Source organism: Gobio gobio, assembly GCF_949357685.1.
Source record: "Gobio gobio genome assembly, chromosome: 2".
Taxonomy (NCBI): Eukaryota; Metazoa; Chordata; class Actinopteri; order Cypriniformes; family Gobionidae; genus Gobio; species Gobio gobio.
Genome location: NC_137098.1, coordinates 15,431,670 through 15,575,848, shown reverse-complemented (window position 1 = coordinate 15,575,848; position 144,179 = coordinate 15,431,670).

Sequence of the window (144,179 nt, the reverse complement as noted above, 5' to 3'; positions counted from 1 at the left end):
ATGCAAATTCAGAATGCAGATAACCGGTTTTAAAATTTAGATTTAACATTTAAAATATCTCTAAGTTGACAAATATTGTTGTAAATGTGCTAAAAAAGTGACCGCCAAAAATTCATACCAGTTTTTTAAACATTGTTTGAAGCTAAATGTGTCAAAATGTTGCTGTTATTTTCAGCGTGAGTCGCTTTACAAACGGCGCCCCATATCGCGGAGGAGTGAGGGAGTATAAAGGAGGAGCGACGACAGTGAGGGACGAGAGAGGACCAGGGGCCTCATTTATAAAACTTTGCGTAGGATTTGCGTCAGAATTGGCGTACGGATGAAACATAGGACGTGCGTACACACAGAAATATTCGGATTTATAAAACCGTGCGCACGCACATCCTACGCAGTTTTCCCTTAATAAATCACAATCAATTCTAAATGTAGCGCAGCTTTTGCGGCTTCATGTCACGCCCATAGTTGCCCATAAATAGTCCGTGAAACGCCCACAAGTTAATATTCATAGGTTGCGAAATCATGGCAAACACAGAGAGGAAATAAAAAAAAAACGTAACTTCACTCAATGTGAAGTAGAAGTTATCGTTGGCGAGGTTGAAAAGAGAAGAAAAGTGTTGTTTGGAGGGCACAGTGTGGGCATTACTAATGCCAAAAAGACACTTGAGTGGCAAAAGGTTGCAGACGCCGTAAATGCTGTAGCCTCACAACCTCTGACTATCGCCGAAATAAAAAAGAAATGGTCGGACATCAAAGTCGAGGCAAAAAAGCGTCTAGCGCTCCATCGCCAGAGTGTGTCCTCATTTGCCAGCAAGTCTTCTTGCTGTCTGAAGATGCGTTCACTCCGAATCCTTCCATTCGCCACATCTTCTAGAGCACAAGATCAGCCATTGTGCGTCATTACGCATTGAGATGGGCATTTTATTTCCATCCATTTAATTGAATCTGACAAGCTACAGATGTCGGTTATAATCTACGTGGAAATGGGAAATAGTTCCGTGCAAATGTAATGTCTTGCAGCTTTCTGAATGGTTGAGACATACGTCATTTTATCAAAAATAAAACTTAAGGCATATGCATGAATACCATGAACGTAGCTGATGAAGAAATTTTACTATGAAAACAACTTTCCCCAGTGGACAATTAATACATCTATCTATTTATCTATATATCTCCCTAATTATCTATCTATCTAATTGCATCTATCTGCTCCGCCAGACGGACACTTGACGAGAATATCAGTTTTGTACATTAGCTATTTCGTTGTTTACCATATTTATGAGGATGAATTGCAATGCATAACATGCATTATTGCGGAACATATTTCACTTTTCTTTTTGCAAATATTTGTTAATTTGCATTTCTGTTGTAATTTTCGTTTGATTTTGTTTGTTTTACACTGCAGATCGATCAAACGGGTGTTCGTGTAGGCTGTTCAGACTTGCTTTGTGAAGTCTTAATGTTATTTATGAGAGGCATAGCCATTTCTTTTACACAACGGTCTACAGTTTCACACACTTTCACGTGTTTCTTCCATCTGCCGACGGTGTCGCCATTTCTCATTTCACCCGTTTTTGTGCGTACGCCTGGGTCAGAGCTTGCGTGAAGGACCGCACATTTTCCCGTCAAGTTTGCTTTTTATAAATACCAATTATTGCGTAGAGAGCGGCGTACGCCTTCTTTTGTGCGTACGCAACGTTTATAAATGAGGCCCCAGGCCTGGATTTTATGTTGAGTTTTATTTACGTTTTGTTATGTGTACGCTGCAGTCGTCCGTGAGGGGCTGCAGCTTTTATTTTATTTTGTTCATTTGTGTTTGTGTGTATGTAGGCGGCAGTCGGCCGCGAGGGGCTGCCACCGCCATTTTATTTTGTGTTTAGTTCATTAAAAGTTTGTTAAATGTTCGCCGGTTCCCGCCTCCTTCTTCCCACAAACGAGCTTTACTACAATAATATATAACAAAATGTAAGCATGCATTATAGACTTAACATACAAACCCTGGTTTTGCTTTAGTGGAGAAACTGGTGAAAATCCGTTTTAAATGAAAGTGAGACAATAAGTGGTCTTCTACTGCCCTCCAAGATTATTATAGCTTTGCATTTTTCATTACTTTTTATTTCGTTTTTACTTTGTTTTCAAATTCAGTTTAGTTTTAATTAGTTTTTTAAAGTTGGTTTGCTAGTTTAGTTTTTTTTTTTTTAAAGGCTTAGTTTTAGTTACATTTTTATTAGTGTTAGTTTTTTTTTGTTGCAATTTGTGTTATTTGTCAGAGGCAAAATTAAAAAAAGGTCAGAAAAAAAGTATTGTGTAATAATAACTGAACAGAAACATCATAGGCTACAGTTTTAGAAATATGTATGCAACAATAACACCAGTACATAAAATGTACATATGGACACAAATATGTAAATAACAGTCTCAAGACTGCAGTCAGTGCAAATACTGTAAGTAACGTGTGCCTAAAAAAATGAAATTGCCAACAGACTAAAGAAGACATTCATGAACAGCATGTATTCAACCCATTTTTGAGCCACACAAGACATTGCTGTCACAATGTCAGGGAGCTCAATCTGAGAAAAAAAAATGCAAAATAAAAATAAACTCCAGAGGGTCAACACATTTAGATGAACCATCTCAAAATTATGAACGTTTCCGACGCGCGTTTTCCGTGACCCCAGAGCGACGTTAAAAACGTGTGTTTATGGTAAATCACGCGTCGATGACACGTGTTTTGATGTCAAATCGCACGCTTTTGACGTGTAAACCAAACAGGCAATGCAAACTTGTGTTTGAAGAATCCAAACAGACTAAAGAACGTACTCTTTCCTTGGTGTTCTCAAAAGTGCATGCTCACTTTTTAGGGCACACCTCTTATAAAGTAAAGTTACATATTGTTGACCATCTTTTTAAGTAAATACACTATTTACCACGATACACTATATGGCTATTATAATAAATAAATCAGTATCAACAAAATCAATATCCACTTGCACTGTAATTACAATTGCCTAAATAATGCCATGAGATTTTTAGATTTATGTTCTAAATATAATATTTTAAATATAGAAATATGAAATGTTGGGGGAAATGTAATTATCACAGGTCTATGAAACTGTAAAACTGCCAGTATAGTTGGTGGCGTAATGGATTCTAGAATCATTCAACTAATTCGTTCTAACCGACTGTTCAAAATCGGTCAATTTTTCGAGAACGACACATTGCTGAGAGATGCAACTCTTCTGCTTTGTTTGAATCTATTTTTTATTTTTATTTTTTTTATTTTATGTCACATGGTTTGTCGAGATAAGACCCTATTCCTCGTCTGCGATCGCATAGAACTTCTAAACCCCTTCCTTTGAAAGTGCAGTGATTTGGACATTCAACATTTTGGTTGCCATTGAAGTCCATTATGTGAAGAAAAATCCTGGAATGTTTTCCTCAAAAAACGTAATTTCTTTTCCACTGAAGAAAGAAAGACACGAACATCTCGGATGAGATGGGGGTGAGTAAATGATCAGGACATTATCATTTTGAAGTGAACTAACCCTTTAAACTCAAAACCAGACTTGTCTTGAACCGTGACAAAATCAATCAGAAATCATAGCCAATCAGAAGAGCGTGTGGGTGGGCTCTCTGCAAGCTTGCATTCGCAGTGAAATTCTAAATCTTACTCCATTTTAACAAAATTAAAAATACATACTGAGTGACTGAAACAATCGTTTTTTAAATAATTGAATACACTTGTTTGTTCCCCATGAGTTGACAGTTTGAACATTGTTGTTCTCTGCCAATAGTTGTAAATGTAAGAGAATGTCTAAAATGTCTAAATAAAAACATGTCTATGCCACATAATTAGCCTGGAATTAAAGAGAAGCTATGACTTTTGAGAATATACTGTATAAATAAAAAATGACTCCAGTAAAAGTAGAAAGCCCTCCATTCAAACATCACTTGAGTAAAAGTACAAAAGTATCCGATTTAAAACGTACTCAAGTACCGAAAGTAAAAAGTAAATATTCAAATTAACTGTAAATATCAATAATTAAGCAGATCAATTGTTTTGGGAGTGATATGCACTGCTTTAATTGAACAAATGATAAGATTAGATACTGCAATTAAGAATTTGTTAGATTTGCAATCATAAGAGACGATGAAGCGCCTTAACGCAGTATAGGGGTTGAACTCGCAATAGACATGTCCTATAACATTAGCTGCATCAAACAGAAGATGTGCAAGATACTATTAACTCATTTAAAATTAATTCAAAAGCCATAACCACATTGACATATTACTTAACAATTAGTTAATGGTCATGTGCCTCAACAAGTAAAGTCATGACATAATGAATCCTTTGCAAATTGGTATCTAATGATTAATTAAAGCAGACAACTGGAAGTCGAAATGCTTTGCTTTGACCCATTGTGGTAATTAACAGATTCATTTACAGTATTCGTTAATATAATATGTTTTATTAGGGAATTAATACATGATGTCATATTTAATTAATAGCAATTCATAAATTACTTAAACAATTAATCATATAGAATGTGCATTAGTTAGGCATGAATGAATGCATATTAGTGCACTTGTATTGTGAAGTGTTACTGATGTTTTCATTTTAGACCCATACACGTTTAGATGTATGACTTTGTAGCTTATTTCTTTTTGTTGGCTGGGTTAGAATTTAGCCGACAGATTTTTGAAGCTTTATTTCACAAATCTGTCAGATAATTAAGGCAAGTGGGATGTGTGTTACTTGTGTTGCTAATCTTCCAATTTACGTACATGACATTTTTTTGATTTAGTACTAAAATTTGATCAATCAATTCTGTGGCAAAAGTGAAGCGAATGTTGGAATTCCTTTTAGTTGGAATCAGGTCAACTTTATGGTAATGAGTTATGACGCGGTTCGGCGGCAACCAATGGGAATGTAGTAGTGCTCCGCTTGAAATGATTCCAGAGAAAGCAGTGCTGGAAACTTTGGTTCCGACCACATTAGTTCCCAAGCAAAATGGAGGAGAGGTTGATCATTGCGGTAGCGGGTTTCCCTATCATTTACGACGTGACCCTGTTTGCGTACAGGGACACAAATAAAAAAAATGACGCGTGGACCAAGGTGTCTGAAATTGTTGGAGTTCCTGGTGAGTTGTTGATATGCTTTTATGTTATATATTTAATGAAAATAAGCGGGAATTGCAAGTTGTCTTTTTTTGCGCCCCTTTATCCCACCAAAATTTACAATTGAATATGAATATCACGTAACTTAGTTCAGGTTTACTTGTACATTCGTGTCATTTTGTGCAGTTAAAATGTGTAATATTATGTTTATTTTGTATTTATCTGATTAATCTCATACAGGATGCATTTGTAATAACTCGTTGTGAATTCATTGCACCTAGTTGGCGTTTTAAATAATATATATATATACACACACATACACACATACATACATACATACATACATACATACATACATATACATACAATCAGTGGCACATCTATGCCATTTCAGACATAGCATGCAAACAAGCTATTCTGAAATGTGGATAATAAGATGTTTATATTGAATACGTGTTTTTTATTATCTTGTCACTAGCGGATGAGTGCAAAAAACGGTGGAAGTCTCTTAGAGACACCTACCGTAAAGAGAGGAGGAAGGAGGCAGAGAGAAAGAGGAGTGGAGGAGTGGAGCAGGGGCAAGCACTGTCCGACCATGGCGCTACAGTGGGGTCATGGGCTTCCTCAACCCCTTCCTAGAAGATCGATTACTGCCAGTAATATGGTAGGGGGGGTTAGAGAAGCCCTGACCCCAGAAGACAGAGATGATGCCATGGCAGGACCATTGAGCCAGAGCCACACCAGCGGTCAGGGTCAGGCAGGACCATCGAGCCAGAGCCACACCAGCGGTCAGGGTCAGGCAGGACCATCGAGCCAGAGCCATACCAGCGGTCAGGGTCAGGCAGGACCATCGAGCCAAAGCCACACCAGCGGTCAGGGTCAGACAGGACCATCGAGCCAAAGCCACACCAGCGTGCAGGGTCAGGCAGGACCATCGAGCCAAAGCCACACCAGCGGTCAGGGTCAGGCAGGACCATCGAGCCAGAGCCAGAGCCACACCAGCGGTCAGGGTCAGGCAGGACCATCGAGCCAGAGCCAGAGCCACACCAGCGGTCAGGGTCAGGCAGGACCATCGAGCTAGAGCGACACCAGCGGTCAGGGTCAGGCAGGACCATCGAGCCAAAGCCACACCAGCGGTCAGGGTCAGGCAGGACTATCGAGCCAAAGCCACACCAGCGGTCAGGGTCAGGCAGGACCATCGAGCTAGAGCCACACCAGCGGTCAGGGTCAGGCAGGACCATCGAGCTAGAGCCACACCAGCGGTCAGGGTCAGGCAGGACCATTGAGCCAGAGCCACACCAGCGGTCAGGGTCAGGCAGGACCATTGAGCCAGAGCCACACCAGCGGTCAGGGTCAGGCAGGACCATCGAGCTAGAGCCACACCAGCGGTCAGGGTCTGGCAGGACGATTGAGCCAGAGCCACACCAGCGGTCAGGGTCAGGCAGGACCATTGAGCCAGAGCCACACCAGCGGTCAGGCAGGACCATTGAGCCAGAGCCACACCAGCGGTCAGGGTCAGGCAGGACCATTGAGCCAGAGCCACACCAGCGGTCAGGGTCAGGCAGGACCATTGAGCCAGAGCCACACCAGCGGTCAGGGTCAGGCAGGACCATCGAGCTAGAGCCACACCAGCGGTCAGGGTCAGGCAGGACCATTGAGCCAGAGCCACACCAGCGGTCAGGGTCAGGCAGGACCATTGAGGCAGAGCCACACCAGCGGTCAGGGTCAGGCAGGACCATCGAGCCAGAGCCAGAGCCAGAGTAGTGTTCAGGGAGAGACGCATAGGAGAAAGCGAGTACACAGCAGTGCTGAATTCGAGGAAAGGATGCTGATAGCTTTGGAGGCTGTGAGTAGGAGAGCTAGCGCTCCTCAGGAGGACAGTGACAGCCTTTTTTTTAAAAGCCTCCTGGAGGACTTCAGGACACTACCATTTAGCACCAGGCAGGATTTAAAATTTCAAATACACAAAATTGTGTATGAGGCAAAATGTTTAGAGGCTGGACACTCTGAACACTGGGGAGAGAGTGACGGGGGGGCAGCTGACAAGTCTGTGAGGGGTGTTTGTAAGCTCATTTCCCTCGCAGTCTTGTCAGCTGCACCTTGTGCTTTCTCGCTCACCTTGAATGAAAGTGTTGTTTTCAGTGTTCAAAACAGTGTTTTTTTTTTTCTTCTCAAAGTTATTTTTTAAAGGTTTCCTTATAGTTATGTTCCGTTAAAGTTAATAAATCAGAAATAAAATATTGTTCTGATATATTCCTGGTTATGTGTTTTATATTATTACAAATCTATCGTATTCTACCATATCATATTGAAAACGTGTAGCAGACCCAGGTGCTCTATTTTCACACATTAATTTTTTACTTATACTAAATAAGATTTTTTTTTTTTTTTTAGTAAAATTATCTTAAAATAATCTTAAGAACATAGTGTACACTTCTGTGCTATTTTGAGACACCATGAATATGAACTAAAATGTGCTTTTAACATGCTCTGTATTACATTTTATTTTTAGTTAAATACATTTTTAGCACATTTTAGTCCATATTCATAGTGCCTCAAAATAGCACAGTTGTGTTGTCACACTTGATATTTGATATTATATTTATAGAAAGCATGCTTTTTTGTGATTAATTGGTGGCTCTTAAAAGAGCCGTTATAAGGCATGGCTTATGCCACAGGTTGCCATGGGACAGCCCCCTCATTGGAGAAATATTCCATGAATTTCTCCCGGACATGGATGGCCTCACGTGTGGCGTTGTTGCTGCCAGCTCGGGTAACCTCCTGTAGGCCAGCAGCTTCTCCGTCTCCTGCTGATGGTATGGGTGCCCTGGTGATGTTCATGGACCTCCTCATGAAGTTGTGCAGGACACAGGTAGCCTTCACACAGGCGTCCACATTGGCAGGGCTGATCTCCATGACTCCACTGTACATACGCCATTGAGATGTGAGAATACCAAAGGTATTCTCAACAATCAGCCTTGCCCGTGACAGCCTGTAATTGAAAACTCTGTGCCTGCCAGTGAGATCCTGTCCAGGGAACGGCCGCATGAGGTCTCGGCGGAGTGGAAAGGTCTCATCAGCCACAAAAACATGTGGCTGTGGTCCCAAATGCTCTGCACCTGGCAGCAGAGCATCCTGTGGCAAGCCAAGGGTCCCATCTCTGAGTGCCTGGCCGAGGGTGGAGTTAGCCAGCACACCGCCATCGCTTGTCCTCCCGTAGCTGCCCACATCCACTACCCGGAAGCAGTACTGGGCATCTACCACCGCCAGGAGCACAACAGAGTAAGTCCCCTTGTAGTTGAAAAACAGGGACCCTGAATTGTCAGGGGCCCTGATCACAACGTGCTTGCCATCGATGGACCCAAGGCAGTTGGGGAAGTTCCACCGATGGAGGAAGTCGGTGGCGATGCTTCGCCAGTCCTCAGTAGTGGGGACTGGCATGACCTCCTGTACCAAGGCATCCCATAATGCCCTGGTGACCTCTCCAACAATCCCTGCCACGGTGCTCACTCCCACACAATAGCTAAAAGCTATGGTGCGGTAGGAGTCTCCAGTGGCCAAGAATCTTCAACAACAACAATAAATGTAATAAAATAAAATAAACAAAACATTTCTCTATTTATTCTACTTCTACTCAACTGCATTTTCAGAGGGAAATATAGTAATTTTTAATCTAATGATATAATAGTATAATAGTCAGTTCACTTTTAATCATTTAAGTAATTTTATTTATATATATATATATATATATATAGCCTATAATAAAGTCGTTATTTAGATTTTTTTTTTTGCGCACAAAAACTATTGTCGTCGCTTCGTAAAATTATTGTAGAGCCACTGTAGTGAGATGGACTTTTTAAGGATGTTTTTAGTGCCTTTTATGGGTCTTGTGAGTGTAAATGTACTGAATGTCAATGGAGGCCTTTCTCAGCATCAGCTTTCAACAAAAAAAACTTTCTCTTAAACTGCGTCTGAAACATACAGTAGATCAGCGACAGAGGACAAAACAGAGCCTTAATGACGCAAACATTTACCAATAACGTATAAAGCGTTCTAGATCTGTTCACTGGAAAATTCGCTGTGATGAATCTGTCGCCGTCTAACATCTGCTGGAAATCCGGGTAAAACTAGCGGCGTGCACGCGCCCGTCCCCAGATAACATGATCCCCAGTTGATTCGTAACACCGGCATTCACCAGGTCGTGGGCCACAGGGGCAACGTGTACACTGCCTACGGTATGGCGAAGGCAGCCAACTTTCATAAAAATCTGGACATCTACCTTGATCAACCTCGACTGGTTCCAGGACCATAGACGAATTCGCCCACGAACTGGCAATGAGATAGGAATTTGGCTACCCCAGGACGTTTGGACGTGCCCTAGAGCTGATGAGGGAAAAACACAAGGACCCAGCACAGTGCCTCACCTTTGCAACTATTTAAAATATTCCCAGCCTTGGCGTACTGGGGACGATGCCAAAAATCCCAAGGTGCATCTTTCTGCACTTCTCAGACAGACAAAAAGGCCCAGATTTGAGCCAGGCAAAACAGCCCCTGCCAAGGCAAATCAGCCAGTTTAGGCATAGTTTTCACAAGACTTCTTGATACACCCTTCTCTATTTAAATCACAGATATGGAGAACACAAAACAAATCCAGCCACCCAATCAATACAATACATTCATAATGTATCCTCTTTAAACAAGGGACAAAACATCCATATTTCGAAGCCTGAATCCAGGAGAAAAGTAAGATTTGTAGAGTTGAGACATTCAAACTAAAGCTGCACAGTCAATTTTAATTAATTAAAACAGAGGTGAGGCTATGATTCACTAAAACATGCCCAACTTTAGATTTGTTAAACATAGCCTACATTATCTTTCTATAAAAATGACACCAGTACATCTACGTGATGTATGTTTGACCCAGTCACAAGTGGATGTATCCCAAGATGTGCTTTTTAATTACAAATCATCCGTAACATGTCTCAGTGAATTGGATTATACTTACAATTCTACCATTTCATCAAGTGACAAAGTACTTCCACTCTGTGAAGCACTTACAATTGAGAGTCAATATCAGAGGGCAAGCACTAAAGCTATATTTATATGCTTTAACCTCTACCACTAAACTAGGTTGAGTCATCACAGAGTACAAGACTTGTTGTTGTATTTATATTTTTTTTCTCGTCATCCATTGCAGGTGACTGTTGAGGCAAAGGTGATCCAAAGCCAAAGCACTTGACCTAATTTTGTTTGGGACGGTGAAGCAGTTGATTCTGTTCCCTTCCGGAATTCCTGTTCCCCCTCAACGAAGCATGTCTGTTGACAACGGATGCAGAAACACCAAAGCAAAGCTGGGTGTACGGAAAGCGAAAAAGGCCAAAAGTGTTGGCGCTACTTCCAAATGTCTTGCTACACTGCAGCATAATAAAATGATTCTCACACACACTCAATTTATTCTGTGAATTTAATTAATTTTGCACTTGTTCATTGTATTATGTCTGAATTTATGCAGTTGAATTTTACCTATACAAATTAGTCTAATCTGTCCATGCTGACTTCAAAACTCAATGCCTCATATTAAGAAATGAGTTGAACCTTATATACATTTTTAAAAAAGTTGAAAATTGCTTTGATTATTTTGATGAGGTAAAACAATGTAAAACACATGTTGTGATAACTTTTTGATCATATAAAATAAATAAATAAATAAATATGAATAAAACCATATATTGCTATTATTACCGTCTTTAATATTTTTCACATGCAAGATGCAAGGGTGCAACATAACATTCTTATCATAATTAACATACAGCTTCAGAGGGCACTAATGAAATCAATTAATGAATCAATCAGGTAAATAAATTGTCACATTGTCACCTGAATTTCTTTTCTTGCTGGCAGACTCCAACAATGGATCCAAAAATGTATGGGGAGATCATGAATTATAAAACTCAAGGCACATATCCACTTGGCATAAAAAAAGAGCATAAATATGTTATCCAGAGACATTGCTCCAATTTTCAAGTTGATGGTAAGCAAAATTCTAAATACTCTAAATAAATGATAACTCCTCTAGACAGACAGCTCCACTGACAGGTGTGAGGTATAGTGATACACCAAGACTTGGTACAAACAAAAAGTAAATACTTGTCAATTAACTATACTTATAATGGACTTGCCAGCAACTACAACATTTAAAAATAGCATGTTCTTTAATTTCAGTTTAATTGAGCCTAATTCTTCCATTGGGTCTTCAAAACCTCCTTGCAGGTTACCTGTTTAGATTTTAATAACAATAAAGCTATTTCATTAGATGGCCAACTTTTCCACATTTCCTCCAAAAATGTAAGAAGAAAAGTGGTCGTTGGACAAAAAGAGGCCAACCAAATATTCTCCGAATTCCACGCCAGCCCCTACAGAGCACACTGAGAAGACAAAGCTTGCCATTTCAGCAAGGTTCTACTGGCCTGGAATGGGGGTGGACATTGATAAATGGGTAAATATACATGATTCCCTTTCAACTTTGCTGTGAGACATACAAATGGATTGTTTTGGAATGCATTTCTTGCTCATTTCTGAACATCAGGTTTTGCAGTGTGCCCAGTGCCAGTTCAGCAGACTGAACATCAAGCAGGAGCCCAAGTACATCCCAATATGTGTATGTAAACTTGTCCACATGTACATGGGGTTTGAGACAGGTAATTCTTGAGGGCACAGAATTTAAATGTATTTATTGTGCTATTTTAATTTTAAGGTGGACAAACCTCTGGAACTGTTGGGCATGGATTTGGTGGGGAAAGTCACCAGGACCAACCAGGGAAACGAGTACATTTGTGTCCTCGTTGACTACTATACAAAATGGTCCGAGGCCTATGCCATTCCCAATAAATCCGCAGCAGTTGTGTTGCGCTGCATCATAAACTTTTTCTACAGGTTTGGGGCACCAAAGAGGATCCTCACTGACCAAGGCACTGAGTTTGTGAACCAGGTTTGTCGTTTGTTGAATGAACCAAATTCCGTATGCATGATAAATTTCATGCGTGCATAAGATTTGTTGGATTCTGATTGTCACACATTTATGGTTTCTTGTAGATTAATTTTAACGTATATTTTGCAAACAGATCAATGAAGAACTGTGTGCCTTCCTCAATGTGGAGAGAAGTCTCTGTGCCCCATACCATCCACAAACAAACGGGCTTGTGGAAAAATTAAATGGAACCATTCAGAGGTAAATCTTCATTAACATGTTGCTTTGTGGGGGTTGTCTTTGCAATTGGTTACTCATAACTTTCAACTTCTTTTGGTTCTGATTCTAGAGCCCTGTGCAAACTAGTAGATACAAGGCCTGAAACATGGGACGAGTACCTAGATGCTGTAATGTTTGGTCTTAGAACCAAGACGCAGCTGACAACTAGGTACTCCCCATTTTTCTTAATGTTTGGCATGGAGGCACAATATCCTTGTGAGGTTCCTGAGACATTTGAGGTATGCTATAATTTACATGTTCCATATAAATGTCATATAGTATCAATTAAAAGTTAATGAAAATGTCAATCTTCAATGTTGTTTCTGAAAAGATCAACAGCACAGTGGAATCTGTGATTGCAGAGGACACCATATCAAAGTCCATTTCTCTGAAGGAGAAAATGGACAACATTGTAAAAAGAAATGTAAAAAAAAAAAAAACAGGACAGGACAGGAGACAGGTGGTGGTAAATCAGGCACCATTTTCTGTAGGCCAGAAGGTGCTAAGAAAAAAACATAAGGTCCCAGCAAAGGAAAGGAGGCAAGCGTGAGCGCAGCTGGTTGGGACCTTATGAAATAACCAATGTTGAAGACAAAAGCGCTGATTTAAGGGATGTAAAGGGGAAGATATTCCCCAAAATCAACACTGATCACCTCAAACCCTTCAAAGAAGACACCCCCCGGATACCCCACAGAATTACCCAAGAATCACAACATAAAAGACCACACAAAGAAACTGGACCATGCCATTCACTCACACCTGTAGACCTCACCATCACTAAGTCACAAGAAAACCAGCCCCCACATTCACCTACATCCACACAATCTACCAGATCCTCTCCCCTGTCTCCACTGGACTTGTCAAAACACTCAACACTGGAAATGCCACTTTCCTCACCTGTGTCCCACACCACTTCAGTTGTACCAGCTGACAACACAGACACCGTGCATGGCTGTAAGTGCTGATGTAAAGTCAGATCTTATAAAAGCTCTATATTAGTCTGAATTGTAATATTTGCGAGGTGGTAGGTGCAATGCTCTTTTTGGTTATCCTCTGTAGATATCAAAAGTGCCTGGGCTGGAAACGACAGCTATGTACTGCTGTCCAGAGTAGGACCCTCTAAATTATTTTATAAAGACCTCCAGATCGGCCCTGGGAAGGAGTTGGAGAGTGAGGTACACATTTAATTGATTTTTAACAGCTAAGCCTTTCATGTGCACACTAATATTTTGTATTAATGTTTAATTTTACTATGTTTGTCAAGGTTATAAATGCGTATCTGTCCCTGAAGGTGAGGCACCACAATTTGACCTCACCAGGAAAATCCTTCCATATGGACACCTTTGCCATGACCGACGTGGGAGGAAAAGTATCGAGGGCTCAAGGTGTCCTGTACATTTTAATGTTGTTATTTTGCATTTTATTATTGGTGTTAATATCCATTTTTGTTTTGGACTGTGGGAACATTAATTTTGTATTGGTACATAAGTCTAGGCTTTAGTGAGCAAGGTATATATTTTTTTTCTTTCAGGTGGACCCAGCAAACTATGAGGTCATAGTGGGCATTGTGAACGAGGGCCACCACTGGTTCCTAGTTGTAAGTATTTGTGGTAGTGAATAGTTTTCCTGTTGATTTTCTCCGATATTCCCCTATCGTGTTGTCTGGATATTTTATTTAGGCTGTATACCCATCCCAAATAAAACCCATTCTGCTTGACTCAATGGTAGAGTCCAAAATCAAGAAGAAAAGGTGTTTGGAGACAACAGGGTATTTTTTTGCACCACAGTCAGATGTAGTGTTATTGTGAAATTATGTATGCTTGAAAGAAAACTGTACTATCTTGTTTGTAGAGCCCTGATGACAGAAAATGGTATTGCAGTTTCACAATGGGTGTGTGAAAGCCTGCCTCACCCACTTCAGAGGGATGCTACGTCATGTGGTGTATTCGCTTTTAAGGTGTGGTTTTTTTTATAGCAGAAAATGTTCATTAAAATGGGATGATACTTTGCAGTTAATTTCTTGTTACTTCCTTAGTTTGCAGAACACATTCTGCTAAATTGCACAGTTGACTTCTCCAACGAGCCACAAGATGTAACCAAATACAGAATGGAGATTGCTTTATTTTTGCTCCGCCAATCTGGTATGGCTTTATAAGCTCTTGAATGTTATTGACCTATTCTTTTTGATGTGCATAACTTTCATTAGTGTTGTACTGTACCTCAGATGACCTAAGTGACCTGTGCCACTTTTGTGGGGAGGCAGAAACCTATGAAGATGGAAGATGATGCAGATGATGCAAAAGATGCAGATGATGAAGATATCCAATGGGTAACTATGGCTGCATTTTTGGTTGGTGTTGCATACACAAAATAATAATAATAATAATAATAATAATAATACTTTTTTTTTTTTTTTTTTTTAACAGATTTCCTGTGATTACTGTGGGCGCTAGTTCCACATGAAGTGTGTGGGCAATCCATCCAAAGAAAACCAGGTTTGGAAAGCAAGTGTGAAGCGGGCATGGGGAAATGTATCGGAGTAAAAAGTAAACTTTGTCTTTAATTTTGGTAGTGGAGTAAGAGTGAAAGTAGATGCAAATAAAACATACTCAAGTAAAGTACAGATCCCCGAAAAAAATACTTAAGTAAAGTAACAAAATATTTTTAAAAACGAAAAGTACTTTTTGAACCTTTTGGCTTCCCGTACATCCAGTTGTGCTTCTTGCTCACGTTAGTTCTGATGGTACGCATGGTAACTCGGCAACTACGAGTGACTTGCAGTGTGACTGTGTAAAGGGAAACAGACATTCCGAAGGGAACAGAATCGACTGCTTCAACGGCAGCTTCTTAAAAAAATACTACGTTCACCGCTGCAGACGCAACAGCCACAATGATATTGACTTGAAGAGAGAATTTCAACAGACTCATGGTACATGATTTAAAACGTTTCAGTGCGTCAATATCAGGACAAAACTAAAGACACTATTCAATAAACTGACCTGCCAGGACGCCACATATCCCGTAGAGAGCACCACCTCCCAGAGCCTCACAGCAGACGTCATCGGTGCGAACATGAACATCATTCACATCTGTCCACGACAACATCAAATATCTGATATGCCCTTGTCTGTTTCACAGGTCCACTGATTTTTTTTTTAATATGACACCAGCCACTCCAACTACATCAACCTCTTCATCTTCAACATCGGTCATACCTCCCACAGAATCCCAGACATAAAACACACATTTCCCCACCCAAAAAAGTCACTAACAAGGACGTTTTCAGCTTTGAAACTTATATTACCATGACCTTTTATTCCATGATATTCTTATATTACCATGACCTTTTATATATCAAAAGCTATAGCAAAAGTTATATGATATATGATATATATAGAGATTAGAAAAAGAGAGTTTTCTGCACACTGCCTAGCAAATCTAACTCCTATCAGAAGAAATGGAGCGCTTGAGAAGCACAACACATCACAGAGAGGTCTGAAGACAAAAGAGCTGATGATGCACCTGTGGCACATCTAATTATAGCCTCTGATGCTGGCGCATTCTGATAATGTCACTAACAGAGGCCATAAAAGTCTAGGGCTGCGTTCGAAACCGCATACTCATTGAGTAGGTACTCATTTTCCATAAGAGTAGGTACTATATTGCCTGATCTCGTTAAGTATGAATGTGATCCGCACTTTATGCGCCATGTTGACGTTATCACAAGCAACAACTTGAAAGATATGAGTGACAGGTTTAATTCATCGATCTATAAATATCTTAATATTGATTAAACTTGCTAATTGTGTGGTCTTGTTGAAGAAACAGCTGCCAATTTATCTTGTGATATTAACTCTACTAATCTGACCCAGTTTTATCCTTACCAAAACCCAAAATCATGATCTCTTGAATATGTTGTTCATTTCTTTATTTTATATGCAAAAAATGTAATCTACAAGCAAAATTGGCCTAAATCTCCTTTTTCTTGTTAAATTTAACTTGTTTCATCCCTCAAGCGTATGAAATAACATTTGTATTGCATTATGATGAATTATTCAAAGATATCTAACCTTGTTATTGTTTTTTTTCCTTTGTATATAATGTATGCACCCTGGTGAAAAAAAGTATACTTTATTGTATTTCAAATATATTCTCTTGATCAATAGTATATTGTAAATATACTAACAAAAATTGTGTACCATCATTAAACATATAATTCACGAGTTCACACTTACATCAAATTAAATGGAGTAAAAGATTATGCGTATTTGGCGTGCTGTCCGGGGGAGGGCTCCGGGCTCGGAATTTTGGCCCGAACCCAGAGTATCCCCCGTGATAGGGTTGGTCTAGAACAAGACTGTATTGCGTTATGGATTGAGTAGATGTCTAATAGGTTTTTATTCAATCAAGTGAGGAGATGGGGTGGTGGAGGGATGCTAAGAAACTGTCAACGAAAGGAAGGTGAGTCAGCTGTATATAAACACTCCTCCTGTTGTTGATTGAATTGATTAGTTCAGTATGCTCCACTCGTGTTTAATTAGGTTTTAATTATCTGGGCGTGCTCCACTTTGGTTTGATTATATTACGTTATCTGGCGTGCTCCATTATTTAGAAGGTTTAATTATCTGAACGTGCTCCTCCCGAAATTAGTTACTAAAACTTCACTTCACAAGTTCACACTTACATCAAATTAAATGGAGTAAAAGATTATGCGTATTTGGCGTGCTGTCCGGGGGAGGGCTCCGGGCTCGGAATTTTGGCCCGAACCCAGAGTATCCCCCAAAATGCAAATAACCGGACAGCCACCATGAAAATCCCCCCCAAATACGCGAATAATTGGTGGCCTGGCGTTTTGATAGGCCTGGTTGCTAGACCAGGAGGGCCCGTGTTGCCTCCGGTGGGAGCAGCTCACAGCTTCGGCGGAACGGGTCCTACTGGCCGATGTGCTGGGAGCAACCTTGGTTTGGAACGATCGATCGGGAAGGCTCTTACAACATCTGAGGGGGGCCCGGCTCACTGCAACAGACGAGAACAATCCCACCAGTTGATAAATGAGGAGCATCCTCACAAATTACCGATTGGAAAAGCTCGTGCGTCGTCTGAGGGGGGTCAGGCTCACTGCAACAGACGAGAAACAACCCTACCGGCCGATAAACGAGGAGCGGTCTTAAATTTAAAATTACCGATCGGGAAGGCTCTTACAACATCTGAGGGGGGCCCGGCTCACTGCAACAGACGAGAAACAATCCCACCGGATGATAAATGAGGAGCATCCTCACAAATTACCGATTTGGGAAAGCTTGTGCGACGTCTGAGGGGGGTCAGGCTCACTGCAACAGACGAGAAACAACCCTACCGGCCGATAAACGAGGAGCAGTCTTAAATTAAAAATTACCAATCGGGAAGGCTCTTGCAACATCTGAGGGGGGCCCGGCTCACTGCAACAGACGAGAAACCATCCTACCGGCTTATAAATGAGGAGCATCCTCAAAAATTACCGATTGGGAAGGTTCTTGCGACGTCTGAGGGGGGTCAGGCTCACTGCAACAGACGAGAAACAACCCTACCGGCCGATATACGGGGAGCAGCCTTAAATTAAAATTACCGATCGGGAAGGCCCTTGCAACATCTGAGGGGGGCCTGGCTCACTGCAACAGACGAGAAACAATCCCACCGGATGATAAATGAGGAGCATCCTCACAAATTACCGATTTGGGAAAGCTTGTGCGACGTCTGAGGGGGGTCAGGCTCACTGCAACAGACGAGAAACGAGCCCTACCGGCCGATGAATGAGGAGCAGCCTTGAATTAGAATGACCGATCGGGAAGGCCTTTGCGTCATCCAATGGGAGGCCAATGCTCGCTGTATTGGACGGGGAATAAAAGCCCTACCGGTCGAAAAAGAGGAGCACATGATTTATTCCGCCCAACCAGAGGGACACCCTACTGGCTGTAAACGGAGGGCGCGTTGTTTGAAACGGCCGGTCAGGAAGGCTCAGGCCGCATCTGGCGGGGAGATCAATACTCGTGACGACAGACAGGTGAGCCCTACTGACCGATAGACGGGGCGACGCAATTTAAAAAGAAACGACTGACCGAGGGGGCCCACCCAGCCTCCACCAGGAGCATTTTCTGGCTTCAGGGGAGTGGGTCCTATCGGCTGACGGCACGGTAAAGGAGAATTGGAACACCCGGCCAGGAAGCTCTCGCCGACATCAGATGGGAGCTCAATACTCGCTGTATCAGATGGGTAAGCTTCGCTGGCGGACAGGTGGAGGGTAAAGCATGCAAGTTCGCCCAGGAGAGCTTTTGCAGCATCCGAAAGGAGATCAATACTCGCGGTTTCGGGTAGCCTCGCTGGACGGCGGAAAGCAAAGTGGATAGACATAGACCTGGAGAGCTCTGTGGTGTCCGAAAGGAGATCAATACTCACGGTATCGGACAAGCAAGCCTCGTTGGATGGAAGAGAAAAAGATTGATAGCGACTTGGAGGGCCCTCGCGGCATCCGATGGGAGAACAATTCTCAAGGCATCGGAAAGGCACCCTCGCTAGTCAGGGAAAGAAAAGATGGAAGCTGGCCTGGAAGGCTTCCACGGCATCCGAGGGAAATCAGCTCGAGGTGTCGGATGAGTGGGCCTCGCCAGATGGAAAAATAGGGAAAAGGAAATAGCCACTATCAAGGAGAACTCTGCGGTGTTCGACAGGAGATCAAGACTCGCTGTATTGAACGGGTGAGCCTCGCTAGTTTGAAAAAAGAGAAAGAAAGGATAGGGTTTTTTATAAGGGTTGTTAATTAATAAGGGTTTGGTGAGCTTTCTTGATGTGGTATCGGTCGGTCCTAATGTAGCTTTGAAAAGCGTGAGAAGACCATCTCCCGAGAGCTTGGATCTGCTGCTGGGAGAGTCCTTTTTGCGCTGCAGTTGTTGCCGCCCCAATGCGGAAGGAGTGGCTAGAAAAGTTTTGCGCTGAGATGCCTGTTTGCTGGAGAACAGATTTGAGCTGCTTTTGGAACCAGAATCGTGTGATGGGTTTGTTAGAGGAGTCTACAAAGAGGGGTTCAGACAGAGATTTAGCCTGAAATCTCCTCATTTGGAGGTATGCAAGAACAGTTTGGAATGGTTGAATTGGGGAGGAGATGTTGAAAATGTAGACTAAATGGCCTTTTTTAACTTGGTCTGTCTTGCTTCGCTTGATTAAGTATGATATGGTTTCATCGTCAAGTACTGATAAGTCTGAAACAGTGGGGTGGGCTTTGTGGTCGAATTTGGAGGTGATTGCGATTTCTGAGCATCTAAGAAAGCCTAAGAAAGCCAAGATAAACATGGTATCCAGAGTGCGGGCTGTGTCAAGGGGTTGATATCCTGTACGAAGGGTATGAATGCATTTTGTGAGTAAATCTAGAGTTATGGGTTGTCTACTGTCAGGGCGGGTGGGTTGTGATCGCTGAATTCCTTTGATCAGGAGGGAGGTTTGGGAGTTTTTGATCTCCGGAAATGAAGTGCCATAAATTAATTTGTGGAAAAATTGAAGACCGCTCAGGTAGCCTTTGATGGACCCAACTTGGAAACTCTTAATATTGTTGAGATAGGAGATAAAAGAGGTAATTGAGAGGAGAGAAAAATCAGGGAACTGCAAGCTATATGAGAAGTGGAAAGCTTTAAAACATCTCCAAGCTGTCATATATGATTGGATTGTTCTGGGGGAAACTGCTTGGAGGATACTGTTGAGTGATGCGTCCAAGAAGGGTTTTAGCGGGTGATTTATGGAAATATCAGTTCTGAATAGTGAGGTACTGGAGTTGGGAAAATATCCGCCTCTGGAGCCAATGTCCTGAATTTCTGAAACAGAAAACGAGACAGAGAGTCAGCAATTAGGTTTTCGGACCCTGGGACATGTTTTGCAGTAATAATAAATTGATCACAAGCAGAGATCCAGATGAGACGTCTTAGAAAGGGCATTAGAGCAGGTGAATGAGAGCGGCCTTTATTAATGCACTGGACTGTTGCCTGGTTATCGCAGTGCACAAATATGCTACTAGCCATCCATTCTTTCCCCCACAAAAAGCCGCAACTACAAGAGGGTAAAGCTCAAACAGAGCTGAGGACTGTAGCATATCTTGGAACTGTGGTGGCCATAGAGACGCGAACCAGCGTCCTTGATAGAATCCCCCAAAGCTGATTGAAGAGGCTGCGTCTGTGAAAAGTTGGATGTCAACAGGGGAAGAAACGAGATTGTTATAGAAAAGACAAGCCGTTCCACTGGTTTAGGAATGTTATCCATAGCCTAAGTTTGTCGCGACACGCCGTGGTTATTGGAATTTGGTCCTGAACCGAAGATGCAAGTGAGAGAAGATGTGAGATGAAAGGGCGGCCTTGCGGAATGATGCTCATTGCGAAATTTAAGTGACCTAGCAGTGATAGGAGTTCGTGTTTAGAACGGTGGGAGTCATCTAGAAAAGTAGGTGCGATGAGAATTATCCTATCTATTTTCTCGATAGTATGTCGAAAATCTTGGGGCTGCTTTTACAACCGAACGGCGAAGTAGAATTTCTAACACATTGTGGAAATATGTTTTCATCATTTCAAGTTCATCTTATCACTGTATGAGGATGTGATTGATTATTTATGATTGAAGTATTTATTTATTTTATTTTTATTTATTTAATGAGGACACATTCACAGTTCAAATAATACACACATATTAAAAAGAACAATTGCTGGAAAAGTGCACTTACACACTGTAATTGTCTTACACACTATATTTAACAGGTATTGCCTGTTGTTTGTAAATGAAAAAGTTATAGTGCTTTATCCAAAATAATTAAATAATGATAGCAAAAACAAGGTGCAAAGCAGTTTTAGACAGAGGTTAAGTTACCATATGCAGCTTGACTGTCTCTTATAATAGGTTTGACTTTAGAAGAACACTCTGCCTAACTTTGTTAGGACTCCATTGTATTTAATTTGTAAACAAGGTGATAAAGATAAAAATGACGTAGCCTAATCAAACTACAGCAAAGGTGAAGCAAGCGACTCCTTTTGAATCGCTCTAGCGGTTCTCGAATCTCAATTTCGTTCTCGTTGTTGAGTCAAGAATCGGTTGCTGCGGTTTTCGGATCAGCAGTACACTGAACCGAGAACTGTTTATTTCGAACATGTCCGATTGAGAACCAATGAGCTGATGATACTGAGCGACTGACTGCACGGCGAGTCTCTCTGAACCGAACGAACATCAGCTGATATGAGCGCGTGTCTGTGAAACGACTCCGACATGAATGAGAAGAAAATCTGGCGAACCGTATTTATTTAATTACAAAAACATGGTAAGTGGATCGTGGTTTCTGCACTGATGAAAACTGATTTATTGATTTTATAACTGTAAAGATCGTTTGCAACACTGCATTTGTTTGGATGCTTTAGATGTAAGACTTTGTAATAAACTATCAGATTATGATGATATTTTATCTGACTGATGTTATGATTACTGACTTTATATATTTTAATGTGTAAAGTGTGTTTATCCAGCCCGCAATAGATATGACGTAGTTACGTCCTTGTGAAATGACGTCATTACGTTTGAGCGCAAAAGAACTGGTGAACCGATTTTGATCCGGTTCATTGGACGAACTGTCCGAAAGAACCGGTTCGCGGAAAAGAACCAAACTTCCTATCACAACCGGGCAGGGAAGGGAAGGGTTAATCTTAGAACATAACACAGTAGCATGTGCTATAGACCTGCCGACTGCACGCGAAATATTCCTGCAGCCTAGAACATCCTGCTGTGGAGGTCCGTGTCGAGAGCGACCCAGTAAGCGCACTGGTTCCACTGGGTTAGCTGCACGGCACACTTCTCAGAGAAGAGTTTGTGGTATGTGTAAAAATGGCCTCCCCCATAGGAGAGCGCGAGCTCGGCTATGATTGCCAGATAATCATTCAGCTCGCGGCGCCTTTGGGGGAAAACTGAACATATGATGTCCGTGAAACGGAAAAAGCAATCGAAAATTCAGGAAAAGAAAGTAAGCGGGATGAATGTGGGTTGGGGTTTTTTAAAGTGACTGAAAAGTCCCCGCAGTCTATTTGACGGTTTATGTCTGACACAGGAAACAGAGAGAGTGATGACAAATCAATGTCCAAACCTGCCAGGATCTGTGCCCTGTTTTGGGCCACTGGAGGCAGCTCAGAGGAAACAGCGTTAGCTGGGACAGGCATCGGTGTTGCTGTGAGGAGAGGGAATGAAGATTTAGTTTGCAGAAAGCGGTTGGAAGAGAGAGGAACCGGGGCTGCGTCTGGAGCTTGGAAGGAAAAAATGTTAGGGGCATGAGAAAGAGAAGGATGCATCTGAGACGTATGCTCTTGTGCTGCTGGTAGAGGTAGCCCTGCGTTTGCTGGAGCTGCAGGCCACTGAAAAGAATGAGTGTTAGTAAATTGTTGATAACTTGGAGCTTGGACCGCTAGCAAGCTCGCGCTAGCATCTGCTGTGGGAGCTGGAGGCCACTGAAAATGCAAAGGATTAGGAACTGGAGGAGGAATGAGCTGAGAGGCTGAGAGGAGACCTGTGGGCCCAGCCCCAAACATCTCTGCGCCTGTAGAAGTCCATGCTAAGAAACTGTCAACGAAAGGAAGGTGAGTCAGCTGTATATAAACACTCCTCCTGTTGTTGATTGAATTGATTAGTTCAGTATGCTCCACTCGTGTTTAATTAGGTTTTAATTATCTGGGCGTGCTCCACTTTGGTTTGATTATATTACGTTATCTGGCGTGCTCCATTATTTAGAAGGTTTAATTATCTGAACGTGCTCCTCCCGAAATTAGTTACTAAAACTTCACAAAGTATATTAACATCATATTTTCACAATGTAATTTTTAATGCACTTTGAAATAATTGTATTTTAGTATATTTTAGAGTAATATATTTTATAAAAAATATACTTAAAATGAAAGTTCTGTGTACTTTTTAAAAGTGTACTTATTTGAACATTACTTTAAATTTATTTTTAGTATATTTTAAACTGTGCTCAAATTTGTCATTCTAACAATGCACTGAAAGCACACTTTAAAAATACATATTAAATATCCTTAATAGGGCTCGGGCGTATGACGTCATTACTTTGCGTGGCGGCCATGTTGATGGCCTCATTTGCTGCTACTCGGACTACTGCGCACTGTTTATAGACGTGCTCCCTCTCAGTCGTGTGTCTTAATTTGGCGTTATTATTGGAAACCATGGTAAACCGTTGCTGCATTGTGGGGTGTAACACTAGATCACATAATCGCCATGGGAAAAAGTTCGAAAATGGATTAACTGAGTCGTCGGCTCGCTTGGATCGCGCTTGTAAGACAAACTGTTACCTGGGGATATGGTGTTGGCTGATCGCGGCTTTGACATAAAGGACAGTGTGGGACTTATGTGTGCCGAGGTAAAGATCCCTGCTTTCACAAAAGAACGCTGTCAGCTGATGCAAGAGATGTGGGGAGCACAAGAAAAAATGCCCACCTCCGAATTCACGTGGAAAGGGTGATTGTAACCGTCCGCAACAAGTACACTATTTTGTCAGATAAATTACCGATTCACATGGTGTTGCCAAGCAAGGCCGAAGACATGACATTCTTCTATAAGATTGTGTATGTATGTTGTGCTCTGACAAACATGAGCCCTAGCGTTGAAATAAAATAAATGTGCATTAAATACAGCCATAAGTGTCTGTTGCATCCATACCCACAATCTTCAAAATAAATATACTTAAATCAATATTAATGTGCAAAAGCAAGAAGTGTCACACAATCGCAATAACCGTATAATGTGCAAAAGCAAGAAGTGTCACACAATCGCAATAACCGTATAATGTGCAAAAGCAAGAAGTGTCACACAATCAGATATTTTTCAGTGTTTATTTGCAAGTAGTGCAACCCGAGAACACAGAACGGTGCAGAATGCTTCAAGGTCAAAGGTTAACGTTACATAGGCTTCATGGTCTGCAGCTCCTGAACCCATCCATTTGTGAACTGCAAATTTCATATGAATCCAAACCGTTAATAGTTCCAATTTTGTCCATATACCGGTCCCTGGCTTCCCTATTTAACGTATCCCGGTAAATTCCACATCCTTTTCGGGATTTTAACATAGTTTTTCTTTCTCCCAACTCTGCTTCTCCTCGTTCGATTTGCTGTATGTTTACATTCGCGAGGCCATCAACATGGCCGCCACGTCCCAGAATGCAACGCAGCGCCCGAGCCCTATACAGCCATAAGTGTCTGTTGCATCCATACCCACAATCTTTAAAATAAATATACTTAAATCAATATAATGTGCAAAAGCAAGAAGTGTCACACAATCGCAATAACCGTATAATGTGCAAAAGCAAGAAGTGTCACACAATCAGATATTTTTCAGTGTTTATTTGCAAGTAGTGCAACCCGAGAACACAGAACGGTGCAGAATGCTTCAAGGTCAAAGGTTAACGTTACATAGGCTTCATGGTCTGCAGCTCCTGAACCCATCCATTTGTGAACTGCAAATTTCATATGAATCCAAACCGTTAATAGTTCCAATTTTGTCCATATACCGGTCCCTGGCTTCCCTATTTAACGTATCCCGGTAAATTCCACATCCTTTTCGGGATTTTAACATAGTTTTTCTTTCTCCCAACTCTGCTTCTCCTCGTTCGATTTGCTGTATGTTTACATTCGCGAGGCCATCAACATGGCCGCCACGTCCCAGAATGCAACGCAGCGCCCGAGCCCTATACAGCCATAAGTGTCTGTTGCATCCATACCCACAATCTTTAAAATAAATATACTTAAATCAATATAATGTGCAAAAGCAAGAAGTGTCACACAATCGCAATAACCGTATAATGTGCAAAAGCAAGAAGTGTCACACAATCAGATATTTTTCAGTGTTTATTTGCAAGTAGTGCAACCCGAGAACACAGAACGGTGCAGAATGCTTCAAGGTAAAAGGTTAACGTTACATAGGCTTCATGGTCTGCAGCTCCTGAACCCATCCATTTGTGAACTGCAAATTTCATATGAATCCAAACCGTTAATAGTTCCAATTTTGTCCATATACCGGTCCCTGGCTTCCCTATTTAACGTATCCCGGTAAATTCCACATCCTTTTCGGGATTTTAACAAAGTTTTTCTTTCTCCCAGCTTCTCCTCGTTCGATTTGCTGTATGTTTACATTCGCGAGGCCATCAACATGGCCGCCACGTCCCAGAATGCAACGCAGCGCCCGAGCCCTATTTGTATTTTAAAAAGTATATTATATCTAAATTTATAGTATGTATATTTAAAGTTAAATTTGATGTTTAAGGTTATTTATTCATGCTTAAGTTTTATAATTAAGCATGAATAAATAAGTGTTCAAATATGACTAATGCATTAAAAGCCAATTTTTAAATATATGCAGTGTACAAGCCCTACTGTAGTTGTGATTTAAGTGTAAATATGTTTAATGAGTTTACACTGGCAGAGAAGAATCGTGTTACAATCGCACACACAGTTCTATATTAAACCAACAGCACACTAAAATACAACGCAAGAAAGTATGAGTTGAGTATTATCGGAATTCAAATGTCTCTTCAACTTGGTCTGTAACCAATCAGATTATGTTGTTCACCGCCTGCAGCCAATCAGAGGCTGAGCTGCTGTTTGTCTGTCTGATGCTCCTCCCTCGTCTCTCACTCACGGGAGGTTTGATGGCGACGAACTGGCTCGGAATAAAATGGCCGAACGTTACGCAATGCTGAAAAGAACTGAATAAAAAGTCCTGCTGTTTGGAGGTAAGTAATAAGTAAGACTAATGTAAACGTGAATAAAAGTTGTATGAACGCTGTTTGACCTTATGTTTTGTATATTCTGTGTACAGATGCTGTTTCTTCACGAGTATTTGCTGTCAACTGCCTCTGATGTGCAAGCGGCCATCATACACAAGTGTAAAATTGAGCAGCTCATCAGAAAAGTGAATATAATGTGTCATTTATATTTGCGTATTGAGGGTCAGTGGAATTGGTCCAATAATATGTTTTTTTCTTAATCTTCCAGTGTTGTTTTAATGAAAAACATAGTAAGATGATTTTGTTTAGTTTTGCTGAAACCATGTGAAGTTTTTGGGCTTGTTAATGGACTGTCTCTTCACAGCTTTGGTAGCTCATTTAAACTACTGTACTGTGTGACATTATGGCCCGGTTTCACAGACAGGGCTTAGACTAAGCCAGGATTAGGCCTTAGTTCAATTAGGACATTTAAGTAACTTTTATAAACGTCCCCATGAAAAAAACATTACTGGTGTGCATCTTGAGAAAAAACAATGCCACTGACATATTTTAAGATTTGTCAGTGCAAGATTCTTTCAGTTAAAATAGCTCAAACATGCATTTTAGTCTAGGATTAGCTTAAGCATTGTCTGTGAAACCGGGGGTAAGTCATTCAAAGTATACCATACAATGTATAGCTAAGTAATAAAATATTATATTGTTATTGACTACAAAGTGTATATTTTTTGTATTTAGGAAAGGTAAAGTAAATAAATAAACCTGAAAAATATATATATATTCATAGTATATTGCTTGTGTGTTTTGAAGACACTGGTAATTCATTTGTAATGTACTTAAAACACAAATAAATATACTTATAATAAAATAAAGTACACTTAACACAAATAAAATATACTTATAGCACAAATAAATATACTTATAATACAATTAAAGTATACTTACAACACAAATAAAGTATACTTATAACACAAAGTATACTTAATGCAAATAAAGCACATTTAATATCACTAATCAAGCATGTAATTAGTCTCTATACTTAAAGCATAATAAGTATACTTAAAGTTGTTCCAATTTAGCACATAAAAATACACTAAATACACTTCAAATTATGCTTTAATACAACTTATTTACAACTAAAATATACTTAGTACAAAATTAGTTGTTTCAAAATAGCACATTTCAAGTTAACTAATCATTAACACACTTCAAGTATACTGATAATTAGTCTGGCTGCAAGTACACTTAGCTTACTTTTTTTAACTAGGGATTATTACAAGCTGCATTTTTTAAAAGTGCACTTAAGAGTGTTTATAAATATTGTCATGAAAGTGTACTTTATTTAAGTAAAAATTAATTAGATATTACAAAGTGCATTTTAAAAAAGTTCACTTAAGTGTGTTTATAAATATTGCCATTAAAGTGTATTATCTTTAAGTACACTTAAGTGGCCTTTAATTTTAATTATATCATATTATCTGCAAGTGCACTTTTTAAAAAGTATACTTTTAAGATTTTCAGTACACAAAAAGTACACTTTCAATACAATTAAGCACACTACTTTTTCACAAGGGTATACATTGAGTGGAAATGCTGTTTAAAATAAATGTGAAAAATGTAATAGTTTTACACAAGTGATCAAAAGTTCCCTTCCGTACACAGGTCAGTGTAGTTCATTTTTATCAGATCTGTGTATTAAAGCGCAAGCCTCGGCTCCTGCTCTCTATTCTGTTATGAATCAAATACAGAAAATCAACTGTGACATCACAGTAGACAATCAAGATGGAACTTTAGAACGTTGCATTTCGAGATGGTCTCTCATATTTGCTGCTCAAAACTTGCTTTGTGTGCACATCTTTTCTTTTCTTCGACCGTTATCACTGAATTTTGATTTCTTAGCCACACATTTGCACAACGAAGAATTCAGCTAAGAGGAGACAGCGAAAAAACATCAACAGATGCCAGAAGTCGACAACAAGTAAGTTTTTACAAATAACTATTTGGCAGATATGTTAGTTATTATTATATTAATGTTTTAGTTTAAATTTCCAATAACACTAGTACTCCTCTTTACTTAGTGTATGAGGCTGATGATCCTGGTGGAAGGGAGAGAGAGAGATATTAGGGAAAATTAAGAAAAGGAAAAGGGAAGTGAGGGTACCGTTCAAGATAAAGCCTTTAATTATTTAGGGGAAAAAATAGGTTTGTCCGTGTTTCTAAATTCTAAATTTGGCCTGGATGGATGTAGGATTTCCCGGCCTGAAATTGTGTCCCAGTCCGGCCCTGGTGCCATACTATATTTCTTCTTTTGTTTAATGCCGGTTTACATGGTGAATATCGCCACCTAGTAGGCTATTTGTTGGTTGTGCAATCATTCTTAATATTTTCGTTTAATAATCACAGTGGCAATAATCACTGTGAATAAGAACTTTGCTGTTTGTTTGATGCAAATTATAATAAAAATACTGATTAACGTTAAACACTTAGAGAACGCAAAGAGAACATGGCTATAATAAATTTTTTATTACTGGAAAGGTACGAAGATATATCATGTTTTTATTATAGAAATAAATGATTATTATAGCATACAAAACGTCCTGTTGCAACAAACAAAACAAAAAAAACTCTATAATAATTATTATTATTATTATTAAATATTCAATAAGAGACCAAGACGCATGGCAAACATGAGGGCTTAAATACACTGAGACAAATGACTAGACAAGTGACACCTGTGAACAGAGATTCACAGTGAATTAGTGTTTGGGTTAATCAACCAAGAGTTCAGCTAATGTTTAACCGTAAGATAGCATTACTTTCTAGAATATTCCCGTTGGTGACACAGGCCACACCCTATATTGCCAAAAATCGACGGGAAAATTATTTTTTTTTTTAAAGATGCTAATATCTGAAATACAGTTACATTTGTAATGAAACAGTCAAATACACGTTCAAATGACAAAGCAAAACTAATACCCAGATATAATTATTTTAAAATACGAAATCTGTGACGAATTGGCCTTTTTGTCGTATTGGCTCCTAGCTCTGGTGCAGCACTCTGGGCGGGACTTGCTGGCTATTTGGGAAGAGAGGGCTGTTCACCCCAAGTCAGCACCTTGAGTTAGGACTAGGGTGTGTCCTGTAAGGTGGTGGGTGGGACACAGGCCACACCCTATATTGCCAAAGATCGACAGGACAATTATAATTTTTTTAAAGATGCTAATATCTGAAATATAGTTACATTTGTAATGAAACAGTCAAATATATGTTCAAATGACAAAGCAAAACTAATACCCAGATATAATTATTTTAAAATACGAAATCTGTGATGAATTGGCCTTTTTGTCGTATAGGCTCCTAGCTCTGGTGCAGCACTCTGGGCGGGACTTACTGCCATTTTCGGGAGAGATGGCTGTTCACCCCAAGTCAGCACCTTGAGTTAGGACTAGGGTGTGTCCTGTAAGGTGGTGGGTGGGACACAGGCCACACCCTATATTGCCAAAGATCGACAGGACAATTATAATTTTTTTAAAGATGCTAATATCTGAAATATAGTTACATTTGTAATGAAACAGTCAAATATATGTTCAAATGACAAAGCAAAACTAATACCCAGATATAATTATTTTAAAATACGAAATCTGTGATGAATTGGCCTTTTTGTCGTATAGGCTCCTAGCTCTGGTGCAGCACTCTGGGCGGGACTTACTGCCATTTTCGGGAGAGATGGCTGTTCACCCCATGTCAGCACCTTGAGTTAGGACTAGGGTGTGTCCTGTAAGGTGGTGGGTGGGACACAGGCCACACCCTATATTGCCAAAAATCGACAGGACAATTATTATTTTTTTAAAGATGCTAATATCTGAAATATAGTTACATTTGTAATGAAACAGTCAAATATATGTTCAAATGACAAAGCAAAACTAATACCCACAGTGTTTCCCCTAGGTTTACAGCTTTGGGGGGGGGGAGTGTTACGGATACGTGGTGTTGCCATAGACAATTAATTAATTTGGTAAATAAATATAAACAACATTTATTTATACATCACACAACTATTTACAACACAACAGAGGTTGGCTTTGCTTGAAAAAAGAAAAAAAAAACTAATTTTTGCCTGTTTAGGTTCGTCACCTTCTCCATTGCATTTTTACATTTTTACCATTAAAGTTCTACACGCAAATCCGTGTTTTTGTGTTTGTTGTTTTTTTGGGGGGGAATATATTTCAGGGCTCAGAATTTTCACTGACCCCACCACAAAAAAAAACGACAAATAAAATAAAATAGGCCTAGTATTGTTTTTGAGCCAAATAAGCTTAATAAATAAGGTTATGACTCTAAAAATGAATATCCTAACTCATATATATTTTTTATATTGTTAAAGACCGTCAGTAATAAAATAAGAACAAATAATCAAATTATGAGCAAAAGCACAAATAAATACAGCAGAACAAACATGTACAAATGAAATAAACAGTTATTTTCATGTAGGTCTGAACTAGATTGTCAGGTACAAAAATAGTAATCAAATGCAAAATATCACTGCATAGTCTGCATAAAAGTATATGCCACTGCATATAAATACAGATTAACCCTTATTAAAAGTTATTCAGTCAAGGGCAGTGAGTAGTTTTTTTTTTTTTGTCTTTTGTTATCTCAATATTTATATAGCCAATGACGATATTTTCCGGCTTTCCATGTGTGTTCACTGTTATACGGTAGGGGGCGCTGTAGCGCATTTCCTGCACGAGAACAGAATCTCCTGATCAAAACACAGCCGAAGAAGCAGGAACGTGCGTTATCATAAGCAGATGCATATGTAAAATAACGCGATCATCACCATTAAACAGCATATAAATCACAACTGCCTAATGTTATTGAATGAAATGCCAACCCAGGACGAGTTATAGGACTGTGAGGCTTTGGGGTGTTGATGAACTCCATCTACAACATCTGTGTTTTGTTCATCGTTCGGACGTAACGTTAGTCTTTTACAAAAACGTGATTTTTTTCAGCTTTATGCTCAAAATGTTGTTTTTTCATGAAACTTGCAACATTCAAGTGTTGATTAAAAAAATAATGTATGAAGCTGGAATAAAACAGTGGGTCTGTTCTTTCTTTTGATATATTGCATGTTTAGATATTCTGGTAGTTTACATTTCACTGCCAGTTGTATATTGTGTATATAACTGTGTATGTGACAAATAAAACTCTTGAATCTTGAATCTTCTGTGGGCCATTAAAACTTGTGAAAATGACCATAAATGCTGGCGGTGACTGGCAAATTTCATGTTTACGTTCATTTAAAAGACCTAACCGACTATGTTTACGATGATACACAACAAGACAGTCATTTTGATATAATTTTGTGTGATTATTCGCGTGCTGTGAGACGCGTGGCCGTGCGTGTGTGTGTGTGTTGTTGCTGTCCTTCGCGAGTATCAAACTGAGAGACACTTTCTCGTCTATGAGCGCTTGAATATTTAAATTGGCAAGGCTTAAAAATGCGCAAATGATCAGTTTCCGCGAAGATGCAGCTTTGGCCCGAGTGTCTTTCACGCTGGCACTAAACCATCAGGCAATTCTTATTGTCGACCGTATAGACCCTTTTACTGTTTGTACACAAAGATGACGTAGCAACGTATGCGCGCGCATTTTGGCAACAAACTATGGCGAGAATCAGCAGCTTGTCAAGCTACGCGAGCGGATTAAGCAACACAGACAGGGAAAGTTATTTTAAAAAGTTGATTTTATCAAATGGTATTCGGCTACCAGATCCGTGTACTATAGTGGAGTGGATAGAAGACGTCAGCAGATGGCCAAATATACAGTGGCCGGATATATATACATATTTAGTTGAGAAACCGAGCGTGTACACCCGAGAGAAATTACGAGCATACAAATCACTGGATGCTTATGAATACGTTGTCTGTGGGGATGTACAGAACGTCAAATACCATGACATAGACTCAGAGTTTTGTGTGCTAAAATCTGAAATTCTCCCTAGTCAAAGACAAGGACACAAGACAACGATGTATGAGGCTTGGGTTATAATCAACCAACGAGAGAACTACGTCCTCACAGCAAACTGCACCTGTTCTCATTTATTCTCATTCTTCACCCAGACCTACATTTATCCTTTTCCTTACATTTTATGTTGTTATGGTATGTGTCGACGCACTTCTGTTTAAAGTTTAATTTTGTAATGCTATAGTACTTTAATAGCAACTATGTTGCTTGCATACATTTCTAAAATGGTTATTTTGCAATTAAACTATTAATAAAATCAGTACATTATACACACCAGTGTCAGTCAATATTGGCAGGTTTATTATAAAGCATTAAGTTTCAAGTACAGTAAATATGTACAAATGTAAATCTTTTTACAACTAATACATGGTAATGTGTTACTCATTTGGAAACAACACTCTTACAGAGGTTTGTGAGGGCACCACATTCAGTCACAACATCGTCTAGCATGTTTACCTGCGACACTGGAATAACTGTTTGCAAAATCTTAAAGTTCTTCCACCGACCAATAACTCGCTCCACATGGATTCTCACACGAGAAAGTTGTCTAGATGTGTCAACTTCCTGTGCAGAAAGCTGCTTTTTTCCTTTTGTGAAATGAGGGATACGAAGGGTTGCACCATAAGCTGCAAGCTCGTCTCTGATGAGAAATCCTCTGTCAGCTAAAACTTCATCCCTAGGCTCCAAAAGTTCTAAGAAACCTGACTCTTTTGTAATCTGCACTGCAGACGCGAGCATTTTTTATTATGTCCTCGTTCCAATCAACGCGTTTAATCGCCTGCTGCCACAGGTGCCGCCGGTTCTTCTGAAACGGCCGTGATCCTGTCGGAATCCTATAAAACTTCAGCCCATTGGTGGAATATCTATTAGTGCAACCGAAAATTGGCTCCTAGCTCTGGTGCAGCACTCTGGGCGGGACTTACTGCCGTTTTCGGGAGAGATGCCTGTTCACCCCAAGTCAGCACCTTGAGTTAGGACTAGGGTGTGTCCTGTAAGGTGGTGGGTGGGACACAGGCCACACCCTATATTGCCAAAAATCGACGGGACAATTATTATTATTTTTTTAAAGAAGCTAATATCTGAAATATAGTTACATTTGTAATGAAACAATGTCAAATACACGTTCAAATGACAAAGCACAACTAATACCCAAATATTATTTTAAAATACGAAATCTGTGATGAATTGGCCTTTTTGTCGTATTGGCTCCTAGCTCTGGTGCAGCACTCTGGGCGGGACTTACTGGCTATTTCTGAAGAGAGGACTGTTCACCCCAAGTCAGCACCTTGAGTTAGGACTATGGTGTGTCCTGTAAGGTGGTGGGTGGGACACAGGCCACTCCCTAGATTGCCAAAAATCGACGGGACAATTATTATTTTTTTTTTTAAAGAAGCTAATATCTGAAATACAGTTACATTTGTAATGAAACAGTCAAATACACACGTTCAAATGACAAAGCAAAACTAATACCCAGATATAATTATTTTAAAATACGAAATCTGTGATAAATTGGCCTTTTTGTCGTATTGGCTCCTAGCTCTAGTGCAGCACTCTGGGCGGGACTTGCTGGCTATTTGGGAAGAGAGGGCTGTTCACCCCAAGTCAGCACCTTGAGTTAGGACTAGGGTGTGTCCTGTAAGGTGGTGGGTGGGACACAGGCCACTCCCTAGATTGCCAAAAATCGACGGGGCAATTTTTTTTTTTTTTAAAGCAGCTAATATCTGAAATATAGTTACATTTGTAATGAAACAGTCAAATACATGTTAAAATGACAAAGCAAAACTAATACCCAGATATAATTATTTTAAAATACGAAATCTGTGATGAATTGGCCTTTTTGTCGTATTGGCTCCTAGCTCTGGTGCAGCAATCTGGGCGGGACTTCCTGGCTATTTCGGAAGAGAGGACTGTTCACCCCAAGTCAGCACCTTGAGTTAGGACTAGGGTGTGTCCTGTAAGGTGGTGGGTGGGACACAGGCCACGCCCTAGATTGCCAAAAATCGATGGGACAATTCTTTTTTTTAATAAAAGAAGCTAATATCTGAAATATAGTTACATTTGTAATGAAACAATGTCAAATACACGTTCAAATGACAAAGCAAAACTAATACCCAAATATAATTATTTTAAAATACGAAATCTGTGATGAATCGGCCTTTTTGTCGTATTGGCTCCTAGCTCTGGTGCAGCACTCTGGGCGGGACTTGCTGGCTATTTCTGAAGAGAGGACTGTTCACCCCAAGTCAGCACCTTGAGTTAGGACTAGGGTGTGTCCTGTAAGGTGGTGGGCGGGACACAGGACACTCCCTAGATTGCCAAAAATCGACGGGACATTTTTTTTTTTTTAAAGAAGCTAATATCTGAAAACACCTTCCCGTGGGCTCACCACTCACGGGAGGGACCGTAAGGGGCCAGTGCAAAGTTAATCAGGCAGCATTCGAAGGCGGGGGCCTAGACGACCCGATCCCTGTACACGGAAACTGGCTCTTGGGACATGGAATGTCACCTCGATGGCAGGGAAAGAGCCTGAGATTGTGCGTGAGGTTGAGAAGTTCCGACTAGAGATAGTCGGAATCACCTCCATGCATGGCTTGGGCTCTGGAACCACACTCCTCGAGAGAGGATGGACTCTTCACCACTCTGGAGTTGCCCATGGTGAGAGGCGGCGGGCTGGTGTGGGTTTGTTCTGCCGCCATGTGTTGGAGTTTACCCCGGTGAACGAGAGGGTCGTTTCCCTGCGCCTTCGGCTCGGGGATAGGTCTTTCACTGTTGTGTGTGCCTACGGGCCGAACAGCAGTGCAGAGTACCCGACCTTCTTGGTGTCCCTGGGAGGGGTGCTGGAAAGTGCTCCGACTGGGGACTCCGTAGTTCTACTGGGGGACTTCAACGCCCACGTGGGCAATGACAGTGAAACCTGGAGGGGCGTGATTGGGAGGAACGGCCCCCCTGATCTGAACCCGAGTGGTGTTCAGTTATTGGACTTCTGTGCTAGTTACAGTTTGTCCATAACGAACACCATGTTCAAGCATAAGGGTGTCCATCAGTGCACATGGCACCAGGACACCCTAGGTCGTAGGTCAATGATCAACTTTGTGGTCGTTTCATCTGACCTGCGGCCGTATGTCTTGGACGGAGCTGTCAACTGATCACCACCTGGTGGTGAGTTGGCTCCGATGGCCGGGGAGGAAGCTGGATAGACTCGGTAGACCCAAACGTACTGTGAGGGTCTGCTGGGAACGTTTGGCCGAGTCTCCTGTCAGAGAGATCTACAACTCCTGCCTCCGGCAGAGCTTCGACCGGATCCCGAGGGAGGCTGGAGATATTGAGTCCGAGTGGACCATGTTCTCCACCTCCATTGTCAAAGCGGCCGCTCTGAGCTGTGGACGCAAGGTCTCCGGTGCCTGTCGAGGCGGCAATCCCCGAACCCAGTGGTGGACACCGGAAGTAAGGGATGCCGTCAAGCTGAAGAAGGAGTCCTATCGGGCCTGGCTGGCTTGTGGGACTCCTGAGGCAGCTGACAGGTACCGGCAGGCTAAACAGACTGCAGCCTGGGTGGTTGTGGAGGCAAAAACTCAGGCCTGGGATGAGTTCGGTGAGGCCATGGAAAAGGACTATCGGCTGGCCTCGAAGAGATTCTGGCAAACCGTCCGGCGCCTCAGGAGGGGGAAGCAGTGCCCTACCAACGCTGTTTACAGTGGCGATGGGCGGCTGTTGACCTCAACTGGGGATGTTGTCAGACGGTGGAAGGAATACTTCAAGGATCTCCTCAATCCCGCCGTCACGTCTTCCATTGAGGAAGCAGAGGCTGGGGGCTCATAAGAGTACTCGTCCATCACCCAAGCTGAAGTCACCGAGGTGGTCAAGAAACTCCTCGGTGGCAAGGCACCGGGGGTGGATGAGATCCGCCCTGAGTACCTCAAGTCTCTGGACGTTGTGGGGTTGTCTTGGCTGACACGCCTCTGCAGCATCGCGTGGCGGTCGGGGACAGTGCCTCTGGGATGGCAGACCGGGGTGGTGGTCCCTCTTTTTAACTTCTTAACCCGCACCGGTTCGTGGGCGGGGGGGTTGACGGAAGTGGGGGGGTGTGTACTTTTATTTACTTTTGTTTTATACAAAATATTCAATCAACTATCACAAACTATGCATCATTTGAAAGCTAAAACACTCAAGATTAATGTTCTGAACTTGTTTTTGCAATAAATACACCAGAGAGGAAAGGGTTAAATGAAACGCTAAAGGACCGTCCATGTAAACATTAGCAAAATATCAGCGTTACTCATCTTTCATCTCCTGTCGTTCAGATCAGATCGGACGAATCCAATAAACACCCGCATACATCTCTGTGTAAGAGTCCATTCTTCAAAATGCATCCCACTTTTTAATCCAAAACAACGAAAAAATAGGGAAAAAACTAAAAATCCTCCGTTGTTTGCAAGAGAGTTTTGAGTTAGCGTGATCAATCATGTCCATTTTCAATGAAATATCGATTCTATTCCGTGTCTGGCAAACTCCCCCTGCTAGAATAGTTTCTCCCACGTGCAATGGTTCAACCCTCGTCTCTCTCCTTCAATCAGAGTCTCTTCTGGGATGCATCATATAGAGGAAGTGCCTTACAGGCTTGGTGAGCTGTCAATCATTGCGCCCATGGTTTTCGTTGGATAAAGGCACTCGGTGCCCAGCCAATGCCTTTCCAACAAAGGTTTGATTGATGGACTTAGTAACCAATCAAAAGGCATTATCTTGCGCAGTTTGCGTAAGTAGGCTTTGGTGAATACTGTTTGTGCGCTGGCTGCGCGTTCTCCATGGCGCAACTGCAGTGGAGCGCGCAGTCTCTCACTGACGCTTCCCATCAGCTAAATGAGTTTTTTACACTTTGTAATCTCTGTAAATAGTTGCTTTAGTTTTTCAGTAACTGTTTATCCATTATAATTAGTAGTATATTGCAGTTTATTGCAGATTTATTTGAATGAAAAACTACTCTTTACAATAGCAAATGTTCTGAAATAAATGGCCTTTTTGAAATGACGCCTAGACTTTTCTTGACATAAAAGCTCACAGAAGCTACATTACTGAGAGAATCATCCTCATATTTGAATCATGACATGATTAGACATTCAGTTTTATATTTAAGTTATTTTCAGGCTCTTAACATTAAATTATAATATTTTTTTCCCTAAGTGAAAACAAAAAACAAAAAACGTGAGTCACTTACATGTATATTTACATGTATATTACTCTGTTCCCATATTACTTTGAGTTATTATGACTCTTGGGTAGCAATATTTCAAGTGTCTAGTTTAAAATAAGACCAGGTTTATGAATATAGACCATAGGGTTTAAGAGCTGCAGACATTTTCATTTGGGTATATCGTTTTCAAAGAATTCTCAAAAATGGGGCGCTTGTTAAGAGGTTAAGAAGGGGGACCGGAGGGTGTGTTCCAACTATAGGGGGGATCACACTTCTCAGCCTCCCCGGGAAAGTCTATGCCAGGGTACTGGAGAGGAGAATTCGGCCGATAGTGGAACCTCGGATTCAGGAGGAACAGTGTGGTTTTCGTCCCGGTCGTGGAACACTGGACCAGCTCTATACCCTCTACAGGGTGCTGGAGGATTCATGGGAGTTTGCCCAACCAGTCCACATTTGTTTTGTGGATTTGGAGAAGGCATTCGACTGTGTCCCTCGCGGCGGAATATGGGGTCCGGGGTCCTTTGCTGAGGGCTGTCCGGTCCCTGTATGACCGAAGCAGGAGTTTGGTCCGCATTGCCGGCAGTAATTCAGACTTGTTCCCGGTGCATGTTGGACTCCGTCAGGGCTGCCCTTTGTCGTCGGTTCTGTTCATAATTTTTATGGACAGAATTTCTAGACGCAGCCAAGGGCCGGAGGGTGTCAGGTTTGGGGACCACACGGTTTCGTCTCTGCTCTTTGCGGATGACGTTGTCGTGTTGGCCCCTTCTTACCAGGACATTCAGCATGCACTGGGACGGTTTGCAGCCGAGTGTGAAGCGGCTGGGATGGGGATCAGCACCTCCAAATCCGAGGCCATGGTCCTCAGTTGGAAAAGGGTGGCTTGCCCACTTCCGGTTGGTGGAGAGCCTCAAGTGGAGGAGTTCAAGTATCTAGGGGTCTTGTTCACGAGTGAGGGGAGGATGGAACGGGAGATTGATAGACGGATCGGTGCAGCTTCTGCAGTAATGCGGTCGATGCACCGGTCTGTCGTGGTGAAGAAAGAGCTAAGCCGTAAGGCGAAGCTCTCGATTTACCGGTCAATCTACGTTCCTACTCTCACCTATGGTCATGAGCTTTGGGTCATGACCGAAAGGACAAGATCCCGGATACAGGCGGCCGAAATGAGCTTTCTCCGCAGGGTGGCTGGGCGCTCCCTTAGAGATAGGGTGAGAAGCTCAGTCACTCGGGAGGAACTCGGAGTAGAGCCGCTGCTCCTCCACATCGAGAGGGGACAGCTGAGGTAGCTCGGGCATCTGTTCTGGATGCCTCCTGATCGGCTTCCCGGGAAGGTGTTTTGGGCATGTCCAACCGGGAGGAGGCCCCGGGGAAGACCAAGGACACACTGGAGGGACTATGTCTCCCGGCTGGCCTGGGAACGCCTCGGTGTCCCCCCGGAAGAGCAAGAGGAAGTGTCTAGGGAGAGGGAAGTCTGGGCATCTCTGCTTAGACTGCTGCCCCCGTGACCCGGCCCCGGATAAAGCGGAAGAAGATGGATGGATGGATGGATGGATGGATGGTCTCATACACAGCGCTAAGAGCTTTATAATGATACCAGGCATGACATGTTTCTGTGAACTGAGACGGCACGGTAGCTTGCGTTAGAATCCTAACTTTTGATAATTTCGGGTAGAAATCTAAAGGCGCACGTTGACAAAATATAGTGAATTAACCACTTAAATGTGTAATGTTAAAATTTTTTTTTTATTTTGTCATGAAAGCTTACATGTTAAGGGAGCAAGCTGGCCAGAGATCTCAAAATTGACCACTGCATGAAAAGACTATGTTTTCACCTGCCGTGTCTCGCCTTAAATTATGTCTAAAAACAATGAGGACAGCTTTTGCATTTAGAAATGTAGGCTATTGTAATTTTATACATATATCTGGGATTATTAACTATAGGGAGCTGATTGAGACGCATGCAACTGAGAGAACGACAAATATTAGTGAACAAGATCGTTTAAATAAACATTTATTAAAAAGGCAGATTTGTTCAATTGCAAAAAACACTTTCTTACATGAAATAAAAATTTATTTTTTTTTCCAAACATGCACTCCTCATTTTGTTACATAACCGATGCAATTTGAGGACAGCAACAAATAGGAAAAAAAATCAGTAGTCGTCAGGTAAGCTGATAAAATAGCATTAGCAAAAAAGTCGTGCTTACCTTTGCGTGAATGTCAGGATGATTCCCTTGCAGGTGACGCTTTAGATTAGTGATGTTTTTAACAGCGATTTCTGCTCCACACGGTTTACACAAGGTCATGTTTGTCTTGACATCAAACGTGAAATTGGCCCATATGTCTTCTCTTCTTTTTCTCCCAGCTATTGCCATTTCATTATAAGTCAGACAGACACCCAACGCATGCAAGATAATGTCATGTACTCGCAGCAGATGGATCAGTACGTTACTTTTCAAATGTGTTTGTGCGCCTTCCCGCACCACGCGCCAAGATGAATTCTGATTGGGTCTTTTCCTAAAACGTCCCTCAATCACGTTTTCGTCAGTGAAAACTTGCCGTTGACGAAAATTGTGACGGAATTTTTTCGTCAACGGAATTAACACTGCATGCCACAATGAGCACGGAGCTTTATATCTGCTCTATTTAATTGATTTTTTTGCACAGTGCACAGCTTATATATATCTTTTTTTATGCACTTTTTAAAAACAGCACAGATAAAATAAAAATCATGAGCAAAACAAGATCAATCATTCAATAAAAAAAAATAATTACAAATTGTGATGCATTGTTTTCTGTGTTCCTGACTTCTAAATGAATCATTCCCTTGATTCACACCAATATTTTTTCTACAAACAAAAAGTTGTGATTTTCTAGGCCAACGCACAGCGCCTGAAAATAGGCTAACTTCTGTCAACATAACCAACGTGAAAACCTGCTTACACAGGGAGCTGCTGGGGACTATTTCCAGGTGCTGGGTAAAATTATTACGCAGGAATGAGATTATGGTTCCTATCCATATTGGCCGAGAAAAACAACTTTCCCGTCTGTCTTAGTACATGATGTAACTACAGAAGTGTCCACATTTATATAGGAAAAATATTTATATATTATTGAGAGAGATGCTAATGGTCTAATCAGATTCAATTATCTATGCTAAGCTATACTAAAAGTGCTACTGCCAGATCTGAAGATCATTCTAGGGTTGAGTCTTGTAGAAGATGAGCATCTGATACAAACCACATTTAAAGGTCTTGTGTGAACAGCCTCCCCCAAAAAAAGACAAAAAACATTGTATTTTGAGTGGACAATCAGGTTCAGCTACAATGTGAATATAGTCCTAATTTCACATAGATACATATTTTCTGGTGCCATTTGAAATTGCAGAGCCTCAGACTTTTCAGGAATATCTGTACATGATGGCAAAAGACAAGGCAGCCAGAGAAAAAACATAAAATAAACAGAAGAGATCTCTTGGCAAAATAACTGGTCCTGTGAATTAAACAACATCGAGGGGAAAGGTTTAATTTCCAAGTCTACAAGTTCTCTCTCCAGTGAATCATCATGTGGCACTTAAGGTTATCTTTAAATCTGAAACCACATATGAATGGGCTCTCTCCTGTGCGAATTCTCATGTGGTTATTACTCTTTCAACGCAGATCACATGAAAATGGCTTTTCTCCAGTGTGAATATGCATGTGTCCCCTCAGGCTTACTTTCTGTGTGAAGCCATCCCCACACAGAGTGCAGGTGTAAGGCTTCTCTCCAGTGTGAACTCTCATGTGACTGTCAAGGCTTCCTTTACATCTGAAACTCTTTCCACCCCGTCGGCTGGGCGTCTCTCCAGTGTGAATTCTCGTGTGGACTTTAAGGTTTCCTTTGTGTCTGAAAGTCTTTCCACACTGTTGGCAGGTGTAAGGCTTCTCTCCAGTGTGAATTCTCATGTGTTCCTCAAGGTTTCCTTTTTCACTGAAACTCTTTCCACAGTGTTGGCAGGTGAAAGGCTTCTCTCCAGTGTGAACTCTCATGTGAATCTTAAGGCTTTCTTTTCGAGTGAAACTCTTTCCACAATGTTGGCAGGTGAACGGCTTCTCTCCTGTGTGAACTCTCATATGGACTTTAAGGCTTTCTTTTCGAGTGAAACCCTTTCCACACTGTTGGCAGATGTAAGTGTTCTCTCCAGTGTGAATCCTTGTGTGTACGTCAAGGTTTCCTTTATTTTTGAAACTCGTTCCACACTTTTGGCAGGTGAAATACCTTTTAGTTCCAGTCTTTCGAGCTCTTTTTTGTGAGGGAGTCTTTTTAGCCTGTGTTGATCTTTGTCCAGTCATTAAATCATGATGTTTATCATAATGGTCTCTCTCTTCTTCCCTTTCATCAAGTTCATGACTTGCCTTTTTTAATGCCATGAGATCTAGGGCAAAACCATAAAACAATTTAGACATTTAAAGTTTAAATAGCAGAGTATAGAGTAGTATGATATACAACCTGTTAGGGCGGTGCGATTAATCGAAATCGTAATAAAATCGTGGTTTGAGCATGTGTGAATTCTAAATCGCTTCATTAGCACGTTTTTCTCCTGGCCCCAACCTCCCAGTATGCTATCCGAACCAATCAGAATGCAGCGTGCCTAAATTGGGCGCGAGAACAGAACAGACCGGACATACCGACAGATATTCTACAGAAACTGGGAAGATGAGTTCAGGACAGGATAAGGACTTGATGCCCCCCCAAAAAAATCTACATCTATGGTGTGGGATTACTTTGGATACAGGAGAGATGATTTATCACAGAGCCAGGTCATTTGCAAGACCTGTCTGTCATTGTGGCAAAACAGGGTAACACAACAAATCTATTTAAACACCTGAGGCAGCGCCACAAAGAGCTTTATGACCAATGCATGGCAAAAAATAATGCAGGCATTTGCGAGCTGCACACCATACGACAGAAGTTCAAAAAGGCATAAAGAAATAACTAATGCTGTTACGTATCATTTATGCAAAGATATGGTGCCCACAAATATCGTCAGTAAAGCCGTAAAGCCGGCTTCCAAAAAATGATACAGACCCCAGATATCAACTGCCATCGCGAAGTTATTTTTCAAGAGTTGCCATCCCTGAGATGTATTCCAAATGCAAGTAGCTTTGTGCTGCTTTGTGTACAGCAGGGAAACTCGATCTCTACCACCCCAACAGCGCCTCCCGCTGGTAGAGAATGAATTTGCTAATATATGCAAGTCTGTGGGAAACACTGAATTGCAATCATCATTAGTAATGTAATCAGTATTGCAATCATTATTAGTAATAAATAGAACAAAAAGTTATTTTTAACAGCAATTTCAAATGTATTTGGTTTTTGTATATTCAAATGTAATCCTTTTTGTGTATAACTTCACAGTTTTCTCTAATTTAAAGGTTTGGTACAGCACGGTGACACATTGCTGCCACATACATAATATTTTTTCCACTCAATTATGTCGTAATAACGAGATCTTATGTCATAAAAAAGTAAAATAGACTATAAGACGCGCAATATGTCTGGAGACATGGAGTGGGGTCAGACATTATTTTTTATTGAGTGTTTGTTTGCAGAAATCATTTCTTTAAAGTGAATTTTGTTTTCTATAAACTGTATTTTAATTTTGATCAAGGTTTCATAAACTAATTGCCTGTATATTTAATACATAAGAAGCAAAATAAGAATGCCGGGAATGGATTGACGTGAGTAACGAACCCACTGGCCTGTTTCCATGGCCTTTGAGTAAGACTGAAAGCGTCTTTCTTTTTAATACAGTTCTTAAATGTCTTAATTACAGTAGGCCTTATAGATAGTTATGAGATTTGTGGCTGCACCGGGGTCTGTCATTACTAGGTTAAAGTTACGCCACTGAGGCGAATCATGAGCGAACCATGTCCATCCCTTTATGACCACCATGTGCCCATCCTCTGATGGCTACTTCCAGCAGGATAATGCACCATGTCACAAAGCTCGAATCATTTCAAATTGGTTTCTTGAACATAACAATGAGTTCACTGGACTAAAATGGCCCCCACAGTCCCCAGATCTCAACCCAATACAGCATCTTTGGGATGTGGTGGAACGGGAGCTTCATGCCCTGGATGTGCATCCCACAAATCTCCATCAACTGCTATCAATATGGGTCAACATTTCTAAAGAATGCTTTCAGTACCTTGTTGAATCAATGCCACGTAGAATTAAGGCAGATCTGAAGGCGAAAGGGGGTCAAACACAGTATTAGTATGCTGTTCCTAATAATCCTTTAGGTGAGTGTGTATATATATATTGAGGTCACACAGATTAAATTTCGGGCGCATACGCGACCAAAATAGTCGCAATTTCGAGCCTTGTGTTACAGATATGCCTGGAAGAGGATGCGTGTCTAGATCGTCCTAATGAACAGTGAAGAGGACAGTTTGAGTGGCAGAAGATGGAGAATAAGTTGGATAGATAAGTTGAGTCTTGGGGTTAGAAAGCCTAAAAAAAGGATCAAACAGCACCTACATCATCACATGTTGTTCGGAAAGGTTCTGGACATGTTGTTCAGATCATGGCTTCTAGCAGATACCAAGAGATTTTAAAAAATGTAATCCTGACGGCTTCTGCCAGAAATCTTATTATGGGCTGTGGTTGGATCTTCCATCAGGATAATGATCCAAAACAAACAGCAACACACAAATGTGTAACTGACCACAAAATGAAGCTTCTGCTATGACCATCCTAGTCCTCTGACATGAACCCTAGAGAGAATGAGTGATGAACTGAAGAGAAGACCCATCACAGAATCTGATGGATCTGGAGGGATACTGTATGAAGGAATGGTCTCTGATCTCTTCAGGTGTTCTCCAAACTCATTTTGGAGAAGAAAAAAAAGTATTCATAAAGAGATTTTCCTCACATTTTCAATTCTTTTACTTTCAATGAAGGTTAGATTTTGTATAAATAAATGTATACACACCTAAGCACCCATGAAAAAAACTTTACAGAATTCACAGATTATACGTTTACATTTACGCATTTGGCAGATGCTTTTATCCAAAGCGACTAACATTGCATTCAAAGTACACATTTTAAATTTTTGCTAGTTCTTGCTTTCCCTGGGCTACAGGAAAACATTATAGTATGTGTACAGAGGAACAACAACGAGATTCAGTTCTCTCTTAACAGTAGGTTAAGTCTGTGTACTGTTGGAGTAACTGAATAACTCTGGTATGTTGGTTTATTTCGAGTCAGAGGGAGAGTCAAAAAGTGAGTAACTTTAGAAATTTGTGGATTAGTGCTTACTAGAGATGCAAACTGTTTGGAATGATTCAGTATGATTTGGGGAACTGGTTACGAAAAAAACGATTTGTTCGCGAACCAGACATCACTCACATGTGTGCATGTTGCTCTGGTATGTTGGTTTCTCTGGTATGTTGCTCTGGGCGGGCAAAGCAGAAGGGGGAGGTAACCTTTCCTGGTATGACATCATAACCAGAAAATTCCAGATCAACTCGTCTGAGCGCTAATTTTCTCAAAGGCAGAGAAAGACAGCCAGAACTCGGTTTACACACATCAACATTTCTAGCCACTTGGGGACCATATACAGGCTAGGGGAACTCATATTAATGTTAAAAAAACTCTTTATGAATACTTTTTGTGGATTAGTGAATGACTCAATTGCTGCCACCTACTGGTGGTTTAGTTTCATGTTTAAAAATACTTTCCAACATTTCTTATTTGTTTATACAAATTTCATAATATTTAATGCAATTGTAATTTTTCAGTGTAAATTGTTTAATTTGATTGGTAACAGCCTTATAGTGACTTAATTGAATGTATAGATCAAATTTAAGAATATAATATGAAAGCTGAAGATAGCCTATATTTAATAAGATTAGGGGGAAAATGCCCTTTATAAAAGGTAACTTTCAAAAATAAAAAAAAAGATGGCAAAGCTGATCGAACACTGGTGAGAATATTGCTTCAGAATAAATTATATTCACAACACACAAAAACAATTGATCGAACAAGTCAATGATGGCTTGAGGACAAGCACATGAAAAGGCTTAATGTCAATCCCTGAATGATTTTGATCTGGATCACTGAACACTTTCCCAGAGTTTAACGACTTCAGATGGCCTGATCACAAACAGAAGTTTGGAAGATTGGAAATTTCCCCTTACCAGGGTCACAGGTGCTGTAGATGCTCAGTATGATTGTGATAAACTCCCAACTTCTAACACGTTAATGACGCAGCTTCACGTACCTCTGCAATTTATTTGCGTTAATATATTTTACCGCGTTAAGGACTAAGCATGCGTTAACATTGACAGCCCATTTGATTTGCTTTTAAATGTAAACCCTGTCTGTGAAACCAGGCCATAATATTAAATGGCCTTTATGATTAAAAATCCCCCCTCGCCCCTCAGCGCTAGTTAGTGGCACCAGTGCTACTGCTCTCAAATGAGCCCTGAATTATCAATTATTTACTGCTTGATTTGATGTTTATTTACTGCTGTTTATGTTCAGGGATGTTAAAATGTTTTGAGCAAGTAGACATTGGGTTTAAAACATAAAATAATTGTTTTGTTTAGGCTACTTCAGCATTATTCTTTAATACAAGATCACATGGGCGGAGATTACATGGGGGACGCGGGGACATGTCGCTGTTTGTTCAATCTGCCATAGATCAGCATTAAAGAGATAGTTCACCAACAGATGAACATCCTCTCATCATTTACTCTCACCCCCATGACACACACACACACACACACACACACACACACACACACACACACACAGACTGGCATAAAGTACTTATGAGGACAGTTGGCATTAACCATGGTTTACAAGGACACACCTTTCCCAGCATCAGGAAGTCAATACAGTTATGCAAAAGGCTTACTTTTTTGATTAACAAGATACATCTGACTTCATATGTAGCATATAATGTACATCATCGAGAGGACTTGCAACAGAAATTTCACAGGTTTATAAGGTCAAAATACAATCATTGTTTAAAGGAACATTATGGGTTATGAGGTCTATCATACACAGATTGGACCACTTGCTGGTCTACGAGGACAAATAATAATACCACAAGTTATAAATGAATACCATAAGTTGAGTAATACCGAATAAATGTAACATTTGAAATATAGTGATATCCTAATAACATTTTAAATGTGCCATCTTTAGGTGAGATCTTTTGAATTTTTCCTGCCATCATGTTGTGATTTTCTAAATCTATGCAACCGATCAAATACAAGATCCAAGTCTATGCAAAACAACAGACAATCAGACGATATATATCATCTTTATTTCAAGGAACACCTGAAATCTTAAATACAACAGTATTTTACTGTAAATAATTCATTACATTTTTAAAAAAATATATTTTTTTAATTACTCAAAAGTGTGTATACACATTCACTATTTCAGATAATTAAGAATAATAACATTAATAAATACTAGAATAACAACATTAATAATAAAAACATTTCAATTTAAAATAATCACTTGTCACACAACAACAAATTAAAACAAGTATATACGTAAATGACTATTTCATAACTATTTAAGAATTCATTTTAAACATTTAAAACATTTTTAAATGTCACTGAACTTTAATAAATTAAGTCGTCTTTTAACCTGCAAAATTAAAGAATTCAAATTTAAATCAATTCATTCGAATTATCAATATGCTCAGTTCTTTTCACTTTCGAAGTATTTCTGAATAGATCAAAAGTCTTGCATCGCTTGAAATACACTCCTTTGTTTCGGACAAAGTCCCCGATATTTTGGATCGTTCGTCCATGCAGAATTTTTTTTCTCCGCATTTTTGCATGAATGGCACTCCTTTAGAGAGGCAAGATGCCCCTTGATTATGTGAGTTTTAAAGTGCCTGAAAACTGCTTCCACTTCTTGCTTTGCCCATGGCTTTTTTACATAGTTTGGCCTGATAGGTGCTAAAAAGAAACAAATACAAATAAGATCAAAATATGCTGGTAATTATCCCCCCACTTCAAATTATTTGCATTGTATTATTACTGTTTTGCTTATATTTAAACAATTTATTCTAAAGTATCTTACAAATTCTGCTCATACCTTTGTTTGCAGAGATCACAGTATGTGCAGTGGTCCCAGTATGGTTAACTGCATCATTTGTTTCCATAGATTCACCTGTAAAATAAGTATTTAGAGGGACATTTGCAATGCAAATTTAACATGGCAAAGAAATCAATGTCTTGATGTTTTGAAATAAACATTTAAAAGAGCAGCAAGCTTTTGTATTTTTCTATTGAAATGTGTTTTTAAATGTTTTTTTTTTATTGACAAAACACCCTATGTACATCCTGCCCAATGCCGTCAAACAAACGTGCCAACTGAATGCTATGAAAACATATATAGTGAATATATCTATATCTATTCTATATGCAAACAAATTGCTATCAAAGCAAAGAACAGTTTAAATCCCTACATGAATGAAGATAATGATAAAGATAATAAATAAAAATGAAAACACAGTGTTAACAGATAAGAGGAATGATTTGCAGGAACACACACATATTCACTCTGCACACAGTAGCCTTAACGTCTTACATTTATATTACACGCTTATATTATCCCTTTACAGTTACCACTCATAAAATACTTATTATGAATTACATGTTAAAATTAAAACCTAAATTTCATGTCCAGCAACAGATAGTTCAGCAAAATAAATATTTTTGCATTTAATATTTTGACAATGCAAATAATTTGCATTCCGGTCATTCTGGATGGAAATACTCACATGAATTTGTAAAACTAACAGATACAGAGAAACCTGTAAATAGAGTGTCTGCAAAGTTGTGTCTCGCAAAGAGAAACAGGGGAACTGCAAATTCATTACCAACCAAACAAAAGTACATTCTGTCCATTAGTGTGGTCGCGAGTTGCACTCTCGCTGATATCTAAAAATAATATAAAATCTGAGCGAGAGCAGATGAGACCACTATTTAAAAGTGCACGTTCAGTTTTGTGCTAGATTACAAATAAAGCCTGTGGTAAACATAACTGGACGATACTTTTGTTCTACAACGTACACTGCACACACTCAACTCTTATATAACAGTTAGTGAAGTTCAAAACATAATTTCGGGAGGAGTGAACCCATGTAATCTTTCAATTAGCAACGTACACAAACGCAAATTCGGGAGGAGTGAACCCATCTAATCTTTCAATCAACTGCTAAGCATATAAGCAGCCTCCTACCTCCTTCAGGCATCAGTCGTTTGCATCATCCGGACGTTTCCTTCGACAGAACATGTCCAATCTTCTGGAAGTACAGCTATTCGCGTCAGATGACGAACTTCTCAGCGTCCAAGAGACGCCTAGCCCTCCTCCTCGTACTCAACCAGGTATTTCCACCCCGGATAGCAATCCACAGCTTGAGCTACCAAGACGTCATCTCAAGCGCTCGTACAAACCACGTACAAGAAGACCGCTCTCTCCTCCTCCATCAAGAGTCACAGCTTCTGTTATATCTCCTTCTCCTTCTCTGCCTTCATCTATACCTACTCGTATAGAGGTTCCGTCATTTCCCTCTATTTCGAAATGGACCGTAAACAGCCTCCGTCAAGCACTCGCTAATGCAGGTGTCCACTTTCCACGCAGATCAACAAAGATCCAACTTTTCGAGCTACTGGCGAGTTCAAATAACACTCCCAGTCCTCCTAAACTTCATCCAAAAAACCCCAAGAGCAAAACTCAGCGCACCTCAGCCATTCGTTTTTCCCCGCCGCAGCGGGGAAATCTCTACCAAACGCAGCGCGCTATCGCCATAGCGAATGCTCATACTTCCGCGTCCGCTCCAGTCTCGTTCCGGCCAGCAACAGCGGCTGCCGAACATAGTTCCGCAGGGGAACGCGCTCCAAACAGCAACCCTCAGGTTTCCTTTCCAGGCTTAAGAGCTTCCAGGTTTGAGACAGAAATCCCGTCTCATTTAATATCTTTTCCTTCTGCTGCTAATTCCCATCTTAATTCTCACAAAGGGGCGGTTTCCAGCGTGAGGTTGCCTCTGCTGAATATTCCGCCCCCCCTACCCTTTCCTTTCTCTTCAGGTGGTGAGAACAGCGTGAGGATGCCTCCGCAGTCATACCCACTTCTTTCTTTTCCTTCTATTTCCCACTCTTTTCCAGCAGTAACCCATACCAGTCAAGAATCACTTGCAAGGATACCTCAAGCTCAGCCCTCTACGTCTACAGCCCCAGCTCGCTGGCCTTCCCATACCCTCGCATCAGCAGAACTTCAACCACCTCCTCCCCATGCAGTAGCCCAGGAACCTCCACCAGTGTCTTCACAACTCCGTTCTCAAATTCTCGCAGGTGCAGATATAGATCTTCCTTCTCTCCTTACATCAGTCCCCATCAATGAATCCCATCGTTCATTCGAATGTGGTCCCCTAACCATACACTTAAAAGATTCCACGCCAACTACCAAGCGAGTCCTCACTTTTTCAGAATTCTGCATAGCTTTCAGTAGACTAACAGACGTCATAAGTGCTGTCTTTCCCACAAGACGCAAAGAGCTCAACGACTATCTCTCCATCATAGCCGAGCTCAGCCTCTCTTTCGGTGGTAGCCATTTCTACACTTACCACAAGCTTTTTTCGGCTAAATGTGCTGCTCGTATCACCCATTGGAACCAATGCCCATATTGGGGGGCTCTCGACCTGGAACTTTACAATAAAGTTTTCCTAGGCGTTCGAAGCATTTCCTGTGCTATTTGCAGGTCAAGTTCTCATTCAACTTCGTCTTGTCTTCAAATAACAACAGATCCCCCAACTCTTCCGGAACCGCAAGCACCCAAGTCTACATCATACGTTCCCCGTTCCAGGAACGAAAACACCATCAGTTTCAACTCAGGGAAACAAGTTTGTAATAACTTCAATAACTTCGGCTGTGTTAGACAACGTTGTCGTTTTCTCCACATTTGCAATTTTTGTGGTGGAGCTCATGCTCATTCTGCATGTCCTGTACGTCGTTCATCAGCAAATCAAAATAAAAATCTCAAAAAGTATCTCTCTTCCCCTATCATCATTTCTTCCCTTGCAAACGAATTAAAAAACCATCCGGACAAAAACTTTACACACTACCTCATTTCAGGCTTGAAAGAAGGTTTCGATCCAGGTTTGCAAAGCCTACCAAATGCTAGCTTAATCTGCCACAATCTCCAGTCAGCCTCAGCTGAACCAGACACAGTAGAGGCCCTCATCAAAAAAGAAGTGGCTTCCGGCTTCATGATTGGTCCGTTCAATTGCCCCCCCTTCGAACTTTTCCGCATTAATCCTATAGGGATAGCCACCAGGAAATTCTCAGGCAAAAAACGTATCATAATTGACGTTTCTTCCCCACATGGAAAAAATCAACCAAGTATCAACAGCTTAATCCCACTAGAAGAATTCTCACTGCAATATCATGACATAGACCAAGCTATCAATCTCATCAAACACGCCGGCAACGCAGCCTGGCTCGCAAAGGTCGATATTACTTCAGCTTTCAAGGTCATGCCCATCCACCCTGATTTCTGGCATCTATTCGGCATTCGTTGGCGCGAACAATTTTACTTCGCAGTCCGTTTGACTTTCGGCTGCAAAAGCAGCCCGAAAATATTCGATACCCTATCCGAAGCTCTCTGCTGGATCCTACAAAACAACTACGCCATTCCCTTCCTCATTCATCTTCTCAATGATTTTCTCATAATCTCCCCCAGCCAGTTTCCCCCAGCAGAACACCTAACCATTGTCCAAAAAGTCTTCTCACAGTTAGGAGTCCCCCTCTCCCCAGAGAAAACCTTGGGCCCTTCTACATCTTTGGAATTCCTGGGAATCAATCTCGATTCCGTGAAATTCCAAGCTTCTCTTCCCAAGGAGAAGATAGACCGAATAATCGCCATTTCTCTAAACTTGATAGAAGCCCCCCATTGCAGCAAACGCGACTTGCTTTCTCTTCTAGGGCATTTAAACTACGCCATGCGGATAATTCCGCAAGGCAGACCTTTCATTTCACATCTTTTGACTCTCGTTACCGCAGCCCAAGGTCTCGATGACCTAGTTGTACTAAATCCCCCTTGTCGTTCAGATCTCAAACTCTGGACTACATTCCTAAAGCAATGGAACGGGCTCACTTTCTTCTATGACAATTTTTTGTCCCAAGCCAGTGACCTCAATCTTTTCACAGACGCTGCCCCATCCATAGGTTTTGGAGGTTACTACGAAGGGCATTGGTTTGCCTCAACCTGGCCACCTGAGCTAACTCTTTCCCCCCATTCCGACCAATCGATCGCACTGTTTGAGCTGTATCCCATAATCGTAGCAGCCCATTTGTGGGGCTCGAACTGGTCATCAAAAACCATTTCCTTTTTCTGCGACAACCAAACAATAGTTCACTGCATAAATAAAGGCCGTTCTAATGCGCCAAAAATGATGCCCCTACTGAGACGCCTCATTTGGACATCCGCCTGTAACCAATTCATTGTGAAAGCTGAATATATCCCAGGCCACAAAAACCAAATCGCTGACGCTCTTTCTCGCTTTCTTTTCCAGAAATTCAGAACATTGGTTCCAGAATCAGACTACAACCCGACACCAGTTCCTCCCTATTCAGAGCTCATATTCCCATAGACCACCCCCTCAGTCATCTTCACACCCTTTCCATGGAATCAATATTACAAGCCGTTTCCTCAAGAACTCTTCAATCCTACTGGACAGCCTGGAATTCCTTTAAAAACTTCCATACAATTTACAATTTAGCTTTCCCAGATTTTTCCCTCCTCTCTATAACTTCTTTCATTTCCCACATGAACAGTTCCAAATCCATTCAGCCAGGATCCATTAAAGTCTACCTCAGCGGCATACATTTCTTGTTCAAAATCATCTATGGCCATGAGTGCCCTGCCATCTCAAATCCCCAGACATCTCATCTTATTAAAGGCCTACAAAAAACTCACCCCACCAAACCCGATACCAGGCAACCTCTTACCATCGACCTCCTAGGCAAATGTCTGACTACCATCCGCTCCGGGATTTTCCCTCCGAACATAACCAGAACCCTGGACGCCATGTTCATTTTAGCTTTTTTTGGCTTTCTTCGAGTTTCAGAATTTACAACCAATTCCACTTTCAATCCAGCTATTCATCCAAACGTCTTAGATCTTCATATTTTAAACCATGACACAATTCGATTCAACATCAAACAGAGTAAAACCGACCAATTGAAACGTGGCCATCCAGTCTTCATTTTCAAACTACCAACACCCATTCAGCCCTATCAGTCCCTTGCCACATTCCTATCTCAGAGGCATTCACAAATCATTTCTCCGCTCGAACATTTATTTCTCGACGAGAATAACCACCCGGCATCCAGACATTGGTTCCAGAGAAAACTAAAAACCGTCCTCGCCAGATCAGGAATTCCTATTAAACACTTTTCCTCCCACTCGTTCCGAATAGGAGCAGCTACCACAGCTGCACAGAAAGGCCTATCGGAAACCCAGATTAAAATGCTAGGTCGTTGGACCTCCCAAGCTTTCGAATCCTACGTAAGATCGAACCTCTTCCACATCAGACAAGCCCACCAAACTCTCACATCCTCATAAATCTCGCTGCTTACCAAGCCCTGCAGGGTATTCATACATCTGGTTGCAGCGAGGGCCCTCCCGTTCAATTGGGCTTGCTACCTACGCATGGCGTTGGGCTCTCCCGTTTGAATCGCAGTGTGGGCCCCCCAACCAAGATGCAACGCAGGCTCTCCCGTTCGAATCGCAGTGTGGGCCCTCCCGTTCGCTTACACAGGAGCTTCATGTCCTATTTTTTACCGTGGGCTCCCAATCCGAATCGCAGTGAGGGCTCTCCCGTTCGAATTGCAGTGTGAGTCTTTATTGTTCGGGTGCAGTGGGGGCTCTCCCTTTCCGAATCGCAGTGTGAGCCTTCAGGTTCTCTATCTTGAGGGCTCTCCTGTTCGGATTGCAGTGAGGGCTCTCCCATCCGAACAGCGGACTGGAGGAACCCGATATTCGTCCTTCGGTAGTTGCGGGCCGGCGTGTTCTCGTGCGGTGCGGGCCCTCGCCTCAGAGGGAGGGAAGCACTGCGTCAAATTTCTCATCGTAGGCTCTCTCTTTCTGTGGCAGAGGGAGTGGTTATCGCTCGGGAGCAGTTTTGGCCCGCTTCTCCAGGGATTAGGACCTCCTTCCTCACTCGTGGGGCCCCCTGTTATTCCAACCCGGGGGGGTCCCATGTCATGAATGCTAAGGCAGGACATACTCCATCTCCACCACGCTTCTTCCTCCAGTCCAAACGCTGCTCCCGCAGGAGCAACTAGGAGCGTCACTGCCGCAGCAGTGCTCGCCCACGACCCAGGTCGATAAATGCAGCAGCGAGATACACCAAACTAGACTTGCTTCCTACACTATTACATCAATACACATTCTCAGCTTCTCGTCACCTCTCGTCATTCAATTTTTACTCTTTTGGGGGGCCTTCCGTAATCAAACTGAAACTCCAGAGCAAATACTGCCATCAACTCCACTCACATATTACCAGCTTGCTGCCTTAAATCTAAATTGCACTTTATGGGGGGGTAAATCTAAGCTTGAGTGGAAGCGGCTTCCTCGAGCCCCTCCACCGCGGACAGCAAGCCAAATACGCTAAAAACCTTATCAGCTAAAGAGTATATGGGTAAACGAACTCGTGAAGTGAAGTTCAAAACATAATTTCGGGAGGAGTGAACCCATGTAATCTTTCAATTAGCAACGTACACAAACGCAAATTCGGGAGGAGTGAACCCATCTAATCTTTCAATCAACTGCTAAGCATATAAGCAGCCTCCTACCTCCTTCAGGCATCAGTCGTTTGCATCCCTCCACCTCCCCAACTCCACCTACTTACATTCATGTTTACCTTTCTCTTCTTCCTAGCACTAGTAGTCCCTGGGGGGTAAATCTAAGCTTGAGTGGAAGCGGCTTCCTCGAGCCCCTCCACCGCGGACAGCAAGCCAAATACGCTAAAAACCTTATCAGCTAAAGAGTATATGGGTAAACGAACTCGTGAAGTTCATATAAGGCCCAGGCCCACGTTTTCAAGAATGAACATATTACTACTTCAAAATTCATGCTTTGGTTATGGGTGCCATTAGCTAATTTACGTTTAAAGGAACACGCTGACTTTACTGGACTTTAGCCTAGCTTAGCACAAAGACTGGAGGTAAACGGCTCCAGCTAGCCTACTGCTCAATACGTGACAAAATAACACTTACATTTTCCTATTTACATGTTGTGATGTGTTTAGTTACATCGTGTATTAAAAGTCCCGTTCTTCGTGTTTTTTTGAAGCTTTGATTGTGTTTACAGTGTGCAATATAACGTGTTCATGTTTCGCGTGTAAAAAAACACAGTATTTTTCACACAATTTACTTATCTGTATACCGCTGTTCTCACTGTCCTAAAAACAGGCTGATGAGTTCCTTGTTCTATGAAGTCCCTCCTTCAGAAATACGTAACGAGTTCTGATTGTGCCAGCGGTTCCTGTGTTGTGATTCGACCGCAGCTTAGCGCACGTTGCATGGAAAGGTCACGCCTCTTAACGGGAGATGTATGCGCTCAATGATCTCTACAGCGTCCCTGGGAAAGCCAAACAAAGGTGATTTGACTCCGGGATGAAAATAACAGCGTCTCGACGACATGGCGACAAACACAGTCAAACGCAACACTTCCTCTTCTCCACGCAACACTTCCTCTTCTCCACGTGGAACAGCAACAAGACCACTCCCCCTTTTTCGCGTATTCTTGTGGGCGGAGGTTAGTCTGTTCTACTGACTGACGTAATTAAAGAAGGAAGTAGAGGGATGTAGTCCAAGCCGGCCGTTCGCTGTAGGCTTTGAAAGGGAACTTCTGTTAAATAAAATATCTCGCTTGGCATTGAACTTTGAGCTTTATAATTTTACAGGTATTATTTATGCTCTAACAGCAACATTACACACTAACTAAAGTTTGAACAATGGGATCACGAAGAACGGACCTTTAAGACCGACGGAAAATGAAAAGTTGCGATTTTCTAGACCATTTCTACCATATGCAGCAAAACATAACCAACGTGACAACCTGCTTACACAGAGCGAGCTGGGGACTATTTTCAGGGGCTGTGTAATATCATTGCGCCTGCTGTACCCATAGTACGACAGCAAAGTTCCTTGATTACTACGCAGGAATGAGAGTTTAGTTCCTAACCATATCAGTCTAGAAAATCGCAACTTTTCATTTTCCATCGGTCTTAGTACACATTGTAACTAAACACATCACAACATATAAATTAAATTCAGATTCAACTTTATAAATAAAATAAAACTTTATAAAACTTTATAAATAGGAAAATGTTGATGTTATTTTGTCACTTATTGAGCAGTAGGCTAGCTGGAGCCATTTACCTCCAGTCTTTGTGCTAAGCTAGGCTAGCGGTGGGTGCGTCAGACAGAGTTATGGCACGCACGGAGATGAGAATGGTATGTATGGAATTATCTAACTCTGGGGGATACGGTGAATAAGATAAAGTCCTAAAAAGTCGGCGTGTTCCTTTAACAACAGTACGTCGCTGGCATAAAGTTGGCTAGATGTTGGATGTTTGATATAAAAAATAAAAAAAAATAGGTGTCAGCTATGATTACCTTTTACATGTTTTATATTTATTCAAATAAACTGTCAAATCATGTGTAAATATTGCTATGTTTTTCACTACTGTATGAGATCATACAAAATATGCCTTTCTAGGTCACAAACGGAGTTCAACAGAGTAGGTTGACTGGAAGTGTTGCCTATGCAAATAAATGTGAATTAATTCACCTGTGCGTGATTTTGTGCTAATATAAATTGTAATTATATTTATTTTGTATGAATATCTGATTGTTCTTATATATGATGCGTTTAGTTATTAGTTAACCTTCTAAGCGCTTCAGTTTACGGTTGTTCCTTCTCTCCAGCTTCAGCGCTCTCAAACAGCAACATTATCCCTAATAGACTAGACTAATATTAAAGGGGGGGTGAAATGCTGTTTCATGCATACTGATCTTTTTGCACTGTTAAAGACTTGGATTCCCATGCTAAACATGGACACAGTTTCATAAGCTAAGGTGGACGTTTGATGGGAGTATTTCTTTGCCAAAATTAGTACTTCCTATTAGTCATAAGTTTCGGAAAGTTTTTTTCGATCATGGGTCCGCTTGACGTCAACAGGGCGGAATTTCCTTGTATGGGCCGTACGGACAATTCTACCGGAAGAGCGCGCGCGAGAGAGAGAGAGAGAGAGAGAGAGAGAGAGAGAGCGTGAAAGCAATAGGCTACGCCCATCAAAGCGCTGGCTCGTACAGATGGAATTTGCTTTTCCGGATCAACAACTGAGTTGCGCAAATATTTATGTCTGTTCCCTGCATTTCGGTGCCGATTGTTTTATAAACAAGGCCCAGTTCGACGCCGGATTTTCAGATCGCCTAATACTGAAGGATGGAGCGGTCCCAACGATAAAGGTCCCAACGTTGGAACCGCAGGTTTGACTGCTTCAAATGTCTGTTTTTGCCTATGCCCATCAAGTAACGTTAGCCCAAACATGATCACGTATTGATCAATGGAGCATGCGATGTATAGTGTGTGTACATTTGTTTAGCTGGCCACTATATGTGTATGTTTGTGTATTGTAAAAGCACTCCAAACAACAATACACAAAGAATGGGGAAATATGTTGAACTAAATAAGCGCGCTTCTTCATTCAAATGCGCTACTATTCCATGTCTTTCTATGTAAACACTAGCCTGACGCGCAAAACCAGTCCGCTTACTACAAATCATGTCTACACAAACCACGCGTAAACACACACACACACACATACACACACACACACACACACACACATTGTAACACTCGCGCTTGACATGGTGTTCTAAATAACACAAGCCGCTAAACATATTATATAGTTAGTGTAACTTATACCACATAGTTGACGTCCTGCTCTAGCCGTTTTTGCTGCTGCTCCTGTTAAACTTCAGCCTCTGGGTCTGATTCCGGATCATAGATGTATGGCTGTATCTGATTAAAAGCCATTTTTTATTTTGAATAAAGTTTTTCCCTGCTTTTAGGGATGACGCAGCTTTCAGACGCACTCAACACAGTAACAGCGGCGCGCGCTCGACATTCTTTAGCTCCGCCCACACGATACGCCCCCAGCCGCACGGCTTTTTCCGGAAAGACTCGGAACAGCGCATCTTTCTTTTATAATTATAATAAAAATAAAGACTTTTCGGAGATATGCAGGATGCAATGCTACTCTATAGGTACTCAAGATTGACATGAGACTGACTGAAACTGAGTATCCCCCCCCCCTTTAAAGATGTTTACTATTACTGTAATATTAAACATATTTTTTCGAAAACACAGACGCGTTATTTTTTTTTGTTTATCTTTTATTGGAAAAGCATATTGAATTTTACAATTGTATGACATATTAAGTATATTACATTGCTTTACCATTTTAAACCTTTAATACAAGAACAACAGAACTCAAATGCGGGTGGCGGGGGAGCCAATTTTCTTCCATATTATTTAAGTTAGTGGTATTAATTTAAAATTGAAAATCTGTGCAAAATTAGTAAGAGGCAGCAGTGTCTACACAAAGTCTGATCTAATCGGCTTAACATATTCCGTCCACTTGGACCATATCCTATAGAAAGTGTCCCTCTGCAATTTGAGTGAAAAGGACAGTTTTTCCATTGTGTAGATCTCGTGCACAATGTTAATCCATTCCTCAGTTGTTGGTGGTTCTGGTTTGAGCCATCTCCTCGTTAGAGCCTTTTTACTTGCTGCCAGTAAGATGTAAAGAAGTTTCTTGTCCTTTGAGTCCAATTGATCCGTTGAAATGTTGCTGAGATATAAGGTTTCAAAAGCAAATGGAAAAACAAATGCAAAAACATTCTGTGTATGCTCATGAATTTTAGACCAGTACGGAGAAATAACTCGACAGTCCCAAAAAATGTGGTAATGGTTAGCACCACACTCCCCACATCTCCAGCAAGCATCTCCATTGCCCTGATACCTCTTCTGAACCGGGGTGATGAAAAATCTCATTATACTTTTCCAACAAAATTCACGCCATACATTAGAACCAGTTGAAACCCATTGTATTTTGCATATATGTTCCCAACATTCCTCTATGATTCTCAAGTTACCTTCTTTTTCCCACCTCGTTTTAACATAGAGTGTGTTGTCTTTTTTACACCGCAGGATGCTGTTGTATAACCTAGATATAATTTTATTGTGTGCTCCTGAATTTGTAGTTAATGATATAAATGTACCCACGAATCCTAGATTGTTTAAATTCACTTTCAATTTCTGGTTAAAATAGTGCCTGATCTGAAGATACCTAAAGAAGTCAGCAGAGCCTAGTCCATGCTTTCTTTGCAAGGATTCAAAAGATTGGAGTGCCCCCTTATGAACAAATGAATAATAGTCAGTCAATCCTTTTAACCCTTTGACACGTACGAGCAAACCCGTGTGATCAATCTAGGCTGGTCCCTGGAGCGTACGAGCATACTGGTGTGATTAGAACGCTCAGTGATCAACTGCCAAATTCAAAATTTAAATCTGCTTTCTGAGCCAAAGACTGAGTGAGTGAGAGACTGACTGAGCTCAGTGTCTTTTAATGTTTATTTTAGGTTTCATACACTTCAAATTACATTACACAACCACAAAATATCAGCAAAAACAAAATATAGTGTGTAATTGCGTACTAATATATAAAATAGCAAGATATCAGTGTTGTAAACATAATGGCCCATGCTAACATTACCGATCAAATAACACACAATCATTTTCTACCCTTTAACGTGTATGATCAGTCTAGGCTGTTCCCTCACGTAATGTCACATATATCAGGAGAAGTGGGTGATCTTGTGTTGTAAATCCAGCAGGCTTCAGCTCCCTGGTGCTGTTGTAAACATATAATCGCGGCGCGAGCGCCCATAACGTTAGCTCGCTATAACATTACCGATCAAATAACACAATTATTTTCTACTCTTTGACGTGTATGATCCGTCTAGGCTGTTCCCTCACGTAATGTCACATATCAGGAGAAGTGGGTGATCTTGTGTTGTAAATCCAGAAGGCTTCAGCTCCCTGGTACTGTTGTAAACACATAATGGCGGCGCCCCGCCCACAGCTTGTGAAACTTACCGATCAACTAACATATATTTTTAATAAGTATATAAACCATAAGGAGTTCACGTGCATGCATTTAATTTAGTTAACAAGTTTGAAAATATTTTTATAAAATAAAAAACATTTGAACAGTCATGCATCGCAAGCATTTTTTCCCGCTGACAGTTGTCACGGTTGACGTCACTGTTACCTCACACTCGCGTTGGTACTTCAGACACAATTTTAATAAAATGCATACAATTTAAGAAAATGGCAGACAATTTATTTAAAAGAAGACAACTGACAAGTGAGGAAATTGAGGAGATTTTTTTTAATTCTGATGAGGAGAATTTTAACAGTGAGGCAGAGAGTGACAGCGATGAAGACCTTCCCCCAAACCTTGAAGCTCTTGACAACATTGAGGGTGAAGACGAGACTTCCACAACGCCAGAACATATTTTACCTTCAAATGACGCAGCTGAGGTAAACTCGTCATCCTGGAAGGTAACCAACCTTTTTAATCCTCCTGGCCCAGGCAATTTTGACGACCAACAGTGTGGTGTGCAAAATCCACCAGAATCCCCCAGTGAGGTCAATTGTTTTAAATTGTTCTTCACTGAAGAAGTTGTCGGAGAAATTGTGGAGGAAACAAACCGCTATGCATCTGACTTGAAAGAAAAAGAAGTGAGGGGGAAAATGGTTAAATGGGTTCCAACAAATATCCCTGAAATGTACACATTTTTAGTGGCAGTTCTCCTAATGGGGGTGATCAAAAAACCATCACTTCGGGATTACTGGAGCACAGACCCCATGCTCTTGACACCATTTTTCGGGTCTTTGTTCTCACAGGACCGCTTCCTTCTGCTCCTCCGCTGTATCCACTTCGCAAACAATGCAACAGCAGTTTTCAATGACCCACTGAAAAAAATATTTTTACTGCTCTCACCTCCTCCTTTCGTCGCATTTTTGTGCCATACAGGGATCTGTGTGTGGATGAGTATCTGATGAAGTGGAAAGGCAGGCTAGCATTTCGTCAGTATATTCCATCTAAACGGCACAGATTTGGGGTCAAGTTTTTTGTTTTGTGTGATGTGCTCACTGGTTATGTGCAGGACATGATCATTTACTCCGGATCTACCAGTGACATACAACATTATCAAGGACTTGGGATTTCTGGGTCTGTTGTAATGACACTACTAGCACCTTACCTCAGAAAGGGTCATGTCCTTTATGTGGATAACTGGTACAGTAGTCCCACACTTTTCCAGCACCTCTTGTCTCTTGGCACTGGAGCTTGTGGGACTGTGCGTGCAAACCGGAAAAGGATGCCAACATTCACCTGTAAAATGACAAAGGGTGAGGTGGAATTCAAAGAAAATGGATCACAGTTGGCAGTCAAATGGCATGATAAAAGAGATGTCCATGTCCTTACCACAGTCCACCCAACTGGTATGGCAGCCACAGGAAAGCTGGATCACATCACTGGGCAAGCAAAGATGAAGCCAGTCTGTGTGCCAAGCTGACATGATGACTGGTTTTCTTGAATGCACCAGAAAGTCTACCAAGTGGTACAAGAAGATCTTCTTTCACCTACTTGACACGGTTTTACTCAACAGCCACATTGTCTACCGGCAAATTACTGGTAAGATATTTCTATAAATCAAAGAATATAAACAAGATAAAAAGTGATTACATTTTCAATTAATGTAAACAAATCAAATCAAAATCAAATCAAATCAAATCACTTTATTTGTCACTCTACCATATGCACAAGTGCAACAGCAGGTGAAATTCTTAGGTGCAGTTCCGAGCAACATAGCAGTCATGACATGACATGTACAACATTTAAAGCAGCATCAGAATACACATCTGATGTGCACACAATTACTCACAGCACAGTAAACTTTACAATAAACAATAAATAATTTACACAATGTGAGTGTAGTTCTCACAGCTTTTAAACAATATACACATACTTACAATATACATATACTTTGAACAATATACACTAAACATACATTAAACAATATACATTAAGCTATAATAATAATAATAATATACAATGCACAGTATGCATTATTATTCACAGTAGAGATCCACACAACAGAGTTATGAGAACCAAATGTACAATAGGTGCTATATGATAAATAATAAATGATATAAATGTGTATATAGTGTGTGTGTATCTACAGTGGGTTGTGCTGAGTGATATTCTGTCCAGTGTGTGTTATGATCCTGATGGATCAAGAGTTAAGGAGTCTAATTGCTTGTGGGAAGAAGCTGTTCTGGAGTCAGCTGGTGCGTGTTCTGATGCTGCGGTACCGTCTGCCTGATGGCAGCAGTGAGAGCAGCCCATGGCTCGGGTGGCTAGAGTCTCTGATGATCCTCTGAGCTCTCTTCACACATCGCCTGGCATAAATGTCCTGGAGGGAGGGAAGCTCACCTCCGATGATGCAGCTGGCCGTGCGCACTACCCTTTGCAGGGCTTTGCGGCTGCGGGCGGTACTGTTGCCGTACCAGGTGGTGATGCAGCCGGTCAGCAGGCTCTCTATGGTGCTGGTGTAGAAGCGTGTGAGGATGTGGCGGCTCATTCCAAACCTCCTCAGTCGTCGCAGGAAGAAAAGGCGCTGATGAGCCTTCTTCACAACGGCCTCGGTGTGGATGGACCATGACAGTTCCTCTGTGATGTGGACACCGAGGAACTTGAAGCTGCTGACTCTCTCCACCGGTGCTCCATTGATGGTGATGGGGCGGTGTTCACTCTCGTTCCTCCTGAAGTCCACCACCAGCTCCTTGGTCTTGCTGACGTTGAGGGACATAAGTGTTATAAAGGGTATGCATGGATGTCACTCTCCTGCCGGAACACGCCCCTCTCAGCCTGAGTGAGTGGCAAAAGAGCTGCTGCGTGACTTTATTTAATAGGGGAAACTGCGAAAACAAGTTACAGTTTAAACTAAAGGTTAGACTCGATATAGTGGTCCTTACAACTTACCAAAGATCCAGTGATCCATGGATATTGACAAGAACATTTCCTGACATTTATACATGCCTGATTTTGACGCCAGGAATATACATAAATCAAATTTGCCTGTGAATGCTTTAAATAAATACAATATACTAGGGGTGTAATGGTAAACAAAACTGACGGTTTGGTATGCACCTCGGTTTTAAAGTCACGGTTCGACACATCAGGGGAGCGAAAACTAAATTTAAAATAGCTTTTTTTTAAATTAAACAGTGGTTTACTGAACAAATTGTGTCAGTCCTTAAATTAATTCAATTATAACATATATATATATATATATATATATATATATATATATATATATATATATATCTTCTAATGCAATTTTTATTATTTGCTAATAAAGTTATACCACACTCAGATAGGCATACATTATGTATGTTACTGGCCATTATTTTAATCTACTCGCATCAAATTCAAAATAAATATTTATGGCCGTATAAGATATTATTCAGCACGTGATGAACATCGCAATGCCGGGTTTGCCTATGCTGTCGTCACGTTGTTCTCACCGTCTGGATGAAGATAAGGAGCAGAGACTGCACAGCGAGTTGTGTTGACAGTGTTTAGTGATTTGGAGAAGAGAACTTCAGAATAATGTCACAGAGTTCTTTCATGAAGTTGTGTGAACAACGCACAGCATCCGTATACGTCCGCGTACATGCACACTTTGGTCAGAGCGGCAATATTGCGATTAAGGTGTTTATATGCCTTTTTAATGCGATTAAAATTGGCGTACGCGTGATCATGCGATTATGAGCTTAATCACATTTTAATCGAATTCACTCCAGCTGACAGTGATGTCACATGCATACCCTCTATTAACAAATTTACAATAATAAACAGACCACACTGTCACATACTATTCTATCCTCTTCCTTACGCCCTATTGATGTGTTCTACTGTGAATAGGAAAGGAAATCACCTCCCTGCAGTTCAGGACGAACCTGATGAGAGGGCTGCTGGAGGAGTACAGCACATCGCAGTGTCCATCCAAAGGAGGGTGACCTGCCCTAGACACTCCTCTGCGCCTTACAGCCAGGCATTTTCTGTCAGAAGTCCCTCAGACCACTTCCCAGGGCAGCAGGACCAGGCGGCACTGCAAGGTCTGCCTCTCCAGCACACGCAAGAGCAAACAGAGGCGCCTCACCAAGCACATGTGTGTGCCGTGCAACACTTCCTTGTGTGCGGTCCCATGCTTTGAGGAGTACCACACACTGAAGAATTATTAATCCTGTATAAAGTCAGAGTTTATTTATTTATTTGCGTTCATTAATTGTAATTATATTTGTAATTTGTTTAGTAAAAAACATATGTATATAGTTTGTTTTAAAGATGTTTTTACCATAGTATATTTATTGTTTTGTTTATAATACTATTTTGATTGTTGTTCATTGTAATTATATTTATAATTTGTTTTGTAATTTTATTAGAAAGTGTATATATGTATAATAGTTTAAACAAAAAAAAACATTTAGCTTAAATTGAAGAGACTTAATAAAACATGAATGAAATGTGTACATTTTGCAATTTCTTTTTAACAAATGACACGTTTGAATTATTCAATTCAATTCAATTCAAATTTATTTGTATAGCGCTTTTCACAATACACATTGTTTCAAAGCAGCTTCACAGAAAGTGCATTTCATAAATGTACATTGAAAAATGTTAGAAAAGAGAATGTTAAAGAAAAAATGTTAGGATAAGTTAATCAATCATGTATTATTTTAGGCCATAACAACGCTGGCGTTGAGTCGTCTCTTCACAGGCGTCGAGTCGTCTCATCACAGGTGTCGGGGCATCTGAAGTCTCCATCAGAGGCTGGATACAAACTGGAGCTGACGAACTAGTTACCTCGGGACTAGTGTCCCGAGATAACAACAGAAAAGCAGATGGGAAATAATTAGCATAGCTGCTGTTCAGAATATTAATGCTGTTGGTGCGATTTAACTGTAGTATAAAACTTAATTATAATGTGAATGCTTGGCTAAAGAGATGCGTCTTTAATCTAGTTTTAAACTGGGACAGCGTGTCTGAACCTCGAACAATATCCGGAAGACTATTCCAGAGTTTAGGAGCTAAATGTGAAAAAGCCCTCCCTCCTTTAGTGGACTTAGATATCCTAGGAATGACCAGAAGCCTCGAGTTTAGTGATCTTAAAGAGCGCGATGGATTGTAGGGCGATAAAAGATCAGTTAAATACACTGGAGCTAACCCATTTAGGGCTTTATAGGTCAGTAGCAATACTTTGTAATTGATACGGAACTTAATAGGTAACCAGTGTAGGGATGATAAAATTGGTGTTATATGATCATATTTTCTTGACCTAGTAAGCACTCTAGCAGCTGCGTTTTGGACTAACTGCAGTTTGTTTATCGATGATGCAGGACAACCAGCTAATAAAGCATTACAGTAATCTAGTCTCGAGGTCATGAATGCATGAACTAACTTTTCTGCATCAGAAATAGATAGCATGTTACGTAGCTTGGCAATGTTTCTAAGGTGGAAAAATGCCGTTTTTGTAACATATGAAATATGACTTTCGAAAGATAAGTTGCGGTCTAATATAACACCCAGGTCTCTTACTGTAGTGGATAAAGCGACAGGACATCCTTCCAAGTTAAAGTTGTATTGTGAGAGGTTTTGTGGGCAATTTTTTGGACCAATAAGTAACACCTCCGTTTTATCTGAATTTAATAGCAGAAAATTACACGTCATCCAGTGTTTAATATCATCAACACACGCTGTCAGTTTAGATAATTTAGCGTTTTCATCTGGTCGTGATGAAATATATAATTGAGTGTCATCAGCATAACAGTGGAAATTAATTCCATGTTTTCTTATAATATTACCAAGTGGCAGCATATATATTGAGAATAGCAGAGGGCCTAGCACGGATCCTTGCGGCACCCCATAGTCTACTGATGTTATCTTTGATTTTTCCCCATTTAGACAGACAAAATGGTAGCGGTCCGATAAATACGATCTAAACCAGTTTAATGCCTGTCCCTGAACACCAGTGTAATTTTGAAGTCGATCTAATAGTATTTTATGATCTATAGTATCGAACGCAGCACTAAGATCAAGTAGAACTAGTATTGAGATACAGCCTTGGTCAGAAGCTAGAAGTAAATCATTTGTGATTTTAACGAGTGCAGTTTCTGTGCTATGATGCTGCCTGAATCCTGATTGAAATTTTTCATAGATATCATTTTCTTGCAAGAAAGAGCACAATTGAGCGGACACAACTTTTTCTAGTATTTTAGACATGAATGGAAGATTTGATATTGGTCTGTAATTTGCTAGGTTATTATGATCTAATTGTGGCTTCTTAATGAGAGGCTTTATGACTGCCAACTTGAATATTCTTGGAACATGACCTAAAGATAAAGACGAGTTAATAATATTGAGAAGAGGCTCTTCCACTACAGGTAACAACTCTTTCAGTAGTTTAGTGGGTATTGGATCTAATAAACATGTTGTTGGTTTAGATGCAATGATAAGTTTATTTAGCTCTTCCTGTCCTATGGTTGTAAAGCGGTGTAGTAGTTCTTGAGGGGCGATAATTGCGGTTGAATCATAAGACATCATTAATGATTGTACATTTACAATTTTGTTTCTGATGCTTTCTATTTTGTCAGCGAAGAAGTTCATAAAATCATTACTACTAAACTGTAACGGAATATTTTGTTCAGGCGATGCTTGTTTATTTGTTAGTCTAGCCACAGTGTTAAATAAAAACCTTGGGTTATTTTGGTTATTTTCTATTAGTTTGCGGAGATGCTCAGCCCTGGCTGCTTTTAGGGCCTTTTTATAACGTGACATACTTTCTTTCCATGCGATTCTAAAGACCTCTAAATTAGTATGTTTCCATTTACGCTCTAAGTTACGAGTTTCTCTCTTGATAACATGTGTAGCACTGTTGTACCATGGTGCTTTAGTTTTCTCTCTAACCTTTTTTAATCTAATTGGTGCTACAATTTCTAATGTACTAGAGAAAATGGTGCTCATACTGCTAGTCATTTCCTCTAGTTCATCTGTTTGTTTGGGTTCACTTAGCAGCTGAGCCAGATCAGGTAAGGTATTTGAGAATCTATCTATAGTGGTTGGAAGGATTGTTCTGCCTGGTCGATAACGTGGCGCAACATGACAGATTTCAGCAGTACGCAGTATGCAAGTTACCATGTAATGGTCAGTGACATCATCACTTTGTGGTATAATATCTATATCGGTTGGGTTGGTTCCATGTGATATAATTAAATCTAGTGTGTGATTAAGACGATGAGTGGGACCAGTGACGTTTTGCTTGACCCCAAAGGAATTTAATAGATCTGTAAACGCAGCCCCTAACGCGTCATTTGTGTTATCTACGTGTATGTTAAAATCTCCAACAATTAATGCTTTATCGACGTTGACCAATAGATCTGAGAGAAAGTCTGCAAACTCTTTTAGGAAAGCAGCATAGGGCCCTGGAGGTCTATATACAGTAGCTAAGGCTAGAGATAATACAGATTTCTTTCTTACATCTAATAGCGTGACATTTAGCACTAGTACTTCAAATGAATTAAACCTGTGACCTGTTTTCTGGGTAACATTAAGAATATCTCTATATATTGTTGCAACACCGCCGCCACGACCAATCAGACGGGGCTCATGCTTATAACAGTATCCTGGCGGAGTAGACTCATTTAGACCGAAATAATCATTTGGCTTAAGCCAGGTTTCAGTAAGGCAAAGTACATCGAAACTATTATCTGTGACCATTTCATTTACAATAACCGCCTTAGGTGTGAGCGATCTAATGTTTAGAAGACCTAGTTTTAGAAATTGTTTTTGTTCACTAATATTGAGATTTTCTGGTTTAATCACAATTAGATTTTTCCTAGATCCTACAGTAGATTTAATGTTTGACCTCACTAAACGAGGAATAGACACAGTTTCTATATAATGTTCTACATTGGTACTTATGTCAATTAAGTTAGTACAAAATTGGTTTTGTTCACTAATATTGAGATTTTCTGGTTTAATCACAATTAGATTTTTCCTAGATCTTACAGTAGATGTAATGTTTGACCTCACTAAACGAGGAATAGACACAGTTTCTATATAATGTTCTACACAGTTATGTTCAGACACAGTTTCTATATAATGTTCTACATTGGTACTTATGTCAATTAAGTTAGGACAGCAAATACTGTTATTTGGACTTTATTATGCTAAACTTATACTACACATTTCTCACTAGCAAAGCAGAGAAAAGGTACATGGTATTTGACATAATGTAAACATATATACACACACACATATACATACATATATATATATATATATATATATATATATATATATATATATATATATATATATATATATACACACACACACACACACACACACACACACACACACATTATGTATACATATACATATAATATATGTATACATATACATATTATATATATATATATAGATGCAAGCTAAGTGAGGCGTGACCATATAGCTTTTCTCTGCTTTCCTAGTGAAATATAAAACTCAGTAACAATATTAACACTAAAACATAAATAATATATAATTTATTGATGTTACGTTTCAAGTCAACTGAACCGTAATAACTTTACCGAATGCACGGAGCATATCTGCAATGTGCAAAACGACAAACAAGACAATTGAACGTCCACATTATTGAGTACTGTTCGTTTTACAAGAGATTTTTTTTAAACATTTATTCATATTTATTGCATGCTTGTAAATAATTATATGTACTCCAAAATAGGGGGAAAAAACTCAAATATACTCACCAATTGTCACGCGGATGTTGTGAGGGAGATGCAAAATGCCGTGTGCAAGCGAAATTCAAAGCAGTGGGGAAAAAATAGCAACATAAACATGTCAACCATAGTGTGTACACGCTAACAAATAATGTGAGAGGTTTTGAATGAAAAAATAAAGCAAAACATTCATAGAGTGCTCACCTGCACGCGGTCATCCACCAAGAGCGCCATTGTGATTGCGAAAACTCACACGTGTCAAGGTTGATGTGTTACCATGGAAATTAGAACGCATGTCATTACATAATAACGGTCGCATTAAAAAACTCACGCCAGGCTGCCAGTCGGAATATTCAGAACGTACGTGCGAAAGGGTTAAAATGCATACTCTTTCTGTGTAGTGCATCTCATGAGACGACCAGACCTGACAAACACCACTTCACAGGACACAGGTGAACATTTCAAATAGATGGGAAAACCTTGAGAAAGAGATCATTGCAACAGGATTTTGTGATGGTGAGTTTTAACTTACTTTTTAAACATTATGGATACTTCTTTTACATTTGATTTACAATTCTTTACTTCCTCCATTTCTTCCTTCCTTCACTACCTCCCTCAGTCCTTCCTTCTCCTTTCCTCCTCACTCACTCACACACATCACTCAATCAGTCCTTTCTTCTCCTTCCATCCCCTTATTTACTCTCACACATCACTCACTCACTCACACACACACATCACTCAATCAGCCCTTTCTTCTCCTTCCATCCCCTTATTTACTCACTCACTCACACACATCACTCAATCAGCCCTCTCTTCTCCTTCCATCCCCTTATTTACTCACTCACTCACACACATCACTCAATCAGTCCTTTCTTCTCCTTCCATCCCCTTATTTACTCTCACACATCACTCACTCACTCACTCACACACATCACTCAATCAGCCCTTTCTTCTCCTTCCATCCCCTTATTTACTCACTCACTCACACACATCACTCAATCAGTCCTTTCTTCTCCTTCCATCCCCTTATTTACTCTCAGACATCCCTCACTCACTCACTCACTCACTCACTCACTCACTCACACACATCACTCAATCAGCCCTTTCATCTCCTTCCATCCCCTTATTTACTCACTCACTCACACACATCACTCAATCAGCCCTCTCTTCTCCTTCCATCCCCTTATTTACTCACTCACTCACACACATCACTCAATCAGTCCTTTCTTCTCCTTCCATCCCCTTATTTACTCTCACACATCACTCACTCACTCACTCACTCACTCACTCACTCACTCACTCACTCACTCACTCACACACACACATCACTCAATCAGCCCTTTCTTCTCCTTCCATCCCCTTATTTACTCACTCACTCACTCACTCACTCACTCACTCACACACACACACACACACACACACACACACACACACACACACACACACACACACACACACACACACACACACATACACGTCTATATTACCAACAGGGGACCATCACTCCACACTGACCAAGAGGGGACCTGTGTTTCTAGTCATTTTGAAGAAACAAAACTTAGATACAAAATTTTGTTTTAAGGTCTTTTTTCATAATATAACTTCAAATAAGCATTTATTTTTTTTATTTTTAAACATGCCAAGAGGGGACCTGACCGATGTCTACCTATCCAACAGGGGACCTCCATAGCCTGCAATGGAGCTGTGTGTGTGAAAGGGAAGAGAGCTGGCAGTCAAGTCTGTCTTCATTATTTAATATATATATATATAATTATAATTATATAATGTTCACACAGGCATCAGGGAACACAATGAGTACACAACGGAGAAAAAGCCATGTTGTGGACATTACAGAAAAGAATTTAAGAAATAAAAAAATTCTTAAAATTAAGAGTTATCTTTAAGAAATTCATTCTCTGTCGTGTCTTCATACTTACAGTTTATGATCCGCCCACATCTCTCATTTAAGCTTATTTTCAAGAACACCAACACTGTAAAAAAAAAAATCAGGTCTCCAATTGAAAATTTTCTAGTGACCGATCACATCTAAATTTTTTAGTTGGCCAAATTGAATTTCTTGAATTTTAATTGAATTAAAGTGCATCAATTTACAGAAAATTTTCAATTGGAGACCCACATTTTTTTTACAGTAAAGGTATTTCAATGTGTGACTTATTTTTGAATAAAACATAGTTTCTGCTCTCTAAAATCCCAAATAATGTCCTTTGTTTTTGAGATTTTTAGAGTGAGATTTGATTTCTTGCACCAATAAAAAAAATATATATATATAGGACTGGACAAGCAGAAATTGTTCTTTAAGGTAATAATCACAGGTCATCACTTTATATAGTAAATAATGATTATGTTAAACACAATGACTCGGTCCCCTGTTAGATAGTAAATCACGACACCAGTGTGTTTGCGTTGTCATTTCTTGCCATAAACACACTGTAGATATTTAGAGTTTTTATAGCAATAACTGAGTTTTAAGAGTTAAATCAAGCAGAAATATTTCTCTAATGTATTAATTGCAGATCCTCTTTGAATAATGATTATGTTAAACACAATGACTCGGTCCCCTGTTAGATAGTAAATCACGACACCAGTGTGTTTGCGTTGTCATTTCTTCATCTCAAACACACTGTGGAGATTTAGAGTTTTCATAGCAATAACTGAGTTTTAAGAGTTAAATCAAGCAGAAATATTTCTCTAATGTATTAATTGCAGATCATCTTTGAATAATGATTATGTTAAACACAATGACTCTGTCCCCTGTTAGATAGTAAATCACGACACCAGTGTGTTTGCTTTGTCATTTCTTGCCATCATAAACACACTGTGGAGATTTAGAGGTTTTATAGCAATAACTGAGTTTTAAGAGTTAAATCAAGTAGAAATATTTCTCTAATGTATTAATTGCAGATCCTCTTTGAATAATGATTATGTTAAACACAATGACTCGGTCCCCTGTTAGATAGTAAATCACGACACCAGTGTGTTTGCTTTGTCATTTCTTGCCATCATAAACACACTATAGAGATTTAGAGTTTTTATAGCAATAACTGAGTTTTAAGAGTTAAATCAAGCAGAAATAGTTCTCTAATGTATAAATTTCAGATCCTCTTTGAATAATGATTATGTTAAACACAATGACTCGGTCCCCTGTTAGATAGTAAATCACGACACCAGTGTGTTTGCGTTGTCATTTCTTGCCATAAACACACTGTAGAGATTTAGAGTTTTTATAGCAATAACTGAGTTTTAAGAGTTAAATCAAGCAGAAATATTTCTCTAATGTATTAATTTCAGATCATCTTTGAATAATGATTATGTTAAACACAATGACTCGGTCCCCTGTTAGATAGTAAATCACGACACCAGTGTGTTTGCGTTGTCATTTCTTGCCATCATAAACACACTGTAGAGATTTAGAGTTTTTATAGCAATAACTGAGTTTTAAGAGTTAAATCAAGCAGAAATATTTCTCTAATGTATTAATTGCAGATCCTCTTTGAATAATGATTATGTTAAACACAATGACTCGGTCCCCTGTTAGATAGTAAATCACGACACCAGTGTGTTTGCGTTGTCATTTCTTGCCATCATAAACACACTGTAGAGATTTAGAGTTTTTATAGCAATAACTGAGTTTTAAGAGTTAAATCAAGCAGAAATATTTCTCTAATGTATTAATTGCAGATCATCTTTGAATAATGATTATGTTAAACACAATGACTCGGTCCACTGTTAGATAGTAAATCACGACACCAGTGTGTTTAATTTGTCATTTCTTGCCATCATAAACACACTGTAGAGATTTAGAGTTTTTATAGCAATAACTGAGTTTTAAGAGTTAAATCAAGCAGAAATATTTCTCTAATGTATTAATTGCAGATCATCTTTGAATAATGATTATGTTAAACACAATGACTCGGTCCCCTGTTAGATAGTAAATCACGACACCAGTGTGTTTAATTTGTCATTTCTTGCCATCATAAACACACTGTAGAGATTTAGAGTTTTTATAGCAATAACTGAGTTTTAAGAGTTAAATCAAGCAGAAATATTTCTCTAATGTATTAATTGCAGATCATCTTTGAATAATGATTATGTTAAACACAATGACTCGGTCCCCTGTTAGATAGTAAATCACGACACCAGTGTGTTTAATTTGTCATTTCTTCATCTCAAACACACTGTAGATATTCACTGTATATATTGAGATAACTCAATTTTATGGTGACTTGCATTAAAATGTTTATCCGTCTCAATTAAATTATGTGAACTGAATGACTTTTAACATTGACACTTTAGTTATTTAACCAACTGATGATTTTCAAGTCAGCAATCAACACACAACTGAGTTTTGACCTCCAAAATCTTATTATAGTGTATTTTTATGGTAAGTATTGGTGTTTTATGTTTTAAATCAAGCAGAAATCACTCTTTAAGGAAACAATTGCAGGTCACACTTTATACAGTGAACATGATTTCCTTAAATTGACTTAAGTCCCCTGTTGGATGGTAAAACACGACACCTGTTTGATTGCTTTGCCATTTCTTGCCATCACAAACACACTGTAGAGATTTTGAAGGTCAGAAGTAAATTTTTTGGTGACTTGCATGAAAATCTTCATCCGTCTCAATTAAATTATGTGAACTGAATGTCTTTTAACATTGACACTTTAGTCGAAGATTTTCAACTCAACAATCAACACACAACTGAGTTTTGACCTCCAAAATCATTATACAGTGTATATTAAATTTAAATAAAAAATAAAAATTTCCTTACAAAACAGTTTGACTCAAGTTTGACTCTCTACTGCTTATTCATTATTGTTTATGTTACATGGTCCATGTTTACATTACAGTATAAAATTGTTCCTAAATTTTCCCCTTTTATATAGATGGTAATGACTAAATATCCTCGCACACCGAAATTTTCACACGTTAAAAAAAGATCAAGCACGTTTACACACAGCCTCTGAAACTTTCCTTCCTTCATCATGAAAAAAAATCTGATCAGGTTCAGTTTTCTGCATTTTTCGCATCCATAGCAAGCATTTAAAGAGGGGTTTCAAATTTCTGTGTTATTCATTTTTGTGTTAAAATTTTGAACATAAGTTGAACAGTTTAAAAAAGAAAGTGTGAACCTTCAAATTAGCCATTATAGTTCATAAAGTTTTGCTGGCGTTTGTATCTAATTGAGAAAAGAATGAATGTAAATTGAAAGATGTCGTCATTGAACGCATTTTGTGCCAAAGCAAATAAATGATCCACAGTTTAGCCACATAGGCTGATGTGATCCCTGAGTGAAGAGTTTTGAAAAAGTGATGAGTATTCAGAAATGTGTCCTAGCAGATGTTTAAAAAACCCTGTAATATCACTATTAGTAAGGGATCACTGTATAATATCAGTCTTTAAATGTGAGATATTTAAAGTGAACCTAAAGTATACTTGCAATAGTGTGATTTTAGCACAATTAAATATACTTAATGGATGTTTCGCAAAAGCGTTGTTTAGTGATATTGCGTCCTTGTGTTTCTGCTGTACGTCATCAGCAACTGTCTAAGTTCAATTACAATACTCAAGAACACATGTACAGAGGATGCACAAAAGTACCCGGATGTTATAAGATATATGAGTATAAATAACTCCATACAGATCTATTGTTTTACAAAAATAATCTATTGTTTACAAAAGGAGAAAACGTGTGTACTTTAATGAAAACTTGGACCATGTGACATAAACTGAAGTTAACAGCAAAAAAATATACTATAATGCTGACTGTTGTTAGTGTTTTTTGTTGTATGAGTTAAAAGTGTATATGTTGGGTGAATCCTCATTGGGTTCTGGAAGAACGAGTTGATTTAAGACATCAATGAAGTGTTTTGGTAGTTTTAGCACATTTTGAACGTGAAATTAACTGCTTTGCTTTGAAAGGTGTCCTAGCGATTGTAGCTGAGAGATAGACGTCAAACAGACTCAAACAAAGACCCAGAATTCTGTGGTGTTACAGCACTGTGGCTGCTGTAAATGGCTGCTGTACGGTTTCTTTATGAAATAACAGGCACAATGGCAAAGATATTTCTGCAAAAACTCCAAAGTAATGTTCGGTTGCAGTGAGAAAGTCACAAGAGTCAACTAAAAAAACTCATGCGTGTATTTAGCCTAGTGTAGATCTGTTTGCTTACACATCCCCCAAACTCCATTTACATATGAATACAGGAAAGGCCAAAGCCATTGTCTCACAGGTGAGGAACAGGCCTAACAGAGCTGTTACACCCATGTCACAGACACAAACTTCTCATCCAAACTAGAGAAAACGCTGGGATTTACCTGGGAAAATTAAATCAATGTACACTTTTTCCAATCCCTACGACACATTTTTCAATACTTGGGTCACTTTTTTAAAACTCTTCACACACTTTTTCACACTTTTTCACACAACTGAATTTCAGCTTGGCACAGCAGTTATTTTAGTGTTCAAAATGCACTAAAACTACTAAAAAGGACCCAACAAACACACTTTTTCAATCATAAAACACAGACCTAAAACACATGATCATTACACAATGTTTTCTTCTGTAAAATTTTCTTTTCAAAAACAGACTTACACTATAATTCACTGCAGTTTATGTTACATGGTCCTTGGTCCAGTACAGTATAACATTATTCCTAAATATTTCCCTTTTGAATGGATGGCAATGCAATTTAAAAACTAACACCAGCTAAATCTATTTGTTTTGATAGTATTTTAGATTCAAAATATATTTCAATATGGTATTACTGTCGAAATGTAGCAAATGTCTATTTTTTTTTAACATAAGTTTAACAGTTTTGAAAAGAGAATGTAAAAATGTTCAAATTGGCCTGTTTAGTACATAATGTTTTGGTGGTGTTTGTGTCAAAGTCAGAAAAGAATGAATGTAAATTGAAAGATGTCGTCATTGAACACATTTTGTGCCCAAAGCAATGAAAAATGATCCAGAGTTTAGCCACATAGACTGATGTGATCACTGAGTGAAGACAAAAAGTGAACAGTGAAAAAGTGATGAGGATTGAGAAATGTGTCCCAGCAAATGTAAAAAAAAAATAAAAAAAAATAAAACTGTTGACATGTTTTAAATTGTTATAAAAATTAAATTAAATATATTTTCATATACTTTACGTTTTTTTTTTTTTTATTGCATTGGCCAATACTAAATTGATATGTTAAAAACTGTGAATCATTTTTCATTGCTTTCACACAAAATGCATTCAATGACCACATTTTCCAAAATCCACGAACACTTTTGTTATTCGTACCTAACTATCTGCAAAACTATATATTTTTAGCACATTCTTTGAATGCTAACACACTGCTTTCAGAACTGATCAAACACATTCAAGTCAGAACGATGATCAACTCATTTCTGCAGGAATTATACTGAAATATAAAATCTTAAAATCCAAAGGTACCCACTTTATATTAGGTGGCCTTAACTACTATGTACTAACATTTTAATTATCCATTTGATACAATGCACTTATTGTGTACATACATGTCTTTACATTGTACTTACATTTTTAAATATACCTGCATGTAATTACATCTGTAATTAATTTCTGTAGTTACATTTGTAATTACACTGTTGACACTTCCCTTACATCTAACCCTACCTTTAAACTTACCAATACAACCACACCTGACTCTACCCGTATCCCACCTCAATATCAGCAAAAGTGTTTTGCAATACAATATGAACACAATAAGTACATTGTACCTATTTAAGTACATAGTAGTTAAGGCCCCCTAATATAAAGTGGGGCCATCTAAAGTCATAATTTATCATTGATTTGGCATAAAATACATTCAATGGCGACATCTTTCGATTTATAAGAATTATTTTCTTACTTCAACACAAACACCACCAAAACATTATGAACTGTATAGGCCAATTTGAAAATTTTTTGATTCTCTTTTCAAAACTCCCTAACTTATGTTCAAAACTTAACTAAAATTAATTAAAAAAAACAAAACAATTTGCTACATTTCGGCAGTATTACCATATTGAAATATTGGGTGATTCTTTTGAATCCTCAGAATCCTTTTTGGTAGTTTTAGTGCATTTTGAACACTAAAATAACTGCTGTGCCAAGCTGAAATTCAGTTGTGTGAATTTGTGTGAAAAAGTGTGAGAAGAGTTTTAAAAAAGTGACCCAAGTATTGAAAAATGTGTCGTAGGGATTGGAAAAAGTGTACATTGATTTAATTTTCCCAGGTAAATCCCAGCGTTTTCTCTAGTTTGGATGAGAAGTTTGTGTCTGTGACATGGGTGTAACAGCTCTGTTAGGCCTGTTCCTCACCTGTGAGACAATGGCTTTGGCCTTTCCTGTATTCATATGTAAATGGAGTTTGGGGGATGTGTAAGCAAACAGATCTACACTAGGCTAAATACACGCATGAGTTTTTTTAGTTGTCTCTTGTGACTTTCTCACTGCAACCGAACATTACTTTGGAGTTTTTGCAGAAATATCTTTGCCATTTTGCCTGTTATTTCATAAAGAAACCGTACAGCAGCCATTTACAGCAGCCACAGTGCTGTAACACCACAGAATTCTGGGTCTTTGTTTGAGTCTGTTTGACGTCTATCTCTCAGCTACAATCGCTAGGACACCTTTCAAAGCAAAGCAGTTAATTTCACGTTCAAAATGTGCTAAAACTACCAAAACACTTCATTGATGTCTTAAATCAACTCGTTCTTCCAGAACCCAATGAGGATTCACCCAACATATACACTTTTAACTCATACAACAAAAAACACTAACAACAGTCAGCATTATAGTATATTTTTTTGCTGTTAACTTCAGTTTATGTCACATGGTCCAAGTTTTCATTAAAGTACACACGTTTTCTCCTTTTGTAAACAATAGATTATTTTTGTAAAACAATAGATCTGTATGGAGTTATTTATACTCATATATCTTATAACATCCGGGTACTTTTGTGCATCCTCTGTACATGTGTTCTTGAGTATTGTAATTGAACTTAGACAGTTGCTGATGACGTACAGCAGAAACACAAGGACGCAATATCACTAAACAACGCTTTTGCGAAACATCCATTAAGTATATTTAATTGTGCTAAAATCACACTATTGCAAGTATACTTTAGGTTCACTTTAAATATCTCACATTTAAAGACTGATATTATACAGTGATCCCTTACTAATAGTGATATTACAGGGTTTTTTAAACATCTGCTAGGACACATTTCTGAATACTCATCACTTTTTCAAAACTCTTCACTCAGGGATCACATCAGCCTATGTGGCTAAACTGTGGATCATTTATTTGCTTTGGCACAAAATGCGTTCAATGACGACATCTTTCAATTTACATTCATTCTTTTCTCAATTAGATACAAACGCCAGCAAAACTTTATGAACTATAATGGCTAATTTGAAGGTTCACACTTTCTTTTTTAAACTGTTCAACTTATGTTCAAAATTTTAACACAAAAATGAATAACACAGAAATTTGAAACCCCTCTTTAAATGCTTGCTATGGATGCGAAAAATGCAGAAAACTGAACCTGATCAGATTTTTTTTTATGATGAAGGAAGGAAAGTTTCAGAGGCTGTGTGTAAACGTGCTTGATCTTTTTTTTAACGTGTGAAAATTTCGGTGTGCGAGGATATTTAGTCATTACCATCTATATAAAAGGGGAAAACTTAGGAACAATTTTATACTGTAATGTAAACATGGACCATGTAACATAAACAATAATGAATAAGCAGTAGAGAGTCAAACTTGAGTCAAACTGTTTTGTAAGGAAATTTTTATTTTTTATTTAAATTTAATATACACTGTATAATGATTTTGGAGGTCAAAACTCAGTTGTGTGTTGATTGTTGAGTTGAAAATCTTCGACTAAAGTGTCAATGTTAAAAGACATTCAGTTCACATAATTTAATTGAGACGGATGAAGATTTTCATGCAAGTCACCAAAAAATTTAGTTCTGACCTTCAAAATCTCTACAGTGTGTTTGTGATGGCAAGAAATGGCAAAGCAATCAAACAGGTGTCGTGTTTTACCATCCAACCGGGGACTTAAGTCAATTTAAGGAAATCATGTTCACTGTATAAAGTGTGACCTGCAATTGTTTCCTTAAAGAGTGATTTCTGCTTGATTTAAAACATAAAACACCAATACTTACCATAAAAATACACTATAATAAGATTTTGGAGGTCAAAACTCAGTTGTGTGTTGATTGCTGACTTGAAAATCATCAGTTGGTTAAATAACTAAAGTGTCAATGTTAAAAGTCATTCAGTTCACATAATTTAATTGAGACGGATAAACATTTTAATGCAAGTCACCATAAAATTGAGTTATCTCAATATATACAGTGAATATCTACAGTGTGTTTGAGATGAAGAAATGACAAATTAAACACACTGGTGTCGTGATTTACTATCTAACAGGGGACCGAGTCATTGTGTTTAACATAATCATTATTCAAAGAGGATCTGCAATTAATACATTAGAGAAATATTTCTGCTTGATTTAACTCTTAAAACTCAGTTATTGCTATAAAAACTCTAAATCTCTACAGTGTGTTTATGATGGCAAGAAATGACAACGCAAACACACTGGTGTCGTGATTTACTATCTAACAGGGGACCGAGTCATTGTGTTTAACATAATCATTATTCAAAGATGATCTGCAATTAATACATTAGAGAAATATTTCTACTTGATTTAACTCTTAAAACTCAGTTATTGCTATAAAAACTCTAAATCTCCACAGTGTGTTTATGATGGCAAGAAATGACAACGCAAACACACTGGTGTCGTGATTTACTATCTAACAGGGGACCGAGTCATTGTGTTTAACATAATCATTATTCAAAGATGATCTGCAATTAATACATTAGAGAAATATTTCTACTTGATTTAACTCTTAAAACTCAGTTATTGCTATAAAAACTCTAAATCTCCACAGTGTGTTTATGATGGCAAGAAATGACAACGCAAACACACTGGTGTCGTGATTTACTATCTAACAGGGGACCGAGTCATTGTGTTTAACATAATCATTATTCAAAGATGATCTGCAATTAATACATTAGAGAAATATTTCTGCTTGATTTAACTCTTAAAACTCAGTTATTGCTATAAAAACTCTAAATCTCCACAGTGTGTTTATGATGGCAAGAAATGACAAAGCAAACACACTGGTGTCGTGATTTACTATCTAACAGGGGACAGAGTCATTGTGTTTAACATAATCATTATTCAAAGATGATCTGCAATTAATACATTAGAGAACTATTTCTGCTTGATTTAACTCTTAAAACTCAGTTATTGCTATAAAAACTCTAAATCTCCACAGTGTGTTTGAGATGAAGAAATGACAACGCAAACACACTGGTGTCGTGATTTACTATCTAACAGGGGACAGAGTCATTGTGTTTAACATAATCATTATTCAAAGAGGATCTGCAATTAATACATTATAGAAATATTTCTGCTTGATTTAACTCTTAAAACTCAGTTATTGCTATAAAAACTCTAAATCTCTATAGTGTGTTTATGGCAAGAAATGACAACGCAAACACACTGGTGTCGTGATTTACTATCTAACAGGGGACCGAGTCATTGTGTTTAACATAATCATTATTCAAAGATGATCTGCAATTAATACATTAGAGAACTATTTCTGCTTGATTTAACTCTTAAAACTCAGTTATTGCTATAAAAACTCTAAATATCTACAGTGTGTTTATGATGGCAAGAAATGACAACGCAAACACACTGGTGTCGTGATTTACTATCTAACAGGGGACCGAGTCATTGTGTTTAACATAATCATTATTCAAAGATGATCTGCAATTAATACATTAGAGAAATATTTCTGCTTGATTTAACTCTTAAAACTCAGTTATTGCTATAAAAACTCTAAATCTCCACAGTGTGTTTATGATGGCAAGAAATGACAAAGCAAACACACTGGTGTCGTGATTTACTATCTAACAGGGGACAGAGTCATTGTGTTTAACATAATCATTATTCAAAGATGATCTGCAATTAATACATTAGAGAACTATTTCTGCTTGATTTAACTCTTAAAACTCAGTTATTGCTATAAAAACTCTAAATCTCCACAGTGTGTTTGAGATGAAGAAATGACAACGCAAACACACTGGTGTCGTGATTTACTATCTAACAGGGGACAGAGTCATTGTGTTTAACATAATCATTATTCAAAGAGGATCTGCAATTAATACATTATAGAAATATTTCTGCTTGATTTAACTCTTAAAACTCAGTTATTGCTATAAAAACTCTAAATCTCTATAGTGTGTTTATGGCAAGAAATGACAACGCAAACACACTGGTGTCGTGATTTACTATCTAACAGGGGACCGAGTCATTGTGTTTAACATAATCATTATTCAAAGATGATCTGCAATTAATACATTATAGAAATATTTCTGCTTGATTTAACTCTTAAAACTCAGTTATTGCTATAAAAACTCTAAATCTCTATAGTGTGTTTATGGCAAGAAATGACAACGCAAACACACTGGTGTCGTGATTTACTATCTAACAGGGGACCGAGTCATTGTGTTTAACATAATCATTATTCAAAGATGATCTGCAATTAATACATTAGAGAACTATTTCTGCTTGATTTAACTCTTAAAACTCAGTTATTGCTATAAAAACTCTAAATCTCTACAGTGTGTTTATGATGGCAAGAAATGACAACGCAAACACACTGGTGTCGTGATTTACTATCTAACAGGGGACCGAGCCATTGTGTAAATCATAAATAAATCAAAAGTGGTTTGTTTAAAAAAACTCATAAATGTATAAGGTGGTAAGGTGGGCCTTTTACACCCCATTTTACATGGGGCAAAAGTCACACATTATTTATACAAATACTTGAGCTAAAATGTTTTTTTTTTAATAATGTCTTAACACTTGTTTAAAAGAATAGTAAAGTTTGTACTATTTTCTGTTTATTTTGATAAATACAATAATATTCAATGAATATAGGCTACTGTCATTAAAATATGTTAAAATAAAAAATACAAAAACAAAACTTCTAATTACATTCTGGTTGTTTAGATTTTTAAATCCTTTTTTCTTGGATTCTGTGTAGAATTTAATTGTAATGTAATGCAAAGTTTGAAACTAGTCAATGTATCTAGTAAAGCGATGTAATGCTTGTTCCTTTAGTAAGCAGCCTGTTAAACAGCAGAGTCTCTCTGGGACAGCAGGCCATTCAAACAATAGAGGAGTGTGTGTGAACGACGTGTGTTTAAGAGCCCTTACAGTTCCTGCTCCAGCCTACAGGGGAGCTGCTGAGTATGACCTTAAACACACACACACACTTAGGTCCCCACTTGGTCATAAGTTTTAAAAAAATTACCAGAGTGTTTTTACTTAATTTTCACATGATTTAAACACACACACTTGTAGGTCCCCACTTGGTCAAAAGTAAAAAAAATCACCAGAGTGTTTTTTTAGTGTTTTTACTTGATTTTAACATGATTTAAAGCATGACCAACAGGGGACCTGAAAAATGTCCCCTCTTGGCTCAGAGGTCCCCTGTTAGTGAGTGTGTTACGACACCAAGGTCCCCTGTTAGATAGGTAGACAAGTACACACACACACACACACACACACACACACACACACACACACATCACTCAATCAGCCCTTTCTTCTCCTTCCATCCCCTTATTTACTCACTCACTCACACACATCACTCAATCAGCCCTCTCTTCTCCTTCCATCCCCTTATTTACTCACTCACTCACACACATCACTCAATCAGTCCTTTCTTCTCCTTCCATCCCCTTATTTACTCTCACACATCACTCACACACATCACTCAATCAGCCCTTTCTTCTCCTTCCATCCCCTTATTTACTCACTCACTCACACACATCACTCAATCAGTCCTTTCTTCTACTTCCATCCCCTTATTTACTCTCAGACATCACTCACTCACTCACTCACTCACTCACTCACTCACTCACTCACTCACACACATCCCTCAATCAGCCCTTTCTTCTCCTTCCATCCCCTTATTTACTCTCACACATCACTCACTCACTCACTCACTCAATCAGCCCTTTCTTCTCCTTCCATCCCCTTATTTACTCACTCACTCACTCACTCATACACACACACACACACATCACTCAATCAGCCCTTTCTTCTCCTTTCATCCCCTTATTTACTCACTCACTCACACACATCACTCAATCAGTCCTTTCTTCTCCTTCCACTCCCTTATTTATTCACTCACTCACTCACTCAGTCCTTTCTTCTCCTTCCACTCCCTTATTTACTCACTCACACACACACACACACACACACACACACACACACACACACACACACACACACACACACACACACACACACACACACACACACACACACACACACACACACACACACACACACACACTCACATTTCTCTCACACACCACACACACACACATTCATACTCTCTCACACACATTCACTCACACACTCACTCACATCTATTCTCTCTCTCACACACACTCACATTTATTCTCTCTCTCTCACTCACTCACATTTATTCTCTCACACACACTCACACATTTATTTACACACACACACACACACACACACACACACACACACACACACACACACACACACACACACACACACACACACACACACACACACACACTCACACATTTATTTACACACACTCACACATTTATTCACAAACACACACACACACACACACATTTATTCTCTCTCACTCTCACTCACTCACTCACATTTATTCTCTCTCACACCACACACACACATTCATACATTCACTCACACTCTCACACACACATTTCACATTCACTCACACACACACACTCACATTTATTCTCTCTCTCACTCTCACACACACGTGCGCTCACTCACTCTTACACTCAAGACAGAAACACACTCTCTCTCTCACTCACTCACTCACACTCAATCTTACACTCGCTCACTCACTCTCACACACTCACTTACTCAATCTTACACTCGCTCACTCACTCTCACACTCAATCACATAAACACATTCTATAACACAAATTTTGACTTTCAACCTAATTCTAAATGATTTATTCACAGGTTGAACAGGCAAGCACCTGCGCTGCTGTAGCTCAGTTTTGAGGTAATATGTTTGCGGAAGGTATTGATCGCGCACCGAGGGTTTTGTCTGTTCAGGCGTCGCATTGTCAGAAAGATGTAAGGTATGACGTATTCTCCAGAAACCATCAGTGCACCTGCATAGCATTGACTTTCTTGGCCAACCATAGTGACGGGATTCAGTTTAACATGCCTGAGCTTGATAGAGTTTTAGAGGACAGGGATGCGTTGTACGTCGATGTTAAAATGCATCTTATTGCTGAAGGAAGATTTAATCAGGACAATCTCACTATGGAGGAAGTACCACTGAGGGTGTCATCGTTTAACCGAACACATCAGGTGCAGAAGTCTGACGTGATGATGGGATACCTAAGAGCCAGAGGGACCCCTGACATGGAAGGGTGGTGGATTCCTCTCACTGAAAGACTCCAGTGCCTCTCAACAGATGTCAGCCATGCACTACTCACCATTGCTCCGGAATGTATTGCTGTGTTCAGAGACAGATGTGGAAGGTATGGATTCTTTGATTCACACTCAAGAACTGCTGTCATGTTAACTTTTACCCATCTGAGTGACATGATTGACAGAATTCACAAGCTCTTCCGGGGTCGAGCTGATGAGGCCAGCTATGAGTTCATGCCTGTATCATTTGAAACAGAGCAACAGTCTGACCAACTACCTTCACCATTAGTTTGTGAACAGGCATCACAAGTGATTTCAACTCTACCAGAACCAGAAACAGATATTGGAGCCAAAGTAAATCTTGTTGGCTCAGGAGGAAAAAAAACAGGGTGTGATGGATAAAAGAAATAAGCACAGACGAAAAAAAGAAATGCGTAAAACGTTTAAAGTGTCAAAACAAGGTGGAGAACCTAAAGACCCATCCGCGTCTTATGCCATCAGAAAACATAAAAAAATGGATTATGAGAGAAAGCGGTATGCGAGCTGCTTGCAATTGCGGACACACAAAAAAATAAGTATTTAAGAATAAGTATGATTAAGATCTTCACTTCAGGAACAAAAAGATAGACTATATGGCTAGACGTTACAAAATAGATGAAGTTGTTCAGACAAAGAAAGAATACTTGATGCGGATGTACAACACAGATGTCCTTTTGCAGTCAAAGAAGAAAGAATACATGGTTAGGAGGTACAGCACCGATGTTCTCTTCGAGAAGAAAATTAAAGATTACAGGGTTAGGCGGTATAAGACAGATACTCTTTTCCAAAGTAAAATGAAAGAGTACATGGCGAGGAGATATGCAGGTGACCCAGAGTTCCGAGCACATCATCACATCCTGCGATGTACCCTGCGCAAGACGCAGAAATGTGTTGGTGATGCTTCATATCGCATTCTTCATCGGTTGCAATGCGCACTCCGGATTAAAAGGAAATACAAACCGTACATCCGCTTCAGCAAGGAAACACCACCCCAGCCTTTGGTTAGCGAAGCGATGGAAAGTGCCATTAAAGCCTTCCGATGTAAGATTCAGCATGGCCCTATGTCTGCACCGTCTGTCACAGAGCCCTGTTTCCTGATCAAGTCAAGGTCTGTAACTGAACGAGTTATGGCAAAAACATTTACAGTTTTTCTCAATTGCTAAAACACTAAACCCTATTGTCTGAACCAAATGCTCAGTTGCCTGAACCCACTGTTTGAATCAATCACTCTTTTGGCAAAACCATAAGCACTTTTCACCTGTTTAGACACAACTTGCCAACACATTTTCATTGTGATGCACCCGTGCTGCATAATGGTGAGCACAGGTGACAAAAGTCAAACACAATTAAAGCACAGATGTCACTACTTGAACACAACAACTCAAAATTGATCACACTTGTGGCTAATGATGTGAGGGAACATATACAGTAAGCCAGTTCAGAGAGCACTGGTTTGTGAGGCCCTGCAATGGATAGAAATCTGAGAGGACGAGTTTGTGTGAGAGGAGGTCAAGGTGGTCAGCGAAGACAAAGAACAGTAATATTGTCCATGGTATGAGCATGAGGGAGGCTGGACAAAGGGTACAACCAAACATCAGTAGATTCACTGTGTCCACCATAATCCGAAGATTTAGAGAAGAGAACAGGTAATTACCTTTTTTTGACATTATAGTACAGTATGTAAATGTTGACAGCAATTACTGTATGACATACTATATACTGTACCACAGTATACTGTAAGTAAATATGTTTCTGTACATCACTGTACCAATATACTGTAGTATTGTAATGGAGGATTGGTCTAACTGTTTGTAGGCCTAGTATTCCATGTATATTTTTGTACTTTATTTTTACATGGCTTACTGTACACAAGTGGCAAACGCATACAATTTCTGTTTTGTCTTTTTGTACAAGTGCTAAATGCACAGTTTTTTTTGCAACATGCATTTAGCCTACAGTGAACAATAAACATGTATTTCTCCAGCTTCATGTCCTGAGCATTGTGTTTTCTATTTTTCTACGTAGTGTTTAGTGACTGTTCAGTAGTGTTTTTAATTTTGATTGACTCGGGGCACGATTTGACAACATAGTTCAGTTTTGAGCACAGATTGAACTGTTTTGAGGTGAAAGTTTGGTTTTGCAAGAAGAGTCTGAGGTTTTGTGAATGTAGCTTGAAAATTGGGTTATGTGTTCACAGTTTAGAGAAAAGCAGAGCAGCTTTCAAGAAATGTGTCTTAGCAATCGAGAAAAACTGTAAGTTGCCACATCTTGCTTAACCGGGAAGTATGTTCATGCCTGTGATCGTGCCTGCTCAAGTCCTTGTATAGTTCCAGAAGAGAGGAGTGGATTTGCCACACGTGTGACAGCCATCTTAAAAGAGGCCACATGTCTTCAATTGCAGCAGCTAACCGATTTGAATTGCCACCCATTCCTGCGGAACTGCTTGAATTGAATGTCCTTGAACGCCAACTCGTCGCCAAAATTTTACCATTCGCCAAAACAGTTGCGTTGCCGAAAGGAAGACAGCGAGCCTTTAATGAAGTGTTGTGTGTGTGCCCTCTGAGGTGGAGAAGACTGTCAACTCTCTCCCAAGACCTAGTAGTGAGTCCCATCTACTGCAGGTCAAGTTAAAGAGACACATTAAGGTTACCAGCACTTTCTTACCATTAACATGCGTAACGTGCTTGCAGCTTTAGCGAAGCTGAAAGCAATTAATCCGGAATACAGGGACATCTCCATAACAGAAACGTCGATATTCGACCTAGATGAGGAAAACGACGACGGAGAGGAGCAACAAGAAGTCGATGTTGCTCAGCAGGATGAGCAACAGGTTAGCGTCGAGGAAAAGGACGAACTCCGACCGGGTCTCACGTTAGACACGTGTATGCAGCCGCCTGACATTGCACAAGAGATCCTGTCGTACGGTGAGGGAATATTTAGCATCGCTCCTGCACAAGGACAAAAGCCTGTTGGGTTTTTCAAGATCCCAAAGCTGGAAGCCATGGCATTCCCTGTTCAATTCCCAACTGGACAGAACACAATCGATGAGGCGAGACAAGTATCGATATCTCCCAGTATGTATTTCAGCGCAAGATTGTTCTGCGTGGATACTCGTTTCGCCAAAGATCAGACTTACCTTATTTTCGCACAGTTTATGACCGAAACGCAACTGGCTAGAAACAGCATGTCCATCCAGTTGCGAAAAGGTAAACCGGTTACGAGAGAAAGCAGAAGGATTTCCAACAAGCTGCTTCAAGATAACCGCGGGATCGAGAGATTGGTTCACAACAGAGACGCCACACGGTTCATGCAACCGCTGAGAGGTTCTCCAGCTTACTGGGAAAAAATTTTGAGAGATCTGCAGGCTATGATTAGACAGTTAGGGACCCCTCCGTTTTTTTTGCACTTTCAGCGCGGCCGAAATGTGATGGCCTGAAGTGATAACGGCGATCAAGGCCCAGCAAGGTGAGCAGATTGACTTTTCTGAGCTTGACTGGACGACGAAATGTGAAATTCTCAGAAGCAACCCCGTCACTGTCATGCACATGTTTGAAAAACGTGTGGACGCGCTAATGACACATCTGCTCTTGTCGCCTGCCCAACCCATTGGTAAAGTCGAGGATTACTTTTACAGGGTTGAGTTTCAAGCTAGAGGTATCCCACACATTAATCTTCTCGTTTGGGTAAAGGATGCACCAGAGTTTGAAAACGATTCTGATAAAGTAGTATAACCTGCCGGTTGCCCGATTCCGACGCTGATCCTGAGCTTCATCGAATTGTCACCGAAGTTCAGCTTCATAGTAGGAACCACTCCAAGTCGTGTAAAAAAGGTAATTTATTGTGTCGATTTGGGTTCCCTAAGCTACCGGTGACTAACACCACGATAACTCGTGATTTTGCTTAAGCGCGATCCAAAGGAGTCTTGGGTGAACGGATACAATCCCGATTTGTTGAGGGCGTGGAACGCCAACATGGACATTCAGTATGTTCTTGATGCTTTTAGCTGCATCATGTACGTACATGCTGTCGTACATTTCCAAGCCGGAGCACGAAATGGGCGACTTGTTAAAAAACGTAATCAAGGGTGTGCGCGAAAGTAACGTTAACGAGGAGGACGAGATGAAGCACATAATGCAGGCGTACTCCAAACATAGGCAAGTAAGCGCTCAGGAGTCTGTAGCACGAACATGCAGCTTACCATTGAAGAAGTGTTCACGAAGCGTTGTGTTTATACCGACGGACGATGACGCGCTTAAGATGAGTCTCCCCCTTAGCGCCCTACTAAATAAAGATCCCAATTCAGAGGATGTCTGGATGTCAGGGATCATCGATAATACAGAGCAAGGCCTCAAACCCGAGAGTTTGAAATGATGTGTCTGGCAGATTTTGCTTCAGAATGTCACATCGTGTACGGTCAGCAAACCAAAGGCAAGAACGTTCACCAGCTGCTCAACTGTATGGGTTTTTTCCAGAAAAGAACCATCGGTAAGGCTGCGGTTATTAGTTATGCGTGCTTTTCAAAAGAAAAACAAGCTGAAAAATTTTACAGTAGGCTACTTAAACTTTATTTGCCCCATCGTTCCAACGAACAGCTAAAACCTCATAAATTTCCAACTTATGAGCAGTTTTACAGTAGTGCATCTGTGGAGCTTTCTACGCACCCGGGTCTCCTGATACCTGTTCGTGCCATAGTGCAAGCACACCAAGACAAGTTTGAGAAGCACAGCGACGAAGTGGAGAAGGCATTCGATCAGCTGCAACAGCAAGGACCACCTGAGAATGCGTGGACTGCTTTTGAAATCGAAGTCGATCGCTTGGAGTGCATTGCGGAACGAGAAGACATCGATCCTGATGACGAGAATGTTTTACAAGACAATGTTTTACAAGACAATGTGTTCAAGAATATCAAATTCTTGAACACAGAGATGGAGTTGTACCACGAGTAGAGGAACCCCAGATGAGTGTTGAATTTGCTAGGAAGTTGTTTGGAAGTCTCAACAAGACGCAGGCAGCCATATTCTACACTGTCTGCCACTGGTGTCAGAAGCATGTGTGGGGGCATAATCCAGAACCTTTTACTACTTCGTAACGGGTGGTGCTGGTTGTGGCAAATTGCACGTCATCAAGTGCATATACACGGAAGCAACGAAAATTCTACGTCAACTGCCTAGACTCCGAGAGGAAGGGGATCTCTCCGTGCCCACGGTGCTCTTGAGTGCATTTTTCCGGTAAAACGCTGCATTCCATCTTAAAACTTCCAAGGAACCTGAAGCCGCCGTATCAAGGACTTGGAAATGCTCTAGATGAGCTACGAGCTAGGCTACGCGACGTCGAGATTCTGATCATTGATGAAGTCTCCATGATTTCGAAGCATCTTTTTGCTTACATAAATTGGAGATTTCAGTAAATCAAAGGCAGCAAGAAACCTTTCGGTGGAATCTCTGTACTCGCAGTGGGGGACTTTTACCAACTGCCACCTCTGGGTAAAGCCAAACCCCTGTGTGTGTATGAAGAGGATGTTCTGGACTTCTGGAAAGACCATTTCCAAATGATTACCCTCTCAGAGATTATGCGTCAGAAAGAGGACCTTGCTTTTGCCCAACTTCTGAACCGGCTACCAGTTAAGCAGAAGTCCGACGATCTTCGAGATGACGATAGAGCGCTGTTACTTCAGGCCGTGAAGAACCCCAAAGACTGCCCGTGTAATGCACTACACATATTTGCCACCAACAAGGAAGTCCACAGACACAACACCCAAACGATCCACGCTCTTCACACTGACATCGTAACCGTCAATGCCGAAGATGAAGAAACCGAACAAGCCTGTTGTCGGAAAAAAGGACGACTTGCTCGACACCATCAAAATTGCGCTGGGAGTGTGCATAATGGTGACCAGGAACCTGGACGTTGAAGATGGAATCATCAATGGATGTTTTGGGAAGATTTCCAATATTGTCTGCAAGACAAAAGATGGAATCAACTCCGTTCAGATGCTTGGACTTCAGCTGGACAATGCCAATGCAGACAAGAATCAATTGATCAATTGAATTGAATTGAATTGAAAATCTTTATTCATCCCAGTAGGTAGGTAAACAACTTTACCTAACGCAAACTCAATACACAACTAACAGAGAGATAAATAATTCTGATTTAAGAGACTATTAAAACCTGATTAAGAACCACTGAGATATGATAGTTTCACAAGCATTTGTGTTTTTTGAGTCATTAATTTATTAGCCTAATTTGGTGGCAGAAATGTATACCATAATAAGTAGTGCGGCCACTTAATGGGGTATTTGCTGTGAATTATTTTAATTATTCATATAGGACAGCTGTTTAGTATCTATTTTCCCATGTGTTATATTGTCGGGAAATGTGATCGTGTTCCCGTTTACTCTCACAAGACTTCTTTCGGGGAGTTGATTGACACTTCAGATAAAAGAAGCCGGTTTGCCGGCGTTCGAGAGAGAACGCTCTTATTGCGCTTTGGATTACGCGATCGATCGCTCTACACTGCTTGGCTATCATCGTTTGACTCTTTGAGGAAATAATATTTGTTGGATTATTTCACCTTTGGGATTCTGAACAGGACAGCGCTGTATTTCATCGTGCTCCCAGACTAAAACGTTTTTTACCGGCGAGGCCGTTTCAACCTGCTTTATATACACATATTTATCATGTCTGTGAGGCAAGAACCCTGCTGAGTTTCGGTTTATTTATGAAACATGTTCAAGAGCAATTAAAATGATCGCTCACACGCATCAGTATATCCTAGATGAAATTTTAAAACAACATTATAATATTTAAACATAAATATGAAACAATATAATTGTTTAATGACTATACAACAAGTATAGATCTCGGTCCGTGTTGCTCATTACAGGCTCGTTCTCGCCCACGTATAAAAAAAAAAAGATCGGGTTTAAATCGGGCTCTGCCTCATATTACAGTTAATGTGTCACCCGGGCCCAGACACAACATGCTCTAGACAGGATTTTTGACCTCTAGACAGAAGCTACAATAGTTTACTTTAAATTAAATGTAAATTAAATTTTACAGTTTATTGTGTAATGAAAATATCATTAATGGAAATTATGACTTTTCAGATGAGGGAGATAAAGTACGCTTCTTTATAACAGACTAAAACATATTACCAGATAAACACCCCGACATAAACATTGTCATAATTCGTAAAAATAAGAAATCGCTTGGCATAAATGTGTGATATTCATTGAACTGCTCTGAAGCGGCTCATTATAAATACTGGAGGTAAATTAGTCTACTGCTCCCTCACTCTTCGAGATGGCTAGTAACAGTGTACCTCACGTTTAGATAGTGGGCAGCTCCATTATCCGTAGGCTAAACGTGCACATCTGTGGGCAGCAGGGCCTGGACAGGAAACTTGGTCTTCGGGCCAAGGTCACACTTGGGAAGGGAGAGGAGGCAGACGCTGGGAACAGCTGCTGCCAGTCCTGCGCTCTCTCTTGTCCAAGGCTCCAGCTCCACAGATTCTCCTCGTTCATCTGGGGGGAAACAGTTTGTGCAGGGAGGGCCTTACCCGCCTGGATTTCCTTCGGGAAATGAAGGCGGACCTGGAAGAAGTGCACAGACTGTTGCCCGACACCAGGATCCGGCATCGAGAGGAGCCGAAGGTGGCTGAACGGAGCGATGTCTGCCTTCTTGGCAAGGAGACAGATGCGCTGCATTCGCCACCGAAACATCGGGTTCTCTCACCTGTGCAGGGACGGAGTCCACCTTAGCCAAGAGGGAAACGAGCTTCTGCGGAGCAACATCCGCGAAGCTCTGCAGGTGGAACTCAGAGGATGAAGCGTCACCAAGCAACAACGGCTCTTTTAAGAGCCACCCACTCATTCAAATAAAGAGCATTTTTCCAGGTGTGTGGAATTATTTGTTCATCAAGTGTCCTCACGGTAATGTTCTAAATATAATTGAAACGGTTGCCGTATGTGGCTAAAAATAACCTTTATAAGCATCACGCTAACAACATGAATTAAAGCAATAAGCCCCCAAAATGTTCATAATAAACCAAAAGATGAAACCATAAGCTACTAAACATATGATTACTTTTATAAATATGTTTTAGTAGTTCATTAGTTTGGTGAATGCTGGGCAGTAGCCTACAGGTTTGCGGGATTGTTTTTTTCTCTCCCGCTCCTGTTCCCGCTTAAAATTCACTCTGTCTGTGTTTACCGCCTTTCCGCTTAAATTGATTTTCTTCCCCGTCCGACCAGACCAGTGCCTCTAAATTTAGACCTCTTTTCCTGATTTAAATATATTATAGATTAATTGTATTTCTTTTTTCTTATATTCTCAACACCGTAAAATGTCACAGATAAAGATGGGCTAAATTCTTTCACTCTAAATTATAAGACAAAAATAAAAATAATTAAATATCGTGAACGGGATGCAAAGAACATTATTTCTGAACGTAGAACGCCACCGCTGCAGAAAGTTGTGTTCATTTCAAGTTCAAGCGCGGATATGCTGTCAAAGGGTGTCGAGAGCGGCTGGCCTAATTGGCAGACCGCCCGCTCCCGGCCAAAGTACACCAGAGTTACCGACCGCTATCATCTTTGATTTGGAAATTTACTCCTGTGCCGCAAGGAATCTGATGGGGTTGCAGACATTGCATGCGTCTAAATCTGTCTCCCTGGTTCAGTCGTCAGGGCACTGATCAGTATATAAGTCAATGGGCTGACTCCCTGATTAAGCTGATTAAGACGCACCCCTATATTGATAATTGTCATAAGTAGTGTCAATAGTGGCGCAATTATTAAAGCGTATTTCGTTTTTTACGCGACTGACGTGGGATCGAATCCGCCTTTTGAAGAGTTCGCCTTCTTCCCTTTTTTCATCACATATCTCATTAGAAAGGTATTTATTTTTATTAAAAATGATGACAATTAACACAAATTACAATTTTATAAAAGTGGAAATAAAGTGCCTAAAATTAGGGAATGTGGGTGGTGTGTTTCTTGCTTGACTTCTCATTCTGACAATGCCTCTATTTCTTTCTTTTTGTTGTAAAGATAAACACCTTTACAAAAACTTTGGCGCACTACTGACTACTCCTCTGGCACCGTTTGTCGCAGACCCATGAATGAGGTGTCAAATCGTGCAGCTTATTGAGGAGAGGTGTGCTATATCTTTTCTAAGCGATCGGGTGTACGATGTTTGTTTTCGGCAGGCGAAAAATCGTCCCAATTGAGTCCCCATTGACTTAACATTGAGAAGAGGTTTGTGTGATCATATCTCCGCCTCAGAACCTCACAGAGACTTGGGGCTGGGCTCATTTGAATCGACCTATCAAGCAGCTAATAAGTAGTACATTCAAACTTCATAGCCACGCCCTAGCAACCAGTTACAGCACCCTAGCAACCGTATATCAACATTAATGAGCCATATATCAGCACGAGAGCATTGTAGAAATACAGAGTTGGGCTCTTTTGTCTCAGACTGGCCAATAGTCTTTCAATATCACCCCATAAACTGTATAGACACATCCTAGCAACCATGTACAGTACCCTAGCAACCGTACAAACACATTAATAAGCCATATCTCAGCCCCAGAACATCGTACAGACATGTTGCCTGGCTTTTTTGCATCACAGTAGCATCCGAGTGTATTTTTTTTGCCACGGCAAGCACCACTCACATTTTCTTCAGGAAATGTACATTCTAGTTTGTATTTACTCTTGTGTGTACTGTATGTTCATTCATCATCTTCACTTTATTTTTCGTGAAGCATTATTTTGTTGCGTTTCTGCTATGATAAATAGACATCCACTCTTACATTGCGGTAACGGACCCCAGCTATTGAGCTGTTCAGGCTGATGATGACTGCTAGAGAATGCAGTGTTTACTGTTTAGCGTTCTCCGGTTCAAGACCGACTCGGAGCAGAGCAGTTAGGATTGGAGGGTGAGCTTTGGAGGCGGAGCAATGAAGAGAGGGAGGGGTGTGTGTGTTTGTTTGGGTTGATTTCAAATATCAACAATATTCAGCAACAACTTTGAGAAATATCACTTACCCCAAATTTAATTAGTTAATGCACTGTGAACTAACATGAACAATTTTAAATAGCAGCTCAGCTCCTTATGCAGTGTGTTCACCAATGTTCACCAGTCTTTATGAACAGATGGTGCTAGCATTAAACTCACAAATGCGTTGCCTTTACACAAAGGCACTTGAGAGGAGGGCATTCCTGGTGGGGGAACATGGTGAAAACAGAATTGTTGTGTCCATACTTTATAGGCTGTGGCAAGATGTACATGAGTATTTATTTATTAGTTTAGTTTAAAGACACAGAGCATTACAACCAAATATGTCACAAGACTCGAGGCTATCTGGAGAAGAACACTTCAGAAAAACAAGGTTGAACAATAACAACAAGTGGATCTGATACAAATCATTATCATAATCATTAGTGCATGTGTCCTATGTTCATTTATTAATTGTTAATTATCAACATTTCATCCATTTTCGGAAATCAAACTGAGCGGTTCTGTTCATTACAGGATTATTTGCACTTCGTTTAATTGAGCCCGATGAAGTTGAGGTTGCACCATCCAGCTGGTTGGAGTTGAATAATGAGGAAAGACATATAAACATAAATGTTCAACATTTAACAGGCATTTAACATAAACATATACATCTGAAAGGTATTGTATTCCTACTGCACAACCTTACCAGATGAGCTACGCAGTGCCCTGTTGGTTAGTGTTTACTTAGTTTGTATTTATATTTTTTCCAATAATTTCTTTGTGAAAATACTGTAATATGGTTACAGAATCAAGAAGCTGTCATTTTCAAATGATTTATTTCTAATGTATTAGCTCAAATAAATATAAAGTATATCAGCTTTATGTCGGCTGACCTGCTCTCCAAGATATCGGCATGGGCCATCAGTCGACCACTAAGAAAATAGTATTAATATAATATCACATCAGATACAATAATGCCATATAAGCAGTAAATGTCTTATATAGACGATTGTTCAGTCAGCAGTGATTGAATATCAAATAAATATATCAAAATATATGTAATGCATCAAACACTTATTCATACTGAACTCATATAGTTTACCTCCTCAATCACCCACATTTACAGTATTTGATACAGGGGTCAATGACATGTGCTTGTTTTTGTGTCCAGGTGCAGTATTTCCTTTAGAAATAATAAAATACATGACACAAACCTACTTAGTTCAAATTCATTTGTATTACGTTCAAATAATACATATTGTTTTATGTTTTCATTTCTTGAACCCCCAAAATGTCAGGTGGTGCAACTGTCCGAAACAAATGAACGGACTAGTGCTGCGTTCCACTCGTTTTAGGCACGCACTTGCAAACTTCCCTAAGCACTTCCCTTCGGGTGCGTTCCACTTTGTGAAGTGGACGAGGGAAGTTTATATGGACAGACCCTTAGGCCTGTCGCAATAATCAATATATCGCACAATATATGTACATGACCTCAATAATTTTTTTTGTGATGCAATACATCACCCATTATGTTTACATGATAATGAACGTCACCAAAATTTTACTCAATTGTGCTTCATCTTGTATGTTTTCCGTGACAGAAGCTGGTAAGATAACAGTAAACATGATAATTAGGGGTGTAACGATTCATCTACTACATCGATGTATCGATTTATTTTCCTATGATCTAACTACATCGATCTGTGCTCGGCAAGTTGGCCTTCCGGACGACATATATCGATCTAACATCGTTTTAAAAGGTAATCAATCGATTGTATCGATCATAGGAAATAACGCATTGGATTTAAGCACGTCAGACTTTATATGGATGTTTTTTCTTAGCACTTTTAATGATAAAGGCGTTAAACGTTACTCGATTCAGTCTGCCTATCTGTGACATCATCGCAACAAACCAGCAGCAGCGCTGATTGAAATGAATGGGATTGTGTCGCTTTGTTGCTGCGTGTCGCTGGCGGTGTGAACGGGGCTTGAGAAAACAAAACATAGCATGGCGCATGGCAGAGGAGAAGCCAACGAGCGAGAAATTATCAAGCCACCAAGAGAAAGAGCTACCTGTACTTTCGACCCTTGCTTGTTACCTGTGCATTCCTGACACCAGTGTGCCAGCAGAGCGAGTTTTAGTACAGCTGGCGACATAGTGAACGCACAGAGAAGTGTTCTGCGGTCAGATCATGTTGATATTTTTGAAAAAGAAATCTGTAAAGTCATTGAAGAGTAGTTGGTTACATTTTATCTTTTGTTAAATATTGTTTGTTTATTAAACTGAGAGTAGTACCAGGTTCAGCCAGTTTATTCAACCTGAAGAAATGTTGGTTGCACTTTATTTTTGATATTAATATTGTATTTGTATTATTTTAATGTTGAAAAACAACAGCAAAAGTAGTAGGTAAACCTACTATTAATTAAATCTGAAGAGAAGTTAGTTGCACTTTATTTTTTATATTAATATTGTATTTGTATTATTTTAATGTTGAAAAACAACAGCAAAAGTAGCAGGTAAACCTACTATTAATTAAACCTGAAGAGAAGTTAGTTGCACTTTATTTTTGATATTAATATTGTAATATTATTATGTTGGATAACAAAAGCAGAAGTAGCAGGTTAACCTACTGTTGAAATGTTGGTTGCACTTACTGTGCTTTTATTGAAAATGTATTGAATATTGAAAATGAGAGCAGAAAAGGTTAACTTCCTGTTAATTCAACCTAAACTGTTGGTTGCACTTTATTCAAATAAAATTTGAATGCATTTGCCATTAATTGTTGTTTACTTGTTTGTTTATATCCATAATTAATTGATATACTGGATTCCCTTACAAGAAACAACAGGAATCTTGGAAACTTCACCTGCACTGACCAGTATCCAGATATTTATTTCAATCACACAATTTTTGGCTAAAAAGTTACTGAATCGATTTCAAGTCACTGAATCGTTTCGGATCGTATCGTTCTAAATGAACCAATATCATCCTTGAATCGTATCGACAACCTCAAATCGTGATATGAATCGTATCGTTGTTAAAACGAATCGTTACACCCCTAATGATAATGCATCATCCAGAGGAGCTCAACTGATCCTTGAGCAGAGGAAAGGTTTGTAGATCTCAAATACTATTAAAAACTTATTTCAAGTATGGGTAGGTTGACTTTCCATGTCGGGTGACATAAAAACAGTCATAAAATGAATGAACACTTTGAAATGTTCACTTTGTAATATTAGTTTAAACACATTGTTCATGACTCAAAAACATTACATTAGTTTTGAAAAGATTAAAATAAAAACATATAAAGCCAATTCACACACAACAAATAAATCACAAAAACACATCACCATGCCTGCACAAGTTGTAAACATGCAGTTATTAATCTCTGCATTATCAATTTGCCAAACATTGAAGCACAGGAGAGAAATTCATCTCCACAGGATCCGCTCACATAAACACCTTCATGCATTCACTCGGTTAAAACTACACTAATGCAGATTAAACGCCTTTAAACTCGGCTCTAATTAAAGAGAACATAATCGTGCTTCTCATTCACACATTTTAACAAAACACAGATAAATTAATAATCGATTCTTAACCTTTAAGACGCTTTTGAACACGAGAGAACAAACACACTCCCTCCCCCCTCAGAGCTCCCGCGGACTGAAGCGAGAGCGCGCAGCGGCAGCGCGCCGGTGACGTCACAACTGCGACGCACATGCGATTTTAATATTTCAGGTAAAAGAGCTGGGTTTGAAATAATTATTTCATTATTATAGTGTAAAACATTGGGGAAGTGACCGCATTATGCCCACACATAGAACAAAATATAAAATAGAAAGCATTAAGTAATTGAAAATAGTATTTTATATCACAAATGTATGTCTGTTATTGTATTTTTTATTTGGAGAAATGCACTGTTAGCTAACTGTGTGATTTATATGTGTATATTTATGAAATTCATAACTTGAATCAGATGCAAATCTTGACAAATCACCTCTGATAACAGATCACTCTAAATTGTAAAAGTTAAAAAGTTAGGGGGAAATTTCAATATAAAAAATATATCCTGACAGAATCTGTTCTCAGAGAAGGGTTGTATGACAGGAAAATGTATTTTCTGAAGTGATTTTGACCTCAAAACAAGTTATTTTAATAATTTTTTTTAAAGTTAGGGGGAAATTTGAATTTAATTAAATATATTCTGACAGAATACATGTAAAAATGTGTCATAAACACCACAAACCCATGAAAGTTAACAAATCTGACTAAAATGTTATGCTAACATCTTAAGTATGTTAATGCTGGCATTGTATTAAACTGTTGAATTTCTTCAATGTGTTGTTTTAGACATGTTCTCATACACTGGAGGCCAATGACAGCTGCAAATTATAATAAATTATATTACCTCGAGCAGTATAAATAAGCTCTCAACACTGCCCGATCCACTTACTACTCATACCTCATACACTCTGGTTCCACCAACCCCAAGGCTCTTTTCTCAACTGTAAATAAACTTCTCAAACCCAGTGATAATACCGCCAACTCTTTCACAACTGAAAAATGTAACTCTTTTCTTTCATTTTTTCAGACCAAAATTGACACCATTTATAACAACCTGTCCTCTTCCTCTGTCAATACTGTCTGTACTCCCATCCTATCACTTGCTCCTGTCCCCTTCACTTCTCTGTCCCTGTCCCAGTTCTCACCTGTGTCGGCAGGGGAGCTGTCCAAAATCATCACTGGAATGAAAACATCTACATGTGTCCTGGACCCCATCCCAACATATCTCATCAAGAACTGTCTACCAGCTATTTCCTCCCTCATTACTGAAATCATTAACTCCTCTCTCCGCACTGGCTCAATTCCCCCTTCACTCAAGCTGGCTGCTGTCACTCCCATCCTTAAAAAACCTGGACTCAACCCCGACATCTTGTCAAACTTTCGGCCTATCTCCAATCTCCCTTTTCTGTCAAAGATACTGGAACGCACTGTTGCCAAACAACTCAAAACCCACCTCTGCTCAAATGACCTGTTCGAACCTTTTCAATCCGGGTTCCGTTCGCAACACAGCACTGAAACAGCCCTCCTTAAAGTCACCAATGACATTCTCCTCTCCGTTGATGCTGGTTATCTCACCATTCTCATCCTCCTGGATCTCACAGCAGCTTTTGACACTATAAACCACTCCATTCTTCTTTCCCGCCTCGAATCTTCCCTCAACATCACTGGCACCGCCCTTTCCTGGCTCCAATCGTATCTCACTGACAGACAACAGTTCATTCACATTAACAACTGCACCTCCTCCACTGCTCCGCTGTCTCAAGGTGTCCCCCAGGGTTCGGTGCTAGGCCCTCTCCTTTTCATATTATATCTGCTTCCCCTTGGCAACATCATTCGCCACCATGGTCTAAACTTTCATTGTTACGCCGATGATGTTCAGCTTTACATCTCCACCAAATCCATTACCCCCGTTACCCACTCCACTATCTCCAACTGCCTCATTGACATTACATCCTGGATGCACACTAATTTCCTTCAACTTAACTGTGAAAAAACAGACATGATCATCATCGGTCCCAAATCCATCACCAAGACCACTCACAGTTTCTCTCTCACTGTCGATAACTCCACCCTGTTTCCATCCCTTCATAGTCGCAACCTCGGAGTCATCTTTGACAATAACTTCTCCTTTGAACAGCACATAAACCAAATCACTAGAACTGCCTTTTTTCATTTAAAAAACATTGCTCGACTCCGTCCTTCACTCTCGTTCTCCGCTGCTGAAACCCTCATCCACGCCTTCATCACCTCCAGAATCGACTACTGTAACAGCATCCTGTACGGCACAGCATTAAAAAGCTTAAACAAACTCCAATACATTCAGAACTCTGCTGCTCGTCTACTCACCCACACCTGCACCCGTGACCACATCACCCCAGTCCTTAAGAACCTTCATTGGCTCCCGGTGCCACAACGAATTCAATTCAAAATCCTTCTCCTCACTCATAAAGCACTATATAACCAGGCCCCTTCCTACCTCACTGACCTGCTCCACCGCCACAACCCGTCTCGTTGCCTCCGGTCTTCCAATGCAAACTTCTTGACTTTACCTCCCAGGACCAAGCACCGAACCTGGGGGGATAGAGCCTTCTCTGTCGCCGCCCCCACCCTCTGGAACTCTCTACCCCAAAAAATCCGTGACTGCACCGATCTGCCAAAATTCAAAATCTTGACAAAAACTCATCTTTTTAAAATTGCTTTTAATGTTTAATTTAATCTTGCTTTACAATTTTCTATGTTGTTACATCTGTTTTACAATTTTCTGTAAAGTGTCTTTGAGTACTTAGAAAAGCGCTTACAAATTAAATGTATTATTATTATTATTATTATTAAATTAGCAGAAAATATTGCAATACGTGTCTTATGGTTATTATAACGTCAAATCTTTCTGTTTTAGCATTGCAATGTTGACAGCAGGTGCATCACCTATTTCAGCTCCCTTGGAGAGACGGAGTGGCAGTGCCAAGCAATTTCTCAACACTGGTGGTTGGTATTCATTGTTTTGTTTGCTATAGCAATGTCAGTCGTCTATGGGCTAAAGGTCTACTTTAAGGCCCAAATTATGTAAAATTGCAGAACCTGCTCCCATTATATACAGTATATAATTCCACTGTTGCTCAGTTATGCTCACATGACTAGGTTCAAAAGGTCTTTTTCTGAAGAACACAAGGTTCAACAGCAATATTCAATGTAACCATTTAACCTTAGATCACTCCTTCACAAACATGTTCTCTGCGCAACTGTTTGCTACATTTAGTAAATAAAATCAGCTCACAATTTTGATTAAGACGAATATTTTAATTACCATTTTGCATTATATACTGTTACATTCTCTATGGCCATTAGGTTACTTTCACATGAAAAAGAATGAATGAACATCCAGACAGTAGGTGGCGATGTGCAATATACTAACTCAAAAGAACACCACCACCACCTCATACAGAACAATTAACCTAAGGGCTCAGCTGCCATTAACATGACGAAGGACAAGAAATTCAAGACACAGATTAGGTATTTATTTATTCTAAACAACACAACAGATAAGTAATACACGATCTGTACAAAACAATTCAGCAAACTTGTACTTACAACATGCAGTAGACAGCACGATAAACCTGGTCTATCCACAGGCCAAATGGTAAATGCTGGTAAGGATCAGGTCAGAGTCCTGCACGGGTGCGGGTACCCGACGGGTGACCCGCGAATATTTTATGAACGGGTGAAAAACATCCTACTGTGTCGGATACGGGTGCGGGTCGGACAAGGGAGAAACACGGGTCTAAACACGGGTTTAAACACGGGTTTTAAACAGTCACATGCAAACGAATATAGGCCTATATATAAAAATATATGTATGTATATTGTAGATGTGTTCCTAAAAAATATGCATATACAAAAGTATGCCTTGCCTGTATTTCAAGTTGATAAAATAATTTCAAATCCATATCAGTTTATTTGTGGCCGCGCGCGCGCCCTCCCAGAAGAATCACAACCGCGCGTGCGATCTGCCTGCATTGCAGTCGTCGAGATGGATCATGAGAAGTTGAAGAAAAGATAGCCGCAAATGTGGAAGTTCATCGCTGAGGAAGCACGCAGATAACTGTGGTAACAAAACCAAGCACAAGCTGTTCTATCGAACAGTATTTGTGTTATGTTTCCTGAGTTTGGTCTCTTAATAACACTGTCTTAGTACAATAAGCCACGTTAAAGGGTTAGTTCACCCAAAAATGAAAATTCTGTCATTAATTACTCACCCTCATGTCGTTGGACACCCGTAAGACCTCCGTTCATATTCGGAACACAAATGAAGATATTTTAGTTGAAAGCTGATGGCTGAGACTTAAATATTTAATATTATACTTAAATTAAATGCATATGTCTTATAAACAAGAAGCAATAACAGTATAATGTGCAAAAGCAAGAAGTGTCACACACTCAGATGTTTTTCAGTGTTTATTTGCAAGTAGTGCAACCTGAGAACACAGAATGCTGCAGTGCAGTTGGAATGCTTCAAGGTAAAAGGTTACATAGGCTTCATGATCTGCAGCTCCTGAACCCATACATTTGTGAACTGCACATTTCATATGGATCCAAACCGTTAATAGTTCCGATTTTGTCCATATACCGGTCCCTGGCTTCCCTATTTAACGTATCCCAGTAAATTCCACATCCTTTTCGGGATTTTAACATAGTTTTTCTTTCTCCCAACTCTTCCTCTGCTCATTCGATGGAGTGAGGACTCCTCTGTATGTTTACATTCACGAGGCCATCAACATGGCCACCACGTCCCAGAATGCAACGCGGCACCCAAGCCCTATTAAGAGACCAAACTCAGTAAACATAATACTAATAACGTATACTATGTACAAAAAAATCAGAAAATGAACGCAACGAGTTTAATTACACGTTAAGCGTTTTCCTCCCATAGAAAAAGACGCATGCGCGAGAATATGACGCAGATCCGGCGTTCGGACATATGACCCAGAAGCGATTTGTTTACGAGCAGAGGAAGACGCGCGTGTCTAAGCTGTTGGATTCTACATTGATCGTGCTTTAGGTCTCGGCGTAGTGCTCAAAATGGGGCTTCAGTGTGTATTTCATCGATTCCCGAACACCGGCGCTACGTCATATTCTCGCGCATGCGTCGTGGAGGCGCACACGGAAGACAAGAACAAGTTGGATAAAGGTGTTATTTTGATTTTTTTTTGCGCACAAAAACTATTGTCGTCGCATTGTATGATTATTGTAGAGCCACTGTGGTGAGATAGACTTTGTAACGACGTTTTAAGTGCCTTTCATGGATCTTGGAAGTGTCAATGTACTGAATGCCAATGGAGGCCTGTGTGAAGCCTTTCTCAGCCATCAGCTTTCAACTAAAATATCTTCATTTGTGTTCCGAATATGAACGGAGGTCTTACGGGTGTCCAACGACATGAGGGTGAGTAATTAATGACAGAATTTTCATTTTTGGGTGAACTAACCCTTTAAGCGTTTTCTTATAATGGTTTTCTATGGGAGGAAAACGCTTAACGTGTAATTAAACTCGTTGCGTTCATTTTCTGATTTTTTTGTACATAGTATACGTTATTAGTATTATGTTTACTGAGTTTGGTCTCTTAATAGGGCTTGGGTGCCGCGTTGCATTCTGGGACGTGGTGGCCATGTTGATGGCCTCGTGAATGTAAACATACAGAGGAGTCCTCACTCCATCGAATGAGCAGAGGAAGAGTTGGGAGAAAGAAAAACTATGTTAAAATCCCGAAAAGGATGTGGAATTTACTGGGATACGTTAAATAGGGAAGCCAGGGACCGGTATATGGACAAAATCGGAACTATTAACGGTTTGGATCCATATGAAATGTGCAGTTCACAAATGTATGGGTTCAGGAGCTGCAGATCATGAAGCCTATGTAACCTTTTACCTTGAAGCATTCCAACTGCACTGCAGCATTCTGTGTTCTCAGGTTGCACTACTTGCAAATAAACACTGAAAAACATCTGAGTGTGTGACACTTCTTGCTTTTGCACATTATACTGTTATTGCTTCTTGTTTATAAGACATATGCATTTAATTTAAGTATATTTATTGTGACGATTGTGGGTATGGATCCAACAGACACTTGTGGCTGTATTTAATGCACTTTTATTTCAGCACAACACTAGGGCTCATGTTTGTCAGAGCACAACATACAGATCGAGGAATGTCATATCTTCATCCTGGCATGGCAACACCATGTGAATCGGTACTTTATCTGACAAAAGAGTGTACATGTTGCGGACGGTTCCAATCACCCTTTCCACGTGAATTTCATCTCTTGCATCCAGCTGACAGCGTCCTTTTGTGAAAGCCGACGACTCTTTGTTACCCCGGATACTTGGTCTCCGTGGTTGCGCCTCCAAGCAGGAAAGCGGTGGAAAGTTAATCCCTTTTCGACCTTTTTCACATGGCGATAATGTGTTGCGCTGTTACACCCTACAATGCAGCAACAGTTTACCATGGTTGAAATAATAATGCCAAATTAATAAAATTAAGACACGACTGAGAGAGAGAGCGTCTATAAACAGTGCGCAGTAATCCGAGTAGCAGTAAAGGAGGCTATCAACATGGCCGCCATGCCAAGTATTGACGTCACGACGCCCAACAGTGCGTCTATAACAGTGTCTTACCTACGTTAAGCCACATTAAGCGTTTTCACGTTAAGCGTTTTAGAATGTCCCAGCTGAAGTTGTCCTTGTGTTAATGGTCGTGTAATAACTTCTGTATGCTGGCAATAAACATTTTTGTAAGTGTGTCTATAATGTGATATGCTAAACTGATCTTATTGGGGGTCGGGTCTCGGTTCTATTTTAAGCAGGTCGGGTCGGGTGCAGATTTTATTTAGTGCTGTTGTTGGAAAACGGGTCGGATGCGGTTTTAAGCACTGCGGGTGCGGGTTTACAAAATCGGACCCGCGCAGGACTCTGGATCAGGTTATAATGAAACGATAATTACAGACAGGTGATCTTAATTACAGTTTAGAAGAGCGCTGTGTGTACGTGCGCTTTCATATGCTTCATCTTGTTTTGACAATATATTTCAAGACCAAATGTCCTCACTTATATTGTTACAAATTGAAAACTAATTAACACATTCATCAGTAAGCTTATTATCGGAAAAACGATTATTTATTTAAATGTATTGCTCATATTTGTGATAAATTTAGGGGAAGATCTTGGGTAAGAAATATCATTAGCTGATATAAAATAAATGGAAATCTATTCATGTTCTCACTAAAGTCTGAATTCTCACATACGCCTATGCAAGTGTCAGCGTACAGTGCGTGCGCGAGACGTGGATTTTGTCATCAGAAAAGTATCCTTTGTTGAATGTGTAAATATGTTCTGTGTGCTGGCGAGAGATTTCTCAACAACAACAAAAAAACTTTACAAAACACTATAGGCTATATATATATGTGTGTGTGTGTGTGCGTGAGAGAGAGAGAGAGAGAGAGAGAGAGAGAGAGAGAGAGAGAGAGAAAAAAAGAGTTTAAATGGCATCTGTTCATCTGTTTCACCGTTTATATCACTCGATCTGCTTCCAGTGAATGTCATGACAGTTGTGAATCCATCATATTCTTTGTAAATACTATTGTTGTATCACAGAATGTGGTTTTAAGACTTTATAGACAAAAATGTAGTTATTAGACCTAAATATGTGAGCCATATCATAAACATAGTGCCTTTTTTATTTTATACAATTTGTAGAAGTTTTCTGACATTAAGCTCCAAGCCATCATTTGCCCTTCAGCACTCACAGAGAACAGTTACATCAACCAGTTCAGGACATTTGACACAGGCTCTTAATTATTAAACAATATTTACATTTGATATACTATATAATTGAACGCATTTGTTGGTGTATATTTTATAATTTATCATTGTAACCTTATTTAAGTACATTTTCGATATACTGTATTTATTTTGGACTGATAGTTGTGGTATGTTAAATAATGATTTGAGAGTCAGTGGTAATATCATTGCCACAATTTCACAGACAATACTTAAGCCATATTATTAGGCTAATTCTGCTAGTAAATACTTACTAATATAGTTCTCTTATTCACATTTAGACTTTATAAAATAACTATTCTGACATTTACAATCATTTGTTGTCAAAATTAATCACGTAATTTCCTTTCAAATATTACTTTGGACAACATATGCAACATATATACCTCAAAATGTTCTTAAGAAGGAATTTGCTGAAAATATTTGTAGCCATCATATATTTAAAAAACTGAATCTACAAGAAAATGTGTGTGTTTAAAAACATAATAAACAATGTTTTATTAAAATGTAACCAAATAGCTTTAAAAATATACTACATATTACAACGTAAACATGGTTTATTAGGACATGTCCTGTGTCCCATTAACCAAATAGCTTTAAGGGGTTTGTCTGTGTGTGTGTGTGTGTGTGTGTGTGTGTGTGTGTGTGTGTGTGTGTGTGTGTGTGTGTGTGTGTGTGTGTGTGTGTGTGTGTGTGTGTGTGTGTGTGTGTGTGTGTGTGTGTGTGTGGCCACCAACTGGCAGCAGGAAGTGTGTCACTTTCAAAAATGCTTTAAATCACTGTCTAGTTTTCACCCGGATTACTTCAAACTTCATCAGTATAATGACAAAACATGGCAGATACAGACATATGAATGGATTCCTGATATTTTAAATAGTGTCAAAGTTTAATAATCTTTTTGGCTCTCTGTGTGCCCTCCCCTCTATCAACAAAAGATGGCAGTGTTGTGTTATTTTTGAAACTCTCTCTCTCTCTGTGTGTGTGTGTGTGTGTGTGTGTGTGTGCTTATGCGATTTATGAGGACACAAATTTGTATTTTAATTTGGGTATTACACTGGTATTACAACATAATCATGGTTTAATTGTCCTGTTGATTTTTGGCAATCTAGGGTGTGGCCTGTGTCCCACCCACCACCTTACAGGACACACCCTAGTCCTAACTTGCGAGAGCGATTCGAGAGCAGCCGCTAATACAGCCGGTGCAGATTCTCCAGAGCAGCTGCACGGACTCTGGTGACGACACAGCTGTTCCATGATTGGCCAGATTCACCGCATGGCAGCGATCACGTGTGTTTCGTGTTTATTCAGACACCTTCAGCTCAACTAATGCTCACAAATCTGTTTTTTATAACAGTAAAACCTCCGTTCATGTAGTCTCGATGTTATATTGTCATGTTTATCAAAATAAAACTGATAAAAAAAGTAGACCTCATTTCATTGATAGTGTAGGCTTATATGTTGAACTTTATTCTTGTACAAACACGCGCTTTATTAAGCAGTACAAGTATTACATGACAATAATGTCTCTGAAACAACTGTGCATTGCAAAATATTGCATTTATTTCACTTCAGCTGATAAAATATACAAACACAGCGCAAGCGTCACTGCGGGAAGCAGCAAGTGTCCGACTGCATGTCTCCGTTTGCAGATCCTCCCCGCCTACACGCGGCTACTCTCGCTGATCAGTTGAATCCGGCCGCAGTCGATGTCGAACACACCAGTTGACATCTCTTCCGAAATAGGCAGTAAGTCCCGCCCAGAGTGCTGCACCAGAGCTAGGACCCAATACGACAAAAAGGCCAATTCATCACAGATTTCGTATTTTAAAATAATTATATCTGGGTATTAGTTTTGCTTTGTCATTTGAACATATATTTGACTGTTTCATTACAAATGTAACTATATTTCAGATATTAGCTTCTTTAAAAAATAATAATAATTGTCCCGTCGATTTTTGGCAATATAGGGTGTGGCCTGTGTCCCACCCACCACCTTACAGGACACACCCTAGTCCTAACTCAAGGTGCTGACTTGGGGTGAACAGCCCTCTCTTCCCAAATAGCCAGCAAGTCCCGTCCAGAGTGCTGCACCAGAGCTAGGAGCCAATACGACAAAAAGGCCAATTTATCACAGATTTCGTTTTTTAAAATAATTATATCTGGGTATTAGTTTTGCTTTGTCATTTGAATATGTATTTGACTGTTTCATTACAAATGTAACTATATTTCAGATATTAGCTTCTTTAAAAAAAAAAAAATAATTGTCCCGTCGATTTTTGGCAATATAAGGTGTGGCCTGTGTCCCACCCACCACCTTACAGGACACACCCCAGTCCTAACTCAAGGTGCTGACTTGGGGTGAACAGCCCTCTCTTCCCAAATAGCCAGCAAGTCCCGTCCAGAGTGCTGCACCAGAGCTAGGAGCCAATACGAAAAAAAGGCCAATTCATCACAGATTTCGTATTTTAAAATAATTATATCTGGGTATTAGTTTTGCTTTGTCATTTGAACGTGTATTTGACTGTTTCATTACAAATGTAACTTTATTTCAGATATTAATTTCTTTAAAAAAATTAAAATAATTGTCCCGTCGAATTTTTGGCAATATAGGGTGTGGCCTGTGTCCCACCCACCACCTTACAGGACACACCCTAGTCCTAACTCAAGGTGCTGACTTGGGGTGAACAGCCCTCTCTTCCCAAGTAGCCAGCAAGTCCCGCCCAGAGTGCTGCACCAGAGCTAGGAGCCAATACGACAAAAAGGCCAATTCGTCACAGATTTCGTATTTTATAATAATTATATCTGGGTATTAGTTTTGCTTTGTCATTTGAACATGTATTTGACTGTTTCATTACAAATGTAACTATATTTCAGATATTAGCTTCTTTAAAAAAAAAATTAAAAATTGTCCCGTCGATTTTTGGCAATATAGGGTGTGGCCTGTGTCCCACCCACCACCTTACAGGACACACCTTAGTCCTAACTCAAGGTGCTGACTTGGGGTGAACAGCCCTCTCTTCCCAAATAGCCAGCAAGTCCCGCCCAGAGTGCTGCACCAGAGCTAGGAGCCAATACGACAAAAAGGCCAATTCGTCACAGATTTCGTATTTTATAATAATTATATCTGGGTATTAGTTTTGCTTTGTCATTTGAACGTGTATTTGACTGTTTCATTACAAATTTAACTATATTTCAGATATTAGCTTCTTTAAAAAATAATAATAATTGTCCCGTCGATTTTTGGCAATATAGGGTGTGGCCTGTGTCCCACCCACCACCTTACAGGACACACCCTAGTCCTAACTCAAGGTGCTGACTTGGGGTGAACAGTCCTCTCTTCCGAAATAGCCAGGAAGTCCCGCCCAGATTGCTGCACCAGAGCTAGGAGCCAATACGACAAAAAGGCCAATTCATCACAGATTTCGTATTTTAAAATAATTATATCTGGGTATTAGTTTTGCTTTGTCATTTGAACGCTCATGCTTATGATTGCTTCTACGGACTCACCTGTGATTACCTACCTGTCTCCTGAGTGTCTAATCGTCCTGCCTCCTTGTCTCCATCGCTCCATCATCCTGCTCTCCTTGTCACTTGCAACCAGATGTACAGTATCACCATTGACATTACCATTCCGCTGGACATACTCTTCTGTTACTGACCTCATCTGCTCATATCCTGGTACTTTAAATAAACTGTTTACCCCTGTCATCATTTCACCGTGTCAAATCTGTATTGTAACAGGTGTGGCCTGTGTCCCACCAACCACCTTACAGAATGCACCCTAGTCCTAACTCAAGGTGCTGACTTGGGGTGAACAGCCCTCTCTTCCCAAATAGCCAGTAAGTCCCGCCCAGAGTGCTGCACCAGAGCTAGGAGCCAATACGACAAAAAGGCCAATTCGTCACAGATTTCGTATTTTAAAATAATTATATCTGGGTATTCGTTTTGCTTTGTCATTTGAACGTGTATTTGACTGTTTCATTACAAATGTAACTATATTTCAGATATTAGCTTCTTTAAAAAAAAAAAAAATTGTCCCGTCGATTTTTGGCAATATAGGGTGTGGCCTGTGTCCCACCCACCACCTTACAGGACACACCCTAGTCCTAACTCAAGGTGCTGACTTGGGGTGAACAGCCATCTCTCCCGAAAACGGCAGTAAGTCCCGCCCAGAGTGCTGCACCAGAGCTAGGAGCCAATACGACAAAAAGGCCAATTCGTCACAGATTTCGTATTTTAAAATAATTATATCTGGGTATTAGTTTTGCTTTGTCATTTGAACATATATTTGACATTGTTTCATTACAAATGTAACTATATTTCAGATATTAGCTTCTTTAAAAAAAAAATTATAATTGTCCCGTCGCTTTTTGGCAATATAGGGTGTGGCCTGTGTCCCACCCACCACCTTACAGGACACACCCTAGTCCTAACTCAAGGTGCTGACTTGGGGTGAACAGCCATCTCTCCCGAAAACGGCAGTAAGTCCCGCCCAGAGTGCTGCACCAGAGCTAGGAGCCAATACGACAAAAAGGCCAATTCGTCACAGATTTCGTATTTTAAAATATTTATATCTGGGTATTAGTTTTGCTTTGTCATTTGAACATATATTTGACTGTTTCATTACAAATGTAACTATATTTAAGATATTAGCTTCTTTAAAAAAATAATAATAATTGTCCCGTCGATTTTTGGCAATATAGGGTGTGGCCTGTGTCCCACCCACCACCTTACAGGACACACCCTAGTCCAAACTCAAGGTGCTGACTTGGGGTGAACAGCCATCTCTCCCGAAAACGGCAGTAAGTCCCGCCCAGAGTGCTGCACCAGAGCTAGGAGCCAATACGACAAAAAGGCCAATTCATCACAGATTTCGTATTTTATAATAATTATATCTGGGTATTAGTTTTGCTTTGTCATTTGAACGCTCATGCTTATGATTGCTTCTACTTACTCACCTGTGATTACCTACCTGTCTCCTGAGTGTCTCCTCGTCCTGACTCCTTGTCTCCATCGCTCCATCATCCTGCTCTCCTTGTCACTTGCAACCAGATGTACAGTATCACCATTGACATTACCATTCCGCTGGACATACTCTTCTGTTACTGACCTCATCTGCTCATATCCTGGTACTTTAAATAAACTGTTTACCCCTGTCATCATTTCACCGTGTCAAATCTGTATTGTAACAGGTGTGGCCTGTGTCCCACCAACCACCTTACAGAATGCACCGTAGTCCTAACTCAAGGTGCTGACTTGGGGTGAACAGCCCTCTCTTCCCAAATAGCCAGCAAGTCCCGTCCAGAGTGCTGCACCAGAGCTAGGAGCCAATACGACAAAAAGGCCAATTCGTCACAGATTTCGTATTTTAAAATAATTATATCTGGGTATTAGTTTTGCTTTGTCATTTGAACGTGTATTTGACTGTTTCATTACAAATGTAACTATATTTCAGATATTAGTTTAAAAAATAAATAAATAAATTGTCCCGTCGATTTTTGGCAATATAGGGTGTGGCCTGTGTCCCACCCACCACCTTACAGGACACACCCTAGTCCTAACTCAAGGTGCTGACTTGGGGTGAACAGCCCTCTCTTCCCAAATAGCCAGCAAGTCCCGCCCAGAGTGCTGCACCAGAGCTAGGAGCCAATACGACAAAAAGGCCAATTCGTCACAGATTTCGTATTTTAAAATAATTATATCTGGGTATTAGTTTTGCTTTGTCATTTGAACGTGGATTTGACTGTTTCATTACAAATGTAACTATATTTCAGATATTAGCATCTTTAAAAAAAAATTAATAATTGTCCCGTCGTTTTTTGGCAATATAGGGTGTGGCCTGTGTCCCACCCACCACCTTACAGGACACACCCTAGTCCTAACTCAAGGTGCTGACTTGGGGTGAACAGCCATCTCTCCCGAAAACGGCAGTAAGTCCCGCCCAGAGTGCTGCACCAGAGCTAGGAGCCTATACGACAAAAAGGCCAATTCATCACAGATTTCGTATTTTAAAATAATTATATCTGGGTATTTGTTTTGCTTTGTCATTTGAACGTGTATTTGACATTGTTTCATTACAAATGTAACTATATTTTGGATATTAGCTTCTTTTATTAAATAAAAAGAATTGTCCCGTTGATTTTTGGCAATATAGGGTGTGGCCTTTGTCCCACCCACCACCTTACAGGACACACCCTAGTCCTAACTCAAGGTGCTGACTTGGGGTGAACAGCCCTCTCTTCCCAAATAGCCAGCAAGTCCCGCCCAGAGTGCTGCACCAGAGCTAGGAGCCAATACGACAAAAAGGCCAATTCTTCACAGATTTCGTATTTTAAAATAATTATATCTGGGTATTAGTTTTGCTTTGTCATTTGAACGTGTATTTGACTGTTTCATTACAAATGTAACTATATTTCAGATATTAGCTTCTTTAAAAAAAAAAAAAAATTGTCCCGTCGATTTTTGGCAATATATGGTGTGGCCTGTGTCCCCAACGGGAATATTCCAGAAAGTAAGGCTATCTAACGGTTAAACATTAGCTGAACTCTTGGTTGATTAACCCAAACACTAATTCACTGTGAATCTCTGTTCACAGGTGTCACTTGTCTAGTCATTTGTCTCAGTGTATTGAAGCCCTCATGTTTGCCATGCGTCTTGGTCTCTTATTGAATATTTAATAATAATAATAATTATAGAGATTTTTTTTTTTTTTTTTTGCAACAGGACGTTTTGTATGCTATAATAATCCTGTATTTCTATAATAAAAACATGATATATCTTCGTACCTTTCCAGTAATAAAAAATCTATTATAGCCATGTTCTCTTTGTGTTCTCTAAGTGTTTAACGTTAATCAGTATTTTTATTATAATTTGCATCAAACAAACAGCAAAGTTCTTATTCACAGTGATTATTGCCACTGTGATTATTAAACGAAAATATTAAGAATGATTGCACAACCAACAAATAGCCTACTAGGTGGCGATATTCACCATGTAAACCGGCATTAAACAAAAGAAGAAATATAGTATGGCACCAGGGCCGGACTGGGACACAATTTCAGGCCGGGAAATCCTACATCCATCCAGGCCAAATTTAGAATTTAGAAACACGGACAAACCTATTTTTTCCCCTAAATAATTAAAGGCTTTATCTTGAACGGTTCCCTCATTTCCCTTTTCCTTTTCTTAATTTTCCCTAATATCTCTCTCCCTTCCACCAGGATCATCAGCCTCATACACTAAGTAAAGAGGAGTACTAGTGTTATTGGAAATTTAAACTAAAACATTAATATAATAATAACTAACATATCTGCCAAATAGTTATTTGTAAAAACTTACTTGTTGTCGACTTCTGGCATCTGTAGATGTTTTTTCGCTGTCTCCTCTTGGCTGAATTCTTCGTTGTGCAAATGTGTGGCCAAGAAATCCAAATTCAGGGATAACGGTTGAAAAGATGAAAAAGATGTGCACACAAAGGAAGTTTTGAGCAGCAAATATGAGAGACCATCTCGAAATGCAATGTTCTAAAGTTCCATCTTGATTGTCTACTGTGATGTCACAATTGATTTTCTGTATTTGATTCATAACAGAATAGAGAGCAGGAGCCGAGGCTTGGGCTTTAATACACAGATCTGATACAAGGAATCTTCCAACTTTATACATTACAAAATTATAGAAATGAACTACACTGACCTGTGTACGGAAGGGAACTTTTGATCACTTGTGTAAAACTATTAAATTTTTCACATTTATTTTAAACTGCATTTCCACTCAATGTATACCCTTGTGAAAAGGTAGTGTGCTTAATTGTATTGAAAGTGTACTTTTTGTGTACTTAAAATCTTAAAAGTATACTTTTTAAAAAGTGCACTTGCAGATAATATGATATAATTCAAATTAAAGGCCACTTAAGTGTACTTAAAGAGAATACACTTTCATGACAATATTTATAAACACTCTTAAGTGCACTTTTAAAAGATGCAGCTTGTAATAATGTCTACCAATATTTTACTTAAACATGTTTAAAATAATTCTTGTTATTTATATTTTATAAAGTACACTTATTTTTATATTGACATACTAAAGCACATGGGGGGAAAAAATCCAAAATGACATTTGTTAATGTATTTTAAATGTGTTTAGTCTATAATGTATATTGTGTGCATTAATGTATCTCTTCTAGCTTCAATACACTTGCTTCAGTAACTCCAGTGCAACTTATTGTTGACATTTTTATCACTAGCTCCTGCTCTATGAGCTCAACTACATGTGTCAGTTTTTACACAATATTTGACATGAAGTTTAATTTATGCGAGGAGTAGCCTAGCTATTTGTGCTTAATGTAAAAGCAATGTAGTACTGTACTTTACATCTGTGTACAGAATACTTTCAATATCATTATGTTGCTCTACGCCCATTAAACACACATTTAATTGCATTCATTGCTAGCAAAAGTTGAACAAATCTAAACAAAATTAATTTGCATTCAAATTCAGTTCAAAAACATTTAATTTGAATCAGATACACTACACTGTAAACATGATTGACGTTTAGTTAGGGGAATGAGTCAAGTTCTCTGAACTTACAGTCCAGCTACACAGAGTTAGAACAACTTTAACTTCAACAGAAATGGAAAACATTTATAATCAACATTTAACCATTTCTCGTTAATATTTGAATGCGCATGCGCCAAAAATACTACATCATGATTTTGTCTGCCATGTTTCTGTAATCGTGATGCGTGAGGAAACTGAAGCTGATCAAACAAGAAGAGAACAACGGAGTGAACCTTTAGGATCATTGGATGATTACAGATGAGACGTTATGTGCTGCAAATAACCAGTCACGGAAATATATCTTCATTTAAGCTTTCTTGAGTTTTAATTTTCACCGTAACATGGCCGTTCTTATTGCGATTATGAGTGTATTTAGTTTAATCACAGATAGACTCAATATGTGATAATAATCATGTTTCCTATCATCATGTATCTATGATTGCATTATGATCATTTCTTATATTTGAATGTGATCGAGCGTGTGGGCGTGTTCAAGGAATTTGGCTGCTGAAAATACAATATTTTAATCGAACTCCGAATTTTTATTCCGAACTCCTAACTAAATGACTTGTTTTCTTTTTGCATTTGGAGAATACGATTTTAAGTTACTATTTGTGTTTTTGTAATATTCTGTGCTTATCTGGAGTTATTTTATGTTTAATTTTGTATGATCAGTATAGATGTGTGATAGGTTTTTATGTACATCTCAGCATTAAACCTTTAGTTAATCACCCACATTATCCTCATTATTTTAATCTACATCACATTCATATAAGTATGGCCTTTGTTCCTTTGTTTTAGCTCTCTCTCTCTCTCCCTTTTTTTGTTGAGCATTATCCTGAACATGTGTTTTCAATATAAGAAGGCTCTTTGGGCCCTCATGGAGAAGCCGCCTCTATTCTATGCATTAGAAAGGAACTGCTGGAGCTCAATGTTCTCATGGTAGAAATAATGATTACCAGATGTGTTGTATAAATTATACTGATATCACGTGGCTCACGTTCTTATACCATGAGACATATATGATGTAATTCTTTTCCATTGGTTGAAGCCATAAGACGCCTCTTTTCTTTTGCCTATATATGTGAAAATCCTTTGTTCAATAAATTGAAGATTTTCCTTCCCTCAGATCTGAGCAGTCATTGTCTTTGAATCACCGAGATATGCTGAGAAGCACAGAACGGGACAGGGTTTTATTGATACCTATCAATGTGTTATTGGAGATCCAGTGCAAGCTGTGTGGAATCACAGAGCCGTATTGATGATGTGAAGTTATTGTTAATTATGAATTTATGCCCAGCCATGATGACACTCTGATCACACACTACAAGCTAAAACACTGCTATCAAGTCTATAGCTTTTAAATGCTTTGCCTCTTGTCCATTTGTAAGTAATAAATTCCCACCTGTGCATTTACAGATCCCCCTAATCATTCTATATTTTACAGGTAACAACCCAAAGGAATGGGGCCGCAGCATTGCTGTGCCAGCCGTGGCAAATACAGGAACATCCTTCATGGAGACGGTCAGAGACAGATGAGGAAAGATGGAAGAATAGCTTTCTCAGTTTGCATGGGTCTTGGGTTATTTATATATATTTAAGTTATGTTTAATTCCCTGTAATGTAGGAATAAAAACGATTATTAAAATGTCCTCTATTTGATTTAAAGCCCAGTGTCAGTGAAGATGATGTGGTGCTTGGGACCTGGTGTTTGTGGGAAACGTGAAGGAACCTCTCCCAGCATTCTACTGTGATGTTGCCCTGACGACTGAGGTCATTCATCACACAGGTGATGCAGTTGCGGTCAGAAGTTTACACACACCTTGCAGAATAAACTGCTTCATCAGGGCAGTACTAAATAAAAAGACAACATGCTAATTTTTATGATCCCTCTTATTTCTAATATTATTATTATTATTATTTTAACAGATACAGCAGAGTGAATATAAACTTTGGAGCGCAGCTGTACATCTATCACTTTCATTTTATTGAGCCAATTATAATAATGGATAGATCTGTTTTTATAAACAATTGTTTTCTTTTTCTTTCCTCAAGGTATATATGTTTTGCTTTCCTGCCTCTTTGGAACATGTCCATTCTCATCTATCATTTTTTTTTAACTTTCATTCACCGTAATGCTGGAATAAGATTTTAGAATAAACCTTTTGGTCCTAACTTTGGTGCTAGTAAAGGTTTAATAAGATCTCATTTGTTAACATTATTTAATGTATTAGCCAACATGATCTAACAGTGATGAGCAATATTTTTTTTACAGTGTTTATTAATATTTGTTGACCTTAGTTAATAAAATATAGTTCAAAGCTAGTTAATGAAATGTATAGCCATCATTCATGTACTAATGGATTAACTAATTAACATATACAGCTTTCGATTTTAAGATTGCATTAGTAATAGGGGTGTAACGCTACACAAAAGGGGAGAGAAAACTAAATATAAAAGTGCTTTTTTTTATTAAAAAGTGGTTTACTGAACAAATTATCTTTGTCCTTAAATGGATTCAATTCTAACTAAAAGTTTCTTAAAGACATAAAAATGATCTCTCCTAATGCTGTAAAGTGTAGACTATATAGGGAGCCCTTACTGCACTTGCACAGTACGCAAACATGTCACATTAGGCAGTTTTTGCATTAACTTCTAAATCTAATTATAAAATGATGTTCTTACTCCAATTCGTTGTTGAAATATAATCATTTATACACAGTGGCTGTCGTTTCATGACAGATTTATTTAAACATTACGTACATTACTCCAATACATGAAATAATCAAGACATCACTAACAGGTTCAGTAGACTATAATGAATATATATGCTAATATAGGTCATATATTTAGTGAAAAAGTAGATTTTCCTAGTGAACTAACAGCTGTGGACACATTGACGTCTTTCTGCCGTTGAAACACAGATTGAGCGATTACACAACATGTGATATGTTTCAGTAAGTTGTAATGTATCCTCAACACACCTTCTGATGTTAATTCATGTTTATTCTTTGACTATGATGAGATGATCGCATTCACTCGCTCCGCGCTGCCGCTTGAACTGACGTGCCTGAACAGTGATCTGTCTCGTCACATTAAAGAGCATCAAAATGTAATTTATCACACGAATTTCATGACAAAATGGACTGAATAATTAATATGTTTGTGTAGGAACTCGGATTGAAGTGTGTAAAACAAGCCGACTGTTAAAGATTGCCATCATACTGTTCGGTACACACGTGCACCATACCGGAAGTCCTGTACCGAAATGGTTCGGTACGAATACATTTGCCGTTACACCCCTAATTAGTAAATGTTGAAATGAACATTAACTAAGATTAATAATTGTTTAAAGTATTATTCATTCTAAGTTCATGTTAAATGAAGTAGTTAACTAATTAAACGTTATTGTAAAGCGTTACCCAAAGTTTTGAATCTTAGTGTTGTACATGGAATGATACTTTTCTTTACATTTTGTTTGTATTAATTCATGTGTTGTGTGTGTGAGGTTCTGTGTGTTTGCTTCTGTGTGTGTACTGGTAATCCCTACGTTAAGTCCCTACGTCCACTTAATGTGCATTCAGTGCGCCGAGAACATTGCATTTAATTCACACTTAAGTGTATACCTTTAAAGTATATTATTTGTGCAATAAGTACACTTTAAAAAAAGTACACTAAAGTACACTTTTTTTCACAAGGGTAAGTTCCCTGTTGACATCAGAAACTGTTGTTTGTGGAAAGCAGCATGTAGATGTATCCCTGCTGCTAATGTTTCTGACTGTGGAATCACCCACTATCAGAGTCATAGGCTCGGCTGCGCTCAGAGCTGATTGCCGCTGTCTGCTCGACCTTGAGCGCCTGTTAGCATCAGTGTTAGCTACGGGCTGATTCGATCTGTGATCGGTCACATTCATCACGTTTGGGGATTCCTCACCCACATTCATTAATACTTCAAATCTGTTTTCAAGATGTATATTTGGTGGTAGGAAACTAGTGTTTGCAATCCTTGTGTCTGGGGTAGAGCATGCTACTGCGGCAATATGTGATGCTTGTGACAATCCTTTGGGTCTTACTCCCTGTTTGTGCCATCGATTAGTGTGTTGATCAGTTACTTGTTTCTCTACCTGTTGAGTAGCACTACATTTATGGGATCACCGGCAGTGTGCAGACGGCGTTCATGATGAAGCTCTGCTGTGTGATTCGTCTGGTTGGATGGTTCCGCAAATAACCTTATTTCAAGAACTGCAATCCTTTGTAAATGTCTGTGGCAGTTTGTGCAGCAAGTAGATTCTAGAAGAGGCATTTTCTTATCCTTTTGAATGTAGGCAGCGGTGTTTTCCCTTCTCCGGAATGTAAGCTGAAGGTAGTGGGAGGCTGGTCGGTTGAAATATCCCGCTTTTTGTTTAGTAATCCAGTCACCAGAGTTTCTAATTTTATCATTTGTCGTTTGAGCACTGTGCTGATTTGCTGAAGTTGAAATTATGAGATAAAATATAGAAGTGATAGAGCAAAGCGCGGAGCAGTAACCAAGAGCGTCCGAACAGTAGCGAAGCAGGAAGCAAACAGTCTTAGCTGGTACGGAAGTCAGGGCTCCAAGCAGGGAGGTCAGTCACTGCTGTTTTTGCAAGATCCACTCAGTGTGACTATTGAATAATGCTGGGAAAGCGTGGCCGTCTCAGGAGATGGTATGCTGCGGGGCATCGTCCTTCAGTGGAGGGATTGGTGGCGGAATACACATAAGGACTAACCTGGCAGGGTAGTGCAACATATGGCAGTCTCTGGGGTGGTGGCAGTCTCTGGAGTGGTTCCAGGGGGGAAAAAACACCGGCCTCTGTCAAGGGAAAGACACGGGGCTAGCCGAGTAGGGTAGCGAAAACCGTGGAGGAATACAAATATGGGGTTGCCGTGAGGGAACCGCTACATATGGAACCCAGCCTACACACTCATTCCACAAGCATACGGGTGCAGACCTGGCCTCAGACGGCCGCAATGTCTGGCACTGAAGGGGTGACGGGAACACAACAGGAGACAATAGATGCACGTATCTGGCCCAGAGGGCGGGAGTGGCGTTGTAATTTTTCCAATGCCCATCCGGGAAAAAAGGCATGGGGGCAGGCCAGGCGATTTACGTGTTGCACTAGGCCTCAGCCATAACAGCCCGCATAACAGCCCTCTTTCCGATGCAGCAATTGACATCTGTCCCCCCCTCCAAATGAAACACTAGGTCCCCTTGTTTTTTTAAAAGGACCAGCAATCCCATCTGTAAGCTACCAGCAGGCATGTGAGACAGTGAATGTGGCCGTCAAACTCGACGGCACACGGCGCGCTGAACGCTCAAGTCCTATGAAAAAGGCAAGACGAACACCGCACCGACGTGGTCATGTTCTCATGAGAGAACATGAACCACCCACAAACACAGTCTCAGCATGCTTGTGATGCAATAGAAGAGTGGGGGCCCGAGGAGATGTACCCAGCGGGGAAGCACCACTGTAATCCTCAGGTCCCCAAGGCTTATTAGCCGAAGTAGCCCTTTTCTGGTGCAAGAAAAGAAACTAGATCAGGGAATAGGCAAAGGGACTCAATCCCGTTTGAGGTTTCATAGTCTCAACTGTGCATCTAAAGCGCAGAGTGTTGGCTGGGTAGCTGTGTCAACCCCCGCTCTCAGCCGGCGCCCAACGGCACAAGGCATGCTGAACGCTCAAGCCTTTACGAGAAAGGTGAGACGAACAACGCACTGACAACCGCATCCAGAAACATCCACTGGAAACAACCGCATCCAGAAACACACGGTTTGAATGACATCTTGAAAAAGACGCAGGGTCAAACCATGTTGCTCTTTTAGAAAAGGAAAACTGCTCTTTTAGGGCTGAAGCACTCAGCACGTCGAACATGACCGACTGAAAGGGAACTAACCTTACCGCACTCCGAGAGCCCCCTAGTGGCCGGGAGCATTTCCGTTGTGTTGTGGCTTTTTCATTGTGTTGTGGCTTTATTTCGTTGTGTTGTGAACTTATATGCTTTTAAAATTTCCTTGTGTTGTGCACTACTGGGCCACTGTATCATCAAGCCTGCATTTATTTGATTAAAAAAAAAAAATAGTAATAGTAATATTGTGAAATGGTTACTGTGATGTATCTATTTGATTAAACACACGTGAGACCGCATGACTGATTTCTCTGGTCACTTTTTTACTGACTCAAACTTGAAACACCAGCGTGAAGCGCTTCAAAAAGGCCCCGCCCATTAGCTACGGAATCTCTACTGTGTCAAATGCAAAATTCAATTCAAATTCAGAATGCATTCAATACATCTCAGTTACAATTTAAAATATACATTAAAATATAAGTCTGTGACACAAAGCTGAATTTTCAGCATCTTTAGAGCAGTTTTCAGTGTAGCGTGACCCTTCAGAAATCATTATAATATGCTGATTTACTGCTCCGTTATCAGTGTTGGAAACAGTTGTGCTGTTTAATATTTTTTGGGAACCTGTGATACTTTTTTCAAGATTCTTTGAATAAAAAATTTTGTGTTCAGCAGAAGAAAGAAATTCATACAGGTTTGGAACCAGGATGAGTAAATGATGTCAGTTTTTTTTTTTTTTTGGTGAACTATCCCTTTAACAGGCTTATTTCCAAAACATTAAAATAGTAATGTGTCCAAACTTATGACCGGGGCTGAATATACAGGTGCTGGTCATATAATTCGAATATCATCCATAGATTTTCTATGGGGTTAGGGTCATACCATGGTCCTTAAACCAGGTACTGGTTGCTTTGGCACAGTGTGCAGGTGCCAAGTCCTGTTGGAAAATTAAATCTGCATCTCCATAAAGTTGGTCAGCAGCAGGAAGCATGAAGTGCTTTAAAACTTCCTGGTATACGGCTGCGTTGACCTTGGACCTCAGAAAACACAGTGGACCAACACCAGCAGATGACATGGCACCCCAAACCAATACTGGCTGTGGAAACTTTACACTGGACCGTGGATCAAGCAACGTGGATTGTGTGCCTCTCCTCTCTTCTTCCAGACTCTGGGACCCTGATTTCCAAAGGAAATGCAAAATTGACTTTCATCAGAAAACATAACTTTGGACCACTCAGCAGCAGTCCAGTCCTTTTTGTCTTTAGCCCAGGTGAGATGCTTATGACGTTGTCTGTTGATCAAGAGTGGCATGACACAAGGAATTTCCTGGCTTGGCTTTCCTGTAGCTCAAACAGTAGAGCATGGCGCTAGCAACGCCAAGGTCATGGGTTCGATTCCCAGGGAAAGCAAGAACTGACAAAATGTAAAATGTGTACCTTGAATGCAATGTAAGTCGCTTTGGATAAAAGCGTCTGCCAAATGCATAAATGTAAATGTAACTGGAATGCAACTGCTGAAACCCATGTCTTGCATAAGTCTGTGCGTAGTGGTTCTTGAAGCACTGACTCCAGCTGTAGTCCACTCTTTGTGAATCTCCCCCACATTTTTGAATGGGTTTTGTTTCCCAATACTCTCCAGGGTGCGGTTATCCCTATTGCTTGTACACTTTTTTCTACCACATCTGTTCCTTCCCTTCGCCTCTCTATTAATGTGCTTGGACACAGAGCTCTGTGAACAGCCAGCCTCTTTTGCAATGACCTTTTGTGTCTTGCCCTCCTTGTGCAAGGTGTCAATGGTCGTCTTTTGACAACTGTCAGTCCAGCAGTCTTCCCCATGATTGTGTAGCCTACAGAACTAGACTGAGAGACCATTGAAGGCCTTTGCAGGTGTTTTGAGTTCATTAGCTGATTAGAGTGTGGCACCAGGTGTCTTCAATAGTGAACCTTTTCACAATATTCTATGGCTGTTTCCGAAATCGCCCCCTATACCCTCATTCACTATTCCCTACATTAGTCCACTGATATAGTCCACTTCGAAAACGAGTGAGTGATTTCGGACACTAAGTGCGCCGTAAAGGCTGCCGTTTTTGCAGTTTGTGCTTGCTGTTTGGCAGCTCCAATAATAATGAAAAGATTTATCCTGAACTCTGCTACGGAAACTAGCATGTAACCTTAATCAAACAATATAATAATCATCTTAAAAAGGATCATTTATACCTGTATGCATGATATTGGGCTGGACCAGTGCGGTTCGGAAGATGGATGGATGATTGATTCAGCTGTGGGCACTATTTGAGGGAACAGCCATTTAGTGGTGTCTGAAACCATAGTGGACGTTATTAAGTACACTCATTCAATCCCACAATGAACCACAATAACGAGTTTGCAACCATGTATGCTCGACAGCTAGATAATACCCATAATGCACTGTGAGAGTCGCGTCGTTAAGGCTATATACTGGTTCAAAATGATGGAGCAGGTCACATTTGTACCTATAGAGTTCATGTATAACTATTAAATATATATATATATACATATATATATATACATATATATATATATATATATATATATATATATACATATATATATATATATATCTATACATATATATATATATACATATATATATATATATCTATACATATATATATATATACATATATATATATATATATATATATATATATATATATCTATACATATATACATATATATATATATATATATATATATATATCTATACATATATATATATACATATATATATATATATATATCTATACATATATATATATACATATATATATCTATACATATATATATATACATATATATATATATATATATCTATACATATATATATATACATATATATATATATATATATATATAGATATATATATATATATATATAGATATAGACTATATGTAGTATATATATATAGTATATAGTATAGGCTAGTATAAAATGTTTACATAAAAATATAACGCTTTTATTTTTAAATTAAATGCTTATGGGTTTAGTATTATTCTTACATTACCCTTTCCCAGTAAATTCAGTGTCACACAAGTAGAGAGCGCTATAGGATTAACTTTTAACTTGTTGACTTACAAGCTGTTGGCCATTGCGTAAGAGAATACGACATCTCAGTTGTTGAATGAAAAGTTCTTCATTTCGTTGTTCTCTCATTTCTATAATTTGAAGAAGAATGGAACATAATACTTCGTAAAAGCACGACATCGTGATGCAGCAGCTGTTCTTCTGAGAAAAAAATCTGGCGGGTTTAATTTTATTTAATTTAATTTTAACAAACAAGCAAAACTCCAACAAAATGGCATCCCCTCTGGGGTCTTCAGTGTCAGAATTCGCTCACTCATTTTCATTCACTCCTTGTGGACCAGTGGAGTACTGGGGAATGAGGGTACACGGGGCGAATCGGACAGCGCGCGACTCTCACCATGCGTTTAGAGCACAGTATGGTTGAGAGTGAGAGCAATTCTCGTTTGTTCTCGAAACGCTCTCGCTCTCGCGGTACTTATGAACCGATCGGTCTGCATCGCGCTGGTGTATTGAACAAGCCAGTGCTCGTACAACATCGGCTGTACACTCGTTATTGCGGTGTATTGTGGGATTGAATGAGTGCTCTCAAAAACGTCCACTATGGTTTCGGACACCACTAAAAATGGCTGTTCCCTCAAATAGTGCCCTATTTAAGGGTATAGGGGGCGATTTCGAACACAGCCTATGTTCTTTGGGAAGTTGAACAAGGTTATTTAAGCACACTTCTTTATTGACAATGTTAAAAAAAATGTATTAGGAAGTACTACTTACACACTGTTCATTTGGTCATTGAAAACATTTTCTTCCAAGTCCTTCTCAACAATGCTCTTATCATGTAAGCTTCACAAATAAAAATGTTACAAATATATACATTATACAAATCTAGAAAAAACAGACATGCAAGTATGATCTTGCCCACTGACAGATAACATGGAAAATGTAAGCCAAGAGTGTGTAACATTGTCAGTGTTTTTGTACCACGGTCCATTATAAACGACATCATAGATGAAGTTTATAAAGGCATAGTCAGGTGAGGATCAAGAGTCGTCTCCACTTTGTTCAATTAGATAAGCAATCTGCTCAAATTTTACCAAACATGTTTTTAGTTTGTCATTACTGGTGGCCATCATTTGAGCTTGGGGTAAAACGATGCAATGTTTGCTTTAGGCATTTACTCTGTGAATTACTAAATTACACCTTTGTGTGCTCAGTAGTGAAGCAATACCAACAAAAATAAGTTGCACTTTATTTATGCAAATTCTGAAAGCAAGCATGAGTAAGTAAAGTAATAAACATTAACGCAGTTAAGCAGTTTTCAGTAAATCCGAGGAGAGTGAATGTTTGTATATCTGTTTCCAGGCTTTCATTTCGCAATCATTTGATTTATTTATTTATTTGCACTCATTCTCAAACTTACACTAAAACTGGCAACTTTCATATTTAATTAGCTTATGTCCTGTTTTTGGAAAGTGTCATTTAATAAAATAAAATATAATTTGATAATTAGTTCACATGTATTATTTTACACACTGGCGATAAAAAGTTAAAAAAAAATAAGACTTTTATTATTTTTAAAAGAAGGCAGTTGTGTAAGAAAAATATCCATATTTAAAACTTTATCAAGTAAAGTTCCGATCGATCGCCTTCTGTGGAAAAGAGTTGAAATTTCCTTCTCGCAATTCAAGATGCGTACATCAGAGTGATGAGCGGGTTGATCCAAAATGAGCGGGTGCCCGTGGTCACCCGCGGTTACGAGTCATCCAAAAATATTTTTAATGATGGTCGGTCAGGTCATTAATAAATCCTTATTTACCTTTTGAACGTTGAGCGTTATTAACTTTTGGATAAATGCTGACGCGGGATGCCAGATTTCCCAACACGTTGAACTGAGCAATGCCATTGTACCATTTTAATAAGCTACTTTTAAACGCATATAGCTCAGTAAAGTCAGTTTTATGTATTTTCTGAGAGGGGGCGGGATTTTTGTTGGGAAAGTCGGGGGAGAGACGCACACTTCGATTAGACTGGATAAACACATGCAGCATCTTAATTGTTAAGAAAATGAAACAAAATAAATGAATAAATCAAGCCTTTATTACATAACACTAGGCTATATCATACAGCATTCAGAAAAAGAACAGTTTGCGCTCCTAAGGGCTTTCACACTTTTCCAAAAGTGGGCCTTCTCTCAGTTGACCCGCTGATGAATTCTTCAAGCCGGGTTGAAACATAAACATCGCGTTCATCAATAATATGCATCTAGACAGCTGAAATGGAAAATTATGGGCCGCCTCAAGAACGGCCTGCTCTCGCCGCTGCACCTCTGAGCGCACCACGTCAGGGCCTGAAACATTTTCTCAATGGCCCAATGACGCTACGATGAGCATTTACTACTTGTAAAAATGCAGGTCGGGTACAATATTTTCTTTCTAAATTATTTTTTTTGCAGTCCGAGTTGCGGGCGGGTTAGTTGAAAACGTTGGTCGGGTGCGTGTTGTTTATACATTGACCCGCGCATCACTGCCGTACATGACATCATGACGAGCCTAACTGGTCGCGTTAGTCTTTCGATCAGCAGAGGCACTTTCAACAGTTTTCCCATAAATTGAACTGGGAAGGCAGTCGGCCGAAACTTTACTTGATAAAGTTTTAAATATGGATATTTTTTACACAAACGCATCGATTCACTTCAGAAGGCCTTTATTAACACCCCAGAGCCGCGTGGAGCAGTTATATGATGGACAGATGCACTTTTTGGACTTCAAAAACAGAGCAACTATTACTGCTATTATAATGCTTTGATTAGCCTGGATTTATTTTAACATAACTCTGATTTTATTTGTCTGAAAGAAGAATGTCATATACACCTAGGATGACTTGAGGGTGAGTAAATCATGGGCTAATTTTCATTTTTGGGTGAATTAACCCTTTAACCTCTTAACAAGCGCCCCATTTTTTAGGAATTCTTTGAAAACGATATACCCAAATGAAAATGTCTGCAGCTCTTAAACCCTATGGTCTATATTCATAAACCTGGTCTTATTTTAAACTAGACACTTGAAATATTGCTACCCAAGAGTCATAATAACTCAAAGTAATATGGGAACAGAGTAATATACATGTAAATATACATGTAAGTGACTCACGTTTTTTGTTTTCACTTAGGGAAAAAAATATTATAATTTAATGTTAAGAGCCTGAAAATAACTTAAATATAAAACTGAATGTCTAATCATGTCATGATTCAAATATGAGGATGATTCTCTCAGTATTGTAGCTTCTGTGAGCTTTTATGTCAAGAAAAGTCTAGGCGTCATTTCAAAAAGGCCATTTATTTCAGAACATTTGCTATTGTAAAGAGTAGTTTTTCATTCAAATAAATCTGCAATAAACTGCAATATACTACTAATTATAATGGATAAACAGTTACTGAAAAACTAAAGCAACTATTTACAGAGATTACAAAGTGTAAAAAACTCATTTAGCTGATGGGAAGCGTCAGTGAGAGACAGCGCGCTCCACTGCAGTTGCGCCATGGAGAACGCGCAGCCAGCGCGCAAACAGTATTCACCAAAGCCTACTTACGCAAACTGCGCAAGATAATGCCTTTTGATTGGTTACTAAGTCCATCAATCAAACCTTTGTTGAAAAGGCATTGGCTGGGCACCGAGTGCCTTTATCCAACGAAAACCATGGGCGCAATGATTGACAGCTCACCAAGCCTGTAAGGCACTTCCTCTATATGATGCATCCCAGAAGAGTCTCTGATTGAAGGAGAGAGACGAGGGTTGAACCATTGCACGTGGGAGAAGCCATTCTAGCAGGGGGAGTTTGCCAGACACGGAATAGAATCGGTATTTCATTGAAAATGGACATGATTGATCACGCTAACTCAAAACTCTCTTGCAAACAACAGAGGATTTTTAGTTTTTTCCCTATTTTTTCGTTGTTTTGGATTAAAAAGTGGGATGCATTTTGAAGAATGGACTCTTACACAGAGATGTATGCGGGTGTTTATTGGATTCGTCCGATCTGATCTGAACGACAGGAGATGAAAGATGAGTAACGCTGATATTATGCTAATGTTTACATGGACGGTCCTTTAGCGTTTCATTTAACCCTTTCCTCTCTGGTGTATTTATTGCAAAAACAAGTTCAGAACATGAATCTTGAGTGTTTTAGCTTTCAAATGATGCATAGTTTGTGATAGTTGATTGAATATTTTGTATAAAACAAAAGTAAATAAAAGTACACACCCCCCCACTTCCGTCAACCCCCCCGTCCACGAACCGGTGCGGGTTAAGCAGTTAAGAAGTCAAAAAGTAAAATGGCCTTCTGCCATTTCTTCTCATTCAGAAAACAACGCTATACGCTGCGCCTGCACCAGACGGACACTGACTGGACAGGATTTACAGTGAGTTTTCAAAACCGTGATAATCAAACACGGTTTTAATGATAATTAAATTATAATAAATTTTACTAACCGTCAGTACATTTTATAATGAAACCGGTAATCGTTCCATCCCTAAGGGCTACACAGATGAGAGATTGTGCAAAGAGGTTAGAAAGTCCCTAACTTTTACAACTCTAGTATGAAAGAATACAAAGATATTTACATGGGTTGTAACTCATTGCTCAAAACTGCGCAGAATGTCTATGCACGCATACAAGTCAAAAGAAGTATACTTTGCAATGCTGTGCGTTTGACTGCACACATACTCATAAAAAAAAAAAAAAAAAAGTATATTTTTGGCTTAAGGTTTCTGTCCGAAACTCATTCCAGACTGATGACATATAAAACCCTTCTCTCATAAGTGAATCCTCATGTGGCGCTTAAAGCTGACTTTATGTCTGAAACTCTCTCCACAGAGATCACAAATGAACGGCTTCTCTCCAGTGTGAACTCTCATGTGGGAATCAAGACTTCCTTTTTGGTTGAAACTCTCTCCACAGAGATCACAAATGAACGGCTTCTCTCCAGTGTGAACTCTCAAGTGGTTATCAAGACTTCCTTTACGGTTGAAATCTTTTCCACACTGAGGGCAGATGTAAGGTTTCTCTCCAGTGTGAACTCTCATGTGTCTTTTAAGGCTTACTTTTTCAGCAAAACTCTTTCCACACTGTTGGCAGGTGTAAGGTTTCTCTCCAGAGTGAATTCTTAAGTGGCCTTTAAAGTGTCCTATTTGATTGAAACTCTTTCCACACTGAGGGCACGTGTAGAGTTTCTCTCCAGAGTGAACTCTCATGTGGACATTAAGGTTTCCATGTTGATCAAAACCCTTTCCACACTGTCTGCAGGTGTAGGAGCTCTCGCCAGTGTGAATGTTCATGTAATATTCAAGACTTCTTTTTTGGCTTATACCTTTTCCACACACTTGGCAGGTGTAAGGCTTCTCTCCAGTGTGAATTCTCATATGTGTGTTAAGGTGTCCTTTTCGGTTGAAACTTTTCCCACATTGTTTGCAGATGAAAGGCTTCTCTCCAGTGTGAGTTCTTGTGTGATCTTGAAAGTGTCCTTTATGTTTGAAACTCTTTTCACAATGAGGGCATGTGTAGGGTTTCTCTCCAGGATGAATTCTCATGTGGTCTGTAAGATTTCCTTGTCGATTGAAACTCTTTCTACCCTGAAAGGTGGTGAAAGAACTTATAGTTTCTTTCTTTTCAGCTTTTTCTCTGCTTTTTTTTTAAGTATTTTCAGTCTGTGAGCAACTAAAATATTTTTCTTCAGTTATGAAATTATGATCACTCTCATATTGATCTTTTTCTTCCATTTCCTTTAGTACTTCACACTCCTCTTTCAACTGCATCAGGTCTAAGGAAAAAAAGATAAAAATATTTATACATGTAAAGCATTAACCCCTAGAGGTCCTGCATGACCAACTCGCTTTTTTCATATCAGTGTGAAAGAGACTCAAAATACTTCATCGATTTTAGTCATCCAGGCAAGTGTTATACAGCATTATAATCTGTTAAGCTTCTACTTCTATTTTTGTGCACACACAATAAAAACTAAATGTTGTGCTATTAGCAAAACAAAGAAAACAGACATGATGTGCGATCTGCCTCTCTCTCAATGAAGTCCATTCTGATACTCTTCAGAAAATGAACTGTAACTTAGTGAATACTTGTCACACAACATGAGACACAAGTCTAAAGAAATGATGAAATGTCAGGTTAAATAATGTAAATCATATCAAACTCAAAATATTCTTTGTTTATGTGATCTATTTAAAAAGAGAGAGATGTCAGTCGTTGGTGTGCTGCCTCATCTGCTAATGGACCTCGGCCATGGAGCATGCTCTCTATTCAAAGGCTAATTCTGAGGAGATTAGGGCTGAAACGATTCCTCAAGTAACTGGAATTCAAAAAAATCAGAGGCAAAATCATTTACCGTGAAGCTGTGTTTAGTCCATTTAACTACACGGTCATGTTGCAGAAAGACTTGGAGTATGCGTGAATTGCGGTTATATCCACGGGTCAGGTGGGCAAAGCCATAAAAAGAACATTCCAAAAATTGCGGGTGGATGAGAGATAAATCCTTAATGTGTTGATTTTAATAAAGACGCAGAACTCTCATTTCACGATAAAACGCAATGAACGTGTGTCATTCTTTAACTTTCGGTCTCAGCTCATCTCCAGATCAGAGACTGCAATGCAAGAGAGAGTGGCATCAGCACTGGTGATATCATTTAGTCTTGTTATTTTTAAATGAAGACAACTGCGTGTTGAGCTTCAGGACGCGACGCTGAACATTTCAGTTTCATTTGCGGCTGAAAAGATACAAGCACTCAAAACGCATGAACAGCGTTTGCACATGCATCGCCATCATTGTGATGTGTATGTGAAATGTTTAATGGGACTTTATATACTCAAAGCTAAGCGCAACAAATAGCAGAACGAGCTGTAACTGTTGTGTGTGTGGGATGCGCGGCGCTCGTGCTTTCAGAGCTGCGTGCTTTCATGGATCTGAGTAATTTAAATCTCACACTTTAATCTTATTTATAGCTCCTATCTTAATAAAACAAGTTACTATGATGAATGATTGGCTCCAAATGTAGATCTGTAGGCTATGTGTTATGTACTACTTCATCTGAATTAAACACAAACACATCTGTCGTGTTTCCTCATGTTCCAGCAGTTACTCCTCCATGTGCTGTATAGGTTGTCGACCCTGGTTTAGGTTATTTAAGAAATGTAATTTCGCCAAAGAAGACTTTTAAAGTAATGCACTTCAGTGTAGCTAATATGTTACAATAGCATCGCAGTTAACACATAGAATTTGAATTGTAATGTTACGATTGGGTGCAGATCTAAATCAGAGAAGATCATGTGCGGGTGGAAGTGTCACAGTAAGTTAACCTGTTGACCATCTAAATTTGGACTTGCAAACATTCACCCATTTCACTTGTACGATGCATCGCCGGCAATATTAACATCTGTGTACACATCAGGAAGGTGTTATGGAGTTTTTGTTTTGTTCAGTATAAAAGGTGTTACTGCTGTGTTTTGTTGTTCTAGTTTTCATAATTTCACCAAATCAAATTTAAGACTTTTTAAGATCTTTTTAAGACCATTATGAATACAATTTCCTAAGACCTATATCACGCAATAAAAAAAACTTACAAAGGAAATGCAGAATCAAAAAATTACTTGCAAAGCAAAATAATTAATTTATTAGTATTAGTAAACTTGCACTTCCTCATAGCTCAATCCCAACAGGATTGATTTTTTCCCCCCCACAATAAATAAATATATATATATATATATATATATATATATATATATATATATATATATATATATATATATATATATATATATATATATATATATATATATATACTGTATATATATTAGGGCTGTCAAAATTAACGCGTTAACGCAAATTCATTTTAGCGACACTTATATTATTAACGCATCGCGCATTTTCTGTTTGATCCATGGCCGAGCACCTAGTTGGAGAAATCGAGATCAGCCATAGACGTAAAGGATGCAGCAGCAAACAGAAATGTGGAAAGAAAAGGGCTAACATTAACATTACTATTCTGAAACAAGTGCAGTTATAGCCTACATAAGCTACCTTTTTTTCTGTTTAAGTTTTATTAGACTCCAGGTCGAAAGAAAAGTGCGTTTTTACACTGAGCACGTTTGCAGCAGTCCAATTCCGAGCGTGATGCGCGAATACACTGCAAGCTCACTCTTGCTCATATTCGAGGTAAATCAGTCCGAGTACAACCGAACTCAGAGCACCTTCTAATGGGCCTTTCACACAGAACAGAAATCCATTCATTTCAATGGACGGAACGCATCATTGACGAGCTTGCGCGCACGCCGCGGTCAAAGTTAAAAATATTTAAACTTTTGCCGCTGCGCTCTGTGACGATTACCCGCGCGGCCAATAGAACAGTGCATCAAAACAAGCACGGAACGCATAATTTATGAACAGTTTTGAAAACTCTGCCTACTTTGGTCTGGGCAGCGAAGCGCAAATTGCTTTGTATATGAAGGTCTACGCTGAACCCAGCGGCCAGTGCAGCGCATTCCGCATCCTGTGTGAAAGCCCATAACGCGTTGTGTCCGGATGAAAAAAGACAGGGATAGCTCACTTAACTGGAGTTAATGCAAACACGGAGGCCATTGATATTAAACAGCTCGCACATTATTCTCCAAGAAACTCTCACAAGAGTGCGTCACAAACTCCATTCCGTCCACAGCGTTACTAAATAAAACAAAATAACTAAATGGGAGCAACAGAAAACAGAAAATAATCTGCACACACGGCAGTGCTCGAGGCGCAGTGCGCACACACACAAAATATAGGCAGTTCAACAGGGAGCGCACAGCTCTTAAAGGGGCCACCCTATATTCCTACTCCTTACAACCTGCTCCAGGTATGGTGTGGTACCCTGGTGCTCCCAGGTCTGCATGACAGCTTTCGCATTACCAATTTTTCATGTGAACCGGGCCCCGTTCTGAACTAAACTGCCAGTGTAAAAACACCCTTTATTTGTATTCTTAAAATGAGAGAAATCACTGTTTATTCTGAATGTTTAAGCTTAGGCTTAAGAGACATGAACAAGTTCTTTGAAAAACATCTGACCTTTGATACATGTCTAGTCTTCATGCTCTGTTGAGTATGGTTTCACTAATAATAAACATACATTTGCATAAAGCATGCATATTTGTCCATAACCATGTTGATTAGAGTATACAAAACTTGAAACGTATTCATTTAAGGTACATTTAGAAATATATATATATAGTATTGGGACACCCCTCCATTTCATTGAATCAGGTGTTCAATCACTTCCATGGCCACGGGTGTATAAAATCAAGCACTAGGCATGCAGACGCTTCTACCCACGAAGTGGTAGGCCACATAAAATCATGGGTCAGCGCATGCTGAGGGTCACAGTGCGCAGAAGTCGCCAACTTTCTTCAGGGTCAATAGCTTCAGACCTCCAAACTTCTGTGGCCTTCAGATGAGCTCAAGAACAGTGTGTAGAGCTTCATGGAATGGGTTTCCATGGCTGAGCAGCTGCATCCAGGCCTTACATCACCAAGTGCAATGCAAAGCGTGGGATGCAGTGGGGTAAAGCACGCCACCACTGGACTCTAGAGCAGTTGAGACGTGTTCTCTGGAGTGACCAATCACACTTCTCTGTCTGTCAATCCAATGGATGAGTCTGGGTTTAGTGGTTGCCAGGAGAACGGTATTGTGCCAAGTGTAAAGTTTGGTGGAGGGGGGGTTATGGTGTGGAGGGTTGTTTTTCAGGGGTTGGGCTTGACCCCTTAGTTCCAGTGAAAGGAACTCTTAATGCTTCAGCATACCAAGATATTTTGGACAATTTGATGCTCCCAACTTTGTGGGGACAGGGATCAAAAGACAGCTTTGAGAATGAAAGTTCAGCTTTGAGAATGAAACCAACCTGTGTGTTCCTCAGTTTCTTCATGTTTCACTCTGAATACTTCTTCAATCTTCATGTCTTCAGTCTCCTCTTTAATAAACTCCATCTTTATAATAGTGTGTCACATGGATCTGTCGCTTCACCAGGAGTTTTTCTGTGTGTTTGTCCTGTTTAAGATGAGAATAATTAATAATTAACAGAAAGAAAAATAAATCTTTGAGTGTCTCAATCAGTTCAGTCACTGGTAAAAGAGAGAGAGAGAGAGAGAGAGAGAGAGAGAGAGGGGGGGGGGGGGGGTATTTAACTTTCAAAATTACAGAATTCAACAGCAAGTATAAATTGAAACAAAAAAATGTACTTAAAATGACAGCGCATCGCTTAGAAATTGAGACATCTCATATCTAATGTGTGTTTCTCAGGATATATTCTGTGAACAATGTTAAATGACTCTTCTTTGGGTCAAAAAATCCTCCCACTCAAACGAGGGAAACATGAACCCAAACTAATGTAGATGGAGGAGAAGAGATAGAAAAAAAACAGAGATCTAATCGATTGGTCACTGCATTTATCATTAATTCAATCAAGTTGATCTAAAAACAAATGTTTGAAGACAGTTTTTTTTATTAAATATAATTGCTGTGTTGAATATTTTCCATTATTATTCATTTAAACAACTTGGTGATATAATTTTTTATCTTAGATGCCCGTTTTGATATTAACAAATAACCTCCTCGATTATCTAATTTTCACAGGCAAGTCCTTTTGAGGCAGTGTTTGGTAAGCATAACTTCTCTCCAAAATACACCAAAGAAAAACTTTTTTTTAGACATTGGTTTGAATCTAATATAATATTAGTTGGTCAGTTGTTGAATTCTGATGATCAGCTTTTGAGTATTACTGAACTATGTCTTAAATGTAAGCGTCATATTTCTGTGAAAGAATATTGTGTTGTCATGGATTGATCATCAGAGCGAGAGTTAATGGACTTAAATGACCTGTTTAGATAAAAACACTAAAAACTAACAGTATATATTAATATAATAATGCCAATTATACAGTACCTTGATATATTAGGCAGTTTAGTTATTTAATGATTTGTAGAAATCGCTTTGAATGAACTCATGTTTGAACTGATTCACGATAAAGAACGAAATGAGACTCTCCTTCTGTTACTCATGAATTCATGATGTTACTATACTCACAAAACGCTGATAAATTTTAGATAAAGCAATGCAGTGTTACATTTAATAATATATCACTCATTCTTCTTTGCTTTAAACACAAACCTTTCTCCAGCAGAATCACATGCAGGAGCGCGACGCGGCATTATGACGTCACACAACCACACCAAAATAAAAGTCCCGTTCATTGCTGAGACTAAAATCACAACAGTGTACAGAAATGTACATAGAAACAATTATATATATATATATATATATATATATATATATATATATATATATATATATATATATATATATATATATATATATATATATATATAATTTTAATGTATTATTGAAATTCATTTCATAACACAATGGTAAGTTAATAATACAGTTTACATTAGTGCAGTTTACAAAATTAAAAAGCAATATAACACATTGCATTCACATTTTTGTGTCTTCACGAAGTACTTAGTACTTATTTTTCCATTTAGACCAGGGGTGAGCAATTCATTTTCCCAAGGGGCCACATGAGAAACTGAGGCGGTTATGAGGGCTGGACCAATTGAATTCAGTAAATAAATACTTAGAAGTTCATGCCTTGTTAAAAACTACATTCTGAATATATATATTTTTATGTTAGCTAACATATTTAAGGGCTTACGCAAAGCTTTCTTGAAAGCTGTCCTACATGATGGTGAACCCATTTGAGTGAAGGTCATTACAGTTTCTGTAAAAAATGAATAAAAGCAGTGCGGCTGTATTGCATGCACCTAATTACACCTATTTGTGTTTGACTTTTAATTGACCAATTACAGGGCTCAACGCTGAGGATTTTTTCTTATGTTAAATGTAACCGTTACAATATATATTAAACATTTATATATTTACGTCCAAGTCTTTAGTTAAGAACTTATTTTTATTCAACTCACATCATCTCAGATGCATTGTACTTTTTATGACATGCCAGCTAGAGCCCTGGCCCGAAATTTGACTTCCACATCTAAAAATGCCAAAACTGGATGTGACATAACGAGAGGGAGTGCGGTGAATTTCAGTGATAGGAAAACAATGGATCGCAATGACAGCTCGGACGCTGAGGACATTATACATGTGTATTAATACTCATATGGCAGACCACAGCCATACAATTATGACACACAATTAGAGACAGGCCAGGATTAAACAGAACAACGATTACAGGAGACAAATTGAGTATTTGTGTGAGGAGAAACAGTGGAGAAACAGAGCAGGTGTCTCGGAGAGAGACCGGTGTTTGCTAGATAAAGCTATAGCTAACGATATGAACACTGTACTCAGATTACAACACTGTACTGATTATTATCATGTATCAGGCAATAGCAAAGCTGGTAACGTTATAGTCATCTAGTATTGATACTTGCCAATAACAGAAACTAATAGGCTTTGACCATCAGGAAAACTCACACTTGTTAATATCTGTACACACTAAACGTTATGTGATATAACGTTAGCAGTTTCACATCACGACTGATTTTGGTAATTAGCAAATGTTTAAAAAACAAGACTCAGGTCACGGTGCACAGTTTCTCCGAGCTGCATCTCTGACGTATCCGTGACGTCACATCTCCCGCCAGCGGCTGAAACAGACAGTATAAATAATATTTTACATTTCAAATATTGCACCTGTCAATACAGAACGAAATATTCTGTTATGGCAAGCCGTTTTAACTTTTAATCAATCGCAGGATATGTATTTGTGATATCAACTATTCAATTTTCACTAGTTAAAATGTTCATTCTTGATATCAGGAATTATATTTCGACTAGTAACAATGACAATTTTTGATATCAGGAATTACATTTTCACTAGTAACAACATTAATTCTTGATATCAACAATGACATCATCACTCGCAGAAATCGAATTGTTGATATCAAGAATTAAATTTCAACTAGTAAAAAATATTATTCTTGATATCAACAATTTATACCCTGGGAATGGCAATAGGCAAGCCGTTTTAACTTTTAATCAATCGCAGGATATGTATTTGTGATATCAACAATTCAATTTTCACTAGTTAAAATGTTAATTCTTGATATCAAGAATTATATTTCCACTAGTAACAATGACAATTTTTGATATCAGAAATGACATTTCCACTAGTAACATCATTAATTCTTGATATCAACACATTTTCACTAGTTAAAATGCTATTTTTTGATATCAAGAATTTAATTTCCACTAGTAAAAACTCTAATTGTTGATATCAGTAATTGTATTTTCACTAGTGAAATTTCACCATAGGCGGCCATTCAAATTCAAATGTTGATATCAAGAATTGATTTCTTACTAGTACAAATATCTATTCTTGATATCAACAATTGAATTGCTACTAGTAACAATGTTCATTTTTGATATCAATAATTCGATTGTCACTAGTAACAAGGTTAATTTCTGATATCATGAACGTGATTGTTACTTGTAAGAAGGCTTTCTTACTAGTAACAATCACGTTCATAATATCAGAAATTAACATTGTCACTAGTGATTTTAGATATCTGAAATTATATTGATATCACAAATACATTTTCAGATATCAAAAATTAACATTTTTACTAGTAACAATTCAATTGTTGATATCAAGAATAGACATTTCAACTAGTGACAATTGAATTCTTGATATCAGAAATCCGGATTTTTACTAGTAACAATGTAATTATTGATATCAACAAAGGGCAGTTGATATCTGACATTGCCCTCGCAACTAGTGGAAATAGAATTACTGATATCTTAAAGGGGTCATAGAATGACATTTTTGTACAAGTTAATATGATTCTTTAGTGTCTAAATGAAAAGTTTGTAATATACTTTAATTAAAAATTCTCATTAGTATTGTAAGAAAACACTAATTTTACCTGGTCAAAACCAGCTCAGTTTTCAGCAAGTCATTTCAGTGTATGTGACTTTAAATGATAATGAGCTTTGCTCACCCCGCCCCCTCTGCTCTGTGGGGCGTTCGGTTCGACCCGACACAACACACGTGGAGTGTTGCCTTGACAACATTTGAGGGTATATTTTCGTGAAATAATGGCAACGGGAGTCTCTGAGGACACATCTGAGCAACCTTATCATTTTGAACCGGAGTCGGACCAGGAACAGATGACGAACGTTTCTGAATGGTTGGTTAACGTCATGTCACTTTGATCTATCTTTGTACTGGCAGAGTAGTGTAGTTGCTATGTGTTTACTGATGTGTTAGTTCATTGACAGATTGATGTTATGTTATAAGATTTTTTTTTTTTTACATTACTTCTTAATCAGTAACAGACACCGTTATAAACCATGTACAAAAGTAAGCTTAGTGTAGTGTTACCACGTTAACTTTATCACCCGAGTACAGTTTGTAATAACAAACATAACGCGTTGTGGGATTATGAATTATATTGAGAACGTCATACACAGAAAGCATGCCGTAATGTAACTTACCCTGTAAACTTTAGCCTCATTCATCGTGAAGCGTGCAAGCGATTTTCAAAGATTAATATAAAGGTTAATAAAACGTTACACTCACATCTTCCTGAGGTGCAGCAGGAACACAATCCTTTTTTCAAGAGCAGCTTATTAGCAAAACCTGCTTTATACTGACCCTCGTTTATAAAGCAGTCTGCTGAGAAATGATTCGCGCAAACATTGACGTTGATCGGGGGGAATATTCCCTTCTAAAACAAAACTCAGCAGCCACTGGGTCTTCAGCGGTTCGGATTTAGGAACATCAAAATGACTGCTGTGTTCGTTATTACACCCAACAACACAACACCACAATCGCTTAGAGACGCCATTCTTCTCCAGAGTATCAACAATGGCGGACTGATGACAGCTCGCTCAGGGCGGGTCTGAGTTGAAACGCTGCTGTCAATCAACAATCTTAGGAGATGCGTACACCGTGTAACGTCACACGATCAGACGGCTCGATTTGAGACAGGGGAAAATATATAAGGAGATTAAAAAAAAACACTGGATGTATTTTTATCATTATAGGATGGTTGTGTACAGGCACTGCCAACACACATTTCCGTATAATCAACTTGTAAAAGTGCATGTACCATTCTATGACCCCTTTAAATAATATTTTTACTAGTAAAAATACTATTACAGATATCTAGAAATGCCATTTTTACATGTAAGAATGGCTATGATAATGAGTTCATGAATATTAATGAGATCTGGTTTTCCCATAATCCTCTTTAGGCCAAAGATGGAGGAAGAACATCCACGCAGAGAAACGGCTCCTTATTTCTTTATTTGTTTAGTTAACGAAACATAAAACATATATTATGGTTTAATTTTTCCTTTTCTGTTAATTCTTTAAAAAAGTAGTTTAATCCTGTTTATTTTTATCGGCCACTGGATCCTTTGGAGAATTAACGGAAAAAATGAACAAGGCATTAATTTATGATTTATTTTACCACTGTCCTGAACATAACCTCATGTCATTTTTTCATAAATAATTTTTGTTTTCATTACACTTTATAATGCATTAAATAAAAATACAACCAAAGCGAAAGATAATGTGTAATGAGTCAAACTAAATTTTAATGTTTTGCTGGACGATTTTTATATAGTTCCATGACATTTACATATGGAAATAATACAGAATGAGTCGTCATCATGCATGCACAAATTCTACCGGTGCAAATTATTTTTTACTGTAAATTGATATAGGCTATGATGTAGGCTACACCGAAACTTTCTCTTATGGGATAGCCTATGATGAGCCAAACTATTTACACTCTCTACCCAGTTCGGCAGTGAATTGACTGCTGTGGTATCACAATTGTGCATGTGAAGTGCATTAAATTAAAGTGCATTAAAAACATAACACTGTCAATAACGGACTTGACACTTGATGAGACCAGTGAGTAACGCCCGTTTCACACATAGGCCTACTCCGTTTGCGGTTCGTATTTTTTTCCGTACCCATATCAACCGATTAAAGCTTTCACACTGCGCGCGGATGCGGTCCGGCAGTCGCTCCAGAAGCGGCGAGCAGTGCGGCTTTCGTTTCAGCACCGAGGATATTTTTTGCTGTGCTGGACGCGCTGAATTAAAGTGACAGCATATTGTTCACATTAAAATAAACATGCATTGACATGAAAATCTAGTGATTTAACCACAGATGCATATAAAGTCTACTCCGTTTCAAAGTCAACACATGGCTTTTTTCCTCAGGTAAAGCAAGGAAAACCTTTAAGGTAGGCTAAACAAGGTTACATAATGGAGAGCACTTTAAATGTGCGTTAAACCTGACATCAATGAAAGAGTAGGCTATACAAAGATAATTACAATGCTGACAAGCTATGTTTAGTAACAACTGTTGGATTTGAAATAAAAATAATTTTAAATGAATAAATATTGTGTTTGTGGTATAAAACGCGGATCAATTGCGCACTGCAAACAGCATATGTGAAAGCACAACAGCGCCTGCTCCTGCGTCACATACGCACCGCAACAAGCACCGCAAACGGAGTGTGTGTGAAACAGGCACCAGGCCGCTATGTGATGATTAGCCACATCACAATTACATCTTTTTCTTGGCTTTTTGTTTTTACTATAGCAAACATGTCTTATAAACACATCGCAGCAGCCAAAAGAACTAAATAAAAGGTCAGTAGCCCAACCAAAGCAAATACTGATCCCTATAATGGTAACCAGACATTTTCAATAAAACACCAACATCTAAATGTCTGTTATATCTCACTAAGAGCTTCTAAGGTTTATGAAAGAAAAAGTCAAACTGGGGGTGTGTCTCCAGGAGCCAACTGGGTGCAAGTTCTGTCATAAATAATTCAATGACTTGCAACCATAACGATGCTTTTGGGAAAGGCACTCCTGGTTAGAAATAAGTGAAGCTGGGAATGCTGTTTGTGGACTGGAGTAGTTTAACCCTCTGCTGAAATGTGTTTGAACAGCAATAAACTGTAAATTAAGGTTACAGTAAGAAAGCAATACTTTGTAGGTGAAGCTGCTGCAAGTAGTTTACTATAAAATTACTGTAAAAATGTATGGTAACTCAAGGACTAATCAGGACAGTAAATTCTCACCTGTTACACACACACACACACACACACACACACACACACACACACACACACACACACACACACACACACACACACACACACACACACACACACACACACTCCAGAATAAGCAGAGAAACACTGATATGCTGCATGTTGCTTTATCTAAAAGCAGTAACTGTGTTGCTGATGAAAAAAAAAAAACGAAATTGAAATAAATTGACACTAAATAAGTTCACAGTTTTATTATGCTCACATTATTAGCACACTATGCCATATTAGTTTATTAACTTAAATAGCAATTGACCATTTTATGGCAGTCAGTTTCTGAAAATTAAATTAATTAAATTGAGTTTTAATTTAGTGCAACTGCGCTGCCAGCATTTTACAGATAAATTTGGGCAATTTTTTACAGTAAAAAACTGTCAAAGCAACAGTACCTTGTAGGTGTAGCTGCTGCCAGTTAATAGGCTACTGCAAATTTGGTTATTGTATTTACCCTTTGCAAAACGCGTAATAGAATGGAATAGAAAGGAATATGTAATCTTAAAAGAGATAAGGCAGCGGCTATTTGCACCAAGCGTTAATAGCAACTAGATTCTATTTACACTAATAACATATTTTCTTAGCGATAGATGATACACTAAGTGCAAATAGCTGTAGATGCTATTTACTAAGTGAAAATAGTATAGTTTACACCATATAAAAGTAGCAGTTCTTTGTAATATAAATAGTAATTTTGTAAATAGTATTGTTGTACATTAACCTGATGCAAAAATAACAGTGTAAATTATTATTTTTATTTAAATTATTAAATGGATGCCGACTTAAAGGGACGATAAAAGCACTCTCTACACAGCCCCCTTACCCTACCCAATAAATGCTTTTATCATAATTAAACATTGCGTTAGGCACTATTTCCTAATTTAGAACATTTACTTATTTTTATTGAAAATAAATGCCTTTCCGGTGTGATTTGTGATGAGAAAAGAGACAAGAGCAAACTCTGCAAAAGGCGGATTCGAACCCGTGTTGCGACAAAACAATGATTTTTGAACCATGCACTTTACTAAACGCGCCACTGAAGACACTAAGCTACGCGCCTTTTTTTTTTTTTTACGAGTTGCTGTCGTCAGATTTTTTAAAATGTACAACTTGCTGTCTGATTTTTAAATGTGCATAAGCGATGTAGGCACTGGTCATTAAATTATGCACATATCCAAAAAGGAATTCATAATATCTGAAATGCGAGTAATGACGTAATTTCTGATAGCCTATCAAGAATTCATATCCTGCGAACAAATAAAAGTCAAAACGGCTTGCCGTAGCCGGCCGTTTTGACCTTTATTCATTCCCAGGATATGAATTCTTGATATCAACAATTAAATTCTTGATATCAACAATTATATTCTTGATATCAACAATTAATTCTTGATATCAACAATTATATTCTTGATATCAACAATTAATTCTTGATATCAACAATTATATTCTTGATATCAACAAGTAATTCTTGATATCAACAATTCATTCTTGATATCAACAATTATATTCTTGATATCAACAATTATATTCTTGATATCAACAATTATTTATATTCTTGATATCAACAATTAATTCTTGATATCAACAATTCATAGCTGGGGCGTGGCGTGGGGGAAAACCCCCACAAATGGATTGGCGTTACCCAGTATAGCCTACCGTATTTAGAATCACTTTTGCCGCTTGACAGAGCAAGATATATAGAATATAGAGTCCATGTCAAACGTTAATTTACCGCAGGGCCACGTTTAACAAACATTTGTCAAAAGCCGAAAATCCAGTGATATGATGAGCTCTTTAGCATCAGTGAACCAGGTTTAAAAAAAAATTAGACGTTGGTTTTCTGTTCTTGCATGCATGTGTCTTTTTCTGTTTATTTAAGGCGGCTATTCGTTTTTCTTCTAGTTAGTAGTTAGTTATGCACAAATGAAATAATTCAGCATTTACATTTTACAAAGCAAATTTTACATTTTACAAATTTAAATCTTTACCATTCTCAAATTACTGACAATAACAGAAACGTTTTTTGTTTTTTTTATTGCAACCGTATGTCATCGAAAGACTGGATGATTTATTTGGGGGAGTAGTATTGTACATGTAATGTGACTATCAGCTTGTGAAAATGCGTAGGCCTATAAATAATATGAGTTTGCAATCTTGTGGAATGTATAGGCCTATGGCAAAATGAGTTTTGGCATGCATATAGGCTACGCCGTTTTTCACGTGCATGTGATACGCACTTTATGGCATATTATACGAACCTCAACAAAACTCATTTTGGCGTAGGCCTATACATTCCACGAGATTGCACACTCGTAGATACGCATGAGATCATGAGATCATGTTGGCTTGAAGCACAAACATGAGCCAAGCCCTTCCCATCATGAAAGAAGACTTTTAAATGTATTGTAGGCCTACATTAATAGCATCACACGCTATGTGATGGCTTGCGTGAAAACACGGGACTCGCACTGCGTGAGTCCCGTAACAAGTGGGCTATGATTATATTGGCGTTTTGTTAAACAAACTTTTGCGATTGCAGTAATGAAATCTCTTATGTTTCATATTTACAATAATACCAGCATCATGTGTGCAAATGTTTAATTATAATAGACGTATTGCTCAGGCTTTCGGAATTGTCACGTGAAAACATCACGCTCTTATTTGAATATTTATAAGCAGTCGTCTTTATGCACATATCCAAAAAGGGGTTCATTACTATGCACATATCCAAAAAGGCAATCATGATATGTGCAATAACAACTTTTACTAGTGAAAATTTTATTTTAACATGTAAGAATTAAATTACAGATATCAAGAATTAAATTACAGATTTCAAGAAGTATGTTTCTTACTAGTTGTAATTTCATTTGTGATATCATAAATGTATTTCTGCGAGTGATGACGTAATTTTTGATATCAAGAATTCAATTCCTGATATCACCAATCAGTATTTCTGATATCAAGAATTTAATTGTTGATATCTAGAATTTAATTGTTGATATCAACAATTCATATCCTGCATGTGTTTAAATGTTAAAATGGCGACAAAACTATTACATATATCAAAAATGCATTTCTTACTAGTTAAAATTCTGAATAGAGATATCAGCTTTGTACTTCTTACTAGTGGAAATATATTTTTTGATATCAATAATTATATTGTTACTATACGACGGTGGTAGGTCTCATCACTGACAATGATGAAACGGCCTACAGAGAGGAGGTGCACACTCTGACACGATGGTGTCAGGAGCACAACCTCTCCCTCAACGTCAGCAAGACCAAGGAGCTGGTGGTCGACTTCAGGAGGAATGAGAGAGAACACCGCCCCATCACCATCAATGGAGCACCGGTGGAGAGAGTCAGCAGCTTCAAGTTCCTCGGTGTCCACATCACAGAGGAACTCTCATGGTCCGTCCACACCGAGGCCGTTGTGAAGAAGCCTCATCAGCGCCTTTTCTTCCTGCGACGACTGAGGAGGTTAGGAATGAGCCGCCACATCCTCACACGCTTCTACACCAGCACTATAGAGAGCCTGCTGACTGGCTGCATCACCACCTGGTACGGCAACAGTACCGCCCGCAGCCGCAAAGCCCTGCAAAGGGTAGTGCGCACGGCCAGCTACATCATCGGAGGTGAGCTTCCCTCCCTCCAGGACATTTATGCCAGGCGATGTGTGAAGAGAGCTCAGAGGATCATCAGAGACTCTAGCCACCCGAGCCATGGGCTGCTCTCACTGCTGCCATCAGGCAGACGGTACCGCAGCATCAGAACACGCACCAGCCGACTCCAGAACAGCTTCTTCCCACAAGCAATTAGACTCCTCAACTCTTGATCCATCAGGATCATAACACACACTGGACAGAATATCACTCAGCACAACCCACTGTAGATACACACACATTATATACACATTTATTTATCATTTATTATTTATCATATAGCACCTATTGTACATTGGATTTCTACTGTGAATAATAATGTATACTGTACATTGTATATTATTATTACTATAGCTTAATGTATACTGTTTAATGTATGTTAAGTGTATATTGTTTAAAGTATATGTATATTGTAAGTATGTGTATATTGTTTAAAGCTGTGAGAACTACACTCACATTGTGTAAATTATTTATTGTTTATTGTAGTG